A 144179-nucleotide genomic window follows, 5' to 3' on the forward strand; every position below is an offset into this window, starting at 1 on the left:
CTGTAAATTGCAAAGTATTTTTCTTTGTCTGCACTGCAGACCAACAGGCTGAGTCAGATAAACAAATGTGTATAATTACAGTAGAAGGCTAGTAGTGCTGTAACAGGGTTTTAATGTGCCCTGTGCCATCCCCTTCTCCTTTGCGCATGAGGTGATGACATTGCGTTTAGAAGCTGTGCAGCTGTACACATGTCAGGGTGCCTGCCTGTAGCATACAAAGGATGCCATGGGTGGCATTGCTGTAGCATTACTGGCTGCAGGCTGCCATTCCAAGCACCCTGCTAGCCAGAAACAAGGACCATGGGGCAGCAATGGAGCTGCCACAGAGCCCTGCACTCTGTATGGCGGCACCGGTCCCACATCCTGTATTACGGCTCTCTCTGTTAGATTCTGGTAGTCTGGTTACTCTTGTAAAAGTAGAGTTTTTGAGCTCCTTAAAAATTCAGGGGAAAACTGGTGGTGTAACCTGTATGCATGGCGATACACAGCATTATGATACTGTTGGAGTGAACACAGAAACACAGTGTGATCCCATATATGTTTATTAGCGAGAGATGTTACCACTTCTGGAAGCTATGGGAAACCCAATTGTTTACAGAAGTAAATAGCCCAGACCAGTCTGATACAGTAATGTTGCTAATACAATGGAAGAGAATGTTCCTCAAGTCTGAAGTGTTCCCTTTCCAAAGTATTATTGGGGAGTCAAAAAATGATGAGAGCAGCAGTGGATCGCAGAATGATGTACCCCCTACTGAAGCAGAAAATGTTGGCTGTATGCCTGATCTTGAAGCGAGAAAAGACTCTACTCTGGTAAAGGCTAGAGCACAGGTTCTCAAACTCAGTTCTCAGGACCCCAAAGAGTGCATGTTTTGCAGGTCCCCTCACAGAATCACTAGTGAAATAATTAGCTCCACCTGTGGATCTTTTAAAATGTGTCAGTGAGTAATATATACACCTGTGCACCAGATGGGCGACCTGGAAAATGTGACCTGTTTGGGGTCCTGAGGACTGAGTTTGAGAACCACTGGGCTAGAGGGAATGTAAAAGTGGTTGATGGAAACCCAGTAGAGCCTGATAGTAGGTTGTCATACACTTACATGGCAGTATATAAAGATTTGTTGTATCAAATATTCAAACAAAGGAGAATATCTTGTGGAGCAATTAATAATACCTAAGGCATATAGAAGAACAGTGTTAGACCTGGCTCATGGCACATAACTGCGGGCATCTAGGTGTAGAAAAAGCCTCTGAGAGAATTTTGCAGCCTTGTTTCTGGCAAGGGGTCCATAAAGATATATCTGACTACTGTGCATCCTGGAGAGAACTAAGGTAAGGGGTGTGTATATCGTCGCACCAGCAAATAGTGTATATTAGTGTGAAACCACTGTTCCTTTCATATACTGTAATCCTATTAATAGACTTTAGTATGAGACAGTGGTGGTGCTCGCTAGAGTTGAGAATCAGTATGATAATGGGGGAGGAAGAAAAGAACTCTGTTTTGTGAGCACTCTTATACAGTAGGTATAAATATATTAAAACGTAACTTTTATTCTTGTGTTATTAAAATGCAAAAGAGGAGAAAAAAAACCTGACTGTTACACTAAGCATATCATAGTAAATAAATCACATCATTCGTCCTACTAGAGACAAACAAAATATACAGAGGTGGGAGGTGTGGGTGCCTCCTAAACCTCAATCATGTGGCAAAATATTAAACAATAATCATTTGCATATCCTTGGCTTTAATGGCCTAATTATTAATACATCAAGTTGAACCTTTTATGTTAGATTGGTTGGCAGTTGGGGCCTGATTCAGAGCCGCTCGTAAGCGGCCGCTCGTTCGCTCCGAGCGATGTTTGCACATCTGCGCATGCATATGGGTCGTAATGCGCATGCGCCAACCAGTCAGTGTGGTCGGAAATCGAGCGCTCGCAAAATAGCGAGTGCCTGCTAATTTGAGTGACAGGATGAGGCGTTTGTGGGTGGTAACAGGGGAAGGTGCTTGAAAACGGGGAGTGGAGATCCGAACGCAGGCGTACCAAACGGTCAAAACGGGCGTTTTAGGGGTGTGCATAATTAACAAAGCAGCGTCATCGACCACGTCACTTGGTTGTTTCTTAGCCTGAACTGTTCGCATGACTGTGGTAGGAAAATCCTACCACAAGCACTGCGAGCAGTTTAGTCGCCTTTCGATGTACTCGATTAATCAAATAAATAGCGGAGATGACATAGGATGCGAGCGGCCAGGGGGCGTCTTTACAAAATAGCGAGCGCATGTTTCGTTCGCTCGCTCAGATATAGTGGCGTCAACAGACCGCAAAGAGCGAGCGCTCAATTTAAATATCCGGCCCCTTTTTCTGAACGAGCGAGCGCAAATAGCGTCCGGCTCTGAATCAGGCCCTTTGATCATTCGTATAAAGGGAAATATCAGAAGGTCAGGGTAAAAGAACTTCTACCACAGATTCTGCTGCTCCTCACCTAGTCCTGTAGCTATCTATGAGGGGTGAGAGATCTGTGGAGGTCAGTTTGCCCTTAGAAACAACAGACTAATGGGTACGTTCCTCAGTCTTTCATTTCTGCTTTTGGATATCTTACTAAAAGCATCCAATATCCAATGAGAGAATTACTCTCCTGAAATAGTAACCCATTAATAGAGGTATAGAATAGCATTAGACTATAAATAAATGAATAAGATACCTGATTCAGTGATGCTTGTATTCATAAATGGATCAAACTTTAACGTCCCGTTACATGGTACATATGAGATAACATTACAATTATTCTGAAAATGGTTGAAATTAATACGCAAAATGCGTTTTCACAACTTAGAAGATTGGGCCAGCTTATTCTCCAACTCTAACAATTGCTGTCCCTTGTGTAACACTGAGCCCTGTCTCTTTTTGTAAGTGCAAATGCTATTCACATCCATTTGTGCAAATTATGCAGATTTCCATTTACACAAAACATTTGTGATCTCATTTAACAATAACTTCACACAGCAGCAAAAGATTAAAGTGACCGTGCATAAATTATATAGTGACGTTGATAATCAAAGTCATGAGTGCACGCAGTCTGATGAATCCACAAATCCACTTAAATTAATCATTTATAAAGGACAAGTATCTGTTAAACACATATGAATTATTAATCAATAATTTAACAATTCCTTTCAGTGCAGCACATTTTTAGCACACAGAGCCTGATCTATATGACACAGTATAAGGATTGTACAAAAATGCAATAGTTATTAATCAATTATAAAGTGCAAGTGGATCATCGAGACACAAAGTGTCTGTGTAAAGCATTAATAGCCTGAGATAATCCACCTAGGTAGTAATACCACATTTGCTAATGGTCATATCATCATGATGCTGATAACTCAAAAACAATTGAAACCATTGGTGTACTCCATCAGTGTATTAGTAATTTACAGGTACAAACTTGATTTAGAGATGACCCTTAATGCACACTACAGGCACCAGTCCTGCCAACGCGCGTTTCGCCTGTGGGCTTGTTCACAGAGGATACAGCAGACGGTTAGGTTCCCGAATGACCTGGAAGTGTGTGAAAGTGGCCAATCATCAAATCATAGATTTAAGACAGGCAGAACACTCGCCAATTAGTGTACTACCCAGAAGTCAAGATTTTCCAGGTGTGTGTAAACACCTCCTAACTATTTGACAGGCAGGGTATTCTGCCTTTGGGACATGTGTCATTAGGGTCCAGATTCACCAGGTGATAATGCCCGATCTAAACATGAATGGGATGTATATTGTTATTTACTGACCCGTGATACAGGGAATTCCATTGATCCACTTGTCATGGACTATAATAGGGGTATGTGTGAGTGTAATAACCCTGAACATGGTATGACATATGATTACAGATCCTAATTGTATCTATAAATGCTGTGATGAATACCGATCCTCATGCCATATATGCCGTCATGATATTCTGTACTTGTAGAAAAGTGAGGGGAGGGGGTAGGGGAAGGAGATATGAAAGAGAAATAGCATGGAGTAAAGCTGTACATATAATAATAATAATAATAATAATAATAATAATAATAATAATAATAATAATAATAATAGAGAGGAAATATATTCTATCATAGAAATGGGTCACATGATCGATATTCTACTCTTCCTCTCACAGATGTAAACAACATGTCATATACATTACTAATGAATGGTATATCGCTAGGCTGGGTATTGATTACCATTCAGATGCTGTAGATATAGTTTAGTTCTGGCTAATCCCGTTCTTTTTATTGTTAGTAACTTTATGAATAATATGTCTACGTCATCCTACTTATTTTACTAATCAAACAGGAATGAATAGATAAATTGATAAATTAAACTTGACAGCGCTATTTGTTCTCGGTGGTATTGGTTAAATCAGTTGTACACAATGTCCTGAATAACAGGCAACACTTGGTATTCAACAAAGTATAGTAGGAAATTAAGATGTTTCAAACTGTAGTGGAACTATACCTCTATAATTTTACACCTACTCTCGCCCGTAATTACTAACTGTGATACTGCACTGTGTTATTAGATTGGTACTGTAGGAATAATCACTAATATATTAGCCTTTGGAAGATATTATTATAAGAGCATCATCTACATCTTAGACTCTTTTATTATAATTGGTAAAATTAGTGAAAAAATAGGTGAGCAAATTAGTAGAGTGGAAGGAAAATAACCTATAAAAGATGCACGATGAATAGATTTATTGAGTCTGTGTATTGAAATACCCTGAATTAAATCTGTGTACAACATATATTATATTTATATTAGGGATGAGCGGGTTCGGTTCCCTGAGAACCGAACCCACCCGAACTTCGGGGATCCGGGGCGATCCGAGCCCAAGCTCGGATCTCCCTGTCTGCCCCGGATCGCTCTCCCGAGGCAAAACCTCGAGATCTGCTGTCGGATCTCGAGGTTTTGCCTCGAGCGGCCATTTAAAAAAAAATGCCTTTGCCTTTAATGGGCAAAGTGCTGATTGGCTGACAGAGCCGTCTGTCACGGCTCTCAGCCAATCAGCATTATGGTGCTCATTTGCATGTAGCACGGACTCGTGAGATCCGTGCTACATGCATCTGTGTGATTGACAGTGACACAGAGCACAGATGGGTCAGTGAGACCCGTCTGTGCTGCTGTGTATTTCAATGACACAGATGCACGCACGGACCAGGAGATCCGTGCTACTTGCATCTCTGTCATTGACACAGAGCACTGACGGGTCCGTGAGACCCGTCTGTGCTGCTGTGGTAAAAAAAAAAAAAAAAACCTGTGTAAAAAAAGAAAAAAATGGCGTGCCCCCCCCAAAAAAGAGCAACCAGCCCCGGGCATTAGTAACCCAGTGCTGGGTGTGCTTAAATACAGGGGACAAACGACGTAGGGGTCCCCTGTACTTAAGCACAACCAGCACCGGGCTAGTCAGAACCAGCGCTGGTTGCCAAAATATGGGGGACAAACGACGTAGGGGTCCCCCGTATTCTGCGCAACCAGCTCTGGGCTCTGATCCGGTCCTGGTTCTGGAAATACAGGGGAAAAAAATTAGTAGGGTTCCCCTGTATGTTCCAGAACCAGCACTGGACTTTTTCTAGCGGGGGGCTGATGCCACAGCCAGGGGAGCCCTTTCACCGGGCCCCCCAGCCGCAGCATCAGCCCTGACCGCTAGTCAGCCCAGGCCGGGGATCCCTGGAGAGCTGGGGACCCCCCAATAAAGGGGTCACCCTCTCCAGGGCACCCCAGGCCCAGGCTGATAGCCCGGGGCTATCCCCGCCACCCCTGGTGGCGGTGGGTGGTGGGTTGATTGTGTGGTGTGGTGTAAAAAAAGTAACTAAAAGTTTTAAAAAAATAAGTAAAAAAAGTTACAAATATTTTTTTGCGCTGTACCCCACACTGTATCCAAAACACTGTGACACTGCTGGCAATATTGTGAGGGAATCAATATGAATGACCCCTAGCTGTAAGGTCGGTGGTTCAAATACTGATGCCGGCATACCGGCAGCAGTGGAAATCCTGACTGGGGATTTAGGTAAGTATCACTAACCCTACCCCCTAAACCTAACCCTCCCTAAGGGGTGCCTAACTTCCCCCCTAGGGCCTAAACCTAACTCCCCCTTCCCCGCAGCCTAAACCTAAGTCTCCCAGGGGGTGCCTAACCCTAACCTCCCCCCGGAGGTGCCTAACCCTAACCCCCCCTTTACCTTGCCTAACCCTAACCCTCCCAGGGGGTGCCCAACCCTACGCACCCCCCGAGAGCCACTAACCTAACCCTCCTTCCCCGGCGGCTGTTCACACCCGCCACCTGGCTTACCTTCGATTGGTATGTCGGGTGTTGGGCTCCCGGCATAGGTATAATGACAGGCGCCGGGATTTTTATGCCTATCATTAGTACCCTGCTGGGATTTGACAGTAGGGAAGCCAGCATGAGTGAGGCTGTTGTTTCATCATACTGCAGTGTATCATTCCTAAAGTTTTGTGAGGGACACTGTCGGTCAGTAATACCGCAATGTAATATAATTCATAGAGTATTGTGACACTGTTGGTCAGTAATATTGCAGTGTAATATATTCATTAAAATATTGTGACACTGTAAATGGAAACGCAGTGTAATATTCAACACGTATTGTGACACTGTAAGTGGTAGTGCAGTGTATTCATAAAAAATATTGTGACACTGTAGGTCATTGATACCGCAGTGTAATATTTAAATTTGGTACAAATTGACATTTTGCTATACCCCACTTTGTGTTTGTTAATATGGAGAATGATCTGTTGAGTGGAGAGCAGAAACCACATACTAGTGCTGGAGCTGCTGCCAGTGCCACCAGTCATGATGATACTAGTTTGTCTACGTCATCTACTAAAGCCGAGATCCAAGGGCATACAGGGCTTAAATCAGGGCATCTAAAATCAATGAAGCAATCTATTACATTGGTAAAGAAAAAAACATCAAAGAGAAAGTTAGCTGCAGAAAGACATAAAATTGGCAATATGCCATTCACCACACAAGTGGCAAGGAAAGGCTAAGGCCTTGGCCTTTATTTATGACTGGTGGTTCTGCCTCTTATGATGATGTAAGCCCTTCTCCCTGTAGATGTTTCAAAAAATTTACAATTTTTAAGGCACAGGAACCATTTGTGCACTCAGAAATGTCACAAATCCCTGAGGAGAGTCTAAGTGTGTCGGTGGATGCCATGTGTGAGCCTCTCATTTCCAAAACTGTGCTCAAAGAGGAGTCTCCTTCCACCACCGCAAATGTGGGGATGAGCAGCACAAGTCAACATGCTGACATAGAAATCAAAGATGCTTCTGTGTAAGTGCACCAGGATGAGGAGGATGTTTGTGTAGCTGACACCAATAAGGATGTTGATGAGGATGCTGATGATGAGGATGATGTTGATGAGGATGTTTGTGTAAATCAGGCCCAGGTGGAAACAGTTGTTGCCCATGATAAGGAAAAGCCCATTGTTATGCTTGGGCATAAAACAAAAAAATCCACTTCTTATGTGTGAAATAATTCTACCAAAATCCGGACAATTGTCAAGCCATGTGTACCAATTGTCATGCCAGAGTAAGTAGAGGTAGGGACTTAAACATCTAGGAACCTCCTCTCTGTTACGTCATCTACAGCGCATCCATATAAACTGTTTGCAAAATTCAGAAACTTTGGCTAAAAAGTTAACAAGCAGTCCAGCATCAGCTAGCTCCCTTCTCTCTGCTAGATCCAAGCACCTGGTATCTTCAACACCAACACCTTCATTAACAATATCCTCAATCATGATCGGAACTAGTCCTGCATCTAATTTGATAAGGCTAACTCAGTCCTCCTCTATCCTGGATTCCTCAGAAGAATCCTTGAGCAAATTCTCTGAGGCTTTTCCTTCCCCTCCAGGATATGGATATATATAAACAAGGGATAAAAAAACAACAATGTGTGGTATCGTTCTTCTTTAAAGGAATTTCTATTGGAGTAGGCTAAAAGTTTCCTTTATCCCACATCACCAACTCTCTAGTGGAGTGTGAGATAAGAAAAAAGAGAGACTGTGATAGCTATAACACACCCCTATATTGGTGCTGTGTGTATTCGCGGTCATACAATTCCCAACTCCTGGTGTATAAAAGTACAAAGAGGGAATTACCCCACTCACTCTGGCACAGGTGAATTCAAGTATATAAAGGTTTCTTTCCTAATAAGTGCACCATACTCATGGAAAATATTGGCATTTCACCATTATAAAGATATCTTTTAAGGCATGCAGCGATTTAAAAAGATAATATGGGATGGCTTCAAATTCCAAAATAGTATTTTATTTGATAAAAAATCAACGTCATCCAATATAAAACATATGACTCCTGGCTTCCAATGCACAATGATAACTCAAGCTATATTTACATTCAATAACTCTCTGGACAAGTTAAAGAAATTATCTGTACCTTTGTAAGAAGTCCCAGGGGTCATGTGAACAAGTCCATATGTGCTGAGTGCCCCTAAACTAACGTGTTTTAAGTTAACCAGGTGGTCTTAATCAAGGCGCCATATCAATAACACCCTCTGTCTATATTGTATTTTGGGAGAGCTAATTACATGAAAATTAACCTTTTAATTAAGGGACCATTAGTACTATTTAGACATTTTCCATATTGGTTCAGTTTTAAGTTTTTAACTAACTCACTTCCACTGTTTGCAGGTGTCTTAAACTTGTGTAACATAACATCACATTGCAGCATTTCTTTCTTTCACCCACATTAGTGGACTAGTGTCTCACTATTGTCTACAGCTATTCTAATCTCAAATAAGATAATACATATTAGCAAGACTTGTTCCTGTTCCACCACCTGTGCTAACTAATTCCCTATCTTTGTAAGGCAGTAATAAAATGAGCAGTAAAGGCATCGTAAAAACCTGTAGAACAGAAATCTATTGTAGGAAACACATACCGTCAGTGATAGATTATAACAGATGTGGGTAGGGTGTCTGGTGAGTCTGGTGAGTCCAGGGCAAAATGGTTCATGTTCTATCTGCCCAAAGCAAGACCAGCTTACACTCTAAAGGTGCATACACACTGGGCGATTAGAAAAGACAGTACGATTACGACATCGTAATCGTACCATTGTTCCTGTTCCCCTGTAGTGCCTACACTGAACAAACACTCGTTCAGTGTAGGCACCCTCCTTCATTCCTGAATATGGCCTTTCTGTCATTATCGACAGATTGGCCTGCATGTTCAGGTGATAGACAATGTCGGAAACGTGCACAAATACTGAGCGATTGCACGATTACGATGTCATAATCGTGCAATCTCTCAGTATAATCGCCCAGTGTATACGCACCTTAAGAGGTTTAAGAAACAGTTGACACATAAGGAAGCATAATAACAACTGTAGTAGCTAGATGGGAAAGTGAGTACTTGTCATGAAATGGCAATTGGTGCCGACTTATCTGGTCTGGCTGTGTCTCCGGACAGCACACTCTTCTGCTCACTGAGCTTCACGGCATCTGTCTCTCTCCAGATGGCATGCTGGCTCGAGCATCTGCCATAGAGTTTCCACTTTAAAAATCTCCTTGGGATTTTGGAGGCTTGTTTTTTAGTAGCCTTTTATAATTTCTCTGCTTTTTTTATAGTTAAATTATTAACACTAATCAATTAATCAATCTCTATTTATACTTATATTCTGGAATCAATCAATCAATCAATCAATCAATCAAACAATCAATCAATCAGCCTTATTGGGACTTTGGATGCTGGTTTTCCATTTCTCTGATTTTGTTATAGTTAAATTATTAACACTAATCAATCAATCTCATTTGGATTCTTGTTTTTAATGGTTTAAAGTGATCAATTATCAATTATCATTTATCAATTTTTTTTATAGTTATATCCAGTAATCAATCAATCAGTGCCTTACCTGACTTCCACTAAGCAGGGCCGGATTAAGGGGGGGGGGCGACAGGGGCAGTCATCCCGGGGCCCCCACAACAGAAGGGCCCCCACACAAGGTTAGTCTGATCCTGCAATTGCCGAGTAAAAAAGTGCCCTGCCGGCACCTGTTCTCAGACTGGGGCTGCCCGGCTGCAGCGGCTGTGTACTGCATTCACAGTGCATACAGCGTAGAGCTGCTCCAGAGTTCCCTCTCCAGCATCACATGACACATCACATCTGTGATGCTCATGAAGGAACTTGGGAGCAGCTGAGAGCTGTATGCTCTGAGCATGCAGAATATGCAGCAGCAGCAGCAGTGAGTAACAGCGGCCGGTGGTGAGTTAATGTGCGGTGCCAGACAGACAGGATGTGTAGTCCCCCCAACACTACTTCCAGTGGCGATAGCCATATAAGGTAGGCATCCCTCTGGTGTCCGTGTGTACCGGACTCGGCTGTGTGTGCCGGACTCTTCACAATACATTTCACTGGTGGTAAAAAAATAAATGATTGAAGTTACCATGTGCCTCATATCTAACAACCTCTGGCTCACATCTACTACTGATCGCAATAGCTGACGTGGTTATCCAGGGATTTGGCCTCCCATTTATTTGTAGTAGCCAGTACAGTGGCACCACCACATATGTAGATTCCTCCTGGGCTTACTCCCTTATCATTAGGAGCATTAGTAGTTTTTGCACAGCAGACTCTGGCAAGGTAAGAGGCATAGTGACAGTGGGATGTCAATTTTATTGGAGGGCCCCCACAATTTAATTGCCCAAGGGCCCCCACAATCCTTAATCCGGCCCTGCCACTAAGTATTCCACCTCTATTTACCTGTGCTAGCTTCTGATCTAGTTCTTTATTAATGAAAACATTCTATAATTGTAAAGTTTATATTAAACAGCCATCCTGTCTGCCACTGCAGTGCCACTCTGTTTCCTAGTTGTGCTGTATTAGTCTTTAAACTGCTATGTGTTTGTGTCACTGCTCTGTCACTTAGTTTAGCCAGTTAGCTTGCTGCTGCCTTTGGCCAATCAGGGTAACACAATATCGTGAGCTGTGAGTTGGTCAATATTGACTGGAAATTAATGTTATTGAGGTTAATAATACTGTAGATACACAAACAGAAGCAAATGAAGAAGATTTTTGCTGTTTTTATCTACTTTTAAAGAAATCTAGATCCAAAACCAAAACAGTTGAGGGTGTTCTTGACAAATATAAAGAACTCACTGAGTTATACTGTATGGATTATTGTGACACATATTTCAATTTAAGGGTGATTCAGATATGGACGCAGTACAAGTAGCGGCTACTGTACAATCTAAAGAGAAATGTAGTTCCCAGTTTAATCATATTTCTCACTCTATTGGCTGCATTGCAAGTATAGAGTGGTTCACAAATGTCTTCATTGCACCACTTGTCTATCTTTCTCGACACCCAACAAAAATATTTTTCAATAAGAATAGGAAACGTGTGGTATCAGAGAATTTTTTTTACACCATGTGTGTAATCAATTTATGAATACAACTGCTGAAATTTACAATATATAATATGGAGAAAACATGAAACTAAATACCAGGATTAAGGTTCACTAGATATAATACACACTAGGGGGGATAATTGATTGATTTTGATAAAAATCAATTAAACTTGACTTTTAGTACCGGGATGCGTTCGGCATCCCGGCAGTTGGGATGTCGACGCTTATATTACCGGTGACAGAATACCGATGTCTGTCATAATCCCGGCTCCAGCATCCCAACCGCCGGGATGCCAAAGGTAAGTAGCGGGGTGGGGGGGAGGGTTAGGTTTAGGGGTTAGGCATTAGGGGGAGGGTTAGGCATTAGGGGGGAGGGTTAGGTTTAGGGTCTGGGGAGGTTAGTTTCAGGCACAAGAGTGGAGGGTTTGGATTGGGTTAGGACTCAAAGAGGGAGGGTTAGGGTTAGAGTAGGGAGAGGGGGATGGTTAGCATACCGACCATCAAGTGTCGGTATGTTAACCCTGTCAGGATCCTGAAGTTGGGATTCTGACCGACAGGATCCCAACTCTCAGTATTTCATACTGATCCCAAAATACCCTTGGTATCTCTCCAGTGCTGCATGCAGGTGTGGTTTCTAAATACTAGTTAGAGTGAGGAGATAAAAGAAGACTCTTTGTTGGGGGAACTTATTGTATGTGTAGTAATAATGATTGAATTAAAAATTAACCTTTATCAAATAATTAAAATAATGGGGGATGCATAGTATACAGAAAAAAGACTTGAATACACAACATACAATTTTAAATTACATGTCTACATAAATAGATGCACTTAAAAAAAAACCTAATCTTGTGCGGCAATTTTGTTTAGGGATTATTTAAATCAATTAACAAGTCTCAGTACTAGGCAAATTTTCCGTTATGAAAGGCACAAACCCATACTAGGATATATACCTATATTGTAAATATCGCACTCTTAAACATTCTGTAATATAAATCATAATAATTAGCCACAGTTATAATCCACACATCACACCTTTCTCTATGATAGTTAATAAGAATAATTAAAGCCCAGGACCTGCAGTAATTAATGCATCGTATTTAGATAATACACTGAAATCTCTAGAATATCACTGTAATCCTGTACTATAAATCAGAATAATTGGCCGCAATAATTATCCGCATATCACAGTTATACTCAGTAAAGATTCATCAGAATAATTACAACCCAAACTCTGCCGTAGTGAAAAATATATATCCTGGTGAAGCTCAGCAGTCTCTGAAGTGTCACTTCTAAATCATAGACATACGTTTGTAGGTGTTGTCAGTGGGAAGGGCCAGGGAAGAGGTAGGGGTACTCCTGGGGGCAGCCAGGAGGTGCTGGGGATAAAAGTAGAGGAAGCTACAAGTGAGAATGATAATAAACAGGAAAATTGACAGGTCCAAACAGCGCCCTCTGCCCTGTGCCATGGCACTGGTCGCACTACCCTAGTTACAGCCTTGGTTAGAACAATGTAGCTGAGAAGAAATATGTATCCAATCAATGTAATTAAAATTGACAGGCATATTGCTTCGATATAATGTATAGGGGCATATTTTACATAAAATTATGCAGAAACTGCAGTATCTGCATACATTTATATATTATGTACTAAAAGCACAATGCAGGAGATTTCATAGAAATCTCTGGCAAAGAGCTAATTAACACTTCAGATCGCAGTCCCCATTATTGTCAATGGTTACTACGATCTGACCCCTATGTACTAAACTCCAAAAACAAAGTTTTTCAGAATTTAGTTCTAGTAGTTTACACCATCTTCAGATGATGTAAACTACTGTAAGCCTATGGAGGCTCCAGGTACAGGAGAGAGATCTTTCTATCTCTTCTCCGCAGCCCCAAGCTTGCTCCAGAAGCTGACGCTGTCCTTAGCCGCCTGGTTACATGTTCTGTCCGTGGCACAAGTGCCCGAACTCAGATACTATCCAGCCACTCCGTACACCACTAATCAGCCCTGGGACATCTGCCGGACCTAAGCTGCCGACAAACATTTTGCCACCCACACTCAGTTATCACTGAACCACTCCATGCAGCTATCTACCTGTTCTGGATATCTGCCCGAATACCACCTCAGCTCACCACATAACACCACTTGATCTTCACCTAACTCCGGGTAACCCCTCTGGCACTCTCTCATCAGCCAGCCAACCGACCTCGTCCTACAATGTCTTTGATATCAGGGTGAGCATGGACAGTGCACATTGAAAGCAGAAGTGCTTCTTTCTCTTCCTTCCCACCAGCAGTCCACCCCGTTCTCTCATCCATCGTCTGCTGTTTAATACAAGACGATGCGACAGCAGAAGCGGGGTGAAACAACCTGGGCCTCTTTGAAACTTCTCTATTTCTACAATGATATTGTGTATTTATTTCTCTAAGCCAGTGGTTCCCAAACTGTGCGCCATGGCACTCTGGGGTGCCTCGCGACATTTGCAGGGGTGCCTCAGGTTGATGGTCCAGCACCAAATCAAATTATTTATGGTCAATATAATATAAATATGTGGACAAACAGAAGTGCAAACCTGTCCACCACCACATAACTGAACCTAAGAATGACAGCTAAGCACAATTTACTTTAATACATTTTTTTCAGAATTCCTCAATAGCAAACTTTTGGTTTAGGGGTACCGTGAAAACAATGCTGATACTCTAGGGCGCCGTGGTTCAAAAAAGTTTGGGAACCACTGCTCTAAGCAATGTGCCCGTCAATTTAGATTACACTGATTTGATACATATTATTGCTCAGCTACATTGTTCTAACAAAAGGTTATACTGTTCAGTGGTCTTTCCACTCACAACATCTACAAATGGATGTCTCTGATTTAGGAGTGACATTTCAGGGATTGCTGAGCTTCACCAGGATATATATTTTTGATGAATCTTTACTGAGTATATTGGAGGAATTCAATTAGGTGCGAGTTTGCAAAAGGTGAAAAACTCGCACACTTCGTCTTATAATTTGCAAACTCCGCCTTCATGTGCACACCCTAGATACGCACAATTCAATTATAAATTATAATTTGCACTACTCACAGTGAGAGTGTGCAAATTTTAGCCAAAAATTGAATAGGGGAAATAGCATGAAAAATAGGGGAGACCCTCCAGGACTCCAAAAAAGTGAAAACTTCGTTAGGAGAATCATGTAGAAGACCGTTAGTGGCCATAAGGAAAGTACAGTATGCTTTTAAAAGTTGTCAAAAGGCTGATTTGTGCATTTTTTTAAAAAAAGGTAAAATAATGTAAAAGCTGTAGAATTTTGATTAATTACAAAGGAATTAAGTGGAAAATGCTTTTGCGGTAATTTAAAGCATTTTTAAAAAATGTTTAAAAATAATAGAAAGCAATTATTTTTCATTGCAGTAAATACTTTCATTAAATTTGGATGCATTATTTAGCTAAAAAACTTATTTGGGGGTAATTTGACCCCCTTTTTTTTCACCCCAAAAATTACATGTAATTATTGGCCCAATTAAGCTAATTTAAAGGATCCAAATGCTTAATTAGTCATTACGGGGATGTCTGAAAAGTTCTGGAGTAAGTCCCAACATTTTTACCTTAAAATACAGATTTATCCCTACTTTTTCACCTGCTCAGGGGGTGCAAGCAAAAACAGGTGAATTTACTCTGAAAAAGAAATGCAAGTTTGAAATTGAATTGCAAATATAATTCGCAAGGCAAATTTGCAGCGATTTCACCTTGCGACACCAAACTTGCACATAATTGTATTCCCCCTAAATGTGATATGTGTATAATAATTGCGGGCAATTATTCTGATTTATATTACAGGATTACAGTGATGTTTTAGAGATTTCAGTGTATTAACTAAATATAGTGCATTAATTACTGCAGGTCCTGGGCTGCAATTATTCTGATGAACTTTCATGGAGAAATGTGTGATGTGTGGATTATAATAACTATGGTTAACTATTTTGATATTTACAATATAGGTATACAGTGTATCCTACTATGGGTTTGTGCCTTTCATAATAGAAAATTTGCCTATACCTGAGACTTGTAAATTGATTTAAATAATCCCTAAACAATAGGAGTCCTATATTGGATATACATAGAATTTTAGACTCAAAATCGCAGCACAAGATTAGGGTTTTTTTGAACATGCATCTATTTATAAAGACATATATTTTAAAATTGTATGTTGTGTATTCAAGTGCTTTTCGGTATACTATGCATCCCCCATTATTTTCATTATTCTATCAATAAAGGTTAATTTTTAATTCAATCAACTACACATACAATAAGTTCCCCCAACAAAGAGTCTTCTTTTTTCTCCTTGCTCTAACTATTGTAGTATATACTTCTGACTCTGGGGAGCTCTGCCAACTTTTTCAAGTGTGTCCGCTCTTCAGAAATTACCTCTCATAATTTGGTCTCTGATATTTGTTAACTCATCCTTGTTTTAATTGGCAATACAGGGGTGATTTCTTCTATTCTGTGCGAACTCTGAAGTTGTGTCTTTTCGGTTTTCTAAATAGCCAGAAACCAAACCTGACAAGTTAAATTTTTTTCCTTAGACGGTGAAGAGACGGAGACAGCTGTTGCTTACAAATGGGTGGATGTATGATGGGAACCAATGTGGGCACATCGTGCGCCAATGTGTATATGTTCTATCAGAAACAGAAAATGTTTTTTAAGAATCCAAACATCTTTTTATATTCAAATGCCATTTACCATCACAAATATGTATTTTTTTTTATTTTTGATAGAGGGGATTTCTCCATCTGGTCCCTCACTTTGCTGCTACTCTTAGATACTCTTTTCACTTATATATTGGAAATGATCTTAGCTTTCTCAAAAATCACCTGGTGCGGGGGGGTTAAGTAGCCATGCCCTCCTTTCCCGATACCAATTCTAGCTCCCCTGTTCATTTGCATATAGTGTCGTGGAATGCTGGGGGTGCTGACCCCCATGTTAAGCGGAGAAGGGTGGTGAATTTAAAATTTTAAAACTGAAGGAGACACAGTGGAAGTTGGGGGATTCTACCTCTTTTAGAGCACCCGTGGTTGGAAAATAGTGTTTCTGCCTCTTATCGAAAGTCCAGAAGCATTGCCATTATTTTTCGTAGGAACTTACCTCTTATTATCCTGACTTGGGTCATTGATCTTGGGGGCTGCTATATAATTTTGGATATTGTGTTCCATGGTATTATGCACCACAACGAGTGGAAATTAGATAGATCCAAATTTTATTTTTCCTGCAAAAGTATTCATATAATGTATCAGATTAAAGTAGCAAATTTAAAAAAAAATCATAAGGCATGGATAATACACAGATTCAAAGGCATGGCACATTTGGTGACACGGCTCGATTTTAGGAAAGGTGTATGTGGACACATCTGGAAATAGTCACTTTGGAAATTTGTATGCTCCTAATACGGACGCACGCTCTTTTAGTGCTTCAGATTTTGGCTCAACTGGACAATTATCCCCTGTCGGTGGGGATTTCAATACTGATTCAGATCTTCTTCTTGGTAAATCCTTTGCTAATAGACCACTTTCCTCATCCTGGGTTAATATATCTACTATTACTTCAGCCCTTAAATTATCTGATCCCTGCAGACTACTGAATCCCATGGATAAATCTTAGCTGTCCATTGATTCTTTTCAAGGACTGATTTTTGTTTTTTTTCTGATCCCCTGATTAATTATATAGTCAGCACATGTTTACACAATATCCTCTTTCCAGATCACACATTTGTCTTGTTTTCAGCTTTCCTCATACTCCTTCTGCCAACCGCCTTCAGAGATTCCCCTCTTATCTTGTCTCTTTTGGCTATTTCAAGTAATTTCCCAATGCCCGCTGGTTGGAGTTTGTGGATAACAACATTGAACATCTGGATTCTTCTATTTTATTCTGGGAGTCCTCAATGGCAGTCATGAAAGGCCATATAATCAGCTATGTATCTAAAAAGTGTCAGGAGAATGCAACCATTAATCATTCCCTTAGGAATGACTAGGTAGCATTGACGATCAAGGCTTATTCTTCTTCACCTGGTAACAACACGCTAGCTTCTTATAAGCAGGATTGGCAACATTTGGAAAATGGTGAAAAATGCCTAGAAGATTTCAATGTATAAATATTACTGTTGGGGTAATTAAGCTTGGTGACTTTTAGCATCCATGACCCGCCTATGGAAATCTCGTACTCACATTGTGGCTATTAAGCACCCTCTCACTCGCACTCTTACTACGAATTCTAAGCACATTTGGGCCCTGTTCAAAAACTATAATGAACAACTTTATCAGGCACATCCAGTGGATCCTAAAACTCTGCGTATGCTTCAGGAGCCTTGTTTCCCTTTAGCTGACTCAGACCCAACATGACATGTTGGCCAATGACCATACAGCAAATTTCCCCGGTTATTAAAGGTCTTTCCCTTCAGAAAGGCCCAGATGGTTTCTCAGGCGATTACTATAAACTCCTTCATTATAACATCCTTCCAGCCCTGCAGGAATTATAGCAGACAATTTAGAGTTCCTCCCCTAACCATTCTATGTTTATGGTGTCAGATATGATTTTGTTACCTAAGCCTGGCAAGGACCCCCAGTTGCTTGGTCTTATAGATCTAAAACGCTATTAAATGCTGACATTAAAATATTGTCCAAAGTTATGGCCATTAGCCTCCAAGCCATGTTGATGAGCCTGCTTACAGACAATCAATAGGGTTTTGTGGCTGGTTGTCACTTAGTGAGGGAAACTGGAATGGCTATATCATCAACTGTGTCTTTAATTCAATCTCTGCATTCTAATAATGCTACTAAGTCTCGATTCGCACAAAGCATTCAAAATGCTACTTTGGTCCCACCTTTTTCTGTACAAGACCCAAGAGCTTTTGAACTGATTTTATTAGGTTGATTTCTTTATTTTTTAGAAACCCTTACACTTCATTGTTATCAAATGGGATACTGGGATATAGACTTGTAATGAGCAGAGGAACACTCCAGGGATATCTGCTTTCTCCATTACTTTTAGTCTGGCCCTCTATTAGATTTTGTGGATATTACAAACCTGGCGAAGATTTTGCGGTATCCAAATTTGGTTTCATGAAATAATGACAACGATACCTCTTGCACTGAAATGCAGCATTGGCTTACCCGTTTCCCTTCTCTCTCCAAACATGATTCATTGTGCATTCTCAAAGTTTCTTTTAAGTCTTTACCACCTAGTATGTATCAAGAACTTTTCTTTAATGTGTTCCACAGGTCTTACCTCTCTACTCACAGACAATTTATTATGAGTCTGGCTTCTTCACATAGGTGCCCTAAATGCAGTTGTGAGAATACTGACCTATATCAATCCTTGTGGGAATGCCCAGTGATTAGGTATTTTTGGTTATGAGAAAAACATGACTTGGAGAGCACCTTGATTAATTATATCCCCTTCCCCTCAGAATGTGCAATATTTGGAATTCCACCTAGGTCTCAACGGGTCTCTAGGGGCAGTAAAAAAAACATCTTTTGGCACTTAGCTCTGTGGCTAAAGAAACTATCATTCAGAAGTTGATCCACTCTAGGTCTCTTGCATTTTCCTTATATAAAGAGAAACTAAACCATATCTTTAGGATGGATTGGGTGGATACCATGTTTGAGAAAAAAAAGGTGGCTTATTTTTTCGATGTTTGGGAGAGTTATATAAAGATGTTGCCTCTTACTTTGAAGAGAAGGATTCATGTTTGTTTGTGTCTGACTATGAGCTGAGGGTACTAGACAAGACCCCCCCCAATTGTTATATAACCCGATTGGTGGTACTGACTGCATTTTTCATATAAAATGGTCATATATTTCATTGCTCTTTTATTACTTTTTCCAATATTTTTCATTAGTTATTGCTTATACATTATCGAGACTGTGAATTGTATTTTTACTCATCACTGTTATTTCTATCTATGTAAATGTCTAATGCGAGTATCGATTGCTATGTTACACTTCAAAAAATAAATACATTATTGAAAAAAAAAAAATGAATGTAACAACCTGTGGCTAGACACTACACGGACCAAGGCCACACCATATCTTCCATGAGGCACACAATCATTGATCAAGGGAGACTGTAATGGAAAATTACTTAGACTTGAATCAAAGTAGATACATGAATTAAATACCATCATACCACATGGGCTAAATGATAAGATGACATGGAGTCATTATGTGACCTTTTTATGACATCCTTGGGACATTTTTTCTATTCCTCTCAGGTCATCAATATTTTTTTATAACACTACTAGCTGGAGTACCTGGCATGGCCCGGGATTTTAAGAATGTTTTGTTTACACATGATCCTCCAACCAACTTCTCTTTAGGCAGGCCTCACGAAAAGTGTGACAAACTTCCCCATCAACAGTCCTAAGGTCTTCGAAGGAAGTAGGACCTGTAACGGTGTAAAGCAAACTTCGGAGATAGAAGCATTCAAAATTTCTAGGATGTACAGTGTAAACATGGCCAAGAGCTTCTGTTGCTCTGATACCAGGATGAGCATCTACAGCGACTCCCTGTTTTCTGCGCAGAAAAACTTTTGGAGAAGCATTCCATGTGTAATATTTTGGCAGTTCACAGTACAGCAGGGTCCTTGCAAAGTCATCATTTTGACACAGTTGGAAGAAAGAAGTGAATGTTGTTGCGTAATTTGGAATAGTCAGAGAACTGAGAATGCTGGCAAAGCCTGCTAAAGCTCTCTTTGATAATAAACATTAAGATCATGACAAAACATGACAACAGAAATCGCTTGCTCCAAGGCCTTACCCACATGCCGTGAGGCCCCACAATGAGCGTCCAGCAAAAATTTAATTTTTTAATTCATTAAAAATCAACAGTAATTAATTTCCATTTAAAAAATGTTTAGTTGCCTCCACCGTGTTTTAATACGCTTGTATGTAAAATGTCACAATCTTTGCTTGTAAACTGTGGATTTGTATAAAAAGACCGAAGTACAGAAGGACAAATTTTTACTTTTATATAGTAGAGAAGATAGAAAAGAAAAAATAGTAGATAAGCTAAATCCTTTTCTAATTCCATACCTGACCTGTAGAGGGCGAATGCAATGCAAAAATTGTGTTTTTTAATTAATTAAAAATAACAGTAATTAATTTCGATTTAGTAGAGAAGATAGAAAAGAAAAAATAGTAGATAAGCTAAATCCTTTTGTAATTCTGTACCTGACCTGTAGAGGGCAAATGCCAAGGAAAAAAATTGGTATTTCATTAATTACAAATGAACAGTAATTAATTTTGATTTAAATTATTTTTAGTTGCTTCTGCTGTGTTTTAATACGCTCGTAAGTAAAATTTCACGATTGGACCACAGTAGCTGGCTAAGAAGCAAGAACTACCTCCTGTGTAAAATAAAGAGAGTTAAAAATACCCCATAATTTCTGCCCAGTTCTAGTACTTTTAGTCTAGTGCCAGTTACCCCAAAATCAGGGTAAAAACCAACATGTGGGTTTTCCCTGATTTCAAGGTAACCAGCTCTAGGCTTTGCCAATCAGGACTGTTGGAACCATAAAGGGGAGACTTGCTGTGTGGGAGTCCCCCCACCATGGTTTCAACCAGCCCTAGACCAGTTGTATAATCGTTGAGAACAATGCAAAGTCAACAGTCGTTTGAGCGGGTGATTGGAACGATCATCAGTGTACAGCCAGCATTACACTGAGTCACCAAACTAAAAACTTTAAACCTGTGGTTCCCAAACTCAATCCTCAAGGCACCCTAAAAGTCCAGGTTTTAATAATATCCATGCTTTAGCACAGGTGACTATACCATCTGTGCACAAGCATGGATATCCTTAAGACCTGGACTGTTAGGGTGCCTTGAGGACAGAGTTTGGGAAACCCTGCTAATTGCTAGCGACCTGTCAGAGCATTGCACGGGAGCAATTTCATCTTGCCAAAGCTCCCTGCATATCATAACAACCTACGCCATGTCACCACTGTCCCCTGCATCTCACTACAACCCCCTGCTTCTCACTCATGTCCCCTGCATTTTACCAGTGTCACCACAACCCTCACTGCTGCTGCCCTGCAGCTGGCTGGGGCCTGGCCCTTTGGATGTGCTGGGAAGAGCAGGAAGATCATGAATGAGAGATTTGTATTGCCACTACCATAAGCATTATCAGCAGCATGTACCTGTGCATATTTCCAGAGCCTCCATGCACACTCCTCCCCAGCTGTTCATGAGTAATGTCCTCTTTACACAATGTAACCTGTATTATCTGGGCTTTCTGTTGAACTTCCTTACCGTGGTACTGCTTCTGAGAACAGCACTGACTTTCATGTGAGGTGCCTCCTATTCACCGAGGGCGTATGGCTGAAAATCATGCTGGAGAGGGAGCACTTTACAGTGAAGGAGTAGTGGCCATAGTCCTCCTGCAGGTTCAGCGTAGGGACGGACATCATAATCCGATGGTTACTAACCATCAATGTTTTTGTTTTTCCGATGGTAGTGTTTTTACCATTTGATGGTGGCGGTCTGATGCTCTCCACCATCATGGAAATTATTTGATGGTGTTTCTATGGTTATTTCTTTTTTTTAATTCCTGATAGCTATGCCTCACCTGGCTCCTTCCTGGCTACTGTGTCTGCATAAGGGCATCTTCCTGGGTTTCGTTAGAAGCTGTCTCTCCCTCTCTGCCTCAGATATGACCCTGCTCCGTCTCTGACTCCCTCCCCTCTTTAGGCTGCTGCTAAGTGACAGGGCACATTGCTATCTCAGATTAGCTTTGTCTCTGAGTGACTGACTGCTGCAGTAGCACAACTGTTTTCTTTCTGTGGCTTGCTTCATTCCAAGCCTCAGTTTCAGATGCTCTCTTGCTGTTTCAGCACCCTGGCCAGCTCCAATACAGTAGCTTTGTGTAAGTGTTTATTCTAGGACTTTGCTTCACTAAAATCATCACTGCTTGGCTCCCATTTGTCACAGATGAATGGTCCATACACTTAAACCTTCCTTAACTGTATACAATAGTGATAATCTATCCAGTGGTTCAAGAGATTAGCCTGAATGCGCAGGCAGCCCTCCTAAACCAGGCACTTAATTTTTTATATATAGAGATTAAAGGTTATACAGTTGATGATAATAGTTAACTAACAATTATAAGAAAAGCAATTACAATTCATGTAATACATTTATAAATAATGTAGCAAAATAATATAAAAAATATTGCAAACCGTTTAAGCATTGTGATTCTAATTCTGATGCACAGTGGGTTTCATTGCAGGAAGCTACTAAAGCCAGATTCACAACTATGCTAATGTGTGTGTATCCATTCAGATTTAAGCAGAAAACCACATTGCCCACTGTCATGTTGAAGCCCAGTTGCTACCCAGAATTGCCCATTTCATGCAAGGAGATCCATCCAATAATCGTTGGCATCAGAATTGCCCAGAGATACTGTAAACAAAAATGCGGAAATTCACTTCTGCACGTGCAGTTTGCTAAAAAATCGCTACTTGTGGCCATATACGGAGCTGCATTCAACTCACAATCAGTTCCTATATATCTAGTCATTAGCAAGATGAAAATAATATTGTGCCACTTGTTCTTGCTTTATCACTTTTATACCTGACTATCTGTTCTATCTGTTGCACAAGAAAATGAAGTAAAATTCTTTTTTATATAGTTTCTTCCACAATATAAACATAGTGAACATAGGGCCTGATTGAACAATGAACGCAGCCGATTGTTGCATACTGTGCATGTGTAGGCATCGCAGTGCCCGAATTAGTAATTGCGATCGGGACTGCGATTGCAATGACTATGCAGACCCATCGCGGAGCGATTGACAGGAAGTGCCGTTTTCGGGTGGTGACCATTACTGATGTGTAAGGTAAGGTGGGCGTCCTGTAGTGCTGTGTATGGCATTATGTTCACAATGGATTAGCATACTCTCGCAGTTGAACTGCGTGCGTAATCGCTATTGCATTCGCCTTTGCGTTCCATAGTCAATCAGGCCCAAAATGGTATTTTATACATGTTTTTTATGCATCATGTTTCCTTACAGATACATACTTCACAACAAGAAATAAATTAATATTGTTGCATTTTTTACTTTTCTATACAGAGGCATATTAACAATCTTTATTAAATGGATGTTTTTGCACTCTCCTCCATGCCCTAAAATTTGCACCTGATCAGAATCCTGAATGCATTTGACATACCTCTAATGGGAAATGCGATCAGGTCAGATTTACAATTCCTAAATTGTCAAAAAACGAATGCCATTTTCAGATCCCTCCCCTGTTCTCCTGCTGTGCTTTTTCCATCAGTGAGGCTGAGTAGAGTGATCTTTGCAGATTCTTCGCCCATTCTCCTATATGCTGTGCCCAGCAGGGAAGCTCTGTCCTGGCACCCTGATGTTAATACATTCTTGCAATATCTCCAAATATCCCATTGCGAAAAGGGGCACTTTTTACAGATCATATCTGCATTTCATATGCAGATTGTGATAAATGGGCCTCATAATGAGAGCTGCATAATGCTTACAGAGGTTGCAAAGTTGTTTACATTATTATAAGTGTATTACAACACCCATCCCAGGAGATGGTAATTAAGGCGCAATTTGTTTTGTATGAGCATGAGAGTGCCGACTACAACTAATGGTATGGTATATATATGTATATATATATATATAATATATATATATATATATATATATATATTATATATGTATACACACACAGTACTGTGCAAAAGTTTTAGGCAGGTGTGGAAAAAATGCTTCAAAGTAAGATTGCTTTAAAAAATGGAAGTGTTAATAGTTTATTTTTATCAATTAACAAAATGCAAAGTGAATGAACAGAACAGAAATCTAAATCAAATCAATACTTGGTTTGACCACCCTTTGCCTTCAAAACAGAATGCACACAGTGTTTGAAGGAACTCAGCAGGGAGGTTGTTCGAAACGGAATCAGTATGTAATACTGGCAGCTGTTTAGCCGCCAGTTCATATCCCGACACAAGACACCCTCCCCTCTTAACACTCCCTTAGGGGTTCCTAACCCTAAGACTCCCGGGGTGGTGCCTAACCCTAAGTCCCCCCCAGGGGTGCCTAAACCTAACCCCCCCTTCCCACACCCCAAACCTAACTCTCCCAGAGGGGGTGCCTAACCCTAACCTACCCCCGGGGGTGCCTAACCCTAACCCTCTCCCCTAGGGGTGCCTAATCCTAACCCCCCAAAAAACTTAACCCTAACCCGGCTACACTCCCTAAACCTAACCCTCTCCCCCTGGACTTAAACTAAGGACGCCCCGGATTTACATAATTTGGGCTGTCGTCCTTCGGCGTTCCGGCATCGGGATTCAGATATACGTCTGTTTTTTAATGCCTATCTAAATTCCCCGTTGGGCTTCTCATGTCGGGATATAAACCTGCGGCATTTAGTCTGCCGGTCTTAAAAGGCATCTCATTCCAAACATCTTGGAGAACAAACCACAGATCTTTTGTGGATGTAGGCTTGCTCAAATCCTTCTGTCTCTTCATGTAATCCTAGACAGATTCGATGTTGAGATCAGGGAGTAAATTTACTAAGATTCGAGATTGGTGGAGATGTCAATCTTGGGTGAGTTTAGGACTGATTTTCATCTCGCAAATTTACTAAAGGCAAAGTTGGGTGAGTTTCTCTCTTCTCACTCGTAAAACTCGGGTGAGATAACAAACTCGAATCAACTCACCATCGAGACAACTCAGAAGTACTTTTCACCTAAAAGATATATCTCTCAAATTTTAAAGAATCGGAATGACAAGCTCGGATGAGATGACAACAAACTCTCTGCCAAACTCACTTTTCAAAATCTCTACCTCCTGAGCTGTGAGCAGGGTTCTGTGAGGGCCATATCAAAACTGACAGCATTCCTTGTTCTTCTTTACACTGAAGATGGTTCTTAATGACATTGGCTGTATGTTTGGGGACGTTGTCCTGCTGCAGAATAAATTTGGAGCCAATCAGACGCCTTCCAAATGGTATCACATGATGGATAAGTATCTGATCTCAGCATTGAGGACACCAAGAAACAGGCAACATTGAGGATTATAGACGCAGTGGTCAGCTAATGAAATGAATACCCCTTTCACATCTCAAAAGTAACCTGGGATATTGCTGGGTCGACCCGGGTCGAGGTGCAGTGGGAATGCGCCACCAGAAAATGTGCTGGGTCCGGCGACTAGGCATTTCAACCCTGCCATCGAGCAGGGTTGAACTCCTGAACAAGCCAGGTTGATGAGCAGTGTGAACGGGCCCAACCCGAGCTATCCAACCCTGGACTCAGCAAACAGCGATGATTTTATGTTCATGTGTCCCCTTTGATGATGTCAGCAGCCAGAGCCCTGAACATATGCGCAGCACACTGCACCATTCCTGTATTAAATGGGTTCAATTCACCATAACACCACTCAGGGGCGTATCTAGACAGGAGGGGGCCCGTGCGCAGTCTCCAACACGGGCCCCCTCCATTCCGCCCGGCGGCGGCAGCGCACTGAGCTGTGCGCGGCCAGCGCAGGAGTTATAGACTCTGGGCACTAGAGTATGCCCCGAGTCTATAATGTATGCACAGGTCACCGGGGAAATGGCCACGGCGGCCATTTTCCCTGTACTGCGCATGCGCAAACGATGGGAAAATGGCCGCTGCAGCCATTTTCCAGTCGTTTTACAGCACCGGACCCCCGCGTCGACGTGGGACTCCAGAGAGGTAAGTAATATTATGGGTGCAGGGTGTGCAGTGTGGGGCCCCCCTGGACCCTGGGGCCTGTGTTCCCTGTACACCCTGCACCCATTTTAGATACGCCCCTGACACCACTACAGCAATGTCCATTTGGAGTGATGAAGAGGTGAGGGAGTTGCTGGCCATAAGGGGCGAGGAGGAAATAAGAAGACAGATGACAGGCACAGTGAAATGCCCTGTTGTCTACAAAAATATAGCAAAGATCCTGGAATTATGAGGCTTCCATAGGACTCAGCAGCAGGTGGTATATAAACGTTTTATGAAAGTGCATGACCATAATAGAAACAGAAGTGGAGCTGAGTTACAATACTATGACATATGTGCCATTGTTTTCGGACACACAGCATTATGTACACCTGTCAGCCTGTCATCCAGCTTCGCAGCAGGGGAAAGCAGCCAGACCTGTGCCTCAGAAACCACCAGCAATGTGCCAGTCTAACAAGCAGGCCCAGCAGCCTCACAAGCATGCCCATCACACTCACAAGCATGCCCATCCTTGCCACTGTTACTACCGGATGACCCAGAAGACAGCATTCCGCAAGATTCTGTGGCCCATGATGACAGCATTTCACCAAGCATTCAGGCGGTTGTTGAGACTCAGGCTGGTGCCAGTGGGACACCCAGAAATACCCAAACCCCAGCTTTATGCAGAAACAGTAAGTATTAAATTAAAATACAACACACATAACACCCTGGATTACATGTATGAAGTGAAAAGTGAAAAAGGTGGACAGGTGTGCCAGTGGATAAGTTGCCCATGGTAACCAATTAGTTCTCATGGATAACTACTCCACTGGCACAATTCTCCACTGTAAATTCATTTTTTAAACACAATGATCAATTCATACAATTCAAATAATGTTTCTAAAAAGCAAAATAATATATGTTGCAGAGTGTAGCTTGTGTGGAGGTGGAGGAAGGCCACAAACACGTTTGCTAACACCACATCTATTTTATATACACACACTGATGACTAATTTTTGGTTTATTATTGGCGCAGTATATACGGTTCCGCCAAAGAGATAAAGGGCAAAATTTACTAAGTGGTGGTTTGACGGCGGTTTCTATTCTATTCTAAACCCCGGCGGTTTGGTGGGGGTTTCTGTTCTATTCTAAACCCCGGGGGTTTGGTGGTGGTTTTGCAGTGGTTTCTAAATGACAGCCCTGTTCTATTCTAAAATGTGTTTTGACTGTGGTTTGGCGATGGTTTTGCTATCTGCAGATTTAGTAAGTCCAAAACCGCTGCAAAACTGCCATCGAAACACATTTCAGAATACAATAGAACAGGGCTGTCATTTAGAAACCGCTGCAAAACCACCACCAAACCCCCGGAGTTTAGAATAGAATAGAAACCACCACCAAACCGCCGGGGTTTAGAATAGAATAGAAACCACCGTCAAACTGCTGCTTAGTACATTTTACCCACAGACTCAATTAAACTGAGCAAGCCATCCGAGTAATGAAAGTGTCCTGGTTGAAAAATTACAGGAAATGTACGCTGCAATGTCTGCACAGGAAGACGCTCATCTAGACAGGTTTCTGCAGGCAGAGCATGATATGCAAAATTCATTTATTTCTCAGCTCATGGGCATGATGGATCGTCACATGAATGCCAAAGGGAATCCCAGAAATTCCAGATGGAGCTTCTAGAGCGAATGTTTAGCCGTAGTCAAGCCCAGGTCACAGTCCCACCACAACAGCAGGGCCCACACTACCCAAATCATCCTTATCCCCAGTACAATCAGGCCCATTACTATGACCATAGTCAACCTCCTGAAAGCCCTGAAAATCCCGATTATCCTGTTTACAGGAATTTACCATAACTCTGCATTTTGGTTTAAAAATATTTTGTCTAAGTCCTATGCCTTCTGGTGCTAAAATTTTATATGTTTTATATATTTATGTTGATGTTATACTTGTTATTACATGTACATATCATGTAAGTAGGCAATGGTTTTACAAAAATATGCTATTTTGAATGTTCTATTTTGCTACGTTACATTTTGTATATGTTTACAATTTTAAAATGTATATTCAAAACCTTTTTGAACAATATTCCACACACATTGTAATGTGTGTTGAAGTTAAAATGTATAAACAGGTACACTGGTTGAACCGAAAAATAAACCATTTTTATTTTTAAGCAACACATTTGCATTTCTTTAGCTAACTAGTGAAGGAAGGTTGCCTGGATCTGTCCTACACTACTGATATGGTTCCCAACATAGGCCATAGATTCACAGTCAGAGAAATCAAAATCTGAGTCCTGCACAGTCCACTCTGGCAGAAATTGCATCTTCCTAATCTCACTTATGTTGTTCAGTACACAACACGCAGCTACGTCAGGCATGATCATGAGGTCCACATCACAGCGCATTATCAGACAGCACCAACGTCCTTTTAAGTGGCCAAATGCATTTTCAACGGCCATCCTTGCTGAACTCAGGGTATGGGTAAATGCAATTTGTTCTGGGCCCAACTGTACATGTTGTGTGAAATCCTTCATCAGCCAGCTCCGTAAAGGGTAGCCTACATCTCCAATAATGTGAACAGGGATCTCCACCTCATCAACGGTCTTGGATTTCTAATGGAAAAAAAAAATTGGCAAGGTGCAAAAAGCATATGGGAAAGATTTCTGGACTGCACAACCTGACTAAATATATAATGGAAGGTGCTACCTGATGAGACTAATTGCAGGCACAGAAACAGACAAATCTCAGGTGCACAACTCCAATTTATTAATAATATATATAAATGCAATAAAATTTTGCAATCAATAGAGGTTCCTGCACTCTGGATTTGAACCCTAGTATGTTAGGGACCTACCCGAAAGAGGTTACCTGGATATGGTGGGTAGGCCCATAACCTTGGCCATGATTATGCTAAAAACCTCTATTGATTGCAAAATTTTATCGCATTTATATATATTATTAATAATTTGGAGTTGTGCAAGGTGAAAAAAGCATAATCTCATGGAGTTAACTGTAAAGGTACATGTACATCAATGCAGAATCAAAATATGTCCTTTGATTCTAATAGTACACACATAGCCTGGAGCATGTAGCACAGCATACAGTATTTGTACCACTTCAAATTGATTATACATCATGGCAGCACACAATAATATTTGTAATGCCTACTAGGTCCTCAAACTACACATGCTGGGTATTTGTAATAGAAAATATTTAGGGTTAGAAATTGCAGTATGTACTATTGATAAATTGGTGGTTAAGTTTCAGCTGGGCAGTGGATGTAACGCTAACCATTGCATACACCGTGCTGCCACAGCGAACAAGTACAGATAATAAATAAGTATAACTGTGACTGTCCTCAAATTGCCTGCTATGACAGATGAGCTGAATATGACACAATCTGAAAATTAATATTATTTCCTCACCATCCACCTCGGTCATCCTCTGCTAGGCATAACAGATTGGAATTTGCGAGAACTCTCGAGTTATGTGCTCGTCCGGGCCACCCAATAAAGACATCTGTGAAGCTATAAATAATGTACAGTATAATAAGTTTACAAAAGGACACACATATATACATATATACACATTATAAAACACTACAAAAAAAGGAGACAAAGTCCCACTTCTGCGAACTTCAGCCCCTAAAATTAAAAATGATAGAATGGTACTGAATAAATGCAATAATACTCCACCCAAAATGGAACCATCAATCAAGTGTGGAAATGTTCCTGAAAGTCAATGGTCGATTTCCTCTTGCACGAATATGGGGAGAAAAAAAGAGAAAAAGAAAAAACAAAAATAGTGTAGTAAGTCCTGAACAGGTCCTAATAGATACACGGGTGAAAAATAACTGGTTCCCTTAGTAATCAATAATGGTGCACATACCGTACTCACATGAAAGTGATACGGTTCCCTCATATAATGGTATCTTTAGTTGGGAGATGTCATCACCAGTGTGTAATATTCAACAGTAGTGTTCACCCTTGTGCAGCACGTGAGCAATAACAAAAGGTGAGCGTACCCCTACTCACAATAGAAGATGGAATCATATGCTCGTAAAGGTATCTTTGTGTGAAGTCCTGTTCTCCTTTCTAACTCTCTAATTCATCCTCAGAGCAAGCTACTGTCTTGAGCAAAACAAATTAAATTTGTTTTGCTCAAGTCAGTAGCTTGCTCTGAGGACGTATTAGAGGGTTATAAAGGAGAACAGGAACATTCCACAATTGATTGATGGTTCCATTTTGGGTGGAGTATTATTGCATTTATTCAGTACCACTGTATCATTTTTAATTTTAGGGGCTGAAGTGCGCAGAAGTGGGACTTTGTCTCCTTTTTTTGTGTTGTACATTATTCTTGAGGGGTGGTGATCCTCCTCTTGACATTGCCCTCTTTTCAGCCTTCTATGCGCAGTTGTCTACTGTATTCTTTTTGTTTTACATTATAAAACACTCACTGGATAAAATAAAATAAAATAAAAACTTAACAAGGGAATGCCAGCCTTTTCTATTATGATAGTCTGCCGGGTTGTCACAGGGAGCAATGATGGGGATGTGTGTACCGTCTATGGCACCTGCACACTGTGGATAACCCACATCTCAGGAAACCTTGTATTGTATCCTCTAAGTGCTCTCCTTGCAGCAGGTTGATGAACCTCTGGTATAGATTATCTAGCAGTGCACGCGTCACCTCTTGCACTATGTTGCAGACTGTGGATTTCCCAACTCCAAACAGGCAGGAGAGTGTACGATACTCTCCTGGGGTAGCAGACCACCACAATGCAATGGCTAGCCTCCTACTTGGCTCTATGGGTCTTCTACAGTTGGTGGACTGCCTTGAAAGTGCTGGGGTCAGTAGGCCCAACAAGTAAGAGAACGTCGCACATGACATCCGAAAGTGGGCTATCCACTGCATGTCCTGAAAAGCTTCCATAGTCACCATGAAAGCTATTCCATGCTTGCAGTCTTGAGCCCACAATCTTCAGTCAGTCGACATGTTCAGTTTGAGAATAGTGGTCACGATGGAGGATATGAGGCCTTTCCTCCTGCCCATATATTGTCATCGAGTCGTTACCACAAACTGCACCCTCCAACTCCTCCTGAAATAACAGAAGCTGCATCATGCTCTCACTGGCTGAATGAAACAGCTGGAAAGCACAAACATTCATGAGCTCTGGAAAACACACAGGTAGTCTGTTGGCCATGATTGCTGCAATACTGTGAGCAGTCTTCACCCCTCCCTTTGGTTCTCATTTGTAACCTCATCTTTGTAAGCCTGTAAAAAGTCAATTTTTAATTACATTTATAGGGTTTTACATGGCAGACCCGGGTTCAGTGTGAAGGTGCAGTATAAAAAGGGTCTTACCCGGGTCACAGCCAAGTCCGACCCAGCTTTAAAATCCTGGGTCAGAGCCGGGTTTGCGATGTGAAAGGGGTATTCGTGCATCAGATGAAAGATACATCATGCTTACTGCCCTTAAATATCGGAAGATGTCCAGCAGTGCCATCAGCTCAGAACTGGCAGAAACCAGTAGGACCCAGGTACACCCATCTATTGTTCGGAAAAGTCTGGCTAATCTGGAGCCGCCACTGCTGATTGGCTGCCAGTTTGCCAGCTCTGATTGCCCCGCGACCGGCGGTGCTGTCTCTCCATGTCTGCATGCCGGTACGCCAGATGTAATCAGCTGGCAGGCTGACACCAAATCAACACCACTGACACACAGGCCCCCCTCCATTATCCTAACTGGACCAGCCCACCTTGTGTGTGTGACTGGGTGCAGGGGGAATGGCAGGCCACAGAGGCAGCTGCACCCCTTGCATCCACGGTAGTTACACCACTGTTTGCATGCATGTTAGCAAACAGTGGGGTCCTATTCAGGATCAATGGAATGGGGTTATAGATGAGGACAATGTAAACAAATGAAGGCTGCAAGTGTACTTCAGGGTCCTGTCTTCAACCCATACAATGCCGGGTATACCAGCTAGTATTAAATAATAGGGCCATCAGAATGGGGTGTTACTCCTTGATTAAGCCTTACTAGCAATACTAGTAGGAGGGAAGTCTGTCCCTGTGTTTTGAAAATGAAATTCCATCTAGAAGGAAGTGAACACCAGATACATGCCAACAGGCTGTAAATTTGTGTCTCTGTAAGAGAGCAGCCTTAGTTTATAGACTTTGATACCAACCACATCCTTATTATACTTTCATGCTTTCACTTCCCTCACTGATGTGAATAGGATTGCACTGTATTTCTGTATATCTGGTAATACAAGAAGTTGTTGTATATTTTCCTCTTTTCCTACTTTCTTGAGCACCTCAGCTTTTGGACACAAGTAAGAATACTGCAGGTGCTGGCTGTATAGCCTGCAGAAGATTGAAGACCTACACTACAAAACCCAACATTCTCTTTCTGAACTAAAGAACACTATAACGTGTTTATACATTTTTGGATTTATGGAACTTTGAGAGATATTCATATATTTCACCAACTGCAGTGAAAAAAATATGTATACTGTGAATTTATTTAACTTTTACAGATTTTTTTGCTTTTTTAAAACCTTATTTTCCACTACTGTATATTGCTATATATATTTTAAATTGGAGCTACTGAGTTTTTTGTTTTCTTTCAGTTCTATAAATCAGACAGTGAGTTGCATGATTTGTTTGAGAAGCTAATGACATATACTTCATTCACAGTTACATACATCCCTGGAAAATCCAAGTGATGCCCAAATTTTGAAGATTCCTCACGGACTCAGAGAAGAACAGGTCAACCTCTCACATCCCGTCCAGTCCCTAATGAAATGGGCAGGTGGCGCGATGATGTCATTCTCAGAAAGTAGAGTCATCTTGGCCCTTCCACCTCTTCAAGATCCCATAATTTATAGTACAGAGTCATTGGGGTGTGGCCTAAAGATGCAAAATGTCCTGCCCCATCCACCACCTTTTCCGGAGGGGCACAGAAAAAGTTGGCATATATGACTTTATTGTTGTCACCTTTTAATGGTGTGTCAGACCACTATATAGTTGTATACTATATATAACTATATACTATATTACTATAGTGACGTGTATGTCCTCAAGGGATATCAGCTTGCCTGCTTGCTGTCAGTTACTATCTTTCTATCAATTACTATCTTTCAGCTGTTCCTATAATCCAGCCAGACACTTTCGATGACCCTCTAACCTTTAAGCTGCAAATTACACTTTTCCTCAGAAATACAATAAGTTAAAAAATAAATACATTTAAACTAGAGAAAAAGACACTTTTCTGAAATACATACTGTAACTGCAGACATTTTAAGGAATTGTTACAAATATGACAAAATATCAGAAAGGAGGCAGCAAGTGTAGGCAGTGCAAGAAGAGGGTGCTTTTGCCCTGAATACATGACGTCATTATGTCACACTGAGGGGACGGGCCACTAACACTAGAAAGTACAGCATTTCTACACTGTAATTTGCTGATCAATTCGGGTCCTTTTTCCTTCCTAAAAGGTTAACCCGGGTCGAAATTCCCAGGACTTGGACCCAGGAATTTACCAGGGTTGGAGACCCAGGAATTTCGACCCGAGTTGACCCTTTCAGACAGAAGATATACCCGTGTTATTCAGCAAATTACTGGGTAGAAATGTTTGACCCGGTAATTTGCTCTTCTGTCTGAACTGGGGGTTCAGGCCGGGACCGGCAAAACGACCGGGTACCCAAATGCCGGGTAAAAGCCATGTTTTTGTCATTTTTCTGTCTGAAAGTGGTATAATATTGAGGACATCACACTGGAAATTTAATCAATTAAGCGATTTCCAAAACGCAGAGGGCAACATTTTGGGAGAAAAAACAAACACTCAAAACAAACGGTTCTTAAACTGAAGTATATTATAGTTGAGTAGTCCCTGTCACATACATTCATGTTGGAAGGGCATACATTCTATGGCGTCAACTGCAGCATTATTATTAGCTTTACCTGCAGCATATTGCCCACAGGGCAGGGGATCAGCAGGTAAATGACTGGGAGATGTGTGAGCGCAGTATTGATATTGGCATTATCTGCAGCATGGTGCCCACATGTCAGAGTGTCAGCAGGGAGATGTGTGGGTGCATTGTTATCTGCAGCATGGTGCCCACATGTCAGGGGGTCAGCAGGGAGATGTGTGGGTGCACCATTATCTGCAGCATGGTGCCCCCACACATCTAATTGCTGACACCCTGACATGTGGGCACCATGCTGCAGATAACAATACATCCACACATCTCCCTGCTGACACCCTGACATGTGGGCACCATGCTGCAGATAATGATGCAGCCACACATCTCCCTGCTGACACCCCGACATGTGGGCACCATGCTGCAGATAATGATGCAGCCACACATCTCCCTGCTGACACCCTGACATGTGGGCACCATGCTGCAGATAATGATGCAGCCACACATCTCCCTGCTGACACCCTGACATGTGGGCACCATTCTGCAGATAATGATGCAGCCACACATCTCCCTGCTGACACCCTGACATGTTATATGCAGTATGGTACCCACATGTCAGGGGCATACTTGCCTACCTTTTCTTTCTCCTCCCCAGAGGTATGGTCAGGGTGTAAGTAGTAAATTACAGGGAGATGTGTGGGGACAATATTATTATTACCTGTAGCATAGTGATTTGTCAGGGATTCCCATGCTGGCTTCCTGCAGTGGTGGACATCTTTGTAAAGGGTGCAATGCCTCGTGGGATTTGTAGTTGATCTTTTATTGCTCAGAGTCTAAGCAGTAAAAGATAAACTTCAAATCCTATGCTACTGTTCTTCCTTCCCTGGCTGGCTGGTTGCTTGGGCTGACAGCTGACTTGTCTCAGCTGCCCTGACAGTATGTGGCCGATGCAGTCAGGTCCTGGCTGGTGCCCGCAGCACATCTCAGCCTGGCCTCTACTGCCAGGTGGGCTAGGGCTACGTGTTACGGGGGGTGATCATCCTGACCGACACCGACCCCCCCCCTTGGGCCACCTGCTTCCTATCACTGCTTGAAATCAATAAACTTTATACAAAATTAGTTTTGATAGTGTTAAAGGCTTTTATTTCCATTTTCTCCAAAACATGTAGGATTGTAGAGGTAGTATGTATGGTTCAATGAGTGGAGTGAGGTCATTCTTTACAAAGCATGGCATGGATGCACTAGTGAGCCTAGTTTTGAGCAGTAGTACAAAAACAAGATTTCATTTTGTGAAATAAAATTATTGAAAAGAGTTAAAGGAGCAAAGAGGGTGCATTTAAAAAAAATAAAAAATAAATAAATATATGTTCCTTTTTTAAGACCATCCTGGAAATTTGGGACACATTGATGACTAACATACAGGATACTGTTTTTTTGTTGGTTTTTAGCTGTTAAACTGCTTAAAAGTGTTTTACCAAATACTGTAAGGGGTAAATTTACTAAAAATCGAGATAGGTCGAGATGACCATCTCGGGTGATTTATTGGTTTTTTCCCTGCTTGCAAATCTACTAAAGGCAGTCGGGTGAGTTAGAGAGAGATTTCTCTCATCTCACTCGTAAAACTTGGGTGAGATAGCAATCTCGAATCTTATCACCATCGGGCCAAATCGGAAGTACTTTTCACCTAAAACATACATCTCACAAATTTACCAAAAATCGGGATAGACAAGCTCAGGTGAGATAGGTGCAAAGTCTCTGTCAAAATTACTTTTCAAACTCTCAACCCCCTGAGCTGCGTGGAGGAGCCGCTCATTGGCTAAGCCCACGTGGGTCCCAGCCAATGAGTGGCCGCTAATGTTAGCCACCGCTGATTGGCCGGCGGCCCAGGACTGAAGTGAACTCTTTCCCATGAGCTGACATTAGCGCAGTATAACACCATGCAGAAGCATGTTGTTACACTGTATCCTGCCCACGTATTGGATTACTGCGGAGAACATCGTAGGACTTAAAGGTGAGTATTGGATCTTTTTTTACAGGTAATTCGATGGGATACTTTACGATGACAAGGGGACATGAACATCTGGAAACAGGTGAGTGTGTAAGTGTGTTTATGGATGCATTAAAGCTTCATTATCACGGTGTGTTGTGTGTTTTTTTAACCATTTCTTTACAGGTGAACTACAGGTACCAGTGGGCCCTTAATGCCCCGCATGCTGGTACTTGTGGTTCTCCAAGTACCAGCATGTGGGGGAGGCTTGCTGGGACCTGTAGTTCCACTGTAAAGACAATGATGAAAAATCTAATATTTACACTACACCTTAGACCATCAACCCGCCACCCACCACCCAGGGGTGGCGGGGATAGCCCCGGGCTATCAGCCTAGGCCAGGGGTGCCCTGGAGAGGGTGACCCCTTTATTGGGGGGGTCACCAACTCCCCAGGGATCCCTGGCCTGGACTGACTAACGTTCAGGGCTGATGCTGCGGCTTGGGGGCCCGGTGAAAGGGCACCCCTGACTGTGGCATCAGTCCTCCATTAGAAAGGGTCCAGGGCTGGTTTAAAATATACAGGGGACCTTACATCAGTTTATTTCTCTGTATATTTAAAACCAGCTCTGTCCCTGCTGCCTTGTGCTGGTTCTTAAATTACAGTGGATACCTACACATTTTTTCCCTGTAATGTTAAGAACCAGGACACGGTGGCAAGCCTGAGGGTGGATAGAGTTTTTTTTTTTTTAAAAACCCTAATTTAAAAAAATATATATTTTTCTAATTTTTACAAGGCTTAACACACAAGCAGCAAGCACATATCTCACTGATATGTGCTGGCTGCTAGCTCAGGAGAGATTTGCAGAGAGAAAATACTGCAATCTCGGGTGAGTAATCTCCTGCAAAACAAGTTACTTGGGAGAGATATCTCGTTCTGCTTCACCATCGGCAAACTTGTTTAACCTCAAATCGCCTGTTGGTAAATTTGGTAAAATACAAGGGATTAAATCACCCAAATTTTGGCGAGCTCCAGCGAGATAAATCACTTTGAAAATCGGGACCATCTCAAATGTTAGTAAATTTACCCCTAGGTATTCTGCTGCTATAGACATTTTTTCCCTTTAACCTGTTGTGCATGCATTTTTGGAATGGATGAAAAGTTCACTATTGGTCATAAAGAATACAGGTGTGAACTTCATATTATTATTCTTTATTTATATGGCACCATAAGTGTTCCGCAGTGCCTTACAGAGTACATAAACAAATAAGTGAAAAAGAAATCAGTGACTTATAGTACAATACAATGCAGGACAGAAACATGGTTTATACACATTGCTGCATTAGCGTTTATAACGCTCAAAATAAGCAGCAGGGAGTCAGCAATCAAGTGTTAGGTGCCTATGTATGGAGTAAGGAGTATATGAAAGTATACAGTAAGTAAGGAGAAGCACATGAGGGAAGAGGGCCCTGCTCGTGAGTGTATCCATTCTTTATATAAAACTAGCTGGGCTACCCGGCATTGCCCTGGTTGAAGACTGCACCCTGAAGAACACCTGCAGCCTTTATTTGTTTACATTGTCCTCGCCTATAATTCTAATCCATTGATCCTGAAAGGGAACCCTCTGTTTGCTAACATGCATGCAAACAGTGGGTACAAGGGGTGCAGCTTATACTTGCCTACCCACCTGATTCAGCCAGGAGCCTCCTGAAAATTGGGTGCTGCTCCCGGCCTCCTGGGAGGGCAGGGGAGCCTCCCGACCTCCGGCAACATGTCCGCACCCCCGGGTTTAAAGTATAAACCCCGGCAGCATGGGGAGGCCGGGTTCTCTCAATGCCATTAATCTAGGTATTGTGAAGAGGGGACAATGCCACGATGACGCGATCGTGCTATCACGCCCCCTTGCTCTGCCCGCATGCTTTGTCCCCATGCTCTGCCCCCAACCATGCATCAGATACCGGACCATGCCCTCTTTGATCATGTCATGCCCCCCGCTGTGTAAGCCTGACAGCTCCCTCCCATAAGGAGGGAGCTAAATGTCGGCAAGCCTGGTGCAGCTGCTACGGTGATGGTGCCTGAGCTGCCCTTGTGGCCTGCCGCTCCCCTTGCACCCAGTCACACACACAAGGTAGGTCATCCAATCAGGGCCGCCGAGGGGGAGCCCGGATGGCAGAGGTGTTGATTGTGCAGCGGCAAGCAGACATGGAGAGACAGAGTGCCATCGGTCAGGAGGCAGGCAGAGCTGGCAGACTGGCAGCAAATCAACAGTGGTGGCTCCTGATTGGCTGCTAGTCCATGAGCTCCAATTGGCTCGCGAATTGCACCAGACTTAAATTGCGCCGGTGCTGTCTGTCCATGTCTGCTGCTGTCTGCTGGTGCACCAGCTGTAATTATCTGGACTCTTTCTAACCGGGGACTGATGTCACAGCCAGGGGTGCCTGGCCCAAAAGCCACACCTGCTGGCTGCTGATGGCATACAGGGGGAGGTGAGTGGCTGCTGGAGGGAGACAGGGAGGTGAGTTGCTGGGGGTGGCATAAGGTGTAAGGGCCATTACTGTGTGGCATAATGTTATAATGGGCATTACTGTGTGGCATAATGTGTAAGGAGCACTATTATTGTGCGGAATAATGGCATTACCACTGCATTGCAACCTTAATGGGCAATATGTGGCATAACATGAATTGTCTCTGTGTAGGGGCAAATGTATGTTTTTTTTACCACTGGGGGGGCCCTTTTAAGATCTTGCTATGTGGCCCACAAAGTTCTAGTTACGCTCTTGCATGCAAATACAGAGGGCTGATTCAAAAGTAATGAGACTGCCTCTGTTTTTCTGTCCCATAGGAAGACGTGGCAACGCTATGCTGGTAATTGTAAAGCACATACATTGATGTGTCTGAACCTGTGATTGGACTGCCATAGTCTTCTTTGTTTGGTCACAGCGAGTGGAAGATCTTCGTACGTTTCGTCATAGCGGATGATGGCGACGTGTCTGTGAGATTATGTCAGAGATTTGTGATTGAATTTTGTGCTAAACTTGGAAAAAGTGGAAATTAAACTGATGCATACGGTGGAGAAACAATTAGCCGTACTGCAGTATTTTGGTGGTGGAAGCACTTCAAAGAGGGTAATACGTAAATGACTGACATATCGCGTTCTGAGAGACCATCCACTGTGGTTACAGATGTCAACATTGCCAAAGCTGTGGAGATGTTGCAAAATTACAGAAGGTTAACTTTACGCAAACTTTCAGCTTCACTTGGCATCTCATTTGAACAGATTCAGCATATTGTGATGAAGGAACTGAAAATGCACCGCGTGTGTGCCAGGTGGGTATCCAGAAATCTCACAAAAGACCAGATGTGACGATGAGTTGAATCATGCAAGAACACCGTTCGAATGTCAGAGAGGGTACCCGATTTCCTGGCATCGATTGTGAAGTGTGACGAATTGTGGATTCGTCATTATTATCCGGAATCCAAACAACAGTCCAGTGAATGGAAACATGTGAATTCGCCACCGCCCAAAAAAATCTGTGTGAGTCCTTTGGCGTGTAAGTCATGCTTCTGCCATTTTTTATGTGAACTGTATGATCCTACAGCACTGGGTTCCCAGTGGACAGACAATTAATGGTGACTACTATGCAAACGTCTTAAAAACCCATTTGCGTGGAGCCATGAGGAAGAAAAGACAACATTTGCTGAAGAAACAGTAGTTTTTGCTCCAAGACAATACCCAGTTACATGTTGTTGCTGTTGCATTGGCAACACTGACTGAAATTAATGGGACAGCACTGGAACACCATCCATATAACCCGAACTTAGCGCCCTGTGATTTCTGGGAATTCCCAACTCTTAAAAAACAACTGTGTGGAAAGAAGTTCTCAACAGATGATTAAGTGAAAATTGCCACAGCTGCAACATTAAAAGTGATGTCACAAAACAGTCTACTGCACGTCTTTGAATCATTTTTGAAAACGCTGCAAAAAACTTTGAAGAAGAAAAATGTTCAGATCATATCATGATTCTGAATAAAAAAAAATCAGTCTCATTACTTTTCAATCAGCCCTCATATATGGTCACTAAAAAGGAGTAAGGTCCGTATTCAATTGCGTCAAAAAGTCCCGGACTTTTTGCATGCTGGAGTTTTCGCCGTCATCGCCAGTTTAGGCGCTGGAAAAGTATCGCGCTCGTCACCGTGATTCACCCTTTTCAATTGCAGAGGACACAAAAACGCGTCCCAGCGAAACTCAAACAGGTGAAAAGTCTTGTCAGATTTGGGGAAATCAGCCTGACACCCCCCAAAAGATGAATACCCCCAAATAGCCTTGCCTGAGGTATTTGGGGTGCTTAAAAGCTCTCACTTGTGCAAAGATGCTAAGTCTTTGCACAAGTGGTGAAGACTAGCATTTAGGAGTTTTTTTGGCAAAAATAAGTAGTCCCAGCAAATTTGGGGTACATGAAAATGGATGCAAGCATGATTAAAAACCGCTAAAGTGCGTTGTTAAAAAAACTTAAAAAACTCACCTTCAGCATGCACCTGCAATCCAAAAAACAGCTTGGGCATACTTGGAGGACCCCCTGGAGTCGATTTCGCTAGTTTTTAAGTTTGTCCCCCTACTTTGTTTTTTTCACCCCCAAAATGACAGTACTTATTTGTGGTGATCTAAAGTATTTTTTTTACTTTTTTTAATACAGTTTACCTTTGGGGGACTATACCAAGGCTTCAGGGGTGTTGCCGCAACTTTCACCCCAAACCTCCAATTCTGCACTTTTTTCCGCCTCCATTCACATGCCAATCTTTTCCGCTGGTTACAAGGCGCAGACTTTTCGCACAGGTGGAAATTCTTTGCAATTGAATACGGGGAAAAGTTCTCGTCTGCCGAAATAACATCACCGGCGAGAACTTTTCGCTGATCTCGGCTTTTCGTCTGCAACTGAATATGGCCCTAGCTCTGGATTTAATATGAACTTGCATGAGTCATGAGTCATAAACTTTGACATTTGCTCAGACTGAGGATAAAAGGATACTTTTCTAGCTTTTACACAGGTTTTTGGCAGACTGACAATTTTCACTTGAGCCAGCCACGGAACCTGTATAATTTAATTGTGTCCCCATTTTTAGGGATTGGGTGACAGTGTGTGGTTCTGACGAAGTTTAAACCCAGGCAACAACCTAATCTTGGTTAAACTACACCACCCTGCCAAATTTGGTGTAGCTAGGTCCAAAACTCTGGCCATGTATAAAGGACAAACAAACAGACATACACACTTTATCCCTTATTATATAGATTGGGACATTCTTAAAGAGGAAGAATGCCTATTTTTCAAATATATGGTGCTTTTTAACAAAGCAATGGAGCAGTATCTTCTAACTAATTGGTTTTGTGATTGTTATGAGCTGACTGTATTATCAACTCCTATACACCAGTTGGGTACTTAGGGGTATATTTACTAAAGTGAGAGTTTTTAGAAATAGAGATTTTGCCCATAGAGATCAATCAGATTCTACTTAACATTTAACTAGCACCTTCTAGAAGATAATAGCTAGAATCTAGGGGCAACATCATCACTTCTAAAAACTCTGACTTTAGTAAATATATCCCTTAGGGGCAGATACCTGTTGACTATAGCAACACCTCTACCCGTTTAAGGAGATTACTGGGTGCAGGGCCGTAACTAAGGTGGTGCAGCCAGTGCCACTGCACAGAGCGCAACAGCCCTGAGGGCGGAACGGCAGCCCACTACAATCACTATACGCTGGGCGCCCGCTGCTATGTATTATTAACAGCGCAGCGAGCTAATTTGAAGGACACACTTATGACCCTGCCCTACAGTGAGCACAGTGACAGGTCCCCCCCAAGCACAGGAGGCGGTTATTTAGCAGGCTGCAATTAGTGCAGTTGCTTTCCAAACAGCAGTCATGTGAACTGCCGGCATACTTTGCATCAGCCAAAGGATGTTCCGCAGGGGCTGCTGGGAAATGTAGTCCCTTTCACCTCTGTGGCCAGTGTTACAGAGGTGCAGGGCTGGATTATAGGGAGGGCAACACGGGTGGTCATCCCGGGGCCCCCACACATAGGGGGCCCCCCACTCTGTCCCCTGCACCATCCCCAAGATGAACTGATTTTTTTTTTTATCTTTTAAAGGAGCCGCGGACCGCGTTTAAGCCCCGCCCCCTGAATTTGGCCATGCCCCTTATTCTGCTACTGGTCTGCTGCAACTGACTGAAGTAAGCAGCAGCAATGTATACATGTGCATCTGTGTTTGTGTGTGTGTCTGCCTGTGTCTATATGTTATATATAACTTTTACATATATAACTTAACATATATATGTGTGTAAATATATATATATATATATATATATATATATATATATATATATATATATATATAGACACACACATACATCAGGCAGCCCGCCCGATTTATGTTTGTGTGTGAGTGTCTGTTTAATTGGTGTGGCTATTTCAAGCAACTGGAGGGTAGCTGGGTTATGGGTCTTCTTGGTGGTAGCTCTGTGGTGGCGAATCTGTCTTGACAAAGGTCCTCGCCGGACCGAAACGTTGACTTATGTTATGTGATCCGTGAGTAATTAAAAAAACTTTCTACTGAGTGGTGAGTGCCCATCCTTGTCTACTTGTACTTTGGACTTTATTGTTTCTCATGGAGCACCCGGACTATAAACTCTGACAAGTGAGTGCAGCCTACTGGACTGAATATATATATATATATATATATATATATATATATATATATATATATATATATATATATATATATATATATATATATACAGTCAGGTCCATAAATATTGGGACATTGACAGAATTTTCATATTTTGGCCTCTATTCACCACCACAATGGTTTTGAAATGAAACAAACAAGATGTGCTTTAACTGCAGACTTTCAGATTTAATTTGAGGGTAATTACATCCAAATCGGGTGAACGGTGTAGGAATTACAACATGTGCCTCCCACTTTTTAAGGGGCCAAAAGTAATGGGACTATCAACTCAAAAGCTATTTCATGGACAGGTGTGGGCTATTCCCTCGTTATTTCATTATCAATTAAGCAGGCAAAAGGTCTGGAGTTGATTCTAGGTGTGACATTTGCATTTGGAACCAGTTGCTGTCAACTCTCAATATGAGATCCAAAGAGCTGTCACTATCAGTGAAGCAAGCCATCATTAGGCTGAAAAATCAAAACAAACCCATCAGAGAGATAGCAAAAACATTAGGTGTGGCCAAATCAACTGTTTGGGACATTCTCAAAAAGAAAGAACGCACCGGAGAGCTCAGCAACACCAAAAGACCAGGAAGACAGCGGAAAACAACTGTGGTGGATGACAAAAGAATTATTTCCCTGGTGAAGAAAAACCCCTTCACATCAGTTGGCCAAATCAAGAACACTCTCCAGGAGGTAGATGTATATGTGTCAAAGTCAACAATCAAGAGAAGACTTCACAAGAGTGAATATAGAGGGTTCACCACAAGATGTAAACCATTGGTGAGCCACAAAAACAGGAAGACCAGATTAGAGTTTGCCAAACAACATCTAAAAAAGCCATTACAGTTCTGGAACAACATCCTATTGACAGATGAGACAAAGATCAACTTGTACCAGAGTGATGGGAAGAGAAGAGAAGGAAAGGAACTGCTCATGATTCAAAACATACCACCTCATCAGTGAAGCATGGTGGTAGTAGTGTCGTGGCGTGGGCATGTATGGCTGCCAATGGAACTGGTTCCCTTGTATTTATTGATGATGTGAATGCTGACAAAAGCAGCAGAATGAATTCTGAAGTGTTTTGGGCAATATTATATGCTCATATTTAGTCAAATACTTCAGAACTCATTGGACGGTGCTTCACAGTGCAGATGGACAATGACCCGAAGCATACTGCAAAAGCAACCAAAGAGTTTTTTAAAGCTAAAAAGTGGAATGTTATGCAATGGCCAAGTCAATCCCCTGACCTGAATCCGATTGAGCATGCATTTCACTTGATGAAGACAAAACTGAAGGGAAAAAGCCCCAATAACAAGCAGGAACTGAAGACATTTGCAGTAGAGGCCTGGCAGAGCATCACCAGGGATGAAATCCAACGTCTGGTGATGTCTATACGTTCCAGACTTCAGGCTGTAATTGCCTGCAAAGGATTTGCAACAAAGTATTAAAAAGTGAAAGTTAGATTTAGGATTGTTTAGTTTGTCCCATTACTTTTGGCCCCTTAAAAAGTGGGAGGCACATATAGAAACCGTTGTAATTCCTACACCGTTCACCTGATTTGGATGTAATTGCCCTCAAATTAAATCTGAAAGTCTGCAGTTAAATCACATCTTGTTTGTTTCATTTCAAATCCATTGTGGTGGTGAATAGAGGCCAAAATATGAAAATTCTGTCAATGTCTCAATATTTATGGACCTGACTGTATATATATATACACACACACACACACACACACACACACACACACACAACTTTTATCGATAGGGGCCCCCATACGTTTGTTGCCCAGTGGCCCCGTCAGTCCTTAATCCGGCCCTGCAGAGGTAGAAGGGACTATGGGCCCAATTCAGACCCACTCGTGAGCGCTGAGCGCTCGCAAGCGGGTCAATGTTGCCCAAGTGTGCATTGGCACGACGGAGCCGGCTCCGTCGTGCGCATACGCGAGACCCGAATAACGATGGCCAAGCCGTTGTTATGGGTCTCGCACCAAAGGGGGCGTGCTGTCTATGGTGATTGACAGCACGCCCCCTTTGGTGGGCGTGTCGGGGCGTGGCTGTCCAGACGGAGGCATTCCCATGGGAATGCCTACCGTCTGGGGCCGGCCCCACTGACATCACTAGTGATGTCAGTGGGAGTGCTTTTGGCTCTGATAGAGCCAAAAGCACTCCTGGGCTTGCGGCGGCGAGACCATACCGCAGGGTCTCGTCACAAGCCCGATGGTCGCAATGGTCTTGACCATCGCGACCATCATTTTGCCTGCTCGCTATAGCTGTGGGTGGTCACCCACAGCTATGCGAGTGGCCAGGAGGCCGCTCCAAAAAGGAGGAGGGACGGCCCTGATTCAGAGCAAGCGCTCTGTCAAAGCGTCCGCCTGTGAATCAGGGCCTATGTTTCCCAGCAGCCCCTGTGGAACATCCTTTGGCTGATGCAAAGGATGTCGGGTGGATGGTGTAGTCGGGGGCATGGACCAACAGAATGGATACTTACAAGGCAGTGCTCTCTTCAGTGGGCTCCCATCTGGCCACCTCTCTCTTCTGCATGCAGAGACTCGGCAGCGCTGATGATAAGTACTGACTAAAGTAACTCCCCAGCAGTTACTCACCTGCTGATAATTCTGTCATGTGTATATGCATGTGCTGAGGCTGCATGTGTGTGTGTGTGTGTGTGTGTGTGTGTGTGTGTGTGTGTGTGTGTGTGTTTGTATGTATGTGTGCTAAGCCTACTTATGTGTCTTAGTTTGTTTACTGAGACTGCATGGTGTGTGCATCAGTGGCGTAACTAGGGCAGGGCGAGCAGGGTGCGTGCCCTGGGCGCCGTGTGACCGGTGGTGCGGGGGGGGGGCACCCCCGGCACGGTACCGGCCCGCCCTAGTTAGCCAGTGTAGCGCCGACCGCAGTGAGTGCAGTCAGCGCTACACATTTACACAGGACCGGCGCTAGGCTCCCAGCGCCAGTCCTGTGCTGCACAGCTGAGCCCATTCCCTCCCCCTGAGCACTTGCCCAATAGCGCCAGGAGGTGGGCTCAGGCTGTGCATAACACACGCATCGCCGCCAGCGCTGGCGGCGATGCGTGTGTTAAGCAGCAGCCAATGAGAGTCAGATAGACTCTCATTGACTGCTGCAGCACCCACTGCAAGAGCCGGGCTTCCGTCCGGCTCTTGCAGTGGGTAATGGGACAGACGTCATGACATTATGACGTCTCCCCATAATGCTGAGTGCGCCAGCCCGGGAGGACTGGCGGGCGGTGGGAGCGGTGTCGCGGTCCGGAGCAGCAGCGTGGATTCAGGTAAGTATATTTGTATATATTTGTTTTTTAAACCTGTTTGCACTACTGGGGGCACAACGGGGAGGGGGGTGGCTACTACTGGGGGCACCATTACTGGGAGGACCTCTACTGGGGGGGCTACTATTGGGGGCACTTAATCGGGAGGGGGAACCTCTACTGGGGACTACTACTTGGGGGGAACTACTGGGGGCATTATAAAAGGGGCCTACTACTAGGGGCACTGCACTGGGGGGACCACTACTGGGGGCAATAATAGGAAGGACCACTACAGGGGGCACTGGATAGGGGGGATCACTACTGGGGGCCTGGATCAAGGGGACCACTACTGGGGGCACTGCATGGGGGGGGACTACTGCTGGGGGCACTATGTAAGGGGCTTACTGCTAGGGGCACTGCACTGGGGGGACCACTACAGGGGGCACTAGATAGGGGGGGATCACTACTGGGTGTCTGCATAAGGTGGACCACTACTGGGAAAACTGCATAGGGGGGTCTACTGCTGGGGGCACTATATAAAGGGCACTGCATTGGGGGGGACTACTACTGGGGGCACTATATAAAGGGCACTGCATAAGGGGATACCACTACTGGGCGCACTGCATTGTGGGGACTGCTACTGGGGGCACTGCATAAGGGGCAACACTACATGGGGCACTACATTTGGGGGGACCACTACTGGGGGCACTGAATAAGGGGAACTAATTGGGGGCTGTATAAGGGGGATCACTACTGGGGATATTGTATAAGGGGCACCACTATGGGCCTGCATAAGAGGGACCACAACTGCATACTGGGGGTACTGTATAAGGGGCACTCCTGGGGTTAAGGTGCATATGGATAGGAATGTTCAGAGTGAAAATAAAGGGGTGTGTCATGTTGACACGCCCCATTTCTAAGTGACCACGCCCATTTTTTCCTACGCGCGCCTTGGGCGCGTGCACATATCAGGGGGGGTGGCTCCGTTTTCAAATTTGCCCTGGGCTCCAAATACCCTAGTTACGCCACTGGTGTACATGTGTGCTGAAACTGCATAGTGTGTGCATGTCTGCTGAAACTGAACAGTGTTTGCATGTCTGCTGATAGTGTATGTTGTGTGCATGTCCGTCTGCTGAGAGTGCATCGTACGTGATATGTGCTGAGACTGTAGGGTGTGTGCATGTGTGCTGAGACTAAATAATGTATGCTGGGACTTCATGGGTGTGTGTATGCATATGTATGTGTATGCATATGTGCTGAGGTTACGGAGATCATATATGTGTGTGTGCCATGACAACAGTCAGTCAATAAGTCGGGGGGGGGGTAAATTTACTAAGGGTCAGACTTGCCAGCCTGTCCTGGTACCTAAAATTATGGGAACAAAATGAGTAGGGTTCCACCGTAAATTAGGTACCAGCACCAGGCTGCAGGGCCAGTTCTAGTTTTAATTATAGGGGTAAAAAGTTTGCATAGGGGTACCCCTAATATTAAAACCAGCACTGGACCCTTTCTAGCGGGGGGCTGATGCCATGGCCAGGGGTGCCCTTTCACCGGGCCCCCCAGCTGGCTAATAGCCAGGGGCTATCCCCGCCACCCCTGGGCAGTGGGTGACTGGTTGATAGTGTAGGTGTAGTGTTAAAAATTTAATTAACAACATTGTCTTTACAGTAGCACTGAAGGTCCCAGCAAGCCTCCCCCACATGCTGGTACTTGGAGAACCACAAGTACCAATGGTAGTACCTGTAAAAAAAGATCCAATACTCACCTTTTGTCCCACGATGTTCTACGCAGTAATCCAAAGAGAGCCCGGAACCCACGTTGAGTAGCCGCTCATTGGCTAAGCCCACGTGGGTCCCAGCCAATGAGCGGCCGCTAATGGAAGCCGCCGCTGATTGGCTGGCCGCCCGGCACTAATGATAGCTCAAGCCCAGAGCTGTCATTAGTGATTCTGTAACAATATGCTGTAGCATCTTGTTACAGTGTGTCCGGGGCCCTCTTTGGATTACTGCGTAGAACATCGTGGGACAAAAGGTGAGTATTGGATCTTTTTTTATAGGAACTTCCATTGGATACTTTACGTTGAGAAGGGGACGTGAACATCTGGAAGAAGGTGAGTATGTGAGTGTGTATGTATGTAATAAAACTTTATTTTCACGGTGTGTGTGTCTTGTCTTTTTTACACATTTTGTTACAGGTGAACGACAGGTGTACCAGTGGCCCCTTAATGCCCCGCATGCTGGTACTTGTGCTTCGCCAAGTACCAGCATGTGGGGGAGGCTTGCTGGGACCTTCAGTTCTACTGTAAAGACAATGTTGTTAATTCAATTTTTAACACAACACCTACACTATCAACCCACCACCCACCGCCCAGGGGTGGCAGGGATAGCCCTGGGATATCAGCCAAGGCCAGGGGTGCCCTGGAGAGGGGGACCCCTTTATTGGAGGGGTCCCCAACTTCCCAGGGATCCCTGGCCTGGGCTGACTGTCAGGGCTGATGCTGCGGCTGGGGGGCCCGGTGAAAGGGCACCTCTGGCTGTGGCATCAGTCCCCGCTAGAAAGGGTCCAGTGCTGGTTTTAATTTTAGGGGTACCCCTACGCAAATTTTTTACCCCTATAATTAAAGCCAGGACTGGCCCTGCAGCCTGGTGCTGGTACCTAATTTACGGTGGAACCCTACTCGTTTTGTTCCCTGTAGTTTTAGGTACCAGGACAGGCTGGCAAGTCTGGGGCTGGTTAAGCTTTAGGGGGGACCCTATGTCATTTTTTTTATTCAATTATTTAACCCATTTTTTACAGGTATTAAAACACACAAGCAGCTTACACATATCTCACTGATATGTGCAGGCTGCTTGCTCATGTGAGTTTTGCAGAGAGAAAACACTGCAATCTCGAGTAAGTAATCTCATCTAAACTCTCATCTAAACTCTCCTTAAACTCTTCTTAAACTCTCATCTAAACTCGCAATTTGGGGGAAAAAACTTGATCTGCTTCACCATCGAAAAACTCACTTTCAGCTAAACTCACTACTGAGTAAATTTGCGAGTTTCATAAGGGAAAACTCACCCGAGTTTGGTGAAGCAAAGTGAGTTTAAAAATGAAAAAACTCGACCAAACTCGAATCTTAGTAAATTTACCCCTTATTATCCAGTCTAGAAATCCTGCATTTTCTTTTTATGTGTGCAAACAACACTAGAGACCAGCAAAACAAAACAGTGTTAAATATATAATGCAGGCTGTAAAGATTTCTTTGTACAACTTTAAACATGATTGTGGAACAGGTTAACTGTGGTCAGCCACATTGCTTCAGGAAGTATAAAACTCATCTGTGGATTTCCTATAATCACATTTTCAATTTATAGTGTCTGACACTAGGACGGTAAGTCTCATATAATTTTTATCTCTCATATAAACCTTAGAAAAATAGGTTACTGCTGTTAAAAAAAGGTACTTTTATGTGGCATTTTTAAATATCGTATGCTACTGTAGTTTGTTTTTAAAAAACTATCTGATAGGAATTGCAAGCTCAATGTCATCCTACTCTGCTTGATTTTGCTGAATACTTAAGAGACAGACAAGTTTACTCTATCAAAAGCTAACAAATATTTTTGTGACAGATAATTGATGTAATTTACAAAATATCATGCTAAATGCTTGATCAAAATATTCACAGCAAAGTTTTTTTCTGTGGGAAGAAGTAGCAGTAAATAGGAAAGTAACAAAGGGCCCGGTTCAGAGATTTTTCCAAAGCTGATATTTATGCAAATTGGGCGATTGTTTGCCATTACACAAGCACAAAAGCCACACTGCGCACATGCAGTGATTGCATTTTGATTATGCTTGTACAGCGGAACCACTCTCAAAGTGAGTGATGGGTAGTCAGCATTTGGGGGATGGTAATGGTGGGTTGGTTAAAAAAACGCAGATATTTCTGAGCATTTAAACGGGTTGGGTATGGGATCCTGGCGCACAGAATACTGGAGCTTAGATTCCTGAAGACTGATTCCAGAGTGGGTGACATTGCCATCACCTCTTGGTAAGTACCCTAACCCTCCCCTCCCCTCCCGCAGCCTAAACCTAACCCTCCCATCTGCAGCCTAACCCTCACCCCTGCAGCCTAACCCTCACCACCTGCAGCTTCACTCTAACCCCCCCTAGTGCCTAACCCCTAACCCAAAACTTAACCCTAACCCTAATACTTATCGTTGGGATGTCAGCAGTCGGGATGCTGGTGTTGGGATTCTGAGACTGCTGTTGGGATTCCGGCACCGGCATTCCGACCGCCAGCATCCCGACCGCCGGGATGCCAACTACATCCTTTTTTAAACACTGTTTCATGGGCGTGCATACATTAGCCATTGCAATCACCATCACAGCATGAGAGCTCTATGCGTGTCAGGAGAGCTGCAGTGTTTGCGGCTGGTCAGACTTGACTTACAAGCTGCGTGACTGCCCGATGTGCATCGATAGTACTGATGTTTACACTGTTATACGTCATCAGATGGATATGAGAAGGTATGCTCGGCTATGCTTTGGAAGGCATTAGCATATTTTAGCAAATGCGATCCGTGAGAGATTGCAGTTGTGATTGCGTAACTCTTGGAATCACGCCCAAAGTCCTTGGTGAAATCTATAACAGAGTGGTTTTGGAGATTTTATGTGATGTTAAACCAAAATCGCACATAAGATAGCATTTTTTTAACTACACAGTTTGACACTGCATTAACATTTTGTGAAATAGCAGGTACAGTATCTAACCCATGCAAATTACTGAGAAAAAAAACATATCAAACCACAAAAATAAATGTCAGGTTTTTAGACATACTCATGACTGGTGAGATAGATTAAACTAGGGGTGAGCGGGTTCGGATTTCTGAAATCCGAACCCCCCCGAGCTCCCCCGATCCGAGTCAGGCTTGACTTTTCCCGCCTGACTCGGATCTGAAATCGAGGCAAAACGTCATCATCCCGCCTTCCGGGTCTCGCGGGTTTTGGATACTATATAAGGTACCTGCATCGGCGCCATTTTCTCACTCGGCTGTGGACAGTGAAGAGGGAGGGTGGGAGTTAGGGATGGCTGGGCTGCGTAGTGTAGTGTAGTGTTGTGTTGTGCTGTGCTGCGCTGTGCTGCTGTTGTCCATAGGGGCTGTGTCCACTCCTCCAAAGTCCATAGGGGCTGGCTGTGTTGTGCTGTGCTGCTGTTGTCCATAGAGGCAGTGTCCACTTCTCCAAAGTCCATAGGGGCTGGCTGTGTTGTGCTGTGCTGCTGTTGTCCATAGGGGCTGTGTCCACTCCTCCAAAGTCCATAGGGGCTGGCTGTGTTGTGCTGTGCTGCTGTTGTACATAGAGGCAGTGTCCACTTCTCCAAAGTCCATAGGGGCTGGCTGTGTTGTGCTGTGCTGCTGTTGTCCATAGGGGCTGTGTCCACTCCTCCAAAGTCCATAGGGGCTGGCGGGACTGTGTTGTGCAGTCAGTTGTCCATAGGGGCTGTGTCCACTCCAAAGTCCTGTGCAGTGTCCCAGTCCTAAAGGGGTGCTGTAGTGTTGTCCAGGGGGTGCTCTGTCCATCAGGGGTGCTCCCCCCAAGTGCAAAAAAAATAAAAAAAATTTCTGTGTTTGTGAATTGTGTGCGCAGTAGCCGCAGGTGCATCAACAAAGTAGTGCCAAGCGTGCGCCTGTGTCATAAGTAAATGGCCGGCTGGCTTGACCGTTAAAGGGTGCTGTAACCCCCAAAGTGCACTCCAAACAAAATAAAAAAATATTTTCTGTGTTTGTAAATTGTGTGCACTGTGGCTGCACGTGCATCAACAAAGGAGCAGCCCCAAGCGTGCGCATGTGTCCCATAAGTAAAGGGCAGGCTGGCTTGTCCGTTAAAGTGTGCTGTAACCCCCAAAGGGCACTCCAAACAAAATTGTAAAAAATATTTTTTTGTGTTTGTGAATTGTGTGCGCAGTAGCCGCACGTGCATCAACAAAGTAGCGCCAAGCTTGTGCCTGTGTCATAGGTAAAGGGCCGGGTGGCTTGACCATTAAAGGGTGCTGTAACCCCCAAAGTGCACTCCAAAAAAAATAAAAATATATATTTTTTTGTGTTTGTGAATTGTGTGCGCAGTAGCAGCACGTGCATCAACAAAGGAGTAGCGCCAAGCGTGCGCCTGTGTCCCATAAGTAAAGGGCCGGCTGGCTTGTCCATTAAAAGGGTGCTGTAACCCCCAAAGGGCACTCCAAACAAAATAAAAAAATATTATTTTTGTGTTTGTGAATTGTGTGCGCAGTAGCCGCACGTGCATCAACAAAGTAGCGCCAAGCGTGTGCCTGTGTCATAGGTAAAGGGCCGGCTGGCTTGACTGTTAAAGGGTACTGTAACCCCCAAAGTGCACTCCAAACAAAATAAAAAAATATATTCTTTTGTGTTTGTGAACTGTGTGCGCAGTAGCCGCACGTGCATCAACAAAGTAGTGCCAAGCGTGCGCCTGTGTCATAAGTAAAGGGACGGCTGGCTTGACAGTTAAAGGGTGCTGTAACCCCCAAAGTGCACTCCAAACAAAATAAAAAAATATATTCTTTTGTGTTTGTGAACTGTGTGCGCAGTAGCCGCACGTGCATCAACAAAGTAGTGCCAAGCGTGCGCCTGTGTCATAAGTAAAGGGCCGGCTGGCTTGACCGTTAAAGGGTACTGTAACCCCCAAAGTGCACTCCAAAAAAAATAAAAAAATATATTTTTTTGTGTTTGTGAATTGTGTGCGCAGTAGCAGCACGTGCATCAACAAAGGAGTAGCGCCAAGCGTGCGCCTGTGTCCCATACGTAAAGGGCAGGCTGGCTTGTCCATTAAAGTGTGCTGTAACCCCCAAAGGGCACTCCAAACAAAATAATATAAAATATTTTTTTGTGTTTGTGAATTGTGTGCGCAGTAGCCGAACGTGCATCAACAAAGTAGCGCCAAGCTTGTGCCTGTGTCATAGGTAAAGGGCCGGGTGGCTTGACCATTAAAGGGTGCTGTAACCCCCAAAGTGCACTCCAAACAAAATAAAAATATATATTTTTTTGTGTTTGTGAATTGTGTGCGCAGTAGCAGCACGTGCATCAACAAAGTAGTGCCAAGCATGCACCTCTGTCATATGTAAAGGGCCGGCTGGCTTGACCGTTAAAGTGTGCTGTAACCCCCAAAGTGCACTCCAAAAAAAATAAAAAAATATATTTTTCTGTGTTTGTGAATTGTGTGCACTGTGGCTGCACGTGCATCAACAAAGGAGCAGCCCCAAGCGTGCGCATGTGTCCCATAAGTAAAGGGCCGGCTGGCTTGTCCGTTAAAGGGTGCTGTAACCCCCAAAGGGCACTCCAAACAAAATAAAAAAATATATTTTTTTTTGTTTGCGATTTGTGTGCGCAGTAGCAGCACATGCATCAACAAAGTAGTGCCAAGCGTGCGCCTGTGTCATAAGTAAAGGGCCGGCTGGCTTGACCGTTAAAGGGTGCTGTAACCCCCAAAGTGCACTCCAAACAAAATAAAAAAATATATTTTTTGGTGTTTGTGAATTATGTGCGCAGTAGCAGCACGTGCATCAACAAAGTAGTGCTAAGCGTGCACCTGTGTCATAAGTAAAGGGCCAGCTGGCTTGACCGTTAAAGGGTGCTGTAACCCCCAATGTGTACTCCAAAAAAAAGAAAAAAATTAAATTTTTTGTGTTTGTGAATTGTGTGCTCAGTAGCCGCACGTGCATCAACAAAGAAGTGCCAAGCGTGCGCCTGTGTCATCAGTAAAGGGCCAGCTGGCTTGACCGTTAAAGGGTGCTGTAACCCTCAAAGTGCACTCCAAACAAAATAAAAAATTATTTTCTGTGTTTGTGAAATGTGTGCACTGTGGCTGCACGTGCATCAACAAAGGAGCAGCGCCAAGCATGCATCTGTCTGTTAAAGGGTGGTGTAACCCCCAAAGTGCACCCCAACAAAAATAAAACATTTTCTTCTGTGTTAGTGAATTGTCTGCACTGTACATGCATCCTCAAAGCAGCAGCGCCAAGCGTGCGTCTGTCTGTTAAAAGGTGGTGTAACCCCCAAAGTGCGCTCCACAAAGAATAATAAATTCTTCTTTTTTTTCTGTCTTTGTGAATTGTGTGGGCTGTAGCTGCACGTGCATCAACAAAGGAGCAGCGCCAAGCGTGCGCCTGTGTCCCATAAGTAAAGAGCCGGCTGGCTCATTTCTTAAAGGGTGGTGTAACCCACAAAGTGCACTAGTCTCCAACAAAAATAAAAAATTATTTTCTGTGTTTGTGTGCGCCTTAGCCGCACGTATATATCAATATATCATAAATGGAGGACCAAACTTTCTCTGATAAAAATAAAATAGGGAAAGATCAAGAACCACTTCCTCCTAGTGCTGAAGCTGCTGCCACTAGTCATGACATAGACGATAACATGCCATGAACGTCGTCTGCCAAGGCCGATGCCCAATGTCATAGTAGAGGGCACATACAATCCCAAATGACAAAGTTCAAGAAAATTACCTTGAAAAAGACATTTAAATCATCTGAAGAGAAACGTAAACTTGCCAATATGCCATTTACGACACGGAGTGGCAAGGAATGGCTAAGGTCTTTCCCTATGTTCATGACTAGTGGTTCAGCTTCACATTGCGATGGAAGCCCTCCTCCCGCTAAAAAAATCAAACGAGTTAAGCTGGCAAAAGCACAGCGAAGAACTGTGCATTCTAAGAAGATATCACAAATCCCTAAGGAGAGTCCAAGTGTGGTGGCGGTGTCGATGCCTGACCTTCCCAGCACTGGACGGGAAGAGGTGGCTCTTTCCACCATTTGCACGCCCCCTGCAAGTGCTGAAAGGAGCACCCACAGTCCACTTGCTGATATGCAAATTGAAGATGTCACTGTTGAAGCACAACAGGATGAGGATACTGGTGTAGCTGGCGCTGAGGAGGAAGTTGGCGAGGAGGATTCTGATGGTGATGTGGTTTGTTTTAATCAGGCTCTGGGGGAGACAGTTGTTGTCCGTGGGATGAAAAAGCCCATCACGGTCATGCCTGGGCAGAAGACCAAACATTCCACCTCTTTGGTCTGGCAATATTTCTATCCAAATCTGGACAACAACTGTCTTGCCATATGTACCATATGTAAAGGTGAAATAAGTAGGGGTAGGGACGTTAACCACCTAGGAACATCCTCCCTTATACGGCACCTGCAGCGCGTTCATAAAAAGTTACTGTCAAGTTCAGAAACTTTGGCTAAGACCGTAAGCAGTCCAGGGACACCTAAATCCCGTTGTCCTGTTGTATCCAAGCGCCTGCTAACCACACCGTCAACTCCCTCCTCATCAATTTCCTCCTTAGTCAGGATCGGAAGTAGTCCTGCAGGCCATGTCACTGGCATGACTGACTCTCCTATCCGGGAATCCTCCGGAGGATCCTGCATTGCTATGCCTCCTGCTGCCGCTGCTGCTGTTGCTGCTGCTGGGAGTCGTTCATCATCCCAGAGAGGAAGTAGGAACACCACTACTTTTACTAAACAATTGACCCTCCAACAGTCCTTAGCGAGGAGGATGAAGTACAACAGCAGTCATCCTGAAGCAAAACGTATAACTAAGGCCTTGACTGCTATGTTGGTGTTAGACGTGCATCCGGTATCCGCCATTGTGCAGTGGGATTTAGACAATTGATGGAGGTAGTGTGTCCCCGGTTCCAAATCCCATCTAGATTCCACTTTACTAGGCAGGCGATACCGAGACTGTACAGAAACGTCAGAAAAAGTGTCCTCAGTGTCCTCAAAAATGCAGTTGTACTTAATGTCCACTTAGCCACGGACATGTGGACAAGTGGAACAGGGCAGACTAAGGACTATATGACTGTGACAGCCCACTGGGTAGATGTATCACCTTACGCAGCAACAACAGCAGCGTCAGCAGTAGCAACATCTCAGAAACGCCAGCTTGTTCCAAGGCAGGCTACGCTGTGAATCACCAGTTTCAGTAAGAGGCACACCGCCGACAACCTCTTAGAGAAACTGAGGGAAATCATCGCCCAGTTGCTTACCCCACTTAGACTCTCCTGGGGATTTGTGGTATCTGACAACACCACCAATATTGTGCGGGCATTACATCTGGGCAAATTCCAGCACATCCCATGTTTTGCTCACACACAATATTCTGGTGCAGAATTTTCTGAAAAGCGACAGGGGCATGCAGGAGACGCTTTGGGTGGCCCGAAAAATTTCTGGCCACTTTTGCCATTCAGCGACTGTGTGCCGAAGACTGGAGCGCCAGCAAACACTCTTGAACCTGCCCCGCCATCACCTGAAGCAAGAGGTTGTGACGCGGTGGTACTCAACCCTCTATATGCTCCAGAGGATGGAGGAGCAGCAAAAGGCCATTCAAGCCTATACATCCACCTATGACATAGGCAAAGGAGGGGGTATGCACCTGACTCAAGCGCAGTGGAGAATGATTTCCATGTTGTGCAATGTTCTCCAGCCCTTCGAACTTGCCACATGTGAAGTCAGTTCAGACACTGCCAGCTTGAGTCAGGTCATTCCCCTCATCAGGCTTTTGCAGAAGCAGCTGGAGAAAGTGAAGAAGGAGCTAAGATGGAGCGATTCCGCTCGGTATGTGGGACTTGTGGATGAAGCCCTTCATTTGCTTTGCCAGGATTCCAGGGTGGTCAATCTGTGGAAGTCAGACGACTACATTTTGGCCACCGTGCTCGATCCCAGGTTTAAAGCCTATGTGGTGTCTCTCTTTCCAGCCGACACAAGCCTGCAGAGGTGCAAAGACCTGCTGGTGAAAACACTGTCAGCTGAAGTGGAACGTGACATGTCAACAGCTCCTTCTTCATTTTCTCCCTCAACTGGGGCTGCCAGGAAAAAACTTAGGTATCCTAAGCAACCCGCTGGCGGTGATGCAGGGCAGGCAGGACCAAGTTTGGACATCTGGTCCGGACTGAAGGACCTGGCAACAATTTCTGACATGTCTACTGTCACTACATATGATACTGTCACCATTGACAGATTGGTGGAGGATTACATCGGTGACAGCATCCAAGTAGGCTTGTCAGACAGTCCATACCTGTACTGGCAGGAAAAAGAGGCAATTTGGAGGCCCCTGTAGAAACTGACTCTATTTTACCTGAGTTGCCCCTCCTCTAGTGTGTACTCCGAAAGAGTGTTTAGTGCAGCCGGGAACCTTGTCAGCGAAAGGCGTAGGAGGTTGCTTCCACAAAATGTGGAGAAGATGATGTTCATAAAAATGAATTATCAACTCTTCCAGGGAGACCAGCCTCCAGAACGTACAGAGGGACCTGTGGTGGTGGATTCCAGCGGGACGAGTTAATAGTCTGTGAGGATGAGGATGTACACAACGCTGAAGAGGGTGAGGAATCGGTGGATGAGGAGGATGAGGACGACATCTTGCCTCCGTTGAGCCAGTTTGTGCAGGAACAGATTAATTGCCAACTTGTTTTGTGGGGGCCTAAACGAACCAATAATTTCAGCCACAGTCGTGTGGCAGACCCTGGCGCTGAAATGATTGGTTTGTTAAAGTGTGCATGTCCTGTTTATACAACATAAGGGTGGGTGGGAGGGCCCAAGGACAATTCCATCTTGCACCTCTTTTTTTTCTTTGCATTATGTACTGTTTGGGGCCTAGTTTTTCAAACTGCCATCCTGTCTGCCACTGCAGTGCCACTCCTAGATGGGCCACGTGTTTGTGCCGCCCACTCGTGTCGCTTAGCATAGCCTTTTGGACATAAAAACACTATTGTGAGGTGTGAGGTGTTCAGAATAGACTGGAAATGAGTGGAAATGAAGGTTATTGAGGTTAATAATAGCATAGGAGCAGAAAAACCAACACATTCTGTGATTTTAGCTGTTTTTATTCTTTTTTTTTTAAAATACAGATCCAAAACACAAAACCCAGAACCCAAAATACGGAAGGGTGGGTTTGGCAAAACCAATCCAGATCCAAAACACGAAGAAAGATCCAGATCCAAAACCAAAACACAAAACACGAAAAGTGGCCGGTGCACACCCCTAGATTAAACCATATACTGTTTCACACATATTGTCTAACAGAATTCAATAAAACTTAAATAAACAAAAATGTTTGCATCAGGCTGGTTCTCAAGAGAGGTGCTGTCGCATATTTTCACTTATACTGCTACAATAGTGGACATTACAAATGCTGGATCCCTTTAAAAATTGTACTAATAACTGTACACCTATTATCTATCTATCTATCTAATCTTTATTTATATATAGCACATTTCATACAAAACATTGCTGTTCAATAAGCTTTACAAGAATACTATACAAAATGTATACTAAATAATCCATACATACCGACTTTGCTGCCCCCCTCCTCTGGGAGGAGACAGATAGGTCGGAAGAGAGGGGGCGTGGCAGTTGGGAAAGTGGGCGGTGCAGGGGGCACGTCTGAATGATTGAGTCATCGTGGCTCTGCCCCCCCACTATACAGTGATAAGAGGCATTATATAGCGGGGGCGGGCTACAATGACTCAATTCAGTGACGGTATGCGGTAGTAAGGTATATGTACTTTACTGCAAATCTATCAAAATATAACAAATTATAAATTGTTAACATAAAATAGCTACAAGCTTTAATATGTTCTATTTCCATGTCCTAAACCTAACTACTGTAAGGTAATAGTACAAATCTTAAAGGCATATTTAACTGCAGTAAAATGTTTTACATGTTTAATATAAAAAAAAAAGTTGTACAAGTAATACCAGTGAAAAGCAAAGGATGAAAAAAATAAATGGAACACTGGATATTAAAAGTATTATGAGTGAAACAGCTCTGCACATACCCAGAGAAGTAGAGGCAGGTCGTAAGTAGAGAGGGTCGTAAAGCGCATGCGCCAACCAGTCAGTGTGGTCGGAAATCGAGCGCTCGCAAAATAGCGAGTGCCTGCTAATTTGAGTGACAGGATTAGGCGTTTGTGGGTGGTAACAGGGGAAGGTGCTTGAAAACGGGGGAGTGGAGATCCGAACACAGGCGTGCCAAACGGTCAAAACGGGCGTTTTAAGGGTGTGCATAATTAACAAAGCAGCGTCATCGGCCACGTCACTTGGTTGTTTCTTAGCCTGAACTGTTCACATTATTGCGGTAGGAAAATCCTACCACAAGCACTGCGAGCAGTTCAGATGGCTTTCGATGTACTCGATTAATCTAATAAATAGCGGAGATGATGTAGGATGCGAGCGGCCAGGGGGCGTCCTTACAAAATAGCAAGCGCATGTTTCGTTCGCTCGCTCAGACATAGAGGCGTCAATTTAAATAGCCGGCTCCTTTTTCTGAACGAGCGAGTGCAAATAGCGTCCGGCTCTGAATCAGGCCCAGTGTCAGAACCCTCTAACATAGGCAGAGTATAACAAGGGTGTGTTTGTGTGCAATTGCAAACAGATACAGACTGGGACACAGACATATATATATATATATATATATATATATACCTGAGAAGATTGTATTATTTTCTGGGGGTTGAAGGTAGGTGCAAACAGTGGATGATGATGATGACGATGATCACCAACATTAGAGAATTGGCTGTTTGCAAATGCACATGTTCTTGTTGCTCGTGCATATATTATATTTTAATGTATGTGGGTAAGTAAATGTTTCTTTTTTTATTTTATTTTATTCTCACAAACGAAATGAGGGACTGTTTATGATATATTAGAGTTTAGAGAAGTATTTAATGTTTTATTGATCTGCAAATGCATATTTGGCAAGCAGGATAAATTGTTATAAACATGGCTGTAAGAGTATGTGATGTATGCATATGCTACTGGGACTGGCCTTGCTGTATATTGCTATATTTGTAGCTCTGCATAGACACGCAAATATGGCTTTTTCATTGGAGAAGAATTTCTCTTGCATTGTGGGGCACAATTGCGGGCAACTGCACCAGTGCTTTATTATTTAACACATGGAACTTTACCGTCATTCCACGTTTAATTACACTTTAAGTTACGGGGTACTGAACATAAAACTGGGTAGTGCTTAATAAAGTATTAGATTTACAGTACAAGAGCAAAATAAGTAGAAGGCATTCTAAAATCACAGATGCACAAGTACCACATTCTTATAAAATAATTTGACATCACAAATGTATATGGATATGTTTTGTTTGCTCATCTTATTATTCTTTAAATGTTGTTTAATACATTTTGCTCCACTTTTTTTTTTTTTTTACTGTATTGACGTTTGTACTGGTTTTTCTTTTCTATTTGTTTCTGTAGAATATGGAAGACAGAAGCACCAACACAACTTGCTTTATAGAAAGCAATGTAGCAAATGCCACTTTGATTACAATATATATTGTCATTTTTATTGGAACAACTGGAACCTTTGTTATGATCTTCTTGATAACTGGTATGAACAGACTGTCTGTAACAACCACATCAGTAATCAACCTGTTAGTGGCCCATGGTTTATTTCTTATTACTGTGCCATTCCGCATCGCATACTACTTCCAAAACGGATGGAACTTTGGACTTCACTTTTGCAGACTGGTTGGTGCCATGATACACATTCATATATATGTTTCTTTTATATTTTATGTGATCATGCTGAGTATGAGATGCATCAGTTTCTTTAAGCAAATGGACAAAATTGAGTTCTACAGGACATTTCATTCTTTGGTGGCCAGTGGAGCTGTGTGGGTTTTAATATGTGTTATAATATTACCCTTGGTGCTCACAAAATATGGCAAGACTGCAAGTTTCAATGACACACAGTGTTTCCAATTTCAAGAGGAACTTAAGGATCCAGCTTTGATAAAAATAATCTACTTCATCACTGCAGTCATGTTCACAGTGGTTTGTTTGCTTCTGGCTGTACAGATCTTTATCATTGTAAAAGTCATGAAAAAAGTCGGGATACCTGTTTTGGCCCATCAAGAAACCTGGATTCATCTTAAAAGTATTTTTTTCATTTTGGTGATGATAATTTGTTTCTTTCCTTTCCACATGTTCAAAATCTACTATATACAACATACAAGGGAATGCTTCTATTACAATGAAATTTGTTTAAGCATAACTGCATTCAGTTGTTTAGACTTTTTATTGTTCGGACTTAGGAAATGTGTTCCGTGGGCGTGTAGATATATTTGCGGATTATTCAGATGTGAGCATACACAGAGATCCATCTGATTTCAGCTGGATGTCCTGTGCCAAGGTTAAAACTGGTGCATAAAAAGCAAGCTGATAACAGTTACTTTCACAGGTGGTTGTATAATGATGTAGACCCACATTTAGGGGGTCTATTTACTAAGCAGTGTTAGGAGACAGAGTGAAAAGTGATAAGAAAGTAATAAGGTGCCAGTCAATCAGTTTCCAACTGTCATTTTTCAAACACAGCCTATGAGATGACAGTTGGGAGCTGATTGGCTGGCACCTTATCACTTTCTTATCACTTTTCACTCGTCTCCTAACACTGCTTAGTAAATAGACCCCTTAGTTTTGCAGATGTGACCAAATTGCATGCAGCTCTGAATAATCTCCTGTGCCATTAATTTGTATTTTATGCTAAGCAAGACATTGAAAAAATCTGATTGTACATCAAACTTTGGCAGTAATGCAATGGTATACATAGAATCATGGTATAATTGATAGCAGATAAAGAACAACTTGCTTTTCTAGTCTACTGTACCCATTTCTAAGGGTCTATTCTTAGAATAAAACTGTATTTATACTAAGAATGTTGAGAATTCTCTATACATTAAATAATGTTTTTACAGTAATTGATAGTTTCCAGTAATCCAATGGTTCTCGAACTCGGTCCTTAGGACCCCACACAGGTCACGTTTTCCAGGTCACCTAGCAGGTGCACAGGTGTATTCATTACTCACTGACACATTTTAAAAGATCCACAGGTGGAGCTAATTATTTAACTTGCGATTCTGTGAGGAGATCTGGAAAACATGCACTGTTTGGGATCCTGAGGACCGAGTTTGAGAACCTGTGCAGTGATCTAATAAAACCTTTCAAGACAGTTTTATAAATCTGGATCCAGTGCTTATTCATATAGTAGTGTTCATGAGTGATTATGGTCAGATCTACAAGGAGATCAGTGGTTTTGTAAGATATAGATGCCTACTGTATGTATTAATAATAATTATTATTATCAGTCCACAGGGCCGCCATCAGGGGGGGACTGCCGGGTATGCAGTCCCAGGCCCAGACAGAAAGGGGGGCCCACCGACTTCCCTGCCTGCCACCTGCACTCCAGCCCACCCACTGCAATACAATAAAGGTTTTTATTTAGTGACCCAGCTTGTGATGTTATGATGTCACACCACACTGCTGAAAGAGAGAAGTTGCGTCACATGGGGAGCAGGACTAGGAGCAACAAGAAGAAGGTAACTGTGGGGGCTAGCTGTAGCTGGAGAGATAGAAGGGGGGCTGGGCTGGAGACACCTAAGGGGTCTGGCTAAAGATACAGAAGGAGTGCTGGCTGGAAACACAGAAGGAACTGACTGGGGAGACAAAATGGGGGCTGGCAGGAGACACAGAAGGGGTCTGGCAGGAGACACAGGGAGGCTGGCTAGGGACAACAGAAGGGAGGCTGGCTAGGTACAACAGAAGGGGGGCTGGCTGGAGACACAGAATGGGGCTGGCTGGCCAAGACAGAATGGGGGCTGGCAGGAGACACAGAAGAGGTGCTGGCTAATTACAAGGAAGGGGGACTGTCAGGAGGCAAGGAAGGGGGGATGACTGGGGACACAGAAGGCGGGGGGCTGAGGACACAGATGGCTGGGGACACAGAAAGGGGACTTACTGTGGACACAGAAGGGGGGCTGGCTGGGGATATAGAAGGGGGGCTGGCTGGGGACACAAAAGGAGGGTTGGCTGTAGTGACAGAAGGGGGGTTGGCTGTACAGACAGAAGGGGTGCTGGCTAGAGACACAGAAGGGAGTCTGACTGGGTAGACACAGAAGGGGGTCTGGCTGGGGAGGCACAGAAGGGGGTCTGGCTGGGGAGGCACAGAAGGGGGTCTGGCTGGGGAGGCACAGAAGGGGGTCTGGCTGGGAAGATAGAAGGGGTCTGGTTGGAGACACAGAAGGGGATCTGGCAGGATGCACAGAATGTGGACTGGCAGGAGACACAGAAGAGGAGCTGGCTGGAGAGACAGAAGGAGGGCTGGCTTGGGAGACAGAATGGGGCTGGCTTGGGAGACAGAATGGGGGCTGACTGGGGAGTCAGAAAGGGGGCTGGCTGGAACTGGAGAGACACTGCAGGGCTGCAGTTGCAAAAACACAGGGGGGACTGCTTATTTTGTCAGTCCCAAGCTCCACAATTTCTGATGGCAGTCCTGTCAGTCCATATTGTGACAGTCTCTTTTATTTTTAACAAAAATATCCCCTCTATGTACTCGATGTAACTAGCAGGGGACAGCAGTTGAGAGAACCGTTGTCCCTGTGAGTTACATCCTGGGCATATTGGAGGAGTATTTCACTGTTTGGTAAGACTGCTCCTGAAAAGCTAACACTGAGGGGTAAATTTACTAAGATTTGAGATGGTCCCGATTTTCAAAGTGATTTATCTCGATGGTACTCGCCAAAATTCAAGTGATTTAATCCCTTTTTTTAATCCAAATTTACCAACAGGCGATTTGAGGCTACACGGGTTTGCCGATGGTCAAGCAGAACGAGATATCTCTCCCGAGTAACTCGTTTTGCAGGAGATTATTCACCCGAGATTGCAGTGTTTTCTCTCTGCAAATTTCTCCCGAGCTAGCAGCCAGCACATATCTTGAGAAATTAGAAGTTTCATCATTGTCTTTACAGTGGAACTACAGGTCCCAGCAAGCCTCCCCCGCTTGCTGGTGCTTGGAGAACCACAAGTACCAGCATGCGGAGCATTAAGGACCCACTGGTACCTGTAGTTCACCTGTAAAGAAATGGTTAATAAAACACACAACACACCGTGAAAATAAAGCTTTATTGCATCCATAAACACACTTACACATACTTAACCCTATTTTAACCATTTACAGAAAGAAACATACACAAATCACAATGATTTGTGTATGTCTCTGACCATCTCGCAGCTCAGGGGGTTGAGAGTTTGAAAAGTGATTTTGACAGAGAGTTTGCTCCTATCTCATCCTAGCTTGTCATCCCGATTTTTGGTAAAATTGAGAGATGTATGTTTTAGGTGAAAAGTACTTCCGATTTGGCCCGATGGTGATTTGATTCGAGATTGCTATCTCACCCGAGTTTTACGAGTGAGATGAAAGAAATCTCTCTCGAACTCACCCGACTCTACCTTTAGTAAATTTGCAAGCAGGAAAAAAATCAATAAATCACCCGAGATGGCCATCTCGACCTATCTCGATTCTTAGTAAATTTACCCCTGAGCATGCACATGGAGGGCCTGAAAAAACAAGTAACTGTTCACAAAAACCACCTTGCACTACAGGTGGGGCAGATTAAAAATGAGATTTAGATTAAAGAGAGGCATTTACAACTGAGGGACTGATTCAGAGCCGCTCGTAAGCAGCCGCTCGTTCACTATGAGCGATGTTCGCACAACTGCGCATGCGTATGGGTCGTAATGCGCATGCGCAAATCAGTCATTGCGGTCGGAAATCGTGCGCTCGCAAAACAGCGAGGGGCTGCTAATTTGATTGACAGAATGTACCGTTTGTGGGTGGTAACAGGGGAAGGTGCTTGAAAATGGGGGAGTGGAGATCCGAATGCAGGCGTGCCTAACGGTAAAAAGGGCGTTTAATGGGAGTGCATAATTAGCAAAGTAGCGTCATCGACCACGTCACTTGGTTGTCTTTTAGCCTCAACTGCTCGCAGTGATAGGTAGGATAAACCTACCACAAGCACTGTGAGCAGTTCAGATGCCTTTCGATGTACTCGATTAATCAAATAAATTTTGCTCGCTCAGACATAGAGGTGTCAACAAACCGCAATGAGCGAGCGCTCAATTTAAATAGACGGCCCCTTTTTTGGAACGACCGTCCGCAAATAGCGTCCGGCTCTGAATCAGGCCCACAATTCTAAATTGCAGTGTAATAATAAAGCTGTCCAAGTTTTTGTGGGCTACATGTAACAACAACCAGTATTTACCCTGCATTGATAAAATGTATATATTGCACCCCTTGTGCAAACAAGTTACTGTACTTGCTCTTTCTTGCTTTATTCCCAACTCAGAATCAGGCCCAGAGCCTGTATCTGGAGCTGGGCAGAGACTGTGGGTGAGGGAAAGAAAGATCCCATTCCTGTGAGAATGCCTCCATGGGCATAAATCAGCGTAAACCAACAAGGCCAAACTCCAAAAAGCTTGGTACATAGAGATTAGACTTTAGTAAACATTGACCATAACAGGGAATGAGGTCTGCAGCGCTAAGTAGCCTTTTGCAGGAGATTTCTGTAAAATCTCATGCATTTGGTCATTAGTATATGAATTAAATTAGCCGCAATAAGCCATTTTTTTGTGAAACAATACTTACCTTGCAAATTTACACTTATTGCACAATCCTATTAGCTGCAGTATTCACAGGTGCAAATTTTGACATTCATTTTGCGCTAATACGGTTTTACAACCACCTGAGCAGGTTAAAAGGTGGGGGAAATCCCTAGTTTAATGAAAAAATGTTGGGACTTGGGGCCCAATTCAGACCCTCTCGCTAGGATGCGTTCCCACACAACCTGCCGGTGTTTGCATTCTGCGCATGCCTACGCATCACAGTGCACATGCACGGACATGTCCGTGCGATAGCAAAGTGATCACTCACTGCGCTTAGCCACTTCGCTAGATTGAGTGACAGGAGAAGCATTTGTGGGTGGTGACGGGTTGGTCGCTGGAAACAGGGGAGTGGTAGTGCAAACGCAGGCATGCCTAAGCATTTTAACGGCATTTCAGAGGCATGCATAATTAAGACGAGGTGTCATAGTACACGTCACATGGTTGTTTTACACACTGAAGCACTCGCAGTGCTTGCAGTAGGGTATGGTCAACCACAAGTGCTGCGTTTGCTTCTGATGGTACTCGATGTTACCGATGGTTGCATACACATCCTGGAGATAACGTGCATAAGTGGGCATCTGAAGACAGGCTGGTGGGCATCTGCATACACACTACGATTGCACGCCAAGAAATAGTGGGGGTGCTAATGCATTGCCTTGTGATTGCAGATTTGCATACTTTTGCTGCGTGCGAACACATCTAGCGAGTGGGTCTAAATTGAGCCACTGGTTCAGAACCAATAGGACACCCTCCTTAATGACTAATTAGGCAAAAATAGTTTTCTAATTAGCTAAATTTTTTAATTAGCTAAATTTGGCCAATAATTAAATTTTTGTGGTGATAAAGTGCAAAGTGCAGGAAAATGGGGTAATTGATGCCAAGACATAGTAGGCTTGCTAATGCATTGCCTTGCGATCGCGGATTTGCATACTTTCGCTGCGAGCAAACACATCTAGCGAGCGGGTCTGAATCGAGTCCTTGTTTCAGAACCAATAGGACACCCTCCTTAATGACTAATTAGGCAAAAATATTTTTTGAATTTTTGGCCAATAATTAAATTTTTGTGGTGATAAAGTGCAAAGTGCAGGAAAGTGAGGTAATTGATGTGGGACAGGTATATGGGGTGCTGTATGAATGGGACAGGTGTTTTTAAGATTGCAGGTGGGGTTAGAGGTGTATTTTGTGTTTAAATAAGACAAATATATACTTGTAGGCATTTTAATGTACCCACAATTTAAAAAGAGCATTTATTTTGCAAAAACAAACACTAGCTTTCTATCATTATTTGACTGTTTTAGAAATATGCATAAAACAGGCATTTGACGCAATTACAAAGCACAATGGTGCACTAGAGCTTAACCACACGGACCTCTTATGACAAGCAGGAGTTCACAATGTGGGAACCAGCACCCTATGTAGGACTTTCCTCCCTCATTCGCTTTCCCTTCACATGTACAGTATGCGCTAAGAGACTTTACCATTACCTCCCTATTAAGCATTGTCTCTCGGATCATTGAGATACATTTTGGCTGTCAGTTGTATACAGTGTTGCAAATATCTTCCTCTCTAATAGTGTGACTATTCAGGACACCGACAATCATCATTACATTCAATAGTGAAGGTATTCATGAACGGGATTTGACTCTCCAGTGCTTCGAGTATTAAAGAGTGGTGTGTTGTTTATGCATTTTCTATTTTTGTACTATTATTGGTGCAAATATAGGTGCTGCTCAGGGCGGATCTATTTTTATTATTATTATTACATTTTATTTATAGGGCGCCACAAGTGGTCCGCAGCGCCGTACATACAGTAAAGGGTACACAGAATATTATATTACAATACAGTAACCACAATATAAACAGAACACAAGTAACAATTAGCAACACAATTCTCCATACACAGTACAGCTCTGAAGGTGAAGGCTGTCATAGAAGTGCTAGAGAAGAAGACTGTGAGACAGTGGGGAGGAGGACCCTGCTCCTAGGAGCTTACAGTCTAGGGGAGAGGGGAGACTTACAGATGACATGAGGCATGAGTGTGTAGAGGGGGACCTGAGTGCAGGAAGTAAGCAAGGTAGAGATGGCTGAGGCGGGAGGGACAAAGACTTGGTAACATGGTTATGTGGTGGAAGGGTATGCCTTGGTGAACAGGTGAGTTTTCAATGCACGTTTGAAGCTCTGCAAGGTTGGGGAGAGCCTGATTGAGCGAGGAAGCTCATTCCAGTGGAGGGGGGCTGCACGGGCAAAATCTTGGACACGAGAATGAGATGAAGCAACCAGGGTGGAGGAGAGGTAACAGTCATTGGCAGATCGGAGTGAGCGGGAAGGAGTGTGTAAGGAGATGAGGTTGGAGATGTAGGGAACAGTAGAGTTAGAAAGGGCCTTGTATGTGAAGGTGAGGAGTTGAAGAGGATTCTGTAGGGGAATGGGAGCCAGTGCAGGTTTTGGCAGAGGGGGACAGCAGAAGTGGAACGGCGGGAGAGGAAGAGAAGTCTAACTGCAGCATTGGGTCTAGACTTTTCCTTTAAGGGGTCCGGTTTAACAATTAATCCTGCGTCCTCCTCCGTTCTAATCCTCCCCTCTCCAGTCCTGACTCCTCCCCTTTCACAACCTTTCTCCGCCCCTCACCAGTCCCATCTTCTGTAGGCCCTGCACAATAGCCGGAGCTATTCAATTAGTAGGGATTACCCTGTGCGTGAGTGCCAAAGTCTCCGCATGCGAGTCCCCGCAGTCGGACTGAACCTCGCAGCTCATGGAGGTGCGAGGTAAAGTCCACAGAAAAAAAACAAATCGGGCTCGTGCGCGTGGAAAAACCCATTGATTCCACAGTTTACGTGGAATCTTGTGTATTTTTGCACGTTAGTCCTGATATTTCAGCGTGGGAAAAGGGCTATTAATTGAATAGCCTTTCCCTGTGCAGCGGGGATTTTGGCTGCCAATTAGTCATGTGGTAAACCTTGCAGCTAATTGAATACCCCCCTAAGTCATAGGAGCAGTGGTGTCACTAGAGTTGTTGTCACCCAGTGAGTTCCGCATCCCCCTAGTGACGCTGCTGTTTCACGCACAGTAGGAATTCAGTTGTATATTAATCTTTAATCAACTAATTAGTTAAAAGGAATAATACATTTTTATAGCTGTGTAGAATAGACAACCTGTTGATTTTTATAAGCTATTGGTGCAGTACAATTTAAAACCACTGATGTTGGCCCAGTTATGTGGGAGTGGGTTTGGGCGACTTACTTTTCATACCCAGTACTTGCTGCTCTGGTGTAATAGCAGACAGTGCAAGTTTATGCCAAAGTAGTGGTAAAACTGAATTTGATGATAATTTAATTCAACCCAATTGCCAAACAGATTGATGCATGTTACCTGATGGACAAAAGTCTCACAGAAAAGATAAAATCCCATGCAGTCATTGGCTGATAGGATTTCGTATTCAGACCAATCACTTATACAACTGTATTTTGGAAAATCATTTTGGGGGTGACACCAGCGACTATTTTGATACAAAATAACCTAAATGGTCAAAAAAGGCACCTGTCTGGCTAGCTTTAGGCTGTAGACAAAATGATTTAAAATGTAAAGGTGCCCATACATGGTGCGATAAAGCAGCGTACGCATCTAGCGATAGGGTCTGAATCGGGCCCAGAGCGCGCTACTGTGGGGTTGTACATCACATCCCCCAGATCTTACTGCAGGTTCAGTCGATCTGGGGATGCAATGTGTGATCTTATGCAGCGTTATGTGGGGACCACCCGATATATCAGACGTCGGATCCCCTGACGCGTCGCACGGTGCATATTGCACCATGTATGGCCAGCTAAAGGCTGCGTACACACCTATAGATATATCTGTCCAATCTGTCTGGTGGGAAGGACAATCTGATCCATTTTCCAGTGGGAACAAATTTCTATTGTTATTTACTCCCATACTGTACATTACCAGATTTTAAATGATTCTTATGTGCTTCGACACAGCTCAAAAATGACATCCACCGTATCGGAATGCATTGTACATATATGTTTGGCCTGTTTTGTCACATATGTTATGTATGTTTAAAAGAAACAATTGAACACATTGTGTATATGTATGTATATATATATATATATATATATATATATATATATATATATATATATATATATATATATATATATATATTATCGTAAGTCCGCACTCAAAGCTTCAAATATAAGTCACATATATATATATATATATATATATATATAAATAAAACATGTAAGAGTCCGGCACTCTCCTAAAAATATATGTATTGCCCCGGTGCCACAACCAACCATAAAGGTATAATAGACACAAGAAAATAAAACTGAAGGGCACTCGGCAGGACTTCCACAGCCTATATAGATCAATCAAGAACCAGGCAGAGCCAGATGTAATGTCAACGTTTCAGCAGAAGGTGCTTTTATCAAGACATGAATAAGAACAGAAATGCAGTGAAATATATAGCAGATCACTCACCCAAGTGTCCATCACCTCCACGATCTCCCCAGCCGCGGCTCCAGCTGATGACGTCACCGTCGGGAAACACCAGCGCGCGTGTAGGCCTGGGGGGCGTGGTATAATCACCAAGTGCCATCACCATGGCTACCTAATACAACACAGGAAATAGGCTCAACAGGGCGATGTATACAACATGCAGCAGCGCACAGTACTGTAACATGAATGACCAAGATATTGTGCACAAAGTAAAGTATGTCTCATGTCACATCTATAGTATAAACAAACATATATAGTTTGACCGACTGCGCTACAAGCTAGCTGCACTAAATATAACAAACATATAGCAGCGCACAATGTAGTGACATGAATGACCAAGCTAAAGTGTACAATATGTAATGTGTCCCATGTTATCCCAATATTGCATGTGTGAATAAACATGTACTGTAACGGGCTGCGCTAAAGGCTGGCTGCGCTACAAGGGACAAAAACTAACTACCCATTATAGAAAGCACGAAAAGGAGAGATTTTCATTTAAGCCCAAGGGATGTACAGTCTGCAGAACATGAATCCATTAAGCTTCCTTTTGAAGCAGGATACGACCCCTGTCTCCACCTCTGGTGCAAGGAGGCACCCAATCTATCATTTTGTATCTCATGCTAGATAAATTATGTCGATGCTGCAAAAAATGCTGTGCGACAGGCTGGTCACAATTTTTACCCTCCAAGGCTGCCCTAATGTTGGAACGATGCAATGCCATACGTTCCTTCAATTGTCGCGTGGTTTTCCCAACATAAAGTAAACTACATGGGCATTTAATATAGTACACAACAAATCTACTCGAGCATGTTAATGCATCTTTGATGGAAAATTTCTTGCCTGATCTAGGATGTGTGAAAGTATCTCCTATCTCTAGGAAGCTACACGTCGTGCAACCCATACATTTATAGTTGCCTGGCTTGCGAGTCAGAAAGTGACTCTGCCGCTGAACTGCAAACTGGCTGATATCATTATGTACTACAGTGTCACGAATATTTCTTCCTCTTTTAAATGAGGGTAGGATGGAACAGCCACATAAAGATGGAGTATGTTTATCTGTGGCTACAATGGGCCAGATCGCTTTAGCTGTCTGCATGATAGTTTTGCTGTCATCTGTGTAAATTTGGGGCCAAACTATACGTTTCTCCAACGTTTTAGCTGTAGAAGACACCAAAGAATCTTGGCGACTAACTGCAAGTGCCCGATCCCGGGCCTTACTCAGCAGACTGTGATGATAGCCTCTGGCGAGAAATTTGAACATCATTCTCTGAATCTGGATTTTAGCATCAATGGGGTCACTACAAATTCTGATAACCCTCAAAAATTGGGAAAACGGCAACCCATATTTTAGGGGTTTAGGGTGTTGACTATCACTTGCCAACAGGGTATTTCTGTCGGTTTCTTTGTAAAACATAGATGTTTGGATGGTACCGTCAGATAACAGATTGATGGACACATCCAAGAAATGGACAGTGGTGTAACTACTCTCCGAAGTTAATTTAATCGGGCAATCCCGTATATTGATGTTGTGAATAAGTGTTTGAAACTCGTCTTGACTACCCTTCCATATCAGGAATATGTCGTCGATGTAACGACAGTACCCATATATTTTGTGGGCTATATCTGTATCCGAAAAGAAGAAATCTTCCTCAATGGCTAACATGAAAATATTTGCAAAGCTCGGGGCTACACATGAACCCATGGCACACCCCGAGCGTTGCAAATATATCCTGTTGTCAAAAATAAAATAATTCCGGGTCAAAGTCCATGTCAATAACTGGATAAAAAAGTCAATCTGTGGACCTTTGTATTCCAAATGGCGTAGAATAAATCGACGGACGGCTTCAATCCCCTCTTGCTGAGGGATACTGGTATAGAGACTAGAAACATCTATAGTGCACATCAAGTGTCTTCCTTGAAGGGGCGATAAGGCTTGTAATCTTAAAATAAAAGATGTAGTGTCCTTAAGAAAATTGGTCTCTTGCTGAATGAGAGGTTGTAGACAAAAATCCAAGTATTGTGAGATATTGTAGAATAGTGAGTCCCGAGCCGCTATGATAGGCCTCCCTGGTGGCAGTACCGGATTTTTGTGCAATTTAGGAATGGTGTACAGTACAGGAATTTTTGGAGATGGCTGTGTCAATGCATCTTTGGTATATGTATCAATGATCTTATCTTGGACCGCCTGTGTAAGTAATAGATCTAACTCCTTCTGAAATCTATTAGTTGGATCCTCAGAGAGTACTTCATAAATCCCGGTATCATTGAGTTGTCTATATACCTCCGTTTTATAGGCTGTCAAATCTTGCACCACTATTCCACCACCTTTGTCCGCTGGACGAATGACTATGTCACGATATGACCCCAGATCTCTTAGGGCATGCTTCTCTGTATGGGACAAATTGGATCCATGGGATTGATCAGATTTAAAGTTCATAATCGTGTTCTCCATGTAGTTGGTGAAGCATTTGATATTCACATTAGATGAATAGGGGACAAATGTGGATTTTTTGTGTATTGGACACAATTCCTTAGTTGGAATAGGATTAGAGCCAAAGAACTCCTTCAGTTTGACCCGACGATCAAATTTGCTTAAATCAATCATATTTTGAAAGCTGTCAAATTTTTGGGTGGGCACAAAAGAGAGTCCTTTGTTAAGGGTAGTTAGTTTTTGTCCCTTGTTGCGCAGCCAGCCTTTAGCGCAGCCCGTTACAGTACATGTTTATTCACACATGCAATATTGGGATAACTTGGGACACATTACATATTGTACACTTTAGCTTGGTCATTCATGTCACTACATTGTGCGCTGCTATATGTTTGTTATATTTAGTGCAGCTAGCTTGTAGCGCAGTCGGTCAAACTATATGTTTATACATGTACTATAGATGTGACATGAGACATACTTTACTTTGTGCACAATATCTTGGTCATTCATGTTACAGTACTGTGCGCTGCTGCATGTTGTATACATCGCCCTGTTGAGCCTATTTCCTGTGTTGTACTAGGTAGCCATGGTGATGGCACTTGGTGATTATACCACGCCCCCCAGGCCTACACGTGCGCTGGTGTTTCCCGACGGTGACGTCATCAGCTGGAGCCGCGGCTGGGGAGATCGTGGAGGTGATGGACACTTGGGTGAGTGATCTGCTATATATTTCACTGCATTTCTGTTCTTATTCATGTCTTGATAAAAGCACCTTCTGCTGAAACGTTGACATTACATCTGGCTCTGCCTGGTTCTTGATTGATCTATATAGGCTGTGGAAGTCCTGCCGAGTGCCCTTCAGTTTTATTTTTTTATATATATATATATATATATATATATATATATATATATATATATATATATATATATATATATATATATATATATATATATATAGGCGGTGCTCCTTAGAGATCCAGCAGAATCCAAAAATACAAAAATAGAAAAAAGGCACTCACCAGGTAGAAAATAAAGATAAAATCACATCTTTAATAGAGTCATCTTTAAAAACATCACCATATTGTCGACGTTTCGATCCTCACAGGGACCGTCATCAGGACAATCCAAGCCAGTGTGAACAGAACAACACCACAAAGCATATGCTTTGTGGTGTTGTTCTGTTCACACTGGCTTTATCTTCATTTTCTACCTGGTGAGTGCCTTTTTTCTATTTTTGTATATATATATATATAAATATGTATATATATATATATATATATATATATATATATATATACACATACACACATATTTACTACTTCATTGCTGGAACCGTCCATTTAGTCTAACACTGTTTGTAAAAGTTGCATTCTCCTATATGCTTCCATTATGCACCACACAAGTGCAGGAGCATGGCTTGGAAAAGAAACTGCAGGGAGAACAGCATGTGGTAGTGCTACACATAATCTCTGCTGATACAGTGAGTGTCAATTTCTTGAGCAACTCACAATTTAAAGTGAAACTGTTTGATCTTATCTTGCATATCCTGGACAGTCAGTGATATACAGTAGGCTGAGGCTGATGAGTGAGTGTCTCAACACAATGACTCGAATCATTCAGATGTTCGAATGATTTGAGCCACTCAACGTTTGGTGTGTCGAGACACCCACCTCTCTAGCCTCTCCGTCAGTGGGAGCCTGAGTCAGTAGCAGCTCCACCCCCTACACTGCTGATCTGACCTGAGTCAGTATGATCAGGGGGGGTGCTCCAGCCAGGGCTCAGGGGTGTGCACTGAGTCAGTGCAGCATGATCTGCAGTGCTGGGCTGCAGGGGGGCGGAGCTGTTAGCGACTCACTTAGAGTCGCTGGCATTCAACAACTTATTGAATAAGGAAGTAATGAGAACGGTATCAAAAAAGCCCAGAGTAGTTGGAGGCTTCAATAATTTATCATCTCTTGAATTTCAAACCTTGAAAGATTTGTCATCATATAATGACATCATAATATGATCCGCCGATAAAGGCGGGTCAATTGTTATTCAGGATTTATCCTGTTGTAAGGCTCAGATTGAGACCCAGTTGGGTGATATTTCAGTGTATCGATTGTTAGAGGGTGATCCTACTGCTAACTTTAGTAAAGAGCTATCTGCTTGTCTGCAATCTGCTGCATCTGAGGGGTTGATATCGCATGAGCTTAGTATGACCTTGGTCCCCAAACATCCTATAGTGCCAATACTATATACCCTCCCCAAGGTGCACAAGAGTTTGGACAACCCCCCATTTCATCCTATCATCTCGGCCCAGGGTTACCAGCCCGTTGCGAGACATTTCGCGCAGGCTGGTCACAATCTTGCAGCCTTAAGATACATTATAATCGATCATGTACCAGCTACACTGAGAGGGGGCAATAGGTCCCTTAAATTATTACAATGTGAGTCCCGTTGGATTTATCGTTTAGGGACACTGGCACCAAAGGGGCTAAATGGAAATCTTGAACTTCACTGTTTGATAGATTTGTTTGTTTTTTTATTTGTTTAGTTTATGTACTTTTTGTAAGATTTTGATAACATGTTGGTAACAATTTATTATGTATCATAATTGGCATAGTATGATATCTCCTTGTGTAGGAGATTGGAATAACTGCAGTAGTAGTAGTATCCTTGGGAGAATGCATGTATTTATCTCTGGAGTTTGTAGGTTTTCTAAAAATATGAGGGCTTGTCACTATGAACTTGTCAGTTTGCTATGTTTTTATTTGTTATATGTATATTATGATGTACAGTATGTGTCACTTTTATATGAACTTATTGATGTTTTTGGTCATTATGGTAAAAGACCGAGGGGTGGCCGGGCACGTGTGGCGTGGCAGCCATGTGACTAAGCATCTTTGTTTGGTCGCGGCTGTGACGTAATTGGGTTATGCGCCCTCCCCTGGTCCGTGCATGCACTTGTTGGTGGAGATATAAGGTAAGTTGTTTTATTGTTATCATGTTATTGTACCCTGAAGATGATACATTAAAGGAATTGAAACGTTGGCTTTGCAAAACTTGCGCCAGTGAATTTATTCATTACCGAGTGCCGCCGTCAGTGTTTTATATATATATATATATATATATATATATATATATATATATATATATATACATACTGTACATCGGGAGCAGAGTAGCGCTCACTTATTAGACATACATTTGCTGGGGTGCTAGTAAACTCAGGCTTAGTCCAAGAGGGAAAAGGGCATATTATGCAAATAAATAAGAGAACACTCACCAGGCTTGCTTCAGAAAGAAAAAAATATACTCAACACTTCATTCATAGGTACATGACAGTTGTCCTAGGTTGACGTTTCGGTCCATGCAAGGATTTTTCTCAAGACCCACAATCTGCCACAAGGTCAGTCATAATGTGGAAGCAATTACTAACAGGCATCTGCGCGCTCTTTTATACTGAACAATCCTTGCTATCTAAAGGCCTTTTGTTTCTTCCCACCCATTCTTTTGATGAGTTTCAATGTTCCATTGATTGTTTAAAATGGATCGGAAGCTCAGATTAAGTGAGTACTTTGATACTATCATTGATAATATGGCTTATAGGGTATTTAACAAACCCAATACCTTTGACCCAGTCTCCACTAATTCTTGTGTAAAGACGTTTCTTAGAATGGTGGACTGTGATGTTAAAACTGACATGGTAAAAACTAGAAAGGATTTTGATAATCTAACCCCTGATGAGTGACAGGCTTTGAGGTCTCTACGTAAGAACACTTCTGTTATAGTTAGAAGTGCCAATAAGGGTGGCGCAGTTATCATGCAGGATTTTTAAAAATATGATGCAGAAATTAGAAGACAACTATCTGATACTTTGACCAATAATAAGGTTGAATTTAATCCAATGACTAGCATCAAGAAAGAGGTCGATGATCTCGGTGATGTGGCCCTTAAGCAGGGCTGGATCAATGAAAATATTGCTGAATTTTTGAATGCTGAACATTCCATATGCCCTGTGATATATACCCTCCCTAAGGTGCATAAGTCGCTGATAGACCCACCTGGCAGATCATGCGGGTCTATCCTACAACCAATAGTGCAATTCCTTGACTTCTACCTGCAACCTTTTGTAAAAAAGACTGACAGTTATTTACATGACACTGGTCATTTTTTGAATGACTTAAATCATATTGAGAACTTGGGGCCAGATACTTTACAGGCCACAATGGATGTCGTATCCCTGTATACTACAATCCCACATGTTGATGGAATAGCTGCAGTAAAGGAAGCACAAATACAAGGCCCATATGAGGGTCCCCCTATTGATATTATCTGTGAACTTCTAGCCAAGATACTGATGTGTAATCACTTTATGTATCAGGGTGAATACTACATCCAAATCGTGGGGGAGCAATGGGGTTGAACACTGTGCCCGCATACGCAAACATATACATGAATAAATATTAACAAAACATATTTTGCACAAATTCTCTGAAAATATTTTGTGTTACAGAATGTTCATTGACAATGTTTTTTTGTTGTGGGGAAGTGATACTGATTCTTTTGACTCTATGGTTCAATATCTAAATGACTTGAATAGTCCTATATGGGTTACAGCATCAATAGATACGGATATGATGAATTTTTTAGATGTAACAGTCATAAAAAGTGGGTGCACACTTGTATATACATTATATCGGAAATCTACGGACAGAAACACCCTGTTCAGGGCCTCAAGTCACCACCCCAATTCCCTTAAATTGAACTTACTGATTTCACAATTTTTAAGTATACTGAGAAATAATTCAGATACAGTAAGAGCAGAGATCCAGTTGGATGAATGCCAGCAGAGATTTATCACAAAGGGCTATCAACCTAAAGTGGTTTCAAATTGTCTCACCAGAGCTAAAAGCATATTTTATAAGAAACCCAAGGAAGTAAAATATATGGATAGGACATTTAACCGAATGATCCTGAGTACACGGTGCGATACAGGTTTTAAAACTGTACAAAGGACTATTAAAAACATTGGCCTTTGGTAACCAGAGACTCTGCATTTAAAAGGCTACAAGGTCAGAGACCACTGTTGAGTGTTAGGAGGGACCCTAGTTTAAAGTATGCCCTACTAAGACCCAACATGCAACCCACAACTTCAACTGAAGGGAATAGGCTAACTTAGCAGAAGGGATTTTACAAGTGCCTTGGATGCACCACATGTCGTGGACTGACCACTGGCAAATTTTTCTATCACCCGCAAACAGGATGGAAGATTTATCTCCACTACCATTTAACTAATATTATGCTTCTCATGAATACACCTCTAATAGTTGGTGATCTAGCAATAGGATTTAGAAATAGCTTTTTTATATTTTTGTGTGACATGTCTTGTGTTTTGATATATGTATACTTTGGTGTCTGCTATGCACTTTTTAGTGTATGGTGAATGTGACACCGGTTTTAGGTGACTTCAGGCATTTGCTCACTCTTTGAATAGATCCAGTGTTTGGTTATTGTACAACACCATTAGAATATGTGGTGCTTTAACTTACTACAAATGAACGCAATATTTGTTATGGGGAATCTATGTTTCTTTTTTTTTGTAACTGTGAAACACAAGCTAGCACTTGGTTGCTAGGCTTTGCATTCCAGCCTCCTTTAGACAACCGGATGTTGCGCATAATGTGGCACTTCCTGTTGCGGATGATAGATTAGCGCGACATTGATTGGTTGGCATGCAGGCAGTGGAATAACAAAGCCCTCCATGTTGTCTGTGCTCACTATTCCTTATTTCAGTTTGTGATTCAGGTAGTAATAAAGTTGGTTACAGAACACATAATCACTGGATGTCTTAGTGCATTCAGGCCAGATATGATCCATGAATTCCCAGACAGATTCCGGACAGATTAATCCTTTGCTTGTGATAATCTATGGTAATTCCTGGCAAAGGTGGGTGTTATAGCCAGACACTTTGTAGGCTGTAACTTTGAACTGCTTTATAGAAAACATGTAAATTAAACCTTTCCACACTGCAGAAAATGATGGAGAAATCCCTTGAAGTTCAGCACCTACAGCATCTTTTTTCATGTTCTCTGAGGCCTCTCCTGACTGTGAAGAAAGACTCTCCACACTGTAGTCTTCCATTGTGACTTTTAATGGTGATTTCAATGTTGTGCAGTGGCTGAGATCCATCTCATCTGAGGGTTGGGTTTTCCCCATGCAAATGAGACAATTCACATCCAGAAGGTGACTCTTATGTTTAGCCGTGATGTCAGTCTCTCTTTTGGCAGAATTTGCACAATCTTGGGGGCACCATGATGAATCAGACAGATCCTCCAGGGTAAACATCCGATCTGATGTTGTATCTATTTGATCTGATGTTGTATCTATTTCTATTAATTTTTTGTGTGTGAGTTTAGTCATCTGCCACTTGTGGTGGAGCTCTTTATCTGCTTTCTCAATGATCTCCAGACACAACGTAAAACTTAAACCTTAAACTGAAATGTTGCATTTAATACTCTGTTCTGCTTGTTCACATATGTAAGTGATATGGTTAAGTGGACAGTGGGAACAATGGCAATTTGAAGGCCACTAACTAGCTCTGTTTTTTTAATGTCCTTGTACAGGTTGGGAAATTCCTTTACAGAACAAAAGGTTTGCAAAGGATTATTTAAGGCAATTGTTTATTTATTTTGGAGAGCACGTTTCCTGTTCCTGGTCCCCTTCTGGGATGAAAAAATCGACTCCCAGCAAGCAGGCATGGTGCTCAAGAAAGACTACCCAAGAAAGACACAACGTAATACTTAAACCTTAAATCTGAAATGAAAAAATTATTGTTTGGTGACACTGCTGGCCAGACCGTAGTTTATCATCCACCTATTTGTGACTCTGCAGGTGGTCCATTCGCACTCCGCAAGGGTGCTTTGTTGTCCATAAAGGGGTGCTGTGCTGTTTATCAAGGGGCTACTGTCTTGTCCAGGGGTGCTCTTCTCCAGTGTAAAAAAGATAACATTTAAATAAAATTAGCATTCCACAAAAAAAAAATTAAGGTTTTTTTTGTGTGTGCTAGCTACGCTACTATTGTTTGGTGACACTGCTGGCCAGACTGCAGTTTATCATCCACGTATTGTGATACTATAAGTCATAGCGCAGTGTGTTATTCTAATTCATAAAAAATAATTTGATACTGTAAGTTGTAGCAAAGTGTGTTATTCTTTTCTTATTCATAAAAAATATTGAGAAACTGTAAGTGGCAGTGCAGTGTGTTATTCTTTTCTTATTCATAAAACAATATTGTAACACTGTAAGTGGTAGCGCAATGTCTTATTCTTATTCATAAACAATATTGTGACACTGTCGTGTGTTACTCTTTTCTTATTCATAAAAAATATTGTGACACTGTAAGTGGTAGTGCAGTGTTTTACTCATAAAAAGTCTTGTGACACTAAATGGTAGCACAGTGTGTTATTCTTTTCTTATTCATAAAAAAATCTTGTGACACTGTAGGTCACAATATTGTGACACTGTAGGTCATTGATACTGCAGTGTAATATTTAAAATTGGTACAAATTGATGTGTGTGTTGTACCCCACTTCATTTGTGTTTGTTGTTATGGGGCACGATCAGTTGAGAGGAGAGCAGGAACCACATACTAATGCTGGAGCTGCTGCTAGTGCCACCAGTCATGGCGATACTAGTCTGTCTATATCATCTACTAAAGCCAATGCCCAAGGGCATACAGGGCTTAAGTCAATGCATCTAAAATCAAAGAACCAATCTTTTACAGTGGTAAAGAAAAAAACATCAAAGGGAAAGTTAGCTGCAAAAAGACATAAAATTGCCAATATTCCTTTCATCACATGAAGTGGCAAGGATAGGCTAAGGCCTTGGCCTTTATTTATGACTGGTGTTTCTACCTCTTATGATGATGTAAGCCCTTCTTCCTGTAGACATTTCAAATAAATTTGAATCGTTAAGGCACAGGAACCAAATGTGCAGTCAGAAATGTCACAAATCCCCAAGGAGAGTCTAAGTGTGTTGGCGGGTGCCATGTGTGAGCCTGACCTTTCAAAAACTGTAGAGGAAGAGGAACCTCCTTCCACCACTTGTGTCCTGTGCAAATGTGGGGGTGAGCAGCACAAGTCAACATGTTGACATAGAAATCGAGGATGCTTCTCTGGAAGTACATCAGGATGAGGAGGATATTTGTGTAGCTGACGCTAATAAAGATGTCAATGATGAGGATGCTGATGATGAAGATGTTGTTGATGAGGATGTTGTTTGTGTAAATCAGGCCCCAGTGGAAACAGTTGTTGCCCATGATAAAGAAAAGCCCATTGTCATGCCTGGGCATAAAACAAAAAAATCCACTTCTTATGTTTGAAATAATTTCTACCCAAATCTGGAAAACAATTGTCAAGCCATCTGTACACATTGTCATACCAGAGTAAGTAGAGGTAGGGACCTTAACCATCTAGGAACCTCTTGCCTATTACATCATCTACAGTGCATCCATCCAACATGTTTGAAAAATTCAGAAACTTTGGCTATTTACATAACAACAAGTCCAGCATCTGCTTGCTCCCTACTCTTTGCTAGATCCAAGCACCTGGCATCTTCACCACCAACACCTTCATCAACAATATCTTCAATCATGAAGTAGTCCTGCATACAATTTAATAAGGCTAAATCAGTCCTCCCCTATCATGGATTCCTCATAAGAATCCTTGAGTGCTATGCCTGCTGCTGCTAGGAGTGGATCTTCATCCTAGAAGGGGACCAGGGAGACTACTAGTAGTAGTTCTAAAAAAAAAACAATTTACTGTTTAAAAATGCAAGGAAAAAACTAAACTTTCCCAAGAAAAGACCCACTAGTGATGCAGATGAGTCAACACAACCAAGTTTTGACATCTGGTTGGGTCTAAACGAATTTCCTACAATTAAAGAGACCTCTACCATGACTCCATCTGATACAGTTACCATTCAAATAATAGTTGAGGACTATTTTAAAGATAGCATCCAAATAGGCATGTCAGAGAGTCAATTTCACTACTGGCAGGAAAAAAGACAATTTGGAGGCCCTTGCACAAACTGGCTTTGCTTTACTTGAGCTGCCCATCCTCCAGTGTGTACTCAGAAAGAGTTTTCAGCACAGTCGGGAACCTTGTCAGCGATCGGCGTTGCAGGCTATTTCCTCAAAATGTGGAAAAATTATGTTCATAGAAATTAACTACAAATTTCACGAGGAAGACCTTTACCACCAATTATATTAAAAAATGACAGAGGCACCTGAGGTTGTAATGGTGGATTCCAGCATGAATGAATTAATATTGTGTGAAGATAATGTACACGCTGATGAGGATGAGGAATCGGATGATGATGGCGACAACATCTTGCCTCTGTAAAGCCAGTTTATGCATGGAGAGATCATTGCCAGCAATGTCCACTGGCCATTGGTGGCTTGTTTTGTGGGGGTCCAAACAAACCAATTGCTTCAGCCACAATTTTCAGTCCCTGTCGCTGAAGTGATTGCTTTGTTAAACTCTGCATGTCCTGTTTACTATATACAACATAAGGGTGGTTAGAAGGGCCCAAGGACAATTCTATCTTGCATCTCTTTTCTTTGCATTATGTGCTGTTTGAGGCATTGCTGCCTGACATTTTTAATTTTATAGTTTATTAAACAGCCATCCTGTCTGCCACTGCAGTGCCACTCTACGCCATGTTGAAAGCTGAACTGCTACATGTTAGTGCCACCCACTGCTGTAATAATACTGTAGGAACAAAAACAAACCAAATTATGTGATTTCAGCTGTTTTTATGATTTTTTAGATAAAATCCAGAACCAAAAGCTTGAAGGAAATACAGATCCAAAACCACAAACACTGAGGTCAGCGCACATTCCTACAAATAATAAAGCGTGCTTAGCTTATAAAGAATTTCACCCATGTGAGAACCATGCCAAACAGCATCCATGTCACTCTCGGGGATGTGTGCGATGATGTCAAATGCCAGAGACGGAACCATATGTACACATCTGTGCATTATTGATTAACTAAAATATGCTATTGTATACCGTGTAATATTGGTGATGGTATTGATACTTTTTGTTTAGGTTTCCCTAGCAACTGATGGGGAATGTCCATTGTACGTGTGGTCCCACCTCTGGTGTGTGATGTCATCATGCACTTCCCCGTAAGTGACAGTGATGCTGTTTGGCATGGTTCTCGCATTGGTGAAATTCTTTATAAGGTAAGCACGCTTTATTATTTGTATCATTTATAAAAGAAATAATACATTTCTGAAAACTTGGAGTAAAGGGAGTGAGTCCAGTTTGATGCTGTTTAAAACCCACGAGTGCCGCCCACTGTTTTAGATTGTATGTGCGCTGGCTTGGCTGTAATGGTGAGTACCCGGGTATATTAACAGTTTGTTTGGAGTGCTGGTCTAGTTGTTGGATATCTAAGAAAAACTGACATGTTTTTTTAGACAAGGCACCCAGTGGAATTTATGAACTTTATCGATGGGAGTACTTTGCAAGTATTTATTTATTATGCTGCTGTACGATGCACTTTAAATTAAGCACTTTTTCTTTGCACTAGTGTACATTTCTTGGCACTATATTTTGCACAGTGTTTTATTTGCACAGAGTTTATTACAATAGGACTACATATGTTTTCTACAAGTGACCAATTTTTTTGTGACTATGAACTGTACATTTGGTTTAAAGTGACGCCTTGGACCTTCATTGTTATGTTTTTTCTACATCTAATGAGCACCTTAAATGACTGTTTAGCATTTTCATATAACCTCTAGCACATAAAATTAGAGTTATGTCATCAGTAGCAAGCAATGGTGATGTGGCTGGTTTTAGTAGGATTACATTACCAATTGGAAAGACTTTAAGTTTTTGCAATACTTATGTTGAGTCAGTCCTGTTTAAAGATACTTTGAAGCAAACAGCAGGTGTTAATACAGAAGAAGAGATTTATCACAGTTTTTTTAAATAAAAAAAATGTGAAATCGACTTCCATTTACCCAAGGGGCTTTAGAATCGGCAAAATACCTACCATAGGTAGGTACTAGAGATGAGCCGGTTCGGATATCCGAGATCCGAACCCTCCCGAACTTGGTTGTTATCATGGTAATTGGCTTATGTGTCAGGTGTGTTCCTAATATGTTGAAATGTGGAAAATGTAAAGATAAGGTAAACCAAAAGAATGAAATTATGATGGTGGTCAGTAGTAACAATATGAATATTGAAGTAAATGTAGGACTGCATTACAACCCTGAACTAAAAGGTACCATCATATGATGTATAAGATTTAGACATGCATGAAATGTGTTATTAAAATGTTATTTAAAAACATCTTAATGTAAGTCCCTATTCCCCCTCAAGACTTCCTTTATAGGATTGGTGCATCCCCACATCATTCCCATGATCTCCCAAGATCCGCGGTGTGCATATAAGGGTAGTTTTATGTCCCCTCCTAGAGACACATTATTGATGGTTTAAGAAACACCTTGTGCCATCCCATAATATAAAATTAAATAATATGTCATAATGTAAGCCTAAATTTATTTTAAAATCAGAGTATGATAGCATGTTGTTTGCTATCAAAGGGTGGACTGTCGAAGCTGGTTAATTGGCTGAGACAGAATTGGTTTAAAATTAAATCTGCACTACGCCATTTTGCGAATAGCAATGAAACACCATTTTGCGACTGGCCGCCCAGCGCCATTTTAGCGAATCTCGCCCATTATAAGTACATACAGTGATGCTATTATTTAGTGTCGTGCGATTCCCACGCAATAGAAAGATTTTAAAAGTCCTCATCATATAAATACAGACAGTCACTAAAACATATAAAATGATCAACCCTGCAAAACATGTACCATAGTGTACTCCACAAACACATAGTCGCAAAATGCTAACTAACATCTTTTCCCAATACCCCAATACTTACACACTGTACACTTTTATAAAAAGGTTCCCTATCATTAAAGTGTAATATTCAAGGTTTATTCAGTATTAGTAATGTTGTGAAATAAATGTTAATTGATATCTAAGGTTTAGTACATGGTAAGCAGACCGTGTTTGGTGTTGTTCTGATCCACTGTGTCTTTGCAGATTTCCGGTATCATCGGTGAGAAGATCGCAACATGTGTCTGCAAACTATGGACCATAGAGAGTTAAACATTAAAATGTACTCTGTAATGTAGCCAGCTTAGATTTATTATGCAGTGGGAAAATAGACACAAAGGGCTGTTGGAGGCTGGATTGTGACCATTCAAACTGACCTATGAACTATACTGTAACAGAAGAACCAGGAAGAAGAAACAATGGAATCGTGCCAAACTTTTCTATTGTATTGCCTATCTCTGTAAGAGTATATATGTGGGCTCTCTGAAACTAGATACCAGTCTTCTTGCTTTGCTGTTTATGGAGGTTTCTACTTTGATGCCAGGATCTGAGTCCAGAGCACATGCATATGTAAAGACTGTACCTTGGGTCTGTATGATTTATTTAAGCTAATTGTATTTAGATCACAGCATGTAACTATCTGTTTTTTATGTTGAATAATAACTTTTTGAGCTTTGGAACCACAATCAAAGTCTGAAAGCAATTATTTCTTTTTGCGACTCATAGCGCTAAACAGCAACAATTATTTTAGAGTGTATAGGTAGGTAGGAATCGATAGGTAGGAATCAATACTGTTGTCCATAGGGGCTGGCTGGCTGTTGTCCTGTCCATAGGGGCTGGCTGGTTGTTGTCCATAGGGGTTGGCTGGCTGTGCTGCTGTGCTGTCCAGGGGGTGCTCTGTCCATCAGGGGTGCTCTTCACCCCCAGTGTGAAAAAAATAAAGTTTTTTTCTAGGTGTGTGTGTGCACGTTAGCCACACTTATTAGCAACATGGCTGTGCAAGGGTGCTGCCTGTGTAAGTTTTCGAGGGACTGCTGACTCATTCAGGGGTGCTCTCCCCCCAAGTGCCCAAAAAAATAAAAATAAATCAAAGTGTTTATTTTTTTCTTTGTATGTGTGTGTGTGTGCGTTAGCCACACTTGTTATCAGCAACATAGCTGTGCAGGGGTTTTGCCTGTGTCATTTATCAAGGGGCTGCTGCCTTGTTCAGGGGTGCTCTCCCCCCAAGTGCCCCCAAAAATAAAAATAAATAAATAAAAGTGTTTTTTTTTTCTTTGTGTGTGTGTGCGTTAGCCACACTTATAATCAGCAACATAGCTGTGCAGGGGTGCTGCCTGTGTCATTTTTCCAGGGGCTGCTGCCTCGTTCTGGGGTGCTCTCCCCCAAGTGTTCCCCCCAAAAATAAAAGTAAATCAAAGTGTTTATTTTTTCTTTGTGTGTGTGTTAGCCACATTTATTATTAGCAATGTAGCTGTGCAGGGGTGCTGCCTGTGTCATTTATCAAGGGGCTGCAGCCCCATTCAGACGTGCTCTCCCCCAAGTGCCCTCCAAAAAATAATAAAAATAAATAAATAAAAGTGTTTATTTTTTTTCTTTGTGTGTTTGTGTGCATTAGCCACATTTATTATCAGCAACGTAGCTGTGCAGGGGTGCTGCCTGTGTAATTTATCAAGGGGCAGCTGCTGTGTTCAGGGGTGCTCTCCCACAAGTGTCCAAAGAAAATTAAATAAATAAATGTGCTTATTTTTTTATTTGTGTATGTGTCTGCATTAGCCACACTTATTATCAGCAAAGTAGCTGTGCAGAGGTGCTGCCTGTGTCATTTATCGAGGGGTTAATGCTTCATTCAGGGGAGCTCTCCCCCAAGTGCCCAAAAAGATAAAAATAAATAAATAACAGTGTTTATTTTTTTCTTTGTGTGTGCATTAGCCACACTTATTATCAGTAACATAGCTGTGCAGGGGTGCTGCATGTGTCATTTATCAAGGGGCTGCTACCTCGTTCAGGGGTGCTTTCCCCCCAAGTGCCCCCCCCAAAATAATAAATAAATCAAAGTGTGTATTTTTGTCTTTGTGTGTGTGCATTAGCCACACTCATTATCAGTAACATAGCTGCACAGGGGTGCTGCCTATGTCATTTATCAAGGGGCTGCTGCCTCAATCAGGGGTGCTCTGCCCCCAAGTGCCACCCTTCCAAAATAAATAAATCAAAGTGTTTCTTTTATTCTTTGTGTGTTTGTGCGCATTAGCCACACTTATTATCAGTAATGTAGGTGTGCAGGGCTGCTGCCTATGTCATTTTTCAAGGGGCTGCTGCATCGTTCAGGGGTGCTCTTCCCCCAAGTGCCCAAAAAAATAAAATAAATTCAAAGTGTTTATTTTTTTCTTTTTGTGTGTGCGTTAGCCACACTTATCAGCAATATAGCTGTGCAGAGGTGCTGCCTGTGTCATTTATTAAGGGGCTGCTGCTCTTCTCCAGTTTTAAAAATATATATTTTTTTGTGTGGTCATGTGCGTTAGCCACAACTTAGCTGCGCTATAATTGCTTGGTGACACTGCTGTAAGACTGCAGTGAGTATGGAGGACAGTCACATGACAGGAGAGCAGGATCCACATACCAGTCTTGTAGCTGCTTGCAGCAGTCATGATGACAATGCAAGGCCATCAATGTCATCTATGAAGGATGATGCCCCAGGAATTAAGTCAGGCCATGTAAAATCAACTTTTAACTTGTTAAAGAAAACTAAAATCTAAAGCTAAATTAGCTTTAGGGAAATAAAAAATTGGCAATATGCCATTCACTACATGAAGGAATTGGCCTTTATTGATAACTGGTGGTTTGAGTTGTGTTGATTTAAGCACTTCTGCTTGTAGAAGAGGTACAAAAAAAAATTAAATTGTCTCTGAAAAGTCACAGATCCCCGAGGAGAGTCCAAGTGTGTCCGCGGATGCCATGTGTGAGCCTGACATTTCTAATACTGTACTTGAAGAGGATCCTCCTTCCACCATTTGTGTGCCCTCTGCAAATGTGGGGACGAGCAGCACAAGTCCACATGCTGATGTAGAAATCCAGGAGGACGAGGAAGATATTTATGTAGTTGGCAATAAAAACAAGGATGATGATTATGTTAATGATGATGAGCATGTTGATGGTGAGGATGTTTGTGTAAAAACTGTAAATTAGGCAACAGTTGTTGCCCATGGTGGGAAAAATCCTATTGTTGCCATGCCTGGGCAAAGGACCAAAAAATCCACTTCTCATGTGTGGAATTATTTCCACCCAAATCCAGACAACCTTTGCCAAGTCATTTGTAACCACTGCCATGCAACAGTGAGTAGAGATAAGGACTGTAACCATCTAGGAACCTCCTCCCTGTTATGTCACTTGCAGTGCATTCATCAAATTGGAAAGGGTATTTCAAATTCTGAAACTTTGGGGACAAAAAAACTAACAACAATCAGTCCAGTGTCACCTAGCTGCTCTCTTCTATCTGGATCCAAGCACCTGCAATCTCCACCACCAACACCTACATTATCATCAACATCCTCATTCATGATTGGAAGTAGTCCTGCATCCAATTCCATAAGAATAACTGACTCCTCTCCTGTCTGTGGTTCCTCAGAAAGATCCTTGAGTGCTATGCCTGCTGCTGCTGTTGCTGTGAGTGGATCTTCATCCAGAAGGGGACCAGGATGAAGACTACTTATAGTTTAACCAAACAATTGACTGTCAAACAATCCTTTGCAATAGTGAACAAGTATGACAGCAAACACCCAGCTGCACAGTGGATTACTGACGCCACAACAGCTATGCTGGTATTAGATGTGTGTCCAGTATCCACTTTTAATGCAGTGGGTTTTACACATTTAATGGAGGTCCTGTGTCCCTGCTTCCATGTCCCTTCTAGATTCCACTTCTCTAGAATAGCAATTCCCAATCTGTACAAGGGCATTAAAAAAAATCTTATTAATGGCCTCTGAAATGCCATTGTGAACACTGTCCACTTAACCACAGATATGTGGACAAGTGGGACAGGGCAAACTAAAGATTACAAGACTGTGACAGCCCACTGGGTAGGTGTATTGCCTTCAACAGTGCAAACAGCAGCAGCAGCAACATCTAACAAATGCCAGCTCATTCAGAGGCAGGCTACTCTGTGTATCACCGGTTTCACTAAGAGGCATACTGCTGAGAACCTCTTAGAAAAACTCATTGCAAAATGGCTTACCCCACTTAGACTCTCCTCTGGATTTGTGATTTCTGACAATGCCAGCAATATTGTGCGAGCATTACATGTGGGCAAATTCGAACACATCCCATGTTTTGCTCACACAATTAATTTGGTGGTGCAACTTTTAAAAAAATGACAGGGGCATGCAAGAGGTGCTGTCGGTGGCCAAAAGATTTCTACCAATCTTTGACATTCAGCAACTGCGTGTCAAAGATTGCAGAACCAGCAAGAACTGTTGAATTTGCCCTGCCATCAGCTGATGCAAGAGGTAGTAACTAGGTGGAATTCTGTCTATATGCTTCAGCGGCTAGAGGAGCAGCAAAAGGCCATCCAAGACTACACTACGGCCTATGACATAGGGAGAGGAGTGGGATTGCACCTTAGCCAAGCCCAGTGGACAATAATTCCGTGTTGTGCAAGGTTTTCAAACCCTTTGAACTTGCCACATGAGAAGTTAGTTCAGACACTGCCAGCTTGAGTCAGGTCATTCCCCTAATTAGAATTTTGTAAAAGCAGCTGGAGAAACTGAAAGAGGAGTGCTAAGTATGTCAGACTTGTAGATCAAGCACTTAATTTGCTTCACCAGGATCCAAGGGTTGTCCGTCTATTGAAATCAGATCACTATATATTGGCAACCATACTTAATCCTAGGTTAAAGTCAGACCTTGTGTCTTTCTTTCTGATAGACATAAATCTGAAAAGATTGAAACAAATGAGGAGAGGGGGTAAGGGATATCCTAAGCACAGATAGTGAACACAGAAAACAATTGGTGTGAAGGTAGGTATATTCCAAATTACATGAGATGGAAAACAATATTTGTATGATAGTCTTTTTAAGGAGGTGCACCCATGAGAGTTAATTAGAGTATGTACAAAAAATAAAATAAAACATACTCTCTTTTTGTGGGGCACTCAACCTACCTATTTAATTAAAACTTAACTTTTAATAGTATGCCACTAAAAAATAGCATATGTAGATAGTTAACCATGTGATGCCCGCACAGACATCTGTACAAAGACAACAAAGAACAAAGAAACAAAAATACAAAGGACAATATTACACATAAACAATCTGGCCACAATGAGACCTAGTAGATCAAAAACTTACTGACTTAGGTAGGGAGATCATCAAAATATCTAATCTTTGGATCCCTAATTATGGTAAGTCAAACATGATAGTAATGACACCATATAGTTAGACCAGTGGCATAAATTATGAAAAGATATAATCAATATTAGGAAGGATTCTATTCCTTCTACTAATAGCGTGATTGACCACCACACCAAATCCACTTCTGTTATACGTATACAGCAGAGGTTTGATAAAAGGAGTAGGATTATATAGATCAATGAATGTCACATCATTGTATTACTGAATATACATTTCCATATCTCTATACATAATTATGTTGATGAATCTCAGAATGACAGGTGAATTGAGCAGCAAAGGGTAGTAACAGATTCAAAATTCCATGTATATGTGCAGAATTTGCATAGTTTAAAATCTGTTATCACATATAATAAATCATCTACTGAACATATGTCATGATTTCAACAATATTGAATCTCATCAGGCAGTTATAACCAGGTATACAGTGTTATTCTCTGTTTGGAAAAGGAAAAAAAGATCTTTCATCTACACATATATAGCAAAGATAGCTTCAACAAAAATGATGACACTTCCAAAATATGATTGTGTCAAAAAATGCAATGAGAATTTTAAGTATCTTGATTGATAGGATAGATAAGATAAATAGTCTCTCCACCTTTGTATGGCAGAAATGGCTGCTGCAGGGCATCTTACTTATGCATAGGACGCCCTGTGAGCAGATCCCTCCCTATACATGGAGATAGAGGGAAAGATCATAGGCATCTGCTGTTATACAAAACACACTAGGCTAGGTGAACCTGGTAAGTACCAGTGCTGGTACACCTTCCTGTGTTTGCTAATGAGAGTGCCTTAGCAGAGAAATGAAAGAGTTAAAATAGTGTAAATATGAGAAAAAGTAGAAGGTAGGAGTGTGTGGAGAATAGGGTGATTCTCCAGGGTGCTGTTTCTCACAGTGTGTGTCCAATACACAGTGAACTGTGAGTGGGCGGTCCTGTGATTTCCCTATCACACAGAAAAGTGTAGGAGAAGGGAATCCGTGCCGAGTACTATCCCTCCTGCTCCCTGATGGAAGTGAACCAGCGCAGGGACAGAGAAGGGGAGCACGTTCCCGCACTCTTCCCAGAATACCTGATAGATGAGGTTAGATGCTGCTCGTGGTGGTCATCCAAAAAGGGGGCTGCCCCAGTGCACTGGGGATGCCGCGTGGTCACCCAGACGCGCGTTTTGCTGGATGCTTTCTCAGTGGGTGGCCTGCCGAGACTGATGCTATTTCCGGGTTTATCCCGGCGGTGACCAATAAGATTACTGCATAGGAGACTGGCGTTTCACAGAGCCAATCAGCGGGGTTGAAAAAGTCCATCCACTGATAGGTGAACATAATAATTGGCATATCTATAAGCCAATCAGTATAGGTCTTCCTTGTTTGACCAGGAGAAGAATCGTGGCTAATTAGCATATGCAAACAAGAGGAATAATCCTGTTTATCATTACTAGCAGAAGGAAAAACGGAAGATTGAATCTATTTAGTGAAAAGATCATGTGTGTATATATATACACCCACATATGATAGTGTAGTATGAATCACACTACTAATTATTATAAAAATAAATATAAATATAAATAAATATTATATAATGATTAAACCAAATAAAAGTAAAATTAAATAAGATATAAAATAAAGGCGTGGAAGTGAAAGAAATGAGGGCCTGATTCAGAGCCGCTCGTAAGCGGCCGCTCGTTCGCTCCGAGCGATGTTCGCACATCTGCGCATGCGTATGGGTCGTAATGCGCATGCGCCAACCAGTCATTGCGGTCGGAAATAGAGCGCTCGCAAAATAGCGAGTGCCTGCTAATTTGAGTGACAGGATTAGGCGTTTGTGGGTGGTAACAGGGGAAGGTGCTTGAAAACGGGGAGTGGTGGTCCAAACGGAGGCGTGCCAAACGGTCAAAACGGGCGTTTTAAGGGTGTGCATAATTAACAAAGCAGCGTCATCGACCACGTCACTTGGTTGTTTCTTAGCCTGAACTGTTCGCATGATTGCGGTAGGAAAATTCTACCACAAGCACTGCGAGCAGTTCAGACGCCTTTCGATGTACTCGATTAATCAAATAAATAGCGGAGATGATGTAGGATGCGAGCGGCCAGGGGGCGTCTTTACAAAATAGCGAACGCATGTTTCGTTCGCTCGCTCAGACATAGAGGCGTCAACAGACCGCAAAGAGCGAGCGCTCAATTTAAATATCCGGACCCTTTTTCTGAACGAGTGAGCGCAAATAGCGTCCGGCTCTGAATCAGGCCCTGAATGAAGCATGATTGTGTATAAGGAAGAGAAAACAGAGAGTCATATACATATTATAATGAGAGGTGTGGAGAAAAAATATATATGATTTAAGTAAGGGAGTGTGAAAAATAAAATTAAGTGAGATTATGTGTGTATGTGTGCTGGTGCATAGGACCATAATAATCAAAAATGTGATATTATAACTAGATAATGAATATATAAAAGGAAAATACTATAGTGTGCAAGAAAATATTATTTAAGTGAAATGAATGTAATATAAGGATAAGTAAAAATGATATTCAAGATAAATAGGATAAATAAACTAACAAGTGTGATAAGCCAATTATGTATGAGATAGACACTTAATATTAAGCTTATAATAAAAAGTTGAAATGTTTGTATAATCATATATATACACATGCCCATGTGTGCATGTATGATTCAAGGTAACCATAGCAATCCATATGATAAGTGGTACATGTGTTGAACCCATCAAGAAAAAAGTATAAGTGAAAATATTGCAACATAAAAATTCGATACAAAAGCAAGGCTGGTATAACATGATGTTAGATTGAAAAGTATAAATATCAAGGAAAAAGAACCTAATAAAAATATGATGTGATTCCAAGAGGAGAATGTCAAACTACAGGAAAGCACTGTAGTTGTTTCCTTCATTAAGCCCGTGGGGAGTGACTGTTTTCAGTCTGAAGATCCATTAACTTTCTCTTTGAAGGAGTATTTTGTTCAAATCACCTCCCCTGATACCCAGCCTTATATGTTCTAGTCCAAAAGCTTTAAGGTCTTGAGGGCATCCTTTATGTGCTTTTAGAAAGTCTCTGGCGACAGAGGTGAGTTTTTTCATCTTCTGTAGGTCAGTCATGGCATTTCTTACATTACCGACGTGTTCCAAGATTCTCTGTTTTAAAGTCCGGGATGTGATCCCTACATACCTTAAGTTGCAGGGACATTCAAGGCATTGCAATTGATAAATTGCCTGATCTCAAAAGGTTTGCCATATCTATCATGAATTGTATCTTTTTTATTATATATCCACAGGCTTTACAATTGCCGCATGGGTATGTACCTTTGATTTTAGAAGTTCTTTTGGAGGTTTTGTTAAAATGGCTTTGAACCAGGGTATCTCTCAAATTGTTGGATCTACGCCAGCTAAAAGCAGGTTTAATCTCTAGTGCTTTTTCGAGATCTTCATCCATAAGAAGAATGTGCCAATATCTTTGGATAATGTTCTGCAATGTTTTCCACTGTTTGCAGAAGTTTCCCACAAAGTGGATTTTACTAGAGTCAGGATTTTTTTGGTAGGCGGGAAAGATCAGGTCTTCTCTTTTCATTTTAGAAACCAGAAATCTGGCATTTTTGATAGATTTTCTACCATATCCTCTTTTAAGGAGTCTTTGGGCAAGTTCTTCGCTTTTAATCTTGTATGTATCATCTTCAGAACAGTTACATCTTAAGCGCATAAACTGTCCTTTGGGTATGTTCCTGATCGTTGGAGGGAAGTGGGAGCTGTCATGATGTAGTACACTATTGGTCGCTGTCTTTTTTCTGTAGAGCTCCATTGTGATGTTGCCTTGCTGGTCAATAATGAGTTTAAGGTCGAGAAAGTTAGCTGACACCTTGCTCTGGGTGTAAGTTAGTCTCAGGTTACACTTATTATTATTCAAAATTGAAATGAATGAGTGGAGCTCTTCTTCCGAGCCTTGCCATATCATGAGAATATCATCTATATAATGTAGCCACATGGCTATGTTATTGGTAAGGTTCTCATTCTCTTCTGTAAAGACAGATTCTCTCTCCCACCATCCGAGGAACAGGTTGGCATAGGTGGGCGCAGTGTGATTCATACTACATTATCATATGTGGGTGTATATATATATATATAAATATATACATATATATATATATATATATATATATATACACACACATGATCTTTTCACTAAATAGATTCAATCTTCCATTTTTCCTTCTGCTAGTAATGATAAACAGGATTACTCTTCTTTTGTTTACATATGCTAATTAGCTATGATTCTTCTCCTGGTTATACAAGGAAGACCTATACTGATTGGCTTATAGATATGCCCATTATTATGTTCACCTATCAGTGGATGGAGTTTTTCAACCCCGCTGATTGGCTCTGTGAGACGCCAGTCTCCTATGCAGTAATCTCATTGGCCGCCGCTGGGATATACCCTGAAATAGCATCAGTCTCGGCAGGCCACCCACTGAGAAAGCCTCCGGCAAAACGCATGTCTGGGCGACCACGCGGCATCCCCAGTGCACTGGGGCAGCCCCCTTTTTGGATGACCACCACAAGCAGCATCTAACCTCATCTATCAGGTATTCTGGGAAGAGTGCAGGAGCGCTCCCCTTCTCTGTCCCTGCGCTGGTTCACTTCCATCAGGGCGCAGGGGGGATAGTACTCGGCACGGATTCCCTTCTCCTACACTTTTCTGTGTGATAGGGAAATCACAGGACCGCCCACTCACAGTTCACTGTGTATTGGACACACACTGTGTGAAGCAGCACCCTGGAGAATCACCCTATTCTCCACACACTCCTACCTTCTACTTTTTCTCATATTTACACTATTTTAACTCTTTCATTTCTCTGCTAAGGCACTCTCATTAGCAAACACAGGAAGGTGTACCTGCACTGGTACTTACCAGGTTCACCTAGCCTAGTGTGTTTTGTATAACAGCAGATGCCTATGATCTTTCCCTCTATCTCCATGTATAGGGAGGGATCCGCTCACAGGGCGTCCTATGCATAAGTAAGATGCCCTGCAGCAGCCATTTCTGCCATACAAAGGTGGAGAGACTATTTATCTTATCTATCCTATCAATCAAGATACTTAAAATTCTCATTGCATTTTTTGACACAATCATATTTTGGAAGTGTCATCATTTCTGTTGAAGCTATCTTTGCTATATATTTGTAGATGAAAGATCTTTTTTTCCTTTTCCAAACAGAGAATAACACTCTATACCTGGTTATAACTGCCTGATGAGATTCAATATTGTTGAAATCATGACGTATGTTAAGTAGATGATTTATTATATGTGATAACAGACTTTAAACTATGCAAATTCTGCACATATACATGGAATTTTGAATCTGTTACTACCCTTTGCTGCTCAATTCACCTGTCATTCTGAGATTCATCAACATAATTATGTATAGAGATATGGAAATGTATATTCAGTAATACAATGATGTGACATTCATTGATCTATATAATCCTACTCCTTTTATCAAACCTCAGCTGTATACGTATAACAGAAGTAGAAGTAGATTTGGTGTGGTGATCAATCACGCTATTAGTAGAAGGAATAGAATCCTTCCTAATATTGATTATATCTTTTCATAATTTTTGCCACTGGTCTAACTATATGGTGTCATTACTATCATGTTTGACTTACCATAATTAGGGATCCAAAGATTAGATATTTTGATGATCTCCCTACCTAAGTCAGTCAGTTTTTGATCTACTTGGTCTCATTGTGGCCAGATTGTTTATGTGTAATATTGTCCTTTGTATTTTTGTTTCTTTGTTCTTTGTTGTCTTTGTACAGATGTCTGTGCGGGCATCACATGGTTAACTATCTACATATGCTATTTTTTAGTGGCATACTATTAAAAGTTAAGTTTTAATTAAATAGGTAGGTTGAGTGCCCCACAAAAAGAGAGTACGTTTTCTCTTTTGTACAAAAACTGAAAAGATGCAAAGAGCTGTTGGTGAAAAAATTGTCAGCTCAAGCGGCATGTGACATGGCATCATCTTCTCCTTCAGTTTCTGCAGCTGCCAGGAAATAAGTACATTTTCCTAAGAGACCCACTGCTGGTGGTGATGCAGATCAGTCAGCAAAATCTTATGACATCTGGTTTAGTCTGAAAGAACTGCCTACTATGAGTGACATGTCTACCATCACTTTGTCTGATACGGTCACCATTCAGAGAATGGTGGATGACTATTTTAGGGATAACTTCCAAATAGGCATGTCAGACAGTCAGTTTCTCTACTGGCAGGAAAAAGAGGCAATTTGGAGTCCCTTACACAAACTGGCTTTGCTTTACTTAAGTTGCCCACCCTCCAGTGTGTACTCTTAAAGAGTTTTCAGCGCAGCCGGGAACCTTGACAGTGATCGGCGTAGGAGATTACTTCCCCAGAATGAGGAAAAGATGGTGTTCATCAAAATTAATGACAAATTCCATGAGGAATACCTTTACAAGCAATTAAGTAAAAAACACTACAGAAGTGTCTGTAATGGTGGATTCCAGTGTGGATGAATTAAATATTGTGTAAAGAAGAAGATGCACACACTGATGGGGATGACAATGATGACATCTGATTATCTTACCTATGTTGTAAAGCCAGTTTGTGTATGGGATCATTGCCACCAATGTCCACTGCACATTGGCAGCTTGTTTTGTGGGGGGTCCAAACAAACCAATCATTTCAGCCACAAGTGTCAGACCCTGTCGCTGAGGTGATTGGTTTGTTAAACTGTGAATGTCCTGTTTCATATATACAACATAAGGGTGGGTTGGAGGATCCAAGGACAATTCCATCTTGCACCTCTTTTCTTTGCATTATGTGCTGTTTGGGGCATTGCTGCCTAACAATTTTATGGTTTATGAATGTCCAGAAATTGTAATGGCCACAGACAGCATCTCTTGCATGCCCCTTTTACTTTTTTTAAAGAAAATTCTGCACTACCAAATTGATGGGGTGGCCATTTGACTGACATCACCTCTCCTGGAACAGGATTGGTGCGTCCTCTTTTTTCTAACTTGCTGATGCATTGTTCAGGTGCTGGTGAAAGCGCTCACGTGTTTCCACCAGTTCTGCTGGGAGTCTCCTGGTCAAGTCAAGTATCCAGTTCCCCAGTCTGCATTGTTTTGCTCCTGCCATTTGTGTCATCCAGGTGGCATGGTGCACACTTCAGTCACTTGCCATTTGGGTCATCCAGGCAGCACAAACTGCACCTCAACAACCAGTGTTTGCAATCCAGTGTGCTGCTGCTTGTGTCAACCCGATGGCACAAGCCAATTTGCAGTGTCAAGTGTACAAAAGCCAGTGTACTGCCACTTGTATCAACCCAGCGGCACAAGCCACACATTAGCATAAAGTGTACACAAGCCAGTGTATTGATGTTTGTGTCAACCTGGTGGCACAAGTCACACAACAGTGACATTCAAGCAAGGGTTCTCAGCCCTCAAGGCTGCTACATGGCCCAAAGGCCACATCCTGCTACACGGCCCAAAGGCCACATCCCGCCAAGAGTTCTCAGCCCTCAAGGCTGCTACATGGCCCAAAGGCAGCATCCTCCTTCACGGCCCAAAGGCCATCTGTCATCACTCCTCACCAGCCTTCAAGTTGGTAACACCCGCAACTTGCCAAGAGTTTCAGCCTTCAAGGCTGTTGCAGGACTTGTTCCTAATCATAGCTCTGTATTCCACTACTACTTAGCCCGGAGGCTGCATCAACAATTAAATATCAACTATCAATTCTTACTTCAGCCAGTGGCTGCACCAATTATCAAGTATCAATTCTTCAGTCAGTGGCTGCACCAATTATCAAGTATCAACTCTTCTTACTTCAGCCAGTGGCTGCGCCAACTATCAATTCTTCAGCCAGTGGCTGCACCAATTATCAAATATCAACTCTTCTTACTTCAGCCAGTGGCTGCGCCAACTGTAAACTATCAATTATTCAGCCAGTGGCTGCACCAATTATTAAGTATCAACTCTCCTTACTTCAGCCAGTGGCTGCGCCAACTATCAACTATCAATTCTTACATCAGCCAGTGGCTGCACCAATTATCAAGTATCAACTCTTCTTACTTCAGCCAGTGGCTGTGCCAACTGTCAACTATCAATTATTCAGCCAGTGGCTGCACCAATTATTAAGTATCAACTCTCCTTACTTCAGCCAGTGGCTGCGCCAACTATCAACTATCAATTCTTACATCAGCCAGTGGCTGCACCAATTATCAAGTATCAACTATTCTTACTTCAGCCAGTGGCTGTGCCAACTATCAATTCTTACATCAGCCAGTGGCTGCACCAATTATCAAGTTTCAACTATTCTTACATCAGCCAGTGGCTGCACCAATTATCAAGTTTCAACTATTCTTACATCAGCCAGTGGCTGCACCAATTATCAAATATCAACTATTCTTACATCAGCCAGTGGCTGCACCAATTATCAAGTTTCAACTATTCTTACATCAGCCAGTGGCTGCACCAACTATCAAATATCAACTATTCTTACATCAGCCAGTGGCTGCACCAATTATCAAGTATCAACTATTCTTACTTCAGCCAGTGGCTGTGCCAACTATCAATTCTTACATCAGCCAGTGGCTGCACCAATTATCAAGTTTCAATTATTCTTACATCAGCCAGTGGCTGCGCCAACTATCAGCTATCAATTCTTACTTCAGCCAGTGGCTGCACCAATTATCAACTATCAATTCCTCCTTCAGTCAGTGACTGTATCAATTATCAACTATCAATTCCTTCGATCCTCAAGGGGTGCCCCAGCCATTATCTTTGCACAGTTTTCAACTCTATTTATCACTCAGTTTTGAGCCAGCTAGTTGTATGCAACCTTTTGGCCCTTAACTAAATGAAAAAAATCAATATTGTGAGCTGTGAGGTGGTCAAAATTGACTGGAAACGAGTGGAAATAAATGTTATTCTGGTTAATAATATTGAAGGAACAAAAACAGGCCCATTTTATGTGATTTTAGCTCTTTTTATTATTTTGTAAGAAAAAATACAGATACAAGACAAAAAACAAAACACGGAAAGGAGGTTTTGGCAAAACCAATCCAGATCCCAAACCAGAGGCGATACAAAACCAAAACACGAGGGTCGGCACACATCTCTAGAAGGAACAGTGTTGAGTTTTGCCGCCGGTTGGTGGCAGCTCTCAACAAATGTTCCCTTGACCTAATGGTATTGGTAGTGGAAGAAGCCACAAGAGAGCTGGCAGTAATTAGAAAAAGAATCAGTAAAGTAGAAACCTCCTCAAAACATCTGCTGATGAGTGATACTTGTACAACTTGGCTTGACAAATTAAACACCAATATATAAAAATATAAAAAAGATTTGATTCTGTTTAAAAAAAAAACTAGCCATGGGCCACTGGTAAGAATGTATCTCAGAATTCTAGAGCGTGCAGAAATAAGAGATTTCAACAAGTATTAACAGATACTGATTTGTTGACTGGGTTGAGCTCCTCACACAGTGATTCAAAGGGAAACCAAGACAGTAATAGCAAGAAAAACCTTTAGGGGCAAAAACTAACGCTCAGGTCGCAGGAGGATCAGAAAAAGTATGAGGAGAAGTGGACAATGTGCAAGGAAAATGCACTTACAAATGCTACATTTAATCATCAATCTTTCACAATTAAATGAGTTGTCTAATTGTGAGAGGGAAATACTCAACAAAGGACTATCGTTTGTGCCCACAGTCAAATTCAATTAATTTGATTGGAATTTGGATTTATGAATACATCATAGGAATTTGAGACTCAAAGAGTTTTTTCAAGATAAGATTTCATCAGATATACAGTAATTAAACCTAGTGAACATCCATTTAAACCTTTGTTCACCTTTGATCCTCAAAGCCAAAATGCATCCGTTAAGTGCTACTCAAGACTACTTGAAACAGAAGTTACTGAAGGAATGAAAAAGGCAACTAAAGTTCATTCAAATTTGTCTAAAGATGAATACCTAGCCCTCAAAAAATTAAGTGAATGTAAATTTATTGTAATCCATCCAGCAGATAAAGGGGCATGATTTTACCTCAGAATGTAGAAATCTATAGAAAAGGAGATATATAGACAGCTTAACAATGGTACAGTGTACAAGAAATTGAGTGGAGATCCAACGTTATCCTTTAAGAAAGAAGTGGATTCACTATTAACTAGTGCTGTTGAAAACTCCATTATTGATCTCAAAACCAAACAAGCACTTAGTATTGAATTTCCAGTAGTACCATTGTTATATACACTGCCTAAAGTCCACAAAAATTTGATTTCACCTCCCGGGCTACCCATCATAGCAGCACGTGACTCTTTATTATCTGTCATATCTAAGTATTGTGATTATTTTTTACAGCCAGTTGTGCAGTCCCAATCCACTTATTTAACAGACAATACCAATTTGTTAAGTAAATTGAATTGTTTACTTGATCTTTCAGAGAGCTTTCTACTATGTTGTGTTGATGTGACTAGCTTATACATGAATATACCTCACCAACAAGGGCTATGTGCAGTCAAAAGGGCGATTGACAAGAATGCCATCTATAAAGGGCCTGAAGAGCAGTGGCATAATTAGGGTATTTGGAGCTCAAGGCAAGATGAAGAATGGAGCCCTCCACCTACATGCACGTGCCGCAAAATGGGTGTGGTCATATGACACAAGGGACTTGGCCACTGAAAAATGGTACATGCCCCTTTCTTGTCACTCTGGGACATTCCTTTCCATTCCATATGCACCTTAATGCCCCGAGTAGTAGTGCCCCTCTTGCAGTGCCCATTGTAGTAGTGCCTCTTATGCAATGTCCCCAGTAGCAGTGCCCCATGTAGTAGTTCCCTGTATACAGTGCCCAAGTAGTGCACCCTTATACAGTGCCCCCAGTAGTGTCCTTTATACAGTGCTTCTAGTAGTGCACCCTTATACAGTGCCCCTTATACTGTGCCCCCCTATGCAGTGCCCCTTATATAGTCCCCCTATGCAGTGCCCCTTATACAGTCCCCCTTTGCAGTGCCCCCAGTAGTTGTCCCCCTTATGCAGGCCCCCAGTAAAGCCCCTCAAACAGTACCCCCAGTATGCAGTGCTCCCAGTAGTGGTCCCTCTTATGTAAGTCACCCACTGCAGGAGCCGGAAGGCAGAGCTCATGAGTGAGTTCCAGCCTGGCTCTGGCAGTGGGCACAGCAGCCAATAAGAGTCTGTCTGACTGTTATTGGCTGCTGATACACACACATTGTCACAGCGCCAGTAGCAATGTGTGTGTAACTGTGTAGTGCGGACTGCACTCTGGTCTGCAATACACTGTGTGACTAGGGTGGGTTTGTACCATGGCCGACAGTGCCCCCCAGTGTTGCCGGTCCCACGGTGCCCGGTGGCTCTGCCCTAGTTACGCCACTGCTGAAGTGTCTTTTTTTCTAACATTTTTGGAAAAACGTTTAACTTTTTCTTTGATGGTAACCATTACTTAAAATTGCAGGGATGCGCAATGGGGTCCCATGTGGCCCTTGCATTTTTGAATATTTATATGTTGTATGTGGAGCAAAGATTGTTTTTGGACAACAAAGTGTTTGCAGAGATATTGATTTCTTACACACATTTCATAGACAACATTCTGATGCTCTGGAGACGTACTTGCATGGAGTTTGAGTCTCAGATTACAGTAATCAACACTACGGATGAGACTATCAAATTTATACACACTTGCAGTGAAAAGTCAGTTAATTTTTTGGACGCCAACATCTATTGGATTAATCATAAGATACAAATGTGTTTGTACATTAAGCACATGGATATGAACACTCTAGTACGTACATGCAAGAAGTTGTCAACCACAGTCTATGACTAAAGGATTACTGTTTTCACAATTCCTAAGAATCCGTAAAATTACCAACGATGACAGACACATGGAACATGAGATGGAACTGATGACAAAAAATTTTTGGGAGAGAGGGTATAGCAGCCATGAAACTCAAGCTGCTAAGAATAAAGCTTTATCCATCACAAAAGAGGATTGCTTAAGAGATAAAAAAACAAAAAGAAAACGGAACATAATTTTTTCCCTCTTGTCAACAGATATTCAACAGCAAGTTTGTTTGGTGAATAAAGCTTCAAAACATCTCTGGAATATTGTAAAAATAACAAATCACTGCCTTGCTTTAAGGACACCCGGTTGTTGGCTTGCCATAAAACGGCAATAATCGGAGAGACTGGTTGATGTGTAATGATATTACAGATGGTTGGAAATGAGGGTGTATCTCCTTTGGGGGATATAGGGAGAGAAAAATACAGAAGGGATGAGGGAAAACAAATAGGATTAATAAATCTCTAAGGCTGCCACAGACCTCTGTGATCCCTTTCCAGATCACTAGGGTAATGAAGATAGTATATGGATTGGGTCTTATAGGGTGCACAAAAGGTGTTCTCTACCAAACAGGTGGTGGTGTGTATATAATAAGTAGTTATCACATAAATTAATAAAATAGTACATTTTAATATATTCCTGATAAAATATAATAAATAATGAAATTAAATGTTTACATTGATAAACAAATATTCATAAAAACACAAATGTATGTTCACTGAAAATGTGAACAGCAACAAAATGGCGAATAAATGTTACATGTGTAGCAATGTGTCCAATAGTGAATAGTTTCAGTATGGAACAAATGCCAATATTAATTGCAACCCGCAAAGTATATTTCAATACTCAATAGAAAATCTGGAGTGCCTGGAAAGTTGATTACAAGTTGGTAAATAGTTCTTTTATGTAGACAGGTAGTGTTCCAATGGTTTGAAATTCTCACAGCCAAATGGCTGTCTGAGCATTTCAATCAGTATCACAATAAAGATTCCTCCCTACTCTCTTTTCAAGCTATCTCTCTAGTTAAACCATCCTGGAGAGGAGGTAACTATATCAAATCCATGTCAAGAGAAGAAAGCAAATGGATTTTTTAAATGAAAACTTTAACACCTAATGGCCATAATATAGACTTTGAGCTTTCCAATTTTTTGAATGAGGGCTTCTGATTGGCATGCGGGGGGTTAGGGGTGACTGGGTTCATTTTACTTGCAACGGATGGAGAGATTTTTACAGTCATACCACCCTTGATACGCCCAATTATTACCATCAGAACTTGGAAACAAAGGAGGGTTGGGCCTGGGTAGTACTGGGATGGGAGACCTCCCACGAAATACAGGTACTGTAAGGAACAACATCTCTCCGCCATCTGGAGAAGACTTGTATGGACCTGCAACCCTGTCCCTCAGAAATGCCACCTGGGATCCCAAGTTCAGAACTTGGACAACCAACATGTAACTTTGGACAAAGCAATACAACAAGCAACAATCCTTAAGATTAAATAAGAACCTCTCCCATAGGCAAAAGATCTAGGCTAGGGATCTACCTTTACAGTGCCCAATAGTACAATGATTAAAACTTAAAAGCCTTTACATGGAAGATTATTATTTTTTATATATACCCTATGTATTTAATCACTAGCATTACTCCAAACATTTCCAACAACCTATAAGGGCACTCTCTCTTTTTATTCAAAATAATCTTCTTTGACAAAATTAATATAAGGACAAGAGATCTTTCAAAACATTTAAGCCCATATTTCTCTCCATCATTATTTTTACACTTATGTGATTGGTTATATGCCAAGCATATACACTCTTTATTTTCTTTTTTCTGACAAATCCAATATTGGGGATTTTCATATCTAAGCAGAAACTTATAAAACACACTCATTTCTAGGAACTACTGCAATATGAAGACCTGGCTCTTTCAATTAGGAGCCAATGATTATCAGCTGGATCCAATTAAAGCTACCATTTATATGAATGATAGGAAACCCACAGCATGAATCACTGTCTCTGATGAAGCCCGACCGGGAGAAACGCGTTGGTCACACCCACCACAGACTTACTAAGTATTTGCCTCCACTTCACCCCTGAACTGGAGATCATACGAAGCACTACAGAAGCAGAGAGAACAGCCCTAAGGCAAGAGCTCTGCCGGTCCGAACTGCCTCTGCTGCTCAGCTGCTGACATCAGTCCCCTGCCGTACAGACTGCCTGCACTTTGGATACGGACGTCATTCGCCGAATGCAGGAACTTACCAGCACGGGAGACGCAGCATGAGAATCAACTGCAGCAACAGTGAGACGATCTGGTCCACATCTGATTATTGAAAATATCAGTTATGTCCGCTGGATAAGTAGAAATGGAGCAAGGTAGGAGGTGCGCGCACCCACAGGACATTATTTTGTTACGTAACGGATTTTGCATTTTTATTAATTTTCATTATTTTTTATTTTTTATTTTTTTATTTTTAGTTTTCAAACCCCTTTATTCTGTTCCCACTCTTTTTTTCCTAAACTCCCCCTTTTTTCCCACTTGGTAACCTTTAATCTATTTTAATAAAACCTGAAACCACATGGGACTTTTAACAACAAGAGGTACTTCCTTAAAACTGCATTTTTGTTTTATTTGATTTAACATAAAAAAGTAACCATTTGGCTGTGAGAATTTCAAACCATTGAAACACTACCTGTCTACATAAAAGAACTATTTACCAACTTGTAATCAACTTTCCAGGCACTCCAGATTTTCTATTGAGTATCAAAATAAACTCTGCGGTTTGCAATTAATATTACATTTGTTCCATACTGAAACTATCCACTATTGGATACATTGCTACATATGTAACATTTATTTGCCATATTGTTGCCGTTCGCATTTTCAGTGCACATACAATTGTGTTTTTATGAATATTTGTTTATCAGTGTGAACATTTAATTTAATTATTTATTATATTTTATCAGGAATATATTAAAATGTACTATTTTATTAATTTATGTGATAACTACTTATTATATACACACACCACCACCTGTTTGGTAGAGAACAACTTTTGTGCGCCCTATAAGACCCAATCCATATACTATATTACAGATTGTACATAGGGCCGCCCCAGTATTTTTTAAGTAAATCACCTTGGTGCTATAGGTGCGCACGGTGCACAACATGTCGGTATCTAGACATAGGCAATTTTGTAACACATCCGCATTCTTGTAGGAAGATACCCATCAAGCATGTTTTAACATCTACTAGTAAATTTGTCATTAACGATCTGCAGATTTAGATAACAGGCTGCCCAGCATCGCTCCTCTATCAGGCTTGCATTGGAGGGGAGAGAGGTTGAACGGCCATTGCCAAACATTTTTTCAGTGGAAGACATTCACTTGCTACTTTAAGATACAAATTAATTGATCAGGTGCCTAGTTTAGTACGAGGAGATGGAGCAAACAACTGTTACAACTAGAGGCTCGTTGGATATTTAATTTTAATACAGTAGCTCCTTTTGCTTTAAATGAGCAATTGTGTTTTTCGAGTTTTGGATAGTGTCCCCAATAGTTAGTCAAACAACACAGGTCCCTGGTGTTTGATTATAACTTTTTATTGGAAGTCCTTATATTAATATGCTGCACAGTATTGTATTTACTGCTATATGGAGTAATGTAACAGCATACAGAGGGGTAGATGTATTATAGTGACACTTAATGTGCTGCTATAACGCTTCCTGCTTCGCCTCTTTACCGAGGTGAAGCAGGAAGCACTACCGATGAGATGTATGAGCATCTCATTGGCCTGAGCCGGGGAGCAATAACTCCCTCCTCCGGCGCCACCCGCTAGGGACCAGAGCGTATCAGCCTAGGCTGTAGTGTACAGGCGGATTTGAGAAAACGCTAGGGTTGGAGGTTCTGTTCAGGGAGATTAGGACCAAATAAACTGGAGGGCCATAAATTACCTATTTCCTGGTCTATTGATTGTGCTACATTATCTACAAGGCAATCAGCAGGTATCCTCTGTGACTACTGTAAGCACTGTGTATATGAAGGAGGCACAGCCTCAGTGGAGGCCCAGGGAGGTTGCCGAAGTTTCAGAAACATCAGAGTAACATTATTCCTGAACAGCAACATTTACTATGTATATAACCCCATTGATCTTTCTTATCCCTATCTTCAGGAAAGCGTACAATTCATATACAGCCCTCTCTTAAAAATGACCATCAACAATAGACATACATACAGTAAATCTCTTCCACAAGCCACTAGCACCATATAAAGCAGTCTCTCCTGAGATCATTCTCTCCTGGTGTGATTGTCCTATGCATCTGTCCTTCCCTTCATCCTGGGAAATGCTGCAATATGTAAAAAGCTGTCCTAGTTATGAATGTAATAGTGTGTTTACCACTTTCAGTTTCAAGCACGTTAAGGGACATATTTATTTATTAAGTATTGAGTGCTAGACCCAATAATTATAATTTCTCCCAAAAGTAAAAACAAAATGACATGCAGGGATAGTGGAGCTAATTGGAGTCTGTCCATGTAATGTGTTAGAAGTGAAGTGATCGCTAATGTTATAACCTTTCTTCTTCGGGTGCTGGCAGCGCTACTGCGCATACACGGTCCTCTGACCACACATGCACAAGAGGCCATTTCCAGGGAGAGGGATCTGTTGGATTTGGAATGTAGTCTATAGGCTACAATGGATAACGCCGCAAGTTCTGGAATTGGTAAATTTGCCTTTGAAGCAGTCCCCATAAAAACCCATGTGGGCTGTTTCTGCACTCAAAAAACGGGGATCACATTAGATATCTCCTATATGCATCCTGGGGGTACATGATATTTGCAGGTACCCCCAAAAAATGGGCGTTATTGGGGGATATACCACAAATATACAGTACTTTGATAAATACTGTAGGACCCTAAAGCTGTTTGCAATAGTGTTTTAACATCCAATACTTATCTGTCCCCATCTCCCGTGTATTGTTATTCCCATCAATTCCATATTCCTCTCATTTCCCCCACCTGTAACATCCTAACAAACACGATTTCCTTAACAAACACTGAGGGGATACACAGAGTGTCAATGTACAGATTAGGGTGATAGCAAGTGGATGAGATGGGATAATTACCTGATGTCCGCGAGTTTGCCTGGTGCTGCAGAATTTAGGTGACAGGATCCTCTAAGCTACCAGGAATGGGCACACGAACGTCCTCTCCCAACCAAATTAACAGGCCAGCTGTCGGGTATATGAATGCAATGGCGGGCAGGCGGAGCAACTGAGCAGCATGGCACATCACTGAGCAGCATGGCACATCACTGCCTTTGGCGCCCCTGACTAGCTTAGTGCAGTAAGGTAAGGCACTTTGATGGGTCAGTCTCTGGGGATTTGAACTTACATGATCTATCTAGCTGTTTTACACAGGTGCAATGCAACTGAAAACACATGTGCAAATGGGCAGCAGAGGGGAGGGATCCAACGGGGTGCATTGGCAATCAGTCAATCACAAGTGATTTGCTAGTGCTGATGACCATCCTCATATTGTATCTGCTCTCGACCACCTGCAAAGAATCCAATTTTTACAGATGTATATGTGTCTTGCCCAGAGTCAGAATCGTGCAACTCTAAATAAACATGCGTGGGCCTGTTTTCTAGGCATGTACCAAGTGATTTTATGTTATTTATGCTATACAGAATGGCATTATTATCACTCTGCGTCAGCCCCTATGTCACAAGTTGGTTTTAGGTTCATCTCAGGGTAGCTGAGGCCTAATGCATATCAATTTTTCAAGAGATAGAAATCATTCTTCTATTTTCACAATTTACTGTGTATATGCTGCCACCTTGTGGTTGTAAATTTCATAGTATTTTCAATTTTATAGGATATCTCGACCTGATTCAGCAGCGATCGCAACTGCGATTACGCACACAATCGGCTGATGTGGCATTTTGCGCATGCATATGCATTGCAGCGCGTGTGTGCGAACACTCCATGGCGATTGGGACTTAACTGACAGCTGAATAAACCTTGTTAAAAAGGGAATTTTGTTCTATGTCATTTATGTACACATTATCATGAAACTTTGACAACCCACTCTCATACTGTACCTCAGTAAGTTAATAGCAGCCAAAACTCAGCTGTTACTATAATGTGTGCTGCTAATGTACCGAGTGCCTGTTGTCAGTAACAGGAAAGCTTATAAACTACGCAGAGAGCTGTTTCAGATAAGGTTTACTTAACTAAATTAAAATGGTAATTTACAATGAGAACACAGATTGCAGTGCAATGTAGAGCTTTTAACATTTGTGACATGAAAACAGCAGCTTTGTGGCTATTGATCAGGCCATGATACAGTATAAGCATAACTTGGAACTTTTTCTTTGCATAATGTAACAAAAGGCAAGTACTGTATAGAAATAAGCATGCTTCCAACATTTATCCAAAATGTAATCAGGAATATATGTCCTCGATTCACACAAACCCCACTCAATCATGCCCACTTTCTGATCGACAACACCCATTTTGCTATAGGAAAGTCCATCGCAAGATTGGAATTGAATAGTGGCAGCAATTTCACCTTCGCAACATGCCAACACAAGGAAACCATTGATGGTCATTTCACGCGCATGCGCCAAGTTTATGTGCTGCTGACACCACATCCAGGTGACCACAGCGGAATTGAAGATAAGGACCAGCGAAAATAGGTATGCTATGTTGGAAACTATCACAAAACATTTCCTTCAAGCTGGGAACATGAATGGTTGTCACCCATCAGCTTCCAATGTTCATCCCTACTTCTCTAAACAGCAACTATTCCCGGCAAGGTATCCAGTCAATATTCAGAAGGTCGTCATATATAATGTCGATAGGTTCTAAATGTTGACATTCAGAATGTCGACACGGTCATTAGGTTGACAATTAATATGTAGACATGCATTAAGGTTGACATGGTTAAAATGTTAACAAATTCAGAATGTCAACATTTAACATGTTGACCCTAAAATGATGACATATGATTTTTAGGGGTAGGGTTAGTTCTAGGATTATGGAGCCTGATTCAGATTTGTACGCAAACCCAATGGTTTACATAGAAATCCGAAGGTGGGGCATCTGCGCAGGACCCGTTTTGCGCATGTACAGAGCAGATCCTGTGTGATCGTCGCTCACAGTGCCCCCTCACACTGGGTGTGGAGAGGATGCGGCAACTGAGTCTGTTTCGAAAAATGTGGGTGTATAGCATCTGTTTTGTGGGAGTACCATGGCCAGGGTCTGTGTCTTCCGATGCAGACTTCCTGGCCCCAGCAGCGTGGAAACACCATATTCACGCAAGTTATTCGATTGCTGCATCCTCGGATGCAGCTGCGAATCACTGAAGCATGCAGGAGGCATCTTTGTACTAAAGACGCCTTCTGCTGCTTTTGTATATGTTAGAATTATTGCTGCTAAATAAGTCCACATCAGAATCAGGCCCAGGGTTAGGTTTAGGGTTAGGGCTAGGTTTAGGGGTAAGGGTAAGGTGTAGACTTATGCTAGTGATAAAAAAACACACATATATCATCATGTTGGTGTCAACATGTTAAATTCTGGCTATTGACATTCAGAACCTGTTGACACTCTGGTGTCCCCTGGCAGGAGGATGTAGAGCTCCAGGATAACCTAGAAGGACTTACAAATAAGTCTGGGTGGGTTGAGTATATTTTGATATTCTTACCTAGATCAGGATTATTTTTTCATCTGAATAAGAAAAAAAGGACTGGCTATAAATAAAATAAATTACTTGCTTGCAGTGATTAATACAAATAGTAACAAAGCGCCTTATTGTAGTAGTAGTAGTAGTAGTAGTAGTAGTAGTAGTAATAGTAGTAGACACCTAAGTATTAATTCATAGGGAAATGTTCAAAGTGGATTCAGACTTTTAAAAAATATATTTTTAAGTAATTTCCTTACCAAAAATAATTTGTGGGTAGAAGTCCCAGCCCTTGGCACCCCGATTTGCTTAGCAGGGTCCTAGCACTGACTATAGCCAGGATCTCTGCTGCTCACTTTCAGCACTGCTCCACTCTCTCACTAAGGGCCTGATTCAGTACGGATCGCAACTGCAATTGCAATAGCGATTACATACTCAGTCTCACTGCGATCATATGCTACTCTGCGATTGCTATGCCATACGCAGCACAGTATAAGGACTCATACCTTACCTTACAAACATACATAATGCTTAGCAAGACTGCAAAACCATTGGTAACATTGCAGCCTCACGCACACTTGCACAAGGTCAGATATAACTAAGAAATTGCTAACCTTCTGGTATGTAGTGAGAGCTCAGGCTGCGTATGCCATCGCAGTGGATAATTTCTGCACGGCCCTCTAACGGCATTCAAATGCACTGCCACTCCTGCTATTCGCCGACCATGCCCCCATCACCTCCCCCAAACGGTACTTCCAGTCAATCATTCTGCAATGGGTCTGCATAGTGTTTGTGATCACAGTCCCGGTCGCAGTGGTTGCTTCATGCGCACGCACTGCAATGCATACGCATGCACAGTATGCAACAACTGCCTGATTGCGTGCGTAATCGCAGTTGCTGAATCGGACCCAAAATGCATTGTGCAGGTGACCTTTTGTACTCTATGGGCCTGATTCTGAGTTTGACACATCCAAGGCTGTTTTCTGTTTGGTTGTGAGAATCCACCCATGCAGGGGTGTAACTAGGTATTTGAAGGCTGCATAACAACAGTTTGTAAGGGCCCCTATGTACCACCCAATGGTGAAAATGTATATAACACATTTGACTTTGACAAGGAAGATGCCCCCCCAGCTCTGGGCCCCATAGCAGCTGCACCCCTCATAGGCAAACGCAGGGGGGGTTTCCGTCTGCCTGGAAACCCCCCTCCCAGCACATACCATGACCACAGTAGAAATAGTAATATAATAGAATTTTAGTGCTACATGTTCTTCTCAGTATCACAAATGAAATAATTAGCACCACCTGTGGATCTTTTAACATGTATCAGCCAGCAATAAATAACCTATGCACCAACTAGGAGATCTGGAAAACATCCACAGTTAGGGATGCACTGCTATAGAGCCCGATATGTACATATAGGTCCAGGGAAGTGCTAGTTTCTTCTGCTGCTCCTTCAGGCTCCCGGACTTGCTCCAATGCTCTGGAATGGTGCTCACATCTAAAATAAAAACATTCAGCTCAGGCAGGATGGCCATACTGCTGCATCAAATGACTTACTGTGATCCTATATATGCTGGAATTATGACACACATTACACATTTGACGCATATTAAAGCTGGATAAGTACTAATTCTGTCCTCTTGGACACACTCGCTCTAAAATCAAGCATTTGGAAACCCCCCTCTAGAAATCCTACATTTGCCACTGCCCCTTGCACCTATGGTAGATATGCCCATGCACCCATATATACTAAAACTCCATGCACCTGAATGTGGACACCTATCCCGCAAACCAATCATTTCAGCGCCAGGGTCTGCCACACGACTGTGGCTGAAATGCTTGGTTCGTTTAGGCCCACACAAAACAAGCTAGCTATTGATCTGTCCCTGCACAATCTGGCTCTACGGAGGCAAGATGTCGTCCTCATCCTCCTCATCCACCGATTCCTCCCCCTCTTCACTGTTGTGTACATCCTCATCCTAACAGAATATTAATTCATCCCAGCTGGAATCCACCACCACAGGTCCCTCTGTACGTTCTGGAGGCTGGTCTCCCTGGAAGAATTGATAATTCATTTTGATGAACATCATCTTCTCCACATTTTGTTGAAGTAACCTCCGACGCCTTTCGCTGACAAGGTTCCCGGCTGCACTAAACACTCTTTCGGAGTACACACTGGAGGGAGGGGGGGCAACTTAGGTAAAATAGAGCCAGTTTTTCACAGGGGCCTCCAAATTGCCTCTTTTTCCTGCCAGTACAGGTACAGACTGTCTGATATGCCTACTTGGATGCTGTCATCGATGTAATCCTCCAACATTCTGTCAATGGTGACAGTATCATATGCAGTGACAGTAGATATGTCAGAAATTGTTGCCGTGTCCTTCAGTCCAGACCAGATGTCCAAACTTGGTCCTGAATGCCCTGCATCACTGCCAGCGGATTGCTTAGGATACCTAAGTTGTTTCCTGGCAGCCCCAGTTGCGGGAGAAAATGAAGAAGGAGCTGTTGACGTGTCACGCTCCGCTTCAGCTGACAGTGTTTTTACAAACAGGTCTTTGCGCCTCTGCAGGCTTGTATTGGACGGAAAGAGAGACACCATATAGGCTTTAAACCTAGGATCAAGCACGGTGGCCAAAATGTAGTGGTCTGATTTCAACAGATTGACCACCCTGGAATCCTGGCAAAGCGAATGAAGGGCTTCATCCACAAGTCCCACATGCCGAGCGGAATCGCTCCATCTTAGCTCCTCTTTCACTTTCTCCAGCTGCTTCTGCAAAAGCCTGATGAGGGGAATGACCTGACTCAAGCTGGCAGTGTCGGAACTGACTTCACGTGTGGCAAGCTCGAAGAGCTGGAGAACCTTGCACAACACGGAAATCATTCTCCACTGCACTTGAGTCAGGTGCATACCCCCTCCTTTGCCTATGTCATAGGTGGATGTATAGGCTTGAATGGCCTTTTGCTGCTCCTCCATCCTCTGAAACATAAATAGGGTTGAGTTCCACCATGTCACAACCTCTTGCTTCAGGTGATGGCGGGGCAGGTTCAAGAGTGTTTGCTGGCGCTCCAGTCTTCGGCACGCAGTCGCTGAATGGTGAAAGTGGCCAGAAATTTTTCGGCCCACCCAAAGCGTCTCCTGCACGCCCTTGTCATTTTTCAGAAAATTCTGCACCACCAAATCTATTCTGTGAGCAAAACATGGGACGTGCTGGAATTTGCCCAGATGTAATGCCAACACAATATTGGTGGCATTGTCAGATATCACAAATCCCCAGGAGAGTCTAAGTGGGGTAAGCCACTATGCGATGATTTCCCTCAGTTTCTCTAAGAGGTTGTTGGCGGTGTGCCTCTTACTGAAACCGGTGATAGACAGCATAGCCTGCCTTAGGACAAGCTGGCATTTCTGAGCTGCTGCTACTGGCGACGCTGCTGTTGTTGCTGCATAAGGTGATACATCTACCCAGTGGGCTGTCACAGTCATATAGTCCCTAGTCTGTCCTGTTCCACTTGTCCACATGTCCGTGGTTAAGTGGATATTGGGTACAACCGCATTTTTTAGGACACCGAGGACACATTTTCTGAAGTCTCTGTACATTCTTGGTATTGCCTGCCTAGTGAAGTGGAATCTAGATGGGATTTGGTACCGGGGACACAGAACCTCCATCAATTGTCTAAATCCCACTGCACTAATGGCAGATACCGGATGCACGTCTAACACCAACATAGCAGTCAAGAGTTATCTGTTTTGCTTCAGAATGACTGCTGTCGTACTTCATCCTCCTCGCTAAGGACTGTTGGAGGGTCAATTGTTTAGTAAAAGTAGTGGTGTTCCTACTTACTCTCTGGGATGATGAATGACTCCCAGCAGCAGCAGCAGCGGCAGCAGTAGGCAGCAGTAGGCATAGCAATGCAGGATCCTCCAAGGACTCCCGGATAGGAGAGTCAGTCATACAGTGACATGGCCTGCAGGACTACTTCCGATCCTGACTAAGGAGAAAATTGATGAGGAGGGAGTTGACGGTGTGGTTTGCAGGTGCTTGGATACAACAGGACAATGGGATTTAGGTGTCCCTGGACTGCTTATGGTCTTAGCCAAAGTTTCTGAACTTGACAGTAACTTTTTAGGAATGCGCTGCTGGTGACGTATAAGGGAGGAAGTTCCTAGGTGGTTAATGTACCTACCCCTACTTATTTCACCTTTACATATGGTACATATGGCAAGACAGTTGTTGTCTGGATTTGGATAGAGCACTTTGGGGGGTTACAGCACCCTTTAATGGATGAGCCAGCCGACCCTTGATTTATGACACAGGTGCACACTTGGTGCTACTTTGTTGATGCACGTGGGGCTACAGCGCACACAATTCACAAAAATTTTATTTTTATTTTTTTTGGAGTGCACTTTGGGGGTTACACCAGACTTTAACAGACGAGCCAGTTGGCCCTTGATTTATGACACAGGCGCATGCTTGGCGGCTACTGTGCACACAATTCACAAACACAGAAAAAAATAATTGTTTTTTTTGCACTTTTGGGGAGCACCCCTGATGGACAGATCACCCCCTGGACAACACTACAGCACCCCTTTAGGACTACAGCCTTTATGGGACACTGCGCAACACAGCCCAGCCAGAAGATAGACTTTGGAGTGGACAACTGACTGCACAACACAGCCCAGCCAGCCCCTATGACAGCAGCACAACACAACCCAGCCAGCCCCTATGGACAACAGCAGCTCAACACAGCCCAGTCAGCCCCTATGGACAAAAGCAGCACAACACAGCCCAGCCAGCCCTAACTCCCACCCTCCCTCTTCACTGTCCACAGCCGGAGTGAAAAATAGCGCCGACGCGGGGACCTTTTATAGAATCCAAAACCCGCGAGATCCGACAGCGGGATGATGACGTTTTGCCTCGATTTCAGATCCGAGCCAGGCGGGAAAACCCGAGCCGGATTCGGTTCCCGGATCAGGAGAGCTTGGGGGGGTTCGGATCTCAGAAATTCGAACCGCTCATCCCTAATATATATATATATATATATATATATATATATATATATTCCATAGACAAAAAAAACCTTATGGTTTCAAATGTCACATTAAGGCTTCTTAGACATGATCTGAAATTTCACAAAACCTATTGAAATTCTAATACTCAAAATTAAAAAAGCAATTAAATTCCGATTATTAAGGTTGACACCTTAATGGACATGTTCCTTGCGCAATACAGAACAAAAACCTGGTTTGGGGGCAGTATTATATTGATTTATGGTGAATAATACAATGATAATCTTATAATGAGATATATGCAAAAATTGTTATGTCCTAAAATATAACTTTTAATGAAAAAATTATTAAAAGGAGTGATATAAAATAGTATCTACTCCTACAAAAAGAAAAAAATTTTTACATATAGGTACTCAAATCAGGTAAGTACAGTAAATCACTCAATAAATGCTTTATAGCATAAAACTTGTTTCTAATCAGCGAAAAATATCTATTATTTCACTATTAAATATAATGTACAGTCCTATGGATTATTAATTCTTGGAGTTATCCTGGACTCCTCCCTCTCCTTTAAACCACATATCCAGAACCTCTCACAGTCCTGTCATTTCCATCTTAAAAATATTTCCAGGATCAGACCCTTTCACACAGGATGCCACTAAGACCTTAATACACTCACTGGTCATCTCAAGATTGGCTGCTGTAACCTTCTCCTATCTGGCCTCCCCAAATCTCATCTCTCTTCTCTCCAGTCTATCCTTAATGCTGCTGCACGGCTTATCTTCCTCTCCAAATGCTCTACATCTGCCTCCCCTCTCCTACAAGCCCTCCACTGGCTCCCCTTCCCCTTCAGAACCCAATTCAAGGTTCTCACATTCGCTTACAAAGCCCTCACACACTCCTCTCCCATTTACATCTCTGACATCATCTCCCTTCACTTTTATGTCCGCCCTCTTCGTTCAACAAATGCACACCACCTCTTTTGCCAAATGATTACTTCCTCCCACTCCCGCCTCCAAGACTTTGTCTGTGCTTCTCCCCACCTCTGGAACTCTCTCCCTCTCCCCATCAGACTCTTCACCTCTCTACAATCTTTCAAATGGGCTCTCAAGACCCACTACTTCATCAATGCTTTCCAGCTCTCATCCTAACTTGCTACTACATGCTCCCTCCTCCGTGTCTTCCCCATCTGTTCCATGCCCATCTGTCTGCCCCTCCCCTTGAAAATGTAAGCTCTTGCGAGCAGGGCCCTCTACCCTCTTGTGCTTCTCCTTACTTTATGTTCATCTACGTCTTACTCACCACTAGTACACCTAACACTTGGTGCCTATGCTTTGTTGCTTAATTGGGTGTTATGGCCACCTATGTATCAATGTATATTATCCATGTCCTTGTCCTTCATTGTATTGTATTTTACTGTAAGTCACTTTTTGGTCATGTACCTTGTAAGGCGCTGCGGAACACTTGTGGCGCCATATAAATAAACGATAATAATAATAATAATAATAATATTAATTATAGTATAAACCTGTCCCACAGACCTGTAGGGAAACTCACACACACTCTAATAAATGTATCCATTGAAAATTGTGGTATCTATCATTTAGAGCAACAAAGTATATGGATAAATAAAATATCATCTCCCAACTGTTTGAAGTTACAATTTCCTGTGTGTGTGTGTATATATATATAATAGAATAATTAATAAAAAAATGTTGGAGCAGTGTACTTGATTAAGATAGCCCATATAGGCTCCTCTTAACTTGATATGATAAATAATAGAGTGGAATAAAGAAAAGCTCCAGAAAAGATGGTAATGCATCCACTTCTGCTTTCGCCTGTCTCTGAATCAAACAGTGGATGAGAGAGTGGTGATCGCCATATCTAGAGGAAGTGACAGGAGAGTGCTTCTGCAATTTTGTACCTAGCCTTCTCTCTCCCCTGTTACCAGAGGCATTGCAGAGGAATTTACTAACCTAGCCCAAATGAGAGAGTGCTGTGTGGAGGGAGAGTAAAGTACCTGCATCACAGTCTCCGTGAAAGTGGCTGCTCATCAGTGTTTGTGTGAGAAGCTGCTGTACCAAGCAGACTGGAGGATGAGCATTTCGCCTATTAGCTTGATCACCTGGTCGCCATGATCTAAGCTCTCATCCTGTCTCCCTTTCAGTGTTCTTGCGGCCAATCAGAGATAGTGTCTCTGAGTGAAAATAGTTTACTAAAATGCTCCCAAGAACTCATGGGAATTCTGATACAATGTGATCACTTGGTTCTTGATGAATATAACAAAGAAATTGACAAACTTGGACAAAAATTAGAACAATGGGAACAAAACTCTGGATTTCGACGTTACTTTACTAAAATCAAGAAAGAACTGGAAGATTACAACAAAAACATCATATAACATAATTGACAAAAATTCATTAGAGACAAACAAGACTTCACAACTGGAAGGATCTTTCGTTGAAATAGACCACCTTAAAGATTCAATACCGCACAACCAGAAAATACACCTTTATCCTCAGATATTGAGATTTCAGATACAGAAGAATTGACCAACTATAACTCCTATTCCAGAAACCCATCATCTTCAAGAGGAGAATGCTCCTCACATTTCCATCCTGTTTTAGAAGAAACAAGGGGTACCCATGGATGCCCCACAAGACCAAAATGAGGCAGGGATGGAAGAAGAAAGGAGAGATGGGAATCACAATCCCCAAGCCGATACTCAACCAGGTGTAAATAAAACCACTTGTAGATAAAACCACTTCAGCTCTAAGAATAATCAATTTATCTGAACATACTCTCAATGATACACAAATACAGGTTTTGAGTAAGGGCCTCTCTTTCTCTCCGTCGAGTTCTTACAATAGATTTAGGCGGGAAACTAATTTGAGACTTTTCAGTCGCAAATTATTGTTATCCAAATTCCACAATTCCAGGAAGAAGGACTCAAGTGTCCCCTAAGGGTTGACACCAATCTGGATGATCTCTCCCAATTAGAAAGGGAGGATCTTGCTGAAGCAGATTACAACAGCAACATTACCTAATAGACCTATGTGCAAGAAACGCTCAAAGTTTTTCCTACCAGCTAACATATGTACTGAAGTAGGGGTTTTCTATAATTTAGTGTCAGGTGACTTTGATGCTATTTATAAACAACAATAGTGGTGCAAACCTTTGGGCAATTTGAATTTAGCAGAAAGGAAAGCAATTGATGAAATCAAAATTTGGGGAGATGTTTTAATTAAACCCTCAGATAAGGGTGGCAATGTGGTGATATAACCTCTAGACCTTTTTTTAAAAGAGGCAAATAAACAACTTAAGGACACCATGTGCTATCAAACTACACTGTTTGACCCAACTGAGAATTTCAAAACCATGTATTCCAGATTTATTGACAAAGCTTTGAAAGAAGGGACTATCACAAAAATGGAACATGACTATCTACAGATACCCAACCTGAGGACTCCTACGTTCTACTTATTACCTAAAGTCCACAAAAATATAATTAATCCACCAGGAGACCCATAATTTCTGGTAATGGTGGTCTCTTAGAGAAAGCAAGCTGCTTCCTGGATATACATCTGAGACACCATGTACTGAGTCTCCCCTCATACATTAAGTACACTACGGATGTTTTGAGAAAAGTACATGATGTAATACTGGAGGACAGCTATCTACTTGTAAGTCTGGATGTTGAATCATTGTATCATTGTACACATCCATTATACATAACTTAGTGGTACAAGCCATAACATATTATTTAACGATGGAAGGATTGGGAACATTCCAAGAGTTTCTACTTGAATTACTCCAGTTTCTCTTGCATTACAATTACTTTGTTTTCAACAACCATTCCCACATCCAGGTTAGAGGTACTGCGATGGGGCGGCTTTTGCCCCCACGTATGCAAATCTCTTCCTGGGATGGTGGGAGAGGGAGATAATTTTTCATGAGAATCAGGACAGTTATACCAGGATGCACTACATTGATGACATTCTTGTCATTTGGGATGGTACAGAAGTGGAGCTAGACAACTTTGTGAAGACAATCAATAGTGATAATCTAAATCTGAGATTGACCTATAATCACAGCAGAGATAGCATCTCATTTCTGGATCTCAGAATTTTCAGGGGAGAAAATAATGAAATACAGACTGAAATTTTCAGAAAAGAAACTTCCACGAACAGATTATTACACAGTAGTAGCTCACACTTTCCCCCGATGGTGAGAAACATTCCCAAAGGAGAATTTTTAAGGCTTAAACATAATTGCTCCACTGTGGAATCTTATAATGCTCAGAGCAAAGAACTTGTCCAGAGACTACAGGAACATGGATATAGTAACCGCATTATAAAAAAAAAGACATGATGTAGGGAAAACTACAAGAGAGTCCTTGATCTTCAATGATAAATCTAAAAATTAACAAATTAATATCATTAGATTTATCAGAGATACTGTAACAACTGGAGAGAAGCCACAGAAATATTACAAAAACATTGGCATGGCTACAAGTTTGGATAGCCGGATCAATATGAGCTGGCGTAGAGCACCAAACTTAAGGGACCAGTTAGTGAGAAGCCATTTTGATGCAACTAACCAGAAACCACCTCGTGTCAAGGGAAGTCACCCATGTGGAGGGTGTAAAGTTTGCCCACATATTATTAACATCAATAGAGTTACAGACAAATTTGGACTAAAATTTGAGATCAGAGACTTCCTCAATTGTCAAACAAGCAATGTGATCTACTGTATTACTTGCACATGTCAAATTAAGTATGTCGGAATGACATCAAGGATGTTAAAAATCAGAACTTTAGAACATCTTGGTAACAAACTCAATGTGGGAACTGAGATCAACAAATTCAAACAAATCACTACCAAAGTTAGGCATTTTTTATCAGAAACACTCAGGACGTTCACAAGAACTTAAGGTTTTTTGTTTGGAGAGAACGAAATTAGGACTGAGAGGAGGAGACATTATGAAAACATTACAAATAAAGGAAAGTGAGTGGATCTTTAGAATGGGTACACTCATGCCGGGAGGCCTGAATTAAAACATTAACTATAGTGTCTTCCTCACTGAATAGTACGTCTGCTCTTCATATTGATTTTGTAAAATCTTATAATTCTAACATACAGTACTCACTTTCATACGAGTGAGAGACATTGTATTTTTCTCCATATATTATATATGAAGGGATTGTTAATTGAGCTCAGCATCTCAGTTTTATTACCTACTTTTATGTATCAATATTAATGGAGTTTGTCCCTTCCCCTTTTTTTGTAATTTTGATTTATAATTATATATATTTTATTTATTTATTTTTTCATATATATATATATATATATATATATATTTGTATTTCTTAAATATACGTGTAAATAAATTCATTGAATGGAATTCAAGCTATTATGAGTTATTGTGATTCCTCTAATCTTGATATGTATATGGTTCCATTTATATATGCGAAAGCCAATTTTTGTCACAAACCTGAGTTATCCATATTGAATGTACATGATGTGCTTCTCCTCTGGTTGGAAAAGAGTAATTAAGATCTTAACCAGATTTGTATGGTAATTATCTTTATTTGAGATATCTAATGCATTTAGCATCTTTAATTAATTGAATGTTATATACACTTACCTGATAAACTGTCTGTGGTTCTGCATTAACACGAAAGATTGTGAGTTTGTTGACATATGTTAATTAGTTCAACTAACACACCCCCTCCTTGAAAACCAACTCACGATTGGCTGACTATAGGACATGCTTATTGGTCCTAACAGGTGCCACTCAGAGACACTATCTCTGATTGGCTACAAGAACACTGAAAGGGAGACAGGATGAGAGCTTAGATCACGGCAACCAGGTGATCAAGCTAATAGGCGAAACGCGCATCATCCAGTCTGCTTGGTACAGCAGCTTCTCACACATACACCAATGTGCAGCCACTTTCACAGTGACTGTGATGCAGGTACTTTTCTCTCCCTCCGCACAGCACTCTCTCTCTCATTTGGCTTGGTTAGTACCTTCCTCTGCAATGCCTCTGGTAACAGGGGAGTGAGAAGGCTAGCTGCCCAAGCAGCAGAAGCGCTCTCCTGTCATTTCCTCCAGATAAGGCGATCACCACTCTCTCATCCCCTGATTGATTCAGAGACAGTCGAAAGTAGCAGTGGATGTATTACCATCTTTTCTGGAGCTTTTCTTTTTTCCACTTTATTTATCATATCAAGTTAAGAGGAGCCTACATGGGCTATCTTAATCAAGTACACTGCTACAAAAAATGTTATTAATTATTCTATTGTATAATAGATGGTATTATGCATTTATTTGGAAATTTAGATCAGACAACTCCTAGAACTTAACATTATTTTCCACCATGATCAAATACACGCTATACCTGCAACAAATATATTATTTATTTTGTTTTTCTGATCTCAGATACTAATTAATCACAATATATATGAGAATTGTATTGCAACCAACTGTGTCTATTTAGGACTTCAACTTTCAAATGAGAGAATAACTCTCCATTATTATTTACTGTTTGTTGCCAAATATCCCAAATGTATGTGAGGAATGCAGTGGTCTCTATTTCTTTGACATCAGAGAACACATTATTTTAAATGCAAATGAGGATTAAGATTACTACTGTGAATTAATATATATATATATATATATTATACACAGGAAATTGTAACTTCAAACAGTTGGGAGATTATATTTTATTTATCCATATACTTTGTTGCTCTAATTGATTGATACCACAATTTTCAATGGATACATTTATTAGAGTGTGTGTGAGTTTCCCTACAGGTCCGTGGGACAGGTTTATACTATAATTATTAATCCCTAGGACTGTACATTATATTTAATAGTGAAATAATAGATATTTTCGCTGATTAGAAACAAGTTTTATGCTATAAAGCTTTTATTGATTGATTTACCTACCTGATTTGTGTACCTATATGTACATTTATTTTTTCTTTTTGTAGGAGTAGATACAAATTTATATCACTCCTTTTAATAATTTTTTCATTAAAAGTTATATTTTAGGATATAACAATTTTTGCATATATCTTGTTACAAGATGATCATTGTACTATTCATCATAAATCAATGTAAGAGTAACCCAAAAACCAGGTTTTTGTTCTTTTTTTACTCTCTTTGTAAAATATGTGTTGTGTATTTTCACAAAGTTTATTTGTGGTGGTTGTGTATTTTCATAAAGTTTATTTGGGAGCACCACCAACCCAGTATCATCCAAGATATTTCTGCTAGATGGATAATAACGTTGGTTTTGACTAATTATTTAGGCTCAATAAAACTAGTGCGAAATTTATACCTAAACCTTGTGCAATAGAGATATGGCATTGCCATCACACCCTGTGGTTAACTGCAGATTCAGAACTCTCACATAGTAAGATTGCTGTCACTTACAAAATAGTGGAGCTGCTAATTCACAGATTTGTGTGCTAATTGGAATACACACATGCAGTTCATGAGGTCTGAGCAGTAATGTGGCACACACTTCCCAATCAGTGCCCACAATCTTCCTATTCATTAACCACAACAATCACACTGGTCCCCAACATCTTTCGCACTCCATACATTCATCCTATTCAGAATACACATTCAGCTCCCTAATTTCTAAAACTATCATACTCTGTCTATGCATGCAGGGCCATAACTAGGGTAGTGCAACCAGTGCCATGGCACAGGGCACCACAGGCCAATGGGCACTGTTTTGTCCTGTCAATTTTCCTGTTTATTATCATTCTAACTTGTAGCTTCCTCTTCTTTTATCCACAGCATCTTCTAGCCTCCCCTATCTTTTCCCTTGCCCTTACCCATGAGGCCAAGGCCCTTTTTCAGGTGCACTACTTATGTCCCTATTTTAAAAAATGGGAGGAGGGGCGCCAATGCTCTCTCTGGCACAGGGCACCAAAAAGTCTAGTTTCAGCTCTGTATGCATGTACACTATCTGCGCCTCCATTGTACTCTATGTTCCTCTATCCCTGCAGCTGTGTGGTGTCCTAACTGTGCTAGTTCTTTATTCCCTCATCTGCACCAATCTGTCTTTCTCCATCTGCACCACCCAGTCTTGCATGCGTGCCACTCTGATTACTTCCATTTGTACAACTGCCTCTGTGGCACTCTTTCTTCCTCCATCTGCACAACTCTGTCCTCACCAACTGTGCAACTCTGTCTCCCCACCCCATCAGCACCACTCTGTCTTCCTCCACATCCGCACCAATCTGTCTTCCCCAATACCTGGTGTTGTGTGTTCTCCCAGTTCTGCTAGTCTGTATTCCCTCATCCACTGAAATCTGTCTTCACCCATCTGCACTGCTCTGTCTTCCCATGTTCATGCTACTCTATACCCCCATCGACATCACTCTGTCTCCCCAAACAACGCCACTCAGTTTCTTCCCCATCTGCATCACCGTTTTTCACCCATTGCATCACTTTGGCTCACCCCCTCTATACTGCTTTTCCCCCCTCTACCCACCTTTCTGACTCACCCATCCATGCTGCTCTGTCACCTCCCCCATCCACACCACTCATCCCATCTGCGCAGTTCTATCTTCTGCTCAGATCTCAGTTGCATAGACTGCATGTGTGTATTCCAATGGACCCACAATTCTTTGAATTAGCAGCTCCACCATTTTGTGAGTGACAGCAATCTCACTCTGTGAGACTGCTGAATCTGCAGTTAACCACAGGGTGTGTTGGCATACCATATCTATATTGCGCAAGGTATACATCCATTAAGGCTCCTTAATGATCAGAATGTCATTGCTTTTTTAAGTTTGTGTGTCAGAAATTCAATAGGTTTTGTGAAATTTCAGATCATGTCTAAGAAATCTTAATGTGACGTGAAACTGTAAGGTTTTTTTGTCTATGGAATTTCATTGCTTTTAAAAATGTATTAACTATCAGGGTTTGGATGAGAAAACTGGGCCACCTGCAGAGGAGAAGGGCAACAAAATGGTACATCAGCGCAGGTGGAGGAAGGCAAAGAATGTAGGGGTACCCTGTATTCAGTGCAACCAGCACTGGGCTATGAGCCATTCCTGGTTCTGGAAATACAGGGGAAAAATGCGTAGGGTCCCCCTGTATTGTTCAGAACCAGCACTGGACTTTTTCTAGCAGGAGGCTAATGCCACAGCCAGGGGAGCCCATTCACTGTATCCCCCAGCTAAAGCATTAACCCTGACCACTTGTCAGTTCAGGCTGGGGATCCCTGGGGAGCTGGGGACCCCTCAATAAAGGAGTCCCCCTCTCCAGTGTACTCCAAGCCTAGGCTGATAGCCCAGAGCTATCCCTGGCACCCCTTGATGGTGGGTGCCAGGTTGATTGTGTAATGTGGTGCATTTGAAAGAATATTGGGCCTGATTCAGAGCCGCTCACTGCTGGTGAGTGCTCGCTCTGGATCAGGGAATAATTTTTTCTCCAGCCAGCTCGCAAAGCTGTGGGTGACAACCCACAGCTTGTGCGAGCAGCCTGGAGTCCATCGTGATAAACGCGAGCATCGGGCTGCGATGAGACTGAGTGGACTTCCTGCTCTAATAGAGCAGGAAGTCCACTACTGACATCACTAGCGGGTCTGAATCAGGCCCATTGTCTTTTGTGGGTAAACTATAGGTCCCAGAAAACCTCCCCTGCATGCTGGTACTTGGAGAACCACAAGTACCAAGAAGCAGGGCATTTAGAGCCCAATGGTACCGGTAGTACACCTGTAAAAGAAATATTAAAATAAACAGACTAGACCGATTTTTTTTAAAATAATTTATTTAGTCTGCACCTTGGGGGGTGATGGCTACTAAGCTCTTTTTCATTGCCCCAGCCACCGCAGGACTTTATCTTCTTCGCCTGGCAGATACCAACTGGCAAGGGTATCAGCCTGGTTGGCACCAAACCTCCAGGAGTTCGGCATCTTCACCTGAAGAGCTCTTTTTTGTGGCCACCCCCACCCCAGGACTTTGGCATCCTCGTCACGTGGGCGCCAACCCGCCAGGGCTTTGGCGTCTTTACCTGGTGGACACCAACCCGCAAGGCTTTAGCATATTCACCTGGCAGTCACCGCCACCCCAAGACTTCATCATCTTTGCCTGGTGGACACCAATCCAACAGGGCTTTGGCGTCTCCACCTACGGAGTGGCAGCCAGTTAGCTCTTTTGCATGGCTGACACCTCCCTAGGTCTTCTGGTGTCCTCATCACCTAGTGGGTGGCAGCCTGTGTCAGCTCTTTTGCATGGCTGCTGCCCACTAGGACCAGCATCTTCTATCTTTGGCAGCTCTTCACTGCTGCCTCCCAGCCATCACACTTCCATACCGCCTCCTCATGCTACCAGCCGAGCTGGCGAGATGATGACATTTTTGAAAATCAAAGATGGCCGCCGCTAGCCAAATACGGCTCATGGCAGCCATCTTTGAATTTCAAAAATGGCGCTACGGCTCCATTTTTTAAATGGCCACCACTGCTGAACTCTGCAGAACGGCTGGCAAGGATTAGATCCTTTCAGATCCAGAACTGCTACCAACCTCCACCGGGCCCCGATGCACCACTGCCGCCCGCACCAACGCCGATGATGCCAACACCGCCACCTGCACCGCCACTGCTGATGCTCCCACCACTGTCCATCTCCACCTGGCTAACTGCCGCAACGTCACCATTTCTCTGCTGCCACAAACGCCTGCTACAATTGCCGGGTTCTGCTGCCACTAATGCATGCACTGGTCATCTTGGTGCACCTAAGAGAAGCCACCAACTGAGGCTGCGCAACAAGTTGAACCCTCTTATCTCTGTAATGGCGCATTTGTGAGGTAATAGTATAAAAACTGTAACTTTCTAATTTACCTGAACCCCAAAAGCACTTACTAGAATTATAGCTACCTAACAAAACCAACCCCAAGTCTAAATTCGCTCCCTACCTTTACTTATGCTTTCCCAAAAATATCCCATAGAGAACAGCAGAAAAGTGGTCCTAATTGAGTGTGTCAGAAAAAACTAACAATTGGAACTGTAGATTACTCCCAATCCCAAAAACTCATTTTTTAAAAAATGTTTTCCCTGAAATTTGGCATGCAGCACCGAGCGACAGTTCTACCCAGCCACGCCAATTTCAGCTCGGTACCTTCAATAACCTTTGAGGTGCAGCCCCTTAAACACCATGTCCCCCCCCCCTCGGGGGTTTTCTATGGGAGAATTCCGTTTTTTTCAATTCAGCCTTAATATAAGGGCACGACTGGAAAATGCTGTAGAAACATTATAACTGTTTAGTTTCCAAGAACATTTTGAACAGTATTAAAGAGGTAATGTGTATTTTTTATTTGTTTTGATAAAAAGAGGAAGACAGCAGGGTGTCTCAGTTTGGAATGAAGCAATCTCTCAGTTTGCAAAGAAGAAAAGTCTTTTGCAGGGGTAGGCAACATGCGGCTCTCCAGCTGCTGTGGAACTGTACATCCCAGCAAGCCCTGCCACTAACAGCAAAATTGTGGGGACATGCTGGGATATGTAGTTCTGCAGCAGCTGGGGGGGCCACATGTTGTCTACCCCTGATCTATTGTAAGTGTAAAGTGCTAGCTACAGTATATGTTACACATATACTGAATATACACAAAAAGTAGCTAATGTCTAGTCTAATGTCTTATTTCAAAAGTTTCATCAGTTGAAAAATATATTTTTTGCCTATCATAAACTTTATTTGGAGTGTTGCTACGTAATTTAACCATCTATGTAAAATCTCTTACCTGATATATAGTGCAGACAGCATTTAAGGAAAAGGAGAGAAAAAGGACTCTTTGTGGGGGCACACAATAGGTACTGAGATAAAGCTAATATAGCAGGATTAAAAATTAACTTTTAATGAAAATATATTAAAAGGAGCAATTATCACAAATATTACATACAACAGAAAACATGTAGTTTAACTGGAGACTATAAACTCTCAGTTTAGACAAACAAATGCACAGCACAAACATATAATATAGACACTGTTGTCTTTGAAGGTAAAGATATATACGGAGGTATATTCCTCCTGGAATTGACAAAAAGCCAGGCGAGATAATTGAAAACCAATAAAAGTGTATTTTATGCTGATTCAGCACTGTAATGCAACGCCAGTGAAGCACAGACTAGGCACATAGCAATAATAGATAGGTATATCTGTGTCATGTATGTTGTTAAATACCAATGCCTGCATGCACCTTTATCAATTGGCAACAAGACTGTATATTCAACAACCCAATGGTAATATGTTTAGGTCGCCAATTAAATAGTTGGCCAGAAAATCAAGAAGATAGCTGATGTAACATATATCAGAATTATAATTCAATACCATCTGATGACACATGGGCCATTTGACATGTCGTCAGCATCATATTTAGAAAAACACTTGATAGTCTCAAACATGTACACACTGCTGCAGTCAAATGTCAGAAAAAGTAAGCTGACAGGGTTCGTGGCCGTCTGCCCTGATGCGCCTGGCAGTGCAGGGGGTGTACGCCACTTACCTGATCAGCCGGCAGTCCAGAAATACAGTCTGTTTTGATGTTAGTTGCAGGAGTGCATGCCCCTGTGCCTGGGGAAGAAGCCGGCGTCACGTGTGCGCATCACGTGACCCGGAAGTAAAGATGCGCGTTTCGCCATTGTCAGGCTTGCTCACAATCTCCACCCTACTCTCAGTCCTTAGTGCATCCTACTAATAGCTGGGATCAGCCAATCGCATGGTCCCTACAATGAGTGACTGATTAACTAGCCAGTATCTGCGAGTAATTTATGTCCAATAATATGGAGTTAAGGTGGACAGACACATGGATTAGCCAATAGAAAGGCTCAAAAATCGGCAATGTAAAAAATCAATAAATATAAGATTGTAACTAAATAACATGTTACTCAAAAGGATGTTGTTGTTGAGAAAGGGGGTGATAAATATTAAAGAGTTTTGTAGTAAGCATTGTGCATAAGCAAATTGACAATTAGTGAGTTATGTGTCAATATTGTAAATACAGCATGATATTAACCCTGTAATACCTTGAATAGATTCTACTGAAGTGTCACAAAAAGAAAAAAGATAGAAAATGAAAAACTGTTTACCAAGCAGAGTATCATCATAGTACTAAGTAAAGAAAATTATTTTATATATATAATATAATAAGTAGCCACCTGTCATAATGCTACAAATAGCAGCTGCTACACATCATTATAACATATAGTGAATGATGCGTGAGCATACCATAAGAGCATACAGGGGTTGGAATCAAGAAGTACGGCATCTACTGTTGCATTGTATCAGCTGAGGGGTACCTGTTGCAAAGCATTGCAGGCGCCTCTCCTGAAAGTCTACAATGAGAGTACCATGAAAAGGAGAGTATGAAAGAAATGGTTAATAGAGGTATTGATGGTATGATAAGAAGAAGGGGTGTTTGAAAAGAAAGTATATCAGTATAATAATGTCAGGGATCCAGGTATCCACTATTCATTTCCATGGAATTGATGATTAGGGAGCACTGGGAACCTGTATACCGGTATGAAGAAAGAAAGAACATATTGCAAACCTGGCAGCTGTATTGGGCACTGAACTCTGTTACCTCAGTATTGCAGAGTGAAAGATACCATATATACGTTGCCATGCTACATACTAGAATTGTAAGAAAAAGTGATACGAGTGAAAAAATAGAGATGTGAAAATAGCTAAATTTAAAGTGTGAATTAAAATATTAGTGATGATGAGTGATTATTAGTAAATGATGAAAATATAGGGTCAGCCCATTAATTCTAATATGGGTCAACATAAATTGTTTGAGTGAATGTGACTGAATATTGATAACAGTGTGCTGCGAGTGTATAAGTGTTTATATATAACGTATATAATCAGTGTGGTGATGATAGGTGAAAATAATTTACTGAAATAAAAGAGATTAAATTACCAACTATAACCAAAAATAAAATGAAATAATTAATAAATTCTTATATATTGGTTCTCTTAATGGTGAAACTTAGTGAAATGACTTTCTTTAATTATTGATAAGACTTCAGTTAGGTAAAAAAACACCAAAGTTGATATATTCATTCATACCGGAAGGAGCAACAGTTCCCAGTCTAAATGTCCATTCGCTTTCTTTTCTAAGCAGAACATTGGTGATGTCCCCTCCACGTATACCTAGTTTGATTTTTTCAAGTCCACAGACTTTCAGATCATGATGAGATTTATTATGGTAATAATAAAAATGTCGAGCTACTGTGGTGATTTGTTTCATTCTCTGTAAATCCCTGGCTGCATTGCGTATGGTGCCAATGTGTTCCAATATTCGTTGTTTTAGAGGCCGGGTGGTCATACCCACATATTTTTTGTCACATGTACACATGATACAATATATGACTCCTTCAGTCTTACAATTTATGTGATCATGAATCTTGACATCCTTGTTAAACCTATCTTTAATCCTATCAGTTTTTAAAATATGATTGCATATTTTACATGTACCACAGAGAAAAGTACCCGATACAATAGGTTTTTTAGGTGTAGATCTCAAAAAGTGACTATGGACTAACTGATCCCTGAGATTTTTTGACCGTCTCCACCCCATGACAACTCGATCTTCCAACACTTCTGCTAAATCCATGTCAGCTAGTAAAATAGGCCAGTATTTTTGAATTGCCCCTTGTAATTCCTTCCACTCTCTGCAGAAGTTGGCAATGAATCTTATTTTGCCAGTTTTATTCTTTTTCATTTTGTCATGGAAAATCAGATACTTTCTTTTGGTCTGTTGTATGCCCCTTTGGGCTTTTTTAATTGCTGTATTGCTATAGCCTCTGTCACGTAGTCTTTGTGAAAGATCAAGGCTTTGTTGTTTATAATGAGTATCATCGGAGTAGTTCCTGCATAATCGCAGGAATTCACCTTTAGGTATATTTTCCACGGTTGGTGGATAATGTGAGCTCATCTGATAGAGAAGACTGTTGGTGGCAGTTGTTTTACGGTATAGAACATTAGCGATCATACCATCATCGTTGACATATATCATCAAGTCCAAAAAGGATATTTTTTCTTGGCTGATCTCATGTGTAAGGGTGATGTTGAAAGCATTGTCGTTCAATGTTTCAATGAACAGCAATAATAGGTCAACGTCACCCTCCCAAATAAATAGTATGTCATCAATATATCTGATCCATGCAATAATGTGAGAAGAAAGATTGTCATTATCTTCATGAAAGACATATTCCTTCTCCCACCACCCTAAAAAAATGTTTTTCTTTACTTAGTACTATGATGATACTCTGCTTGGTAAACAGTTTTTCATTTTCTATCTTTTTTCTTTTTGTGACACTTCATTAGTATCTATACAAGGTATTACAGGGTTAATATCATGCTGTATTTACAATATTGACACATAACTCACTAATTGTCAATTTGCTTATGCACAATGCTTACTACAAAACTCTTTAATATTTATCACCCCCTTTCTCAACAACAACATCCTTTTGAGTAACATGTTATTTAGTTACAATCTTATATTTATTGATTTTTTACATTGCCAATTTTTGAGCCTTTCTATTGGCTAATCCATGTGTCTGTCCACCTTAACTCCATATTATTGGACCATAAATTACTCGCAGATACTGGCTAGTTAATCAGTCACTCATTGTAGGGACCATGCGATTGGCTGATCCCAGCTATTAGTAGGATGCACTAAGGACTGAGAGTAGGGTGGAGATTGTGAGCAAGCCGGACGACGGTGAAACGCGCGTCTTTACTTCCGGGTCACTTGATGTGCACACGTGATGCCAGCTTCTTCCCCAGGCACAGTGGCATGCACTCCTGCAACTAACATCAACATAGACTGTATTTCTGGACTGCCGGCTGATCAGGTAAGTGGCGTACACCCCCTGCACTGCCAGGCGCATCAGGGCAGATGGCCATGAACCCTGTCAGCTTACTTTTTCTGACATTTGACTGCAGCAGTGTGTACATGTTTGAGACTATCAAGTGTTTTTCTAAATATGATGCTGACGACATGTCAAATGGCCCATGTGTCATCAGATGGTATTGAATTATAATTCTGATATATGTTACATCAGCTATCTTCTTGATTTTCTGGCCAACTATTTAATTGGCGACCTAAACATATTACCATTGGGTTGTTGAATATACAGTCTTGTTGCCAATTGATAAAGGTGCATGCAGGCATTGGTATTTAACAACATACATGACACAGATATACCTATCTATTATTGCTATATGCCTAGTCTGTGCTTCACTGGCGTTGCATTACAGTGCTGAATCAGCATAAAATACACTTTTATTGGTTTTCAATTATCTCGCCTGGCTTTTTGTCAATTCCAGGAGAAATATACCTCCGTATATCTTTACCTTCAAAGACAACAGTGTCTATATTATATGTTTGTGCTGTGCATTTGTTTGTCTAAACTGAGAGATTATAGTCTCCAGTTAAACTACATGTTTTCTGTTGTATGTAATATTTGTGATAATTGCTCCTTTTAATATATTTTCATTAAAAGTTAATTTTTAATCCTGCTATATTAGCTTTATCTCAGTACCTATTGTGTGCCCCCACAAAGAGTCCTTTTTCTCTCCTTTTCCTTAAATGCTATTTATTTGACTCTGGGGAGCACCAGGAACTTACCCACCTATATATTGATCCTTCTAAGACTAAGGTCTTATGATCACTTGTTTGGGAATATGCATATTGAAAGAAAATGCAATATATATTTTGTTTCTTGAATAGGTAATTCTAAGAGATATATATCATACATTAAAAATCAACAGCCACTCTTTCCAGTGCGGTCTTCCTTTCCCTGTTCCTATATAGTGCAGACAGGGCTGTAGAGAGCCTGGTAAGGTCAAGGTAATGGAAAGGGGGTGTGGCCTAATGCAAGGAGGCGTGGCTCCTTACATTATATGGGGCATCGCTCCACATGGGGATGCCATATTGCCCCTCAGCCAAGGGCAGATCCAGGAAGGGGGCGCGATCAGTGCAGTCGCTCTCCACACTCCTATCAGATGCAGGCAGAGGAGGCTGCTGCAGCAGTAGCAGCAGCCTCCCTGTGCTCACTGCGCTGCTGCCACTTATAGAACTAGGAGAGGCCAGCCCACCCCTCTTGGTGCCCTAAAGTATCAGTATTTACCTGAGCATAGAGCAGTGGTTCCCAAAATCTGTTAAATCACGGCACCCTAGAGAATCAGCATCTTTTTCAAAGCACATCTAGACCCAAATTTTCTTATTAAGCAAATCAGCAAAAATTATTACATTAAGTAATCTGTGCATTACTGTCATCCTTAAATTCAGTTATGTGGTGGTGGACAGGGTTGCACTTCTTTTAGTCCACACATTTTATGATTGGCAGCCACCAGTGCTGGCGCTGTCTATCTCATTGACCATAAAATAATTTGATTTGGTCCTGGATCACCAACCTATGGCACCACTGCAAGGGCCATGGCAGCCAGTTTGGGAACCACTGGTGTAGAGATTTGGGCATTGCAGGAGAACTATCACTGTGAATGTCTCATATGTCAGGAGTCAATCACTGTATGCCTCTGGTGGTGACCAAAGGACTGCGGTTATGCAGATCGCCAAGTACTGATGTATCGATGGCAGAGCTTAATATTACATCTGCAATTAATATTTTATCATGTTTCTATAACTTAGTAGTATGCTACCACCTGCGGTAATAGGCCTCAAGTGTCCAAATCTCTTTAGTTACAAATTCAGTCTCTATGACACAACTGGACCTCAGATAATCAATTCAAATGTTTTGAAAGCAAGAAACCCCTGTAAACTGTCCTACTTAGGAAATATGTGCACATAATTGAAAACAAAATATTATAGCTCATGGTTTGTTTTATAATTGTATTATACTTGAAATTACCAAATGAAGGCTTATAAACAAATAATGAAAATAATAAATTGGGGTGGTGGGGTGCAACCATTAATGTTGTGCATAAATCTGCCCTTCATTCCATGCTACCATGTTCACTGATAATAATAGGGCTTTGAGCACTTTAATGCATCTGCATCTTAGTGCTTTCTACTTTTCAGTTGCTTCAGTTGCTCAATGATAAGATTGTGATTGCCTGCCATACTCAGTTCAGTGTTATTGGACATTTCTCTGCCTCACTTCATCCATGTTGCTTCTGATCAGCAGCTGTCTCAGGAGTCCGTCAACTTCAGCCAAAGAGAGGGAGAAAGGTAAAGAAAGCTGTAAAGAGAGTGCATGTTTAAGAAAAAGTGAGAGACAGGGCAAGTGGGAGAGGAAATTAGGTGAAAAAAGGGGTGATGGTGGCAAATGGTAGAAGATAGAGGGGGATAGATATAATAAGAGGGTCAGAAAGAGACAGGTAGACGTATGGGGAGATAGAGGTGCACAAAACTAGAGACAGACGCAAAGAGTTTCCAAGAACATCTTGAACAGTATTAACAGTATTAAAGAGGTAATGAGGTAATGTATATTTTTTATTTGTTTTTGATAAAAAGAGGAAGATAGCAGGGTGTCTCAGTTTGGAATGAAGCAATCTCTCAGTTTGCAAAGAAGAAAAGTCTTTTGCAGGGGTAGGCAACATGCGGCTCTCCAGCTGCTGTGGAACTGTACATCCCAGCAAGCCCTGCCACTAACAGCAAAATTGTGGGGACATGCTGGGATATGTAGTTTTGCAGCAGCTGGGGGGGCCACATGTTGTCTACCCCTGATCTATTGTATCAGTGTAAAGTGCTAGATACAGTATATGTTACACATATACTGAATATACACAAAAAGTAGCTAATGTCTAGTCTAATGTCTTATTTCAAAAGTTTCATCAGTTGAAAAATATATTTTTTGCCTATCATAAACTTTATTTGGAGTGTTGCTACGTAATTTAACCATCTATGTAAAATCTCTTACCTGATATATAGTGCAGACAGGGCTGTAGAGAGCCTGGTAAGGTCAAGGTAATGGAAAGGGGGTGTGGCCTAATGCAAGGAGGCGTGGCTCCTTACATTATATGGGGCATTGCTCCACATGGGGATGCCATTGTGCCCCTCAGCCAAGGGCAGATCCAGGAAGGGGGCGCGATCAGTGCAGTCGCTCTCCACACTCCTATCAGATGCAGGCAGAGGAGGCTGCTGCAGCAGTAGCAGCAGCCTCCCTGTGCTCACTGCGCTGCTGCCACTGATAGAATTAGGAGAGGCCAGCCCACCCCTCTTGGTGCCCTAGAGTATCAGCATTTACCTGAGCATAGAGCAGTGGTTCCCAAAATCTGTTAAATCACGGCACCCTAGAGAATCAGCATCTTTTTCAAAGCACATCTAGACCCAAATTTTCTTATTAAGCAAATCAGCAAAAATTATTACATTAAGTAATCTGTGCATTACTGTCATCCTTAAATTCAGTTATGTGGTGGTGGACAGGGTTGCACTTCTTTTAGTCCACACATTTTATGATTGGCAGCCACCAGTGCTGGCGTTGTCTATCACATTGACCATAAAATAATTTGATTTGGTCCTGGATCACCAACCTATGGCACCACTGCAAGGGCCATGGCAGCCAGTTTGGGAACCACTGGTGTAGAGATTTGGGCATCGCAGGAGAACTATCACTGTGAATGTCTCATATGTCAGGAGTCAATCACTGTATGCCCCTGGTGGTGACCAAAGGACTGCGGTTATGCAGATCGCCAAGTACTGATGTATCGATGGCAGAGCTTAATATTACATCTGCAATTAATATTTTATCATGTTTCTATAACTTAGTAGTATGCTATCACCTGCGGTAATAGGCCCCAAGTGTCCAAATCTCTTTAGTTACAAATTCAGTCTCTATGACACAACTGGACCTCAGATAATCAATTCAAATGTTTTGAAAGCAAGAAGCCCCTGTAAACTGTCCTACTTAGGAAATATGTGCACATAATTAAAAACAAAATATTATAGCTCATGGTTTGTTTTATAATTGTATTATACTTGAAATTACCAAATGAAGGCTTATAAACAAATAATGAAAATAATAAATTGGGGTGGTGGGGTGCAACCATTAATGTTGTGCATAAATCTGCCCTTCATTCCATGCTACCATGTTCACTGATAATAATAGGGCTTTGAGCACTTTAATGCATCTGCATCTTAGTGCTTTCTACTTTTCAGTTGCTTCAGTTGCTCAATGATAAGATTGTGATTGCCTGCCATACTCAGTTCAGTGTTATTGGACATTTCTCTGCCTCACTTCATCCATGTTGCTTCTGATCAGCAGCTGTCTCAGGAGTCCGTCAACTTCAGCCAAAGAGAGGGAGAAAGGTAAAGAAAGCTGTAAAGAGAGTGCATGTTTAAGAAAAAGTGAGAGACAGGGCAAGTGGGAGAGGAAATTAGGTGAAAAAAGGGGTGATGGTGGCAAATGGTAGAAGATAGAGGGGGATAGATATAATAAGAGGGTCAGAAAGAGACAGGTAGACGTATGGGGAGATAGAGGTGCACAAAACTAGAGACAGACGCAAAGAGTGAGAAAAAAAGGAACAGGCCCAAACAAAGAGGAGACAGATGCACATAGATAGAATGGGGATAAAAGGTGCACAGAGGGAAAGAGACTGTCACAGACAGCAGAAGGGCACAGCTTCAGGCAGTGGTCTACCTCTCAGAATTAACACTCATGAGTCATGACACATAACGTCATGATATCAGGGTAGAGGACAGTGCCTGCTGCCCAGTTATGGCGTTGAAAGCTATATGCAATTCACAGAAAATAAAAAGAAGTCTGATAGTCAGTGTTATGATACCTGATGAACTACTCCTGCACTGTCAAAACCTTAACAAAGTGCCCTTTCCGGTAAACACACTTGTTCGTGGGTACACGGCTGCTGCCTGGACTTCGCAATTAAAGTAATAACAGTGCAGAAAGCACAGGTATCAAAATATAGACAAAGGAATTGGACACTCTAAGAACTCATATAGGGAACTACACCTAGATTCTCAGGAGGTTTCACATTCTGGAATAAAACCAAGCCCTTACTGCTTAGCTTCCCAAACTAGACAGAAGTCTGTCTACAGCTAATTGATGTAGTAATACAAATGGCACTCCTAATCAGTGAGTACCAGAATACTATCCTGCAGCTAACATCACTGCAAGCTAGTAACAAACAAGGGTTCAATTTAGCTACTTATAATTAAGCAACTAACAAAAGGCTATGTAGTTATATTTTTAGTACATTAACAATATATACATTCTTAAGCAATAATAATAATTTCAGAATAATAATTCAATAAACATGAGAGTAATTGCAAAACTCTGTAATTTTTTTAGATATACAGCAAACTACAGAATAAGACATTTTAAAACACATGGACTATCTAGAGTAGTATACTAGCCAGGTGTATATCTGCTAGCAAGAATATGAAATAGAATGTATCCAAAATACTTAGCAGTTAAAGAAACCAGCAATCCTTCCTCGGCAGCTTGCAAACAGCTAGAACCAGTGCAAAACATGGAATCCTGTGGGAGACTCAGCCAGAACAGAACAGCCCACTTAGGCCCAAGAGAAAGCACCTGATTAAAACTGCTGGCAAACCAATCATAGTCGACCTGGCTAACGCCCAGGCTGACCTCATCATAGCAGATGAACAAGTCAGCAACCATTCCAAGGAGTTAGTCCAGACTCAACCAGCCGAGTACAGATATAACAGTCGGTTGGAGAAAACAGGCTTAAGCTGGATACATGCTTCCCGCTGACCAAGCAGCCGATTTGGTAAGCTATACACACTTATTAATCGGCTGCTCGATATGTGTGGCCAGACATCACAACTAGACGGGCATTTCATTTGCCCATCCAGTTGTGATGTCAGTGTTGGTGGTTCCTGCAGCCAGTGTACAGGTGGTTGTCGGATTGCCTGTACACACAGGCAGATGTACCAATATATCTACAAGATAGACCGGCATCAACTGTGCTGCAGGGCCTGCCTGATATGACTGTGAATGATGGCAAACATAATCATCTGTACATACCCGCAGATGTACTATGTGATATGTAATTCATCAGCTGTATGAATGACGTATCGCATAGTGTATACCAGGCATAAGTCATCTGATTATAATTACCTTAGAGTCTTTCAAAGCGTACATGAAGAGGCAGGCACAAAAATAGCTTGATTTTGCCTTTAAAATGATTGCTGCTTTAAAAATACGGGAATACTCGCATGAACCCCCGCAGTGGCTGCAGCTTGGAACCTATTACATAAGCCCCTAATGTGATTGTGCTTAGGCTCTAAAAAGGTGACGGCATTACATACCTTTATGGTATTTTGGAGTGCGATGTTACAGGTTTCTTTGCTAAGAAAAGAGAACAATCTTTCTGAAAATAGAACAATTAGGAAGGAAAATCAAATAAAGGAACTTTTTATTTAACTAACAATCAATATAAATGCAAAAAGTTAAATTCTACAATTACTGTAGGTAAAGAAATGTGCTTTGTAATATACTTTTATGAATTTAGAACTGTTTCTTCCTGGGTTTCTTTCCAGAGGTTAAATTGTCCGAGATCATAAAAGAAGATAGAAGATTATAATATAGCGTAGACGGTAAATTAATTGGTAATTGCACCCATATGCCCTGTTTCTGAGTCACACGCAATCCTCACGCAATGCCGATGTTCACGTAGTTGAGCGATTATTTACAACTGCGCATGTGCAAAAGTTTCTGAAAAGCCCAAAGGCGCATGTGTTACACAGAGTGTAAGCACATAGGTTGGCACATGCAGGAAGGTTCTCAGTATCTAGAACCCCCCCAGCTAGGCTGATCCATGCTGCCTTCTCATCACTTTTTTGTGATATAGAGCGTTTTCTTTGTCTTGTCTGGCTGCTCTCTGAACTCCGAGCAGCGCATATGCCCCAGCTCTATCTAACAATGGAGAAATCGGATTCCAGGGGAGCTCCTGTGGCATGTAGCTCATCCCAGCACACCCATGGGCCTTTAAGTAACAGTGACTCACTGCACATCTTGGCTACGGACAGCAGGTGAGGAGGTGTCTGCTGTACTCAGCTGAGCTGAGATATTTAAAAAAAAGTCATAAATTATTCTTTGAGGCTCTGCACTCACCATACTAACTAACAATAATAATAAACAATGGGGTTTTGGTTCATGAATTGATCAATGCATTTAAGCTTGCAGTCCCTTTCAAGGAACCCCACATTACTGCAAGTCCCTACTCTATTGCTCAGAATTATAACATGGAAATAGCTATCACATTATGTTAAACTCAAGGTATGCTATCTGGTTTAAAGCTCACAGCAACTTTACTTTTAAAGGTGAGACAGTCACCTAGCACACCTGTTGCACAGCACCTAGGAAAACAGCTGACACAAGCTAGATTAACCTAACCAGAACTCTGGCACTGTATACCCCAATAGGTGTAGGTATACAAACAAAATAGTAAAGGTGCTATTAGCCTGAGTTAAAGGGTTGCATCCAGACAAACCGCAATTTCTGTGTCAGTTTGCACTATAGAAACCCTAAAACAAAAAAATAATTGAAAATTTGACAAGCTTGAATAAAATAAAATAAATACAGTTTGTTGATCCTAAAACATATAAAAAGCTCAAAATTTGCAAGCTATGTCAGACATTAATCAAAAACACAGGACACAACAAATGAATAAGTTCATGAAATAAAATACAAAAAAAGATACACATAAAAATCATAAATGGAGGTATTGATAATATTCCTAGCCCAGAAGGTCGTCAAAAAGTCCAGCTAGGTAGTTTAGATGTTTAGCTGCAGGTACTCATTCAAAAAATGAGATTCAATCATAGAGGACTGTGCAGTTGTCCAATAAATGTAGTATATGTTCAGACTTCACTTTAGTTAAATAGGAGGACATTCAAAATTTGTGATTGTATCCCCGTTCCGCTAGAAGTAAGTAGGTAAAGTTTTGTTGGAGACAAAACAAGACACTCCAGTTAATTAGCTTTCCGGGCACTTATAAAATAGAAGTGAGTTATCATAGAGGCACCGTGGGTGTCTGATAACAGGTATTTATCAGACTCAAACAATGTATCATAAAGAATATAAATATTGATACTCATGGACTTCTATTTGAAATAACCAGGGCTGATCTCACTATCAAGGCAGTCCCTGTGTGGTACACGGACAAAACCAGTAGTGGTTCTATTCACGGACCTCCTTTTATAGCAGGCAATAATACAACTTGCTGACTTCCATTAGTTGGTAGGTATAGGCTGCCCATCTGCAAAAGAGCCAGATAAATAAATAAACAATATAGTCAGTCCAAGTGCAAGTAGGGGTCCCCTAATTGCATAATCTGTGGCCCTGAAGTGACCCGCTGAAGATATTGATCCACCAGTGTAAAAGCAGCTGTCCTGTAGTGATCGCAAGGGATATTCGAAATGGGCAGTGGTCAATACAATAATACCTCCATTAATTCAAGCGTCCCACCAAACGCGTTTTGGTATGTAATTGTTTAAATAGAAATCACAGGGGCTTTGCACTCACCATATCACCATAATAACTAGCTAATATATATATATATATATATAATGAATACCTATTGAGCTATACACCTTAAATGTCGCTATTTAGGATTATAAATCGCACAAGAAATAGTTGCTTTCCAGACTTTGATTGTGGTTCCAAAGCACAAAAAGATATTATTCAACAAAAAAACACATAGTTACACGCTGTGATCTAAATACAATTAGCGCAAACAAATTATACAATCACTAGTTACAGTCGAATACATATGCATGCTCTCTGGATCCAGATTTCCGGCATCAACTATGAAACCTCCGTGAACAGTAAAGAAAGATGACTATCAGATCCAGAGTGCTTGTTTATGTACCCTTACAGAGATAGGCAATACAATAGAACAAGTTGGCATAATCCCATTGGTTCTTCTTCCTAGTTCTTCTGTTATGATACAGTTCATAGGTCAGTTTGTATTGTAATAGTTCAGCCTCCAACAGTCCATTGTGTCCATTTTCCCGCCGAAGAACAAGTCTAAACTGGCTAATAAACATTACATTACAGAGTACATTTCAATGCCTAACTCTCTATGATCCATAATTTGCAGATGCAATTTGTGATTTCCTCACCGATGGAACCGGAAGTCTGCAAATAAACAGTGGTTTAGAATAGCACCAAACACGGTCTGCCTATCATGTAATAAACCTGAGATCTTAAATACAGTCACTTTATTACATAATTAATAATGAATAAAACCTTGAATATTAATCTTATTGCTAGGGAACCTTTCTATGTAAGTATGCAATGTGTAAATGTAATGATATTAAGAAAAGACGCTAGTTAGCGTTGTGCATCTACGTGTTTGTGGAGTACACCATGATATGTGTTTTGCTGGATTGTTCATATTATATGTTTTAGTAAATGTATGCAATTATATAATGAGAACTTTTAACATTGTTCTATTGCGTGGGAATCACACGAAGCTAAATAATAACATTGCCGTATGTACTGATATTGTGTGAGATTTGCTAAAATGGCGTTGGGCGGCCATTCGCAAAATGGCATTGTGCACATTTTAATTTTAACAGATTCTGTCTCAGCCAATTATCTGTCTTCGACAATATATATAAATATATATATATATATATATATATATATATATACACTGTAAATATTAGCAATGTACCCAGTTTCAATCAGGTAGACCTTAGATATTTACTGTTTCCATTTCCATCTCACCGCTCCAGTAACACATTAATCCTTCACCTTTATAGTAATGCATCCCCTCCCTCACTGCTATTATAAGACATAACCCTCCCTCACCTGTGTACTAAAATATTCCACTCCCTCCCCTCTGTAGCAACACATTATCCTCGGTCACCTCTGTAGTAACATTTCCCTCCCTCACCGGTGTTGTAACATATTTGACATTCACCTCCCTCACCTGTGTAGAAATACAATCCCTCCCTTACACCGGTAGTAACCCATTATCCTCACTCACACCTCTAGTAACTTATTCCCCTGCCTCACCTCTATAGTAACACATTCCCCTCCCTCATCTGCTCACCTCATAGTAACACATTTGACATTCCCCTTCCTCACCTGTGTAGTAACACATTCTCCTCCCTCACCTCTATAGTGTTAGAATCTGGGCTTGTTATGGACCCGGGATGGTAATAGGAGCAGACACCTGAACAGATTTAAATTGAAAAGTGGGTTTTTTAATGGTTGAATTTGCAGACATGTATACAGATAAAATAAAGTCCAGAATATTAAGAGGATGGTGATGATTATTAACTGTAGTGAAGTATAAATGGGTAATGTCCAGGTAGTGGCAAAATTAATAAGAGTCTTCGTAATCCAAATGGTCACTGCAGGGCTGCAGACAGAAAAACAGTTACTGATTGATACTGGTGAGATGAGATCTGGAGAGGTTATGGAGTAATTGGATTAGCAGCAGCTGATGAAATTAAGTGGAGAGTTGTACTGAGATTGTAGAGCTAGGTAAATGGAGGCAGTGTAGGTTTAAAGTAACTGTAGACACTGGTCCTTTGGCAGGGAAAGGATAAATAGAAGGTGCAGGATGGTTCCAGCAGGAGACGGGGAGCAGGCAGAGCAGTGCAGGGTACTTGAAAGCTGGGATCCAGCAGGAGCACAGGCAAACACTCAAACAGACAGGTTATTTGGAAGCACAGGAACTCTCTCACAGCTTATGCTGTGATACACATTGCACTGGCAACTATGGGAAGCTCTTAACTCCCTTAAGTACCCAGTGCAGAATTGTGATAGGTCAGAGAGAGCATGTGACATGCCAGGACTGGAGCAACTTAGTCACATGACCAGAAGCAAGATGGCGGCGCTCATACCAGAGTGGATTGGAAACACCACCAGGCCTACCCTAGCCAAAATGACACCATACCTGCGGAACACCTCGCACAGCCAATGCCTGCTGCCAGACACCAGCCCCTCTGCCAGAAGAACCACACTACAGCGCCCTCACAGGTAATACCCGTCATCCCTTATGCTGAGAGACCCTGGTAATGACATAAAGTAACACATTCCCCTCTCACTGCTGTTGTAACACATTTTCCTCTCTCACCTCTGGGGTAACACATTCCCTTCCCTCACTATTCAAATAGGGGAGACACACTAACTGCCAGTGATGTCTGGTAGCACTTGGGGTGCCGGTTATTATTTGAATATTGAACTGCAGCCACGATGAGCCAGTCATATTCCAGAATTGACTGAGTTTTATTAGACAAGTGATAGTTCAGCCCACCCGATGGGTCAAAATTCTCCCTCTCACCTGGTCTGACCATGCCGCAATGCTCTGGGTGTGGGATACGGGCCAGTACCTTCACCCACCTAGACAGTGGTGCCTCGCTGAGTATCAGCTGACTAACCCTGAAACACTACAAGCCTTAACTGATACTCTCTCCCTATATACCCAGACCAATACTCCTTCCATCCTCATTATTTTTATCTACTGTTGCACCTTGAAGGTGGTGCTTAGGGCTACTTTACCTCCATTCAGTAGGGAGCCCAAATGAAAGCCTGTGCTACTAAAATACAGGCTTGGAGTCTACTCTCCATCATTGGAAAAGCAAAATCAGTCCCGTCCCTCTAGATTCCTGTGGAAGGAAATTCGAGGTGTGCAGGAACAACTTCAGAAACTTTGCATGCTTCGTATGTGATCTGCTTTTACCTGTCTCTGACATAAGTTTTATGCAGCCGGAAATAAGGCTTCCAGGCTATTGGCACGTAAGCTGTGGGGATGTCAGGCTCATAATAGAATGAAATGTCTCCATGACTCATCTGGGGCCAAATGTCTTAATACCTTAGACTTTGCCAACCTATAAGCAGCCTATTATGCCCAGATATACAACTTATGAGAGGACCAATCTATCCCTCAACCATCTGTGGGCTCTATAACCTCCTTTCTCAACAACATACCCCTGTTACCCTTAGACCAGGAAAGCCAGGCAGCATTGAATACTCTATGGTTCCTAGAATAATACAGCTAGTGATCAACCAATTGTCCAAAGTGAATACCCCTGGCCTGGATGGATATTGTAACTCATTTTATTCTGTATTTAACAAGACAATCACCCCTATTCTGTTACAGCTTTATAATAAATCATCTCAATGCATCTGATTTCCTGAAGAGATGGTTGAAGCTGAAATTATAACCATGCTGAAGCCAGGCAAGGACTCCACTGATTGCAAAAATGACTGACCCATAGCCCTTATTAACACTGATATTAAGATATTTGCAAAATTTATTGCCAATTGTATCAACCACTTTACTGTCCCAGTTTATCATCCCTGACCAGGTGGGGTTTTTCCTGGGATGCCAGGCCCTAAACAATACCCATAGGGTTCTAAGTTTGATTGACTGGGTATCGAGCTCACTGACTAACTTATACTGCTTTCTCTTGACATGGAAAAGGCATTTGATAGTATACATTGTGGGTATATGTACCATGTACTTTCTAAATTTGGGTTTCTCAGAGACATTTTGAGGGCCATTTCAGACCTTTATGAAGGCCGTACAGTGAGATTTTTCAGTACGGTTTCCTCTCTTCCTTTCTCTATTTTAAATGTTGCTATGGAGGGATGCCCCCTTCCCCTTTAAAATTTGTTTTAGTCCATGCGCAACGACTCTGGCTGGCCTCTGAATTCCCAGGTATTTTGATTCATGATACCCACCATAAACTGTCTTTTTGCAGACAATGTCCTATTGTTTGTAACCAACCCAAGAACCTCACTGCATTTGGACACATGGTCCTCCCTAAATGACAAAGTGGTTTAGTTCTACCTGACATTGCCTGATACCACAAGGCTGCTGTACTTTCTCAACTGAGTGATTGGTTTCCCCCCACCCACTAGAAAGCCCTGGGTGGAAGATTTACTCTGGACTTTGAGACAGCTCAGACCAGTCTTGACTACTGGTCACAGCTATCTCAGATTCCATGAAGGTGTGAGATGCTAAAATTCTGACTCCCTTTTTTATTTCTTTTGTTATTATCCAAGGGTAATTTACAGCAAGGAATTCCTAGATGGATCACTCTTTAATATTTATAGGTTAATGATAGTTTAATAAAAGAGAATTTGTCTTCCCTTAAAATAAATAGGGTGTTAGGACTAATAGATGAATATGACAGTGTCATCCTCTATAATTGTGTAGGACAAACATTTTATGTACATATTGTATATTCACATAGAAAAACGATTATACTTAGATCTTTAAATGATTAATTTGACAATATTTGTCTTGTGGTGAAAATATTTGAATCATTAGTCACTAATGAGTCATGTGGCTGGATTGGCGTATAATATCAGATATAGAGCCCTCTTTATCATTTATAATGTACAGTAGATATGAGCTCTCTTTTATCTATGCTGCAGAGTGATAGCTGTCACAAGCAACATTTAAAAAAGTATATATAGTGTGCCTTATGAGAGGTCAATTCATAATTCATAAAATGGTCATAAATCAATCATCATGAACAAGACAGACTGTATATATCATATCTGAAAGCACACGTCCTGTGATTACAGATACATATATGCTGGTAGCGCAATTTATTATCACAGTGTTATATCTACAATAGTTAATGAGTGTACATCTTTCTCAAAACACAATTCATTAACCAAGAAACACATATACAGGTAGAGTCTCCCCTATCCAAAATACAGAAGCTTTTTTTATCATGAAATAGTGAATCCTATGCTTTTTAATGGTTCAATGTACACAAATTTAGTTTAATGCACAAAATTATAGAAAATATTGTATAAAATGACCTGCAGGCTGTGTGTATAAGGTGTATATGAAACATAAATTAATTCTGTGTTTAGAGTTGGGTCCCAT

At 41.9% G+C, this 144179-nt stretch overlaps 1 protein-coding gene, 1 long non-coding RNA gene and 2 pseudogenes across 2 annotated transcripts; 3 read left to right on the plus strand and 1 right to left on the minus strand.

Moving 5' to 3' along the window:
- The first annotated feature begins 26275 nt into the window (after positions 1-26275).
- Positions 26276-28016, plus strand: LOC148517824 (uncharacterized; annotated as a pseudogene).
- A 287-nt stretch (positions 28017-28303) lies between these two features.
- On the minus strand, positions 28304-90997 carry LOC148517825 (uncharacterized). The gene is made up of 3 exons (XR_015879249.1): positions 90855-90997; positions 29591-29692; positions 28304-28777 (listed from the first exon to the last, which is right to left on the minus strand). It is a non-coding gene; the product is annotated as an uncharacterized LOC148517825 (long non-coding RNA).
- Positions 60317-61225, plus strand: LOC148517826 (putative G protein-coupled receptor 141). The gene has a single exon (XM_088478150.1). The coding sequence runs from the start codon at positions 60317-60319 to the stop codon at positions 61223-61225; it is 909 nt and encodes a 302-aa protein (XP_088334276.1).
- Positions 90998-102878: 11881 nt separating the features above from the next.
- LOC148517827 (5S ribosomal RNA) lies at positions 102879-103001 on the plus strand (annotated as a pseudogene).
- Positions 103002-144179: the final 41178 nt, after the last annotated feature.

This window comes from Taudactylus pleione, unplaced genomic scaffold, assembly GCF_031769625.1.
Source record: "Taudactylus pleione unplaced genomic scaffold, aTauple2 ptg000208l, whole genome shotgun sequence".
Taxonomy (NCBI): domain Eukaryota; kingdom Metazoa; phylum Chordata; class Amphibia; order Anura; family Myobatrachidae; genus Taudactylus; species Taudactylus pleione.

Coding starts and splice junctions, on each gene's coding strand:
- LOC148517826 (XM_088478150.1), top strand. CDS start 60,317: ATGGAAGACAGAAGCACCAACACAACTTGCTTTATAGAAAGCAATGTA.